The 111379-nt window shown below is 40.9% G+C and overlaps 1 protein-coding gene across 1 annotated transcript; it reads left to right on the forward strand.

Moving 5' to 3' along the window:
• Positions 1–2008: 2008 nt before the first annotated feature.
• On the forward strand, positions 2009–111087 carry szt2 (SZT2 subunit of KICSTOR complex). Its single transcript, XM_078285561.1, has 74 exons — positions 2009–2049; positions 3359–3484; positions 4714–4887; positions 5411–5581; positions 5737–5880; positions 6244–6406; positions 8188–8294; positions 8558–8768; positions 10575–10745; positions 12374–12605; positions 13421–13550; positions 14221–14366; positions 14530–14682; positions 14844–14958; positions 15171–15376; positions 16182–16418; positions 17115–17193; positions 17327–17415; positions 18603–18771; positions 20559–20676; positions 21152–21271; positions 21913–22113; positions 24220–24317; positions 24792–24930; positions 26305–26628; positions 27491–27698; positions 29111–29158; positions 31304–31434; positions 31976–32243; positions 32485–32656; positions 32934–33026; positions 33567–33642; positions 34639–34929; positions 35685–35820; positions 37643–37759; positions 37891–37960; positions 38574–38759; positions 39762–40028; positions 40161–40434; positions 41919–41993; positions 43035–43173; positions 43757–43892; positions 44287–44407; positions 45831–45983; positions 46335–46437; positions 47123–47237; positions 49102–49189; positions 53818–53936; positions 55132–55296; positions 57258–57342; positions 67321–67494; positions 69148–69339; positions 69985–70184; positions 71160–71326; positions 72039–72136; positions 72283–72415; positions 73489–73619; positions 74678–74725; positions 75802–75923; positions 76544–76729; positions 83319–83586; positions 86489–86568; positions 89283–89408; positions 89995–90197; positions 90896–90992; positions 91730–91810; positions 92331–92405; positions 99476–99689; positions 101216–101399; positions 101513–101635; positions 101921–102446; positions 107937–108047; positions 108844–108912; positions 109734–111087. The coding sequence occupies exons 1-74, from the start codon at positions 2026–2028 to the stop codon at positions 109875–109877; spliced, it is 11235 nt and encodes a 3744-aa protein (XP_078141687.1). The 5' UTR covers positions 2009–2025; the 3' UTR covers positions 109878–111087.
• The last annotated feature ends 292 nt before the right edge of the window (positions 111088–111379 follow it).

Below are 111379 nucleotides of genomic sequence, written 5' to 3' on the forward strand. Positions count from 1 at the left end.
TTGTCACTTTATGAAAAAATAAATAAATTAGTAAGTACTGCTGTATAAATTACATTTTGGAAAAAAATGATTTCCTTTCTTCATTTTCTACATTTAGACTATTACTCACAGATTCTTTATTTTCACTTTGGTAGTTTGTATTACCCAAAAACATGGCAACATATTATAATAACGGCTTTATTTTGAAGGTTACAGTGTGTTTTTATTCTAACTAATATGACACTGAAATATTTTAATTTTGTCTGCTTTCAAAAATGAGAGACAATCATGACAAAATGAGATGACAATCTTTAAGAAAGTTAAAGGTGTCTTTAAATTGTGTGACATGATGACTGTATATAAAGAAATGTGGGCATGAGTGTGTTTGAGGAAGTATGGTACATGATGTAGTTAGGTAGTTGAGGTATAGTATATTTGAAACCCTTTGAGACATGCTTGTGATATATAAATAAACTTCACTTGACTTGTATTTACCCTACGTGTATTGCCTGTTTGTTGTAATGTTATTCATTGTAGTTCCAAAAAATACATATTTGAGAAATTATAAAGCCGTACCAGAGTATTTTATTCTGGCCTACTATAAAACCTCCTCGACGGGAAGTCAGGCTGGAAGTAAACAACAAGTGCAACATTCAATTTGTCCGTGCGGCAATTTGATCATTTTTCTTTTTCCCGACGCGTTGGTTCCCGCCACATTTTAATAGTTTCACACACTTCACTCGTGTCGGCTAGCAATGGATTACTGCTTACACGGCTGACTGTCAGATTTGCGTAATTCAATTGTTCGTTCAAATTAGTTTAATTTACTAGTAATTGTTAGTTAGTAAGCTGTTTAGGTAGCATCCCTGCTGTTTTCTCCCGGCGTAAAAAGAGAAGCGGCGACACTTCCGGATCACATGCAGTTTAACCAAATAAACAAGAGCTAAATCAAGTTACAAAGATTGATCTAGAGTAGCACAGGAAGTTAGGCGTTTTGCCTTCAAAATAAAAGCATACAACTGATCTCCATTTCAATAGAAACTAAAAACATAATATCAAACTTTCATAATTCGTAATGGGATACATCAAAGAAAACATATTAAGTGGAAATGCATGAATGAAAGGAAAAACATAAAAACTCTGTCTGTGTTATGGTGGGGGTGTGCAAAATGAGAGCAGTATAACAGACAAAGAAAAATTGATTGTAATGAAATTGATGTAAATCTATGTATGTGTAAGGCAGTTGCCTAAACTGAACCGCTAGGTGGTGCTCTTGTCTTGTGTTTTTCTTTTGTACTGTGCAGTACGCAGTGATTCTCAATTAGGTTCCTTGCAGGACACCGTAGTTCTCCCGTTTTTTACTATCCTGCAAGGTTGCCGTACCTGATGATGACTGAAGTCTCACCGCAATTATAGAACCACGACTCTGTTTCTCTCCTGCAAGACACAACGCAGAAACTAACTCCAACCGGGTGTGCGGGGGAGGTGCCTGCCGACTAGGGGGCACAGAGCTAGACTTTAGGTTACATATGTATGAAGCCTAATGTATGTATGTAGAATGAAAGAGGTGACAAAAATATTGATATATTTACAATATATAAAACGTAAAGATAATATGGGATATGAAGAAACATTGAATTTACAGCATACATGCATGATGTGCACAATGTGCATCATATTCACATTAGAAGATGTATAGAAGGCCATACACGTGTACAGAAAATGTCTAGAAAACAAGTTCTATTTTAATTTACAACGAATTCTTCCTTAAATATAATTATTTACTTTCACTTTGATATTTTGCATTACTTCAAAACGATGCAACACGTGTTCGACAATAAGCGTTTTATTTTGAAAGTGGTGACCGGAAAACCTATGTGATTTCATCATGTGTAACTTGACATTGGTCTGCAAACACTGGGTCGATAGACAGATAAGACAGGGTATAAACAAGTATTAAGGCAGATTTTTTTTACACAGAACTAAAGTAAATATCCGTCAACTCAGGCTTGCGGACATCCCTGCAGTCCCCATGCTATACAAGGCATGGCAGAGAGACAGGATAATGAGGTAACATTAGCTTTAACCTGTAATAAACATATTAGCATTGAGTTGGGAACATAGTGCAGATTTTCCATTTGGATATATTTGTCCTGTATAAACTCTGAACAATGTCGACAACATTCTGTTAAAACCGAACCATAAATAAAGAGAAACATCGGAAAAGAGAACTGTGTTGGCAGCTGTGGATGAATATGATTTAGCTAACGTTAACTATGTGTCACCACTAAGTTTTCTAAGGTCAGCTAATATTGTTAGGGTTAGGGCTCTGGCTTGTCAGGAGAATAACTTAGAGGAATGTAGATGACGGAGGTAGTCAAGTGGCTAATGTAGACTCGGCAGTGGCAAGTCAAATCTAGTTCCCTTTTGTATGGAGAGAGCGTCACGCCAAACGTAATGAAAAAATCTGCCAGTTTAATGGTGCCTTGTTTATCGGCACACATGCGTATTAGTTGGAACATGACTTATTATCTTTTACAAATCGTTAGGTTCTTCTGGTAAATTCGGCATACAAGTGGCCCATCAAGCAGCACATTATTTAAATAAAATCTCAACTTTTAGAAATGGTTCACACTACTCGCTAGCGCCGTCCACGTTGTATTTTGCTAGAAGAAGATCGTGGGAATAACAGGCGAACCATTTTTAAAAGTTGGAATTGTATTGAAGCAAGTGCTACTTGATGGATTGGATGGGTGCCGATTTGAAGAGCGGATCCTAAACAGCCTTTAAAGGTTTTCATTCTTATTCTACCAGCTATATACCTTTGCCGAGAAGCAAGGTAACTTTAAAACTGCCAGATTTCTGAAGAGTTCAGCGTAACGAGAGAGAACGTGACGTATCAAATCCAGCTTTTGTGAAAAGCCGTGTTAACTGGTCAGCTAACCATATACTATGTGTTACAGTATTACAGTAAATACATTACATACGTAACGTGGTCATTATCAACAAACTAGCTAGAGATCCAGGATATTACACATCAGTAAACCAAAAACATTGCTTTGCTCAAATTGGTTGACCACTGAACAAAATGTTATTATAATATTTTTTTAATAACAATAATTTAGAATTATTTATTCTTCATAACTTTCATATTATTTTTGCTGTTATTATTTACATTTTATTTGATTATAATGTGTTTATGTGAAAATATGTTTTGTACTTCTATGCACCTCTGGTAAGGTTCACTGGTAAATGCTAAAGACTGTATTGGGGGAATACTTTATTGATGGTGTTGTTATTTATTAATGTCTTTTTTTAGGCTTGTTACAGCAATGCTCTGAACACACATCTCAGTTTCCTGTATCTTTCTCATTCTAAGGTGGAGGAGGCAGACCAAATCTACCTGCTGATGAAGGAGGAGTACCGGATTTCCAGGAATGTGCGTCTAGCATGGTTCCTTGGTAAACTGAACCAAGTCATCTGGCCAGCCTCGAAGCCTGAACTGGTGGGTTAACCTCACTCTTGCTTCCTTTATTTGTGGGTTTGTTAACCTCACTCTTGCTTCCTTTATTTGTCCTTTATTTGTCCATGCTACATGATATGTGGGACATGACGTTGCCATGGTGGAGTCTAGACACATACTTGTGAACACAATAACTCAAGAACAATACATGACAGAAAGAGTATATGATCTGATTATATTTCGGAGCACCTTGCTGCTTACATCTGCATATTAATGAGGAAAAACAGATTTTCTTGAAACTAATATAACTCCTTAATGCTTTAGGATGAGGAGTTCACATTACTACCACCCATGTGTTATGTGCAGAGGTGTGACCAAGTCACCTTTGCTCGAGTCCCAAGTCAGTCTCAAGTCTTGAGGCTCAAGTCCCAAGTCAAGTCCCAAGTCTAAATGTAGATTACCAAGTCAAATCCATGACATTAATGTCAAGTCTCAAGTCTAAATGTAGAACATAGAGTCCAGTATCAATTTAATATCTTAAAGAAAAGTAAATATCTAGGACGTTTCAGTGCAATATGGTTTTAACAGGATAAAAACTTGGTAAGAGCGTCATGAGTTTGATTTCTAGAATCAGTTTCACCTTCAATAAATTCAATCGTTCCATACAAATTCAGAAAACAGAAATTAAATTCAGTCATCTAGTGGAACAAATCTCATCACTTTCAATCCAAGTCATTTACACAAACACAAGATCTTTTGTCAAGATGCGAAGGTTATCTGGTTATGTGAAGTATTAATGTGAACTCCTTAATGCTTTAGGATACAGAGTTCACATTAATACAACTCATCTGTTATGTGAAGACAAGTAGGTTGACATAGAAATATTTGCTAAATAATGCATGAATTATCTTAATTAATGACCTAATTAACATAACTGGTTATGTTTAACATATCATTAGGCAGCTCAAGTGCCTCTTATGTAGGACATGTTGTCATGGTTTTGCCTTGTTCATAGAGAGATGTCACCATTGCCGTTGGTTTTGCCCTCAGGAGCAAATGTAGGGTTAATTGAATTCCCATTTCAACTCCCAGGAAAAGGAAAGAAGGAAGGAAAAATGCATTTAAATGAATAATATAAGAAAAATGAGTAGTACATTTCACATTTTCCTTTAGATGGTTGGCAAAACACTTAGGTGCTGCCTAAAAGTTTACCCTAAATGTTGTGAATTGTTATTCGCTGATGTCATGTTGGATACTCTCTCCATTTGCAGCTGAACTCAGAGAATGAATTAGACTTGCTAAGCATCCTACCTAAGGGATGGCAGCCGGATTTCTCCCCCTCCACATACCCCTACATGCTGATGCCGTCTACCCGAGCCACCTTCCTGGCCCGGAGGTACCGCTTCATCATCGAGCTGGACCTCAGCCCCTCAACTGGGATTGTGGTAAGGCTGCGTTCTGACCTCCGCTCATCTTTTAATTCAGCATGGAGGGACACACACTGTGAGAAATGCATCAGCTAGAACAAAGCAAAACTCAGGAGCTCCCACTGGTCATAGAATTTCTGGAATATCATGGAATATTGAGAGGGGCATTCCAGACAAGGAAAGTCAGGAAATGTGATCAATTCTGCAGGGAATATCCAGGACTTTTACAAATGGGTCACTTTACAGGACTACAGCAGAATGTATCTTCCAACTTGTTTCGCACATTCATTGCATCAGATGGAGTGGAAAGAGTGGAAACCAGACTGAAAAACAACACTAAAATAATTACAGATGCAGTGTATCGCTGTCTATAATATTAGCTGCATTTTTCAACCATTTATGGATAATTTACATGGGATGTCTACAAATTTAAGACTGTGGTGTTACAGCTATTTTGGTTGTATGTCAAGAAGTAATCCTGCTAATTCTGCTTGTAAATTTGCCTCTGTTTTTGAAGTCCGGTATGTTTTCTGTTTTGCAGGATGACAGCACAGGGGAGATGATCTTTGATGAGGTTTTTCACGCCTTGTCGAGATGCCTAGCCGGTCTGGCTCGACCGTTCAAAGTTCCCGGCACCGATCAAGTTTTCCAGCCGAAGATCTTCATCACCATCCTGGCCTATTCCTCAATCATTGGACTCAGTTCCCACCAGGTGATTGGCCTGTCGTCCTGTTTGTGTTTACGTTTGTTTTTTTTTACAGGGTATTCGCGTGTCCTTAAAAAGTCTGCAGTGTTGGTTTCCGTGTGAAGCATGAAGCAGGTGTGGCGTTGCTGCCGTCCTCTGACAGCCTTGTGTCCCCCCTGCAGGTGCTGGTGCAGGGCTGTCAGCTGGATCGAACCGACCTCGATCAGTTCCTGCATCACATCTATCAGCAGCTCAGAGCAGTGGAGAACAACATCGCAGAAGTCCTGCAGCAGCAACACGAGCAGGCAAGTGCACATGACTCTTTTGTGAGGATGTAAACACAACCCTGTTTACACTGTTACGTAGTAGGCTTGGGCCGATATTCGATAATATCATATCGAGTAGCGCGATATTTCATGAATGGTTTAGACATTTTGGATATCCCTGTAGCATTTAGATTAGGTGGCTAGTAAATAACGATGCCTGTCTGATGGTCCTGTAGATTTATAACAGCCTCTATAGTCACCATTAGTGGGTTAGTGCATCACTCTTTCGACATCTGAATTAGACTTCTGTATGAATGCTCACTTTGGGTTATGGCACAATGGATTGCAGCATCAAATCCTGTGTATTGGGAAATGTCAATGACGATATACATAAATTTATTTTATTTTCTCCTCCACCCCTAGTGTGAGGAGCCTGTCCTAAGCTCAGGGCCTCATGGTGGCAACATGGACGAGCAGCCCCAGAGGAAGCAGGGTGTCACCATGGTGTCGGCTGACATGGGACTGGTCAGCATGGTGCGCCAGGGCATCTTGGCCTTACAGTTGCTGCCCCCAAACTCCAGTGCAGGTAGGCTTGTAATGCAGCAATACTTCCTCCAGAGTTTTTGGTACCGGCAGATGACAAGGTTGTAATTTTGGTGCTAGATCCAGGGTTTGCTTCCAGATCCACTTCCATTTGAGATCGAACCTTAAGTTGCTTTGCTTTGATTTCTGACTTATTGTGCATGAATGTCGGTATACACCTAGGGGCGGGCAATATGACGATCTTAGTAAGTAAATCAGTGAAGTTTATTTATATAGCACCTTTCACAGAGCAAAGTCACAAAGTGCTTCACAAGAGTAAAATAGTTAAAATAAGACCAACAGTAAAAAACAATTAAACATACGAACAAAAGACATAAAAACAGACTTTAGCTTCTTTTTGAAAGTGTCAACAGAGTCTGCAGATTTTCAGTCCAATGAAAGAGCCTTCCACAGTTTAGGAGCCACAATTTCAAAGGCTCGATCACCTTTAGTTTTGAGTCTAGAGTGTAGGGATGGAGCAGGTCGCAGGTGTACACAGCTGCCTGACCATGCAGGGCTCTATATGTAATTATAAGAACTTTAAATTGAATCCTAAACGTGATGGGAAACCATGTAAAGAAGCTAAAATGGGTGTGATGTGAGATGTCCTGCTGGACCTGGTCAACAGCCTTAGATCTTAACCGGTGGAAATTTCTCCACAATCTGCTATTACAGAGAGATTGTAAGTATCATGCTACAATCTATCGCAATCCAAGAATATTTCGCAAGGCATTCATTCATCATAGCTTTGCTCACACACACTGACTGCTTTCAAACTGTTGGTTTCACAACCTGTCTCACGTTGCCCAGGCCAACGTAGCCCCAAAGGGACGCTAGGTGGCATTAAGACAAGCCGTTACTAACGTTCCAAAGACTTCTATATAAAACGACTTACCAAGCCCTTCATTTTGTTTTGTAGACTACAAAATAGCACTCAAGTATTGTCAAGCTTTTGAAGCTGGGGTGGGATTCATTAAAATGTGTGAGAAAAAGTACTTTGGCTGGTCCTAATGGTCTTATTCTTCTGTACTTGTGTTTTAAATGCTTGAATGTTCTAAGGAGTGGTTGTCTTCATGTTGCTTTAAAGGGAAATGGAGTATGGTTACCAGTTGACCTGTTCAGTAACTAGCAAAATAGTCTTAGAAAAGCAACATGAAAGAAATCGGGATTCATATCATGGATCTTGATACTCCTGAAAAGATCATGCTGTGACATTTTGGCCATATCGCCCACACATCGTCTTTTTTTTATTCCTCTGAATTTGCTCTTGGTCTAGTTTGTGCAGTCGATGGCATTGATGATATTTTGAAAGCAACATGATGGTATCTGTGCTTGATTGTGCGTCTTTGCGCACTAGCATCTGGCCAATACATCCATATTCTTTGGCACATCTGCTCATTGCCATTAAGATCTGCGCCAGGCATCTGGAGAAAATAATTTCTTGTAAAAATAAACTATACAAACACTGCCCGTCAAAAGTTTGGGGACACCTGATTGGATGTACTGTGTTTTTCATTATCTTAAAGCCATTTTGATCTAAAGGCTTATGCTTAAATGCTTGGAATTTGTTTCTTAGACAAATATAAATAGTGAAGTTGATGCCTATGTATGAATTTCTTTCCAAAGCCTTTCCATCATTTCAGAGTTTTGATGTCTTTACTATTGTTCTAAAATGTGGAAAATAGTAAAATAAAGAAAAATGTGACAGGCAGTGTATATTCCAAGAGTTTATAGCACTTTATGATCAGAAGATAGGATTAGTAATTTTACTTTTCTCTGTTCCAGGTATCATCATAATCACCGATGGAGTGACCAGTGTTCCTGACGTAGCGGTGTGTGAAACCCTGCTTAACCAGCTGAGGAGTGGAACCATCGCCTGCTCCTTTGTGCAGGTAAAGAACATACCAGCTTCATGTTTGTTGTCAGTAGTTTCTTTTTGAGTAACATCCTTTATAAGTGGAGATGTACTGTATTTGCATTTGTGTTTGTCTTTCTTCTGTGTATTCGTACACTTGGATATCTTTGGAGTTGTTCAAGATGGCTCCATGTAACAAAAACCCAGAATGTTAGAGGGGCTCTGGGACAAAAATGAATCCATAATCCATAATTCAGTCCTCTGCCATCCTCACCTGTCATTGTGTTTGTCCCCATCCAGGTGGGTGGTGCATACTCCTATGACTGCAGCTTTGGGTACATCCCCAATGTAGAGCTGATGAAGTTCATCTCTCTGGCCACCTTCGGCTCATACCTGCCCAGCTGTCCTGAACCAGACCTCGACAGCCAGGAGATGAACGCCTACCACAAGGCCTTCCTCACCTACTCTTTCCTCAAGACCCCCGAGTCCATGAACTCAGAGTACTTCTGTGGTAAGACAGCAATGGCATGCATTAAGTCTTGAATTTGAGCGTATCAATAGATTATTCTGACGCTGACATCTGGATTTTTTGTTTACTTGTGGATATAATGCCCCCCAGAATTATTGGCACCCTTGAAAATGAGCCAAAAAGGCTGTAGAAAATATAAGGTATGAGATGACAAATGTATGACAAAATGACAAAATGTATAAAGTTATAAATTTGTAAAATTACTTTTTTGTTGTTAATAGGCGGTTGTTCAATGAATCTTGATTCCAAAAAAGGCAGTGATCACAGTGATTGTCACCTTTTCATTGCAAAGCTAATTTAAGACTTTCATAATTTTTATTTTGGAGTAAATTTCACTTGCATTGTATGTAACTCCTTCAAATTTGATTACCGTAAATAGATCACTTGACACTTGACTGAAAAAAAAGGCATTCTCTGGAATGCTTTTTAAAGCATGGACTGCTGTGCTTTAGCTATTTTTCCTCTGGCATATTGTGGGTAATATGAAAAATGTATGAAATATGAGTACTGAGAGCATGAAACCATAACTTAACTGCACCTTACATCAAGGTAAATGTTAGACATTTTAAGGTAAGATTTCATCTGATTTTTGATTTTTCCGTTGACTCCAAGGGGGATAATTGGAAGTAAGAACGTTACATTTACAGTCCATTTTACACTTTAGTTGTTCAGCTGAGACTCTTATCCACAGCAACTCATAATAATATGCTTCAATTCAGCACTAAAAGCAATCAAACACAAGCATAGCAAGTGTCAGTTATTACTGTCCCTACAATGGCCATGTGTTACAGAGAAGTATGAGTTACAGAAGTAAGACCCAGGGAAAAAGGAAGAGTAGTGTTCTTTTTAAACAAGATAGCATGATCAGATGAAAGTAGAGGAGTAAGATGAGGGAGAGGTCATGAAGTGTTTTTTGCAGAAGTGAAATCACTCAGTGTAGTCTGTGGTTGGAACAGAAACCTGCATGCTCTCTGCCCTCCATTGCACATGGTTTGCCACCTGTATCCTAAAAACCAGTTGAGATCCATTAAACATGAAGAGGCGGCAGTAAAGGCCTGTGAGAGCATCAAAGGAATATACGAAGAATCGTGTGATCTGTATGGGTCATATTTAATGTAGACATACCAAATTTCAAAGATCTTTGATTCATGTTTAAACTTTGAGTAACCTATCAAAAAAACAGAAGCCATGTCAAGTGGATTTAAGATTTTACTGATTACTTTCAAGGTTCAGCAAAGTCTACATCCTAGCTACATTTCAGGTCTTTTAACCCCTGAAGTCAGCACAGCTTTATGGGCCCCTAGGTTTTGGAATGTCCTACCTGGGGAGCTTAGGCTGGTATATTTATATATATTCCATATTTTAAATAATTTCATAAAGCATAATTTTATTGACAGGCTTTTGTGGATTTGGCTTTTACCTGTTTTATTCTTGTTTTTTCCTGTTATATTCTTTTATGCTGTTTTTAATTCATTTCTGGCATTTTTACCGTACATATTATTTTTTAGAAAGATGATGATGATTATTAGCATGATTATTAGCTACTATCTGGTTAAATAAAGAAAATTAATAGGCCCATATACAAAACCGTCAAAAGTTTGGGGACACCACATTTTAAACAAATCAAAACTTTCTTACATTTTTTTAACTTCACTAGTTTTATTTGTCTAAGAAACCCATTTCAAGCATTTAAGCATAAGCCTTTAGATCAAAATGGCTTTAAGAGAATGAAAAACATAGTTCATTCATTTTGACTGGTAGTGTACATACTACTTAACTGCTTCTCAGTTTCCCAGCACAGGCTGTTCAACGAGCACCTGGTCTCAGCGAGTGGGAACCCGGCCTTGGTAATGCGAAGGAAGAAGCACACAGAGAAGGAAGTCCACGCCCACTTGATTAGTGTGGTCTCTGTGCGCCTGAGAGAGGGCTACACCATCAGAGAGATCAGCCTCACCAAAGGTAAACACACACATTTGCAAAAATCTCTGAAACCTGGAACAAATAGCTCGTTTCCTCTTGGACTTTGTCATTTGCTTGGAGAGATTGCACTATTTATGTCAGACAAATACATGGCTCACTGTGGGAATGCCAACAGTATGGAAATGGCTATTTGTCTACTCCTTTGTGTAATTTACAAATGTCACATTTCTATCAAATTACCTTTTTGAAGTTCGGAAAAAATCTATAAAGGTCTATAACAATGCCTTGTTTATGTTATAAGGAATAGTTCACCCCAAAATGAAAGTGTAGTCATTATTTACTCATCCCCATGTCAGTCAAAACTCCACTGAAGTTTGTTGGACCACCAAACACACAGCAAGTTCCATCTCAGCCTTCTTAAAAAACACTTTTGAAGTTAACAGGGCCATCTTTTTACAGCTATGAACTATGCCTATAGCACTGTCAGACATAACAAAAAACAAAACATCTGCTCCAAACAGGTTAAAGATCTTCCATACTGCTCCTAAATTACATATATATGTTTGTACTGAAATATTGACTTTTGCTCAGTCATTGCTTGAATAACCCCCTTTTCAGATGCCCAGACTAATTTTGTGTTTTAAATCAAAGACATATAATATTCAAAGCTTTTAATAGATCAGCACTATTGACCATATCCATATGTCTTGAACAAAATCTGATTCAGTTCTGTTTTTTGCCGGACACTTGGGGACCATGTAGCACTGCTGCAACGCTTGTGTTTCTCTTTATGAAAGTGGTGCAGATCAATCAGGAACAGCCTTTGCTGACAAAACATGAGTTGCCTACCTGAGTGCTGTTTGCGTTTTTTTACTATAGTAATGCAACAAAACAAATAACTCCATTGAGGACCTTGTGGACACAGGTTTGCTTCTCGAACCATTAGCTGCAGGTCGAGATTTCAGTGAGATAGTCAAAATCCCATTCATGAAAGGATTGCAGTCTGGGAGAAGAAAGTTTTAATGGAAAATTTGGGACACACAGTCAAAAGGTAATACTCCCACATTGACAAAGGAAGTAGATAGGTTGGTAGGCAAAACACGTAACACATGACTGCACAAAATAATGGTGTAAGTTTCCACTCCAGAGTGATTGATATATTGTACACATGACCAGTAGATGGCACTAAAGACTTTCACAATGCCCAGGTGCAAACAGCATCTTGACTATCTTCAGAACAAGTAAATGTACATAATATGTTTGCTACATTTCACAGTTCCACAGTGTAACTGGGTCATGTTGAGAGAATGCATGTAGCTAAATCTGCAATACCAAAAAATACATTTTCCCTGTCCTTCTTATCATTTTGAGGAAAGCTATGAAGAGTGTAGTCCTGATGCAAAGATTTTCCATAATTTTTGACAGATGAAAGGAAATAGAGATTAGAATAGAATAGAATTAAAACCCTAAAGCATTAAAGCTGTTAGAATGCTTATTTTCTGTAATGATAGATGTCATTCAAAAAACTACACAGTCAACACCACCACACTTTCTGCCAACACTGTCAGACAAAAAGCTGTTGTGTTAGTGTTGCCACATAAGTACATGTCAGACATGCGTTGCTCCACCAGCTTTTGACTTCCCGTTTCCTATTTTTCCATCTCCAGGTGGGACTCAGCTGGAGGTGAAGCTGGTGCTGCTATGGAAACACAACATGCATATCGAGTACCTGGCGGCCGCCTCCTGGCCTCTGGACCCTGCCAAGCGCACCACCAGGGTGGAGGTGACGATGGAGGGCAGCTACGACATCCTGCACGACATCAGCTGCACCCAGAGGAAACCCATCACCAGCCCGTACCGCACCTCCGTCATCCGCCGCTTCTGGAACACCCTGCAGAGGTAAAACCGCCTGGCTGGGAAAGAGAGTTTGCTGCAGTCGAATCAAAGTCAGTTTGTCAGGAAATAAGGAAACAGATTCTGTACAGTCCCACCATGACATACAGAACTAATTACTGATCAGTTTATTTAAATGTAATCCCAGCTGTCTGTCTCAGCTGCCTTAACCTCTTCAATGGAGACTACAGTAATGTTAGAATACATATCTTTTAAGATATTGCATATACATGTAGAACCACTGCTTATATAGCAATGTGCAGAAAAGTAATCTAATGACAGAAATGTAATCTAAATGTAATCATTGATGCATTTCATTGACTTCCAAATTATGTGTAACTAAAACCATTGCTTTCTCAGCAAATACATGTAATCTAATATGTAATCTAGTTTATTATAAAATGCCAGAGTATGTGTTGTCTTACTATCAAGATGTGCAATATTGCTTTTAGCAGGAATAAGGGTTGGCAGTGGACAAAAATGAGTGTGGATAAATGACTGTAAGGAACAAAAGTATCATAAAAAAGATTGTTCGTCATATGCACCAAGCTGCTTAGTCCCTGCTTACCCAGCAAGCATGCTGAAGGTACAGCAGGGACGCAATGCAAATCCCCCCATGGGTTGTGAAGCAAGAATCAGTGCAGGAGGAGGAGGTCGTTTAAATAGACCGCCTTGTTATGAGACTGGATTGAGGTTTGTGTCCATAGTGATCAGCTGATAGATGATGTCCTGCCGGAACTAACCCGATGCTCTATTTGTTGCTGCTCTTTTTATACTGGATGCAGTGTTACCTAAACACACTCTGCTCTCTGTCTTTCCAGTATAAACCAGACAGATCAGATGTTGGTGCACCTCCAGTCATTCAACTCAATTCCTGAGAACTACACGATTCCTGAGAGCACCAAAAACGGGGTTCCTCTCTTCTACATCCCTCCTGGCTCCACTACTCCGGTACTGTATAGATCTTTGATGTATGTGATGTTATGTATGTAAAACCATTTGAGCATTACTTCTATAGAACACACTCAAACCCATCAGTCAGTTTTAGCTTTGTCAAATTTCATGCTAGTAAATTTGTTCCAATTTCATACTAGAACTGGACTTTTACTTATTGGTTTATAGAGCAATGATGAGCAAGCATGTAATTAAGTAAGTAAGCAAACAAGCAAACCAACATGTAATATTTTTTTTTCTACCAATCTTTTTTGCAACTTATTCTCAACCGTTTGGAGGCTTAAAAATCCAGTCTTCTACCCTTTATCTTCATCTCTTCAGGATCTTAATAAACAACAAGTGTTGCTTAGCAGAAAAGCAGGATTTTCAGTTATGTTGTCATTTGTTTGGTACTGGGGAAGCTATGTGCCAAATAAATAAATTGAAACCTAACTGAAGTGAATTCAATAGGTGAAATCAATAAGCTTTCATCTGCATTCACTCGGTCAGGCTTTTTCATGAAAAGAGCTGGTGTTCTGAGTATTTTGTACACTTAGTGTGTATTGTACATTGCTGCATTTTCTTCCACCGTTAATGCTATTTGGCAGTCAGACCCCAAAACCTTGTGTCTTCTGGTTCCTTCTTCTATTTGATGTCTTCCTCAGTTTGATTACCTCCGGTTTTCCAGGTTCTGTCTTTGCAGCACAGTGGATCCAAAGACTCATCTCAGTCCCAGTTTGCTTCCTACTGGAAGCCCATCCTGTCCATGGACGCCAACTTCTGGCAGAGATGGCTGCACATGCATCGCATCGCTATCATCCTAGAGCATGACATGTGAGAGACTTACAGTAGCACAGCACTTTCAATAGGGGCTAAAATGTTAAAATGTTATGTGCTACTTTACTCCATTTCAGCTCAGATTAGGGCTGTTTGGCTATTTCATATACACTGGTCTCTGTTCCTGTCATTACATTCATAGTGTTTGTTGTCTCTGCAGGCCTGTACCCAAACACATACACACTGCTGGAAACAACGGACGCTTCAGCACCATCCAGTGTCGTATCTCCCACTCCGCCCTCACATCACTACTGAGGGACTGGAGCAGCTTTGTATTGGTGGAGGGCTACTCATATGTGAAGCTCATATACAGGTGAGACAGCAGCTGCGGCAGACGTAGCAGTAGTAGTTGTTATTTACTGATCCCACAGTGGGATCAATAAATAACAACTACTGCAATATATCGTCCCATCTCTAATGATGACATGATTAACAATATTTGTGCCGAGATTTAAATGAGTGCTGTCTCCCCAGTTCATCTGACCAGCCGCCCACCTCCTTCTACTTGGTCCGTCTCATCTCCAAGGCCCCCTGCATGGTTCTGCGTCTGGGCTTCCCTATTGGCACACTAGCCCACATCAGGAACAAGGTACCCAGAGTCAATCTTTAACATGTAAATTATATGTAGAAGTAAATGCATGGTGTTTAGAATCAGTATCATCTTTTAAATCACTTCAGTGTCATCCTTGAAATCACATCTTTATAGACTTGCCTTTACATGATGTATTTTATCCTATTATTTTTACTATTATGTTGTTTTTACCCTCTAACTAAACAGCATGTGTTTCTGTTGTGCAACAGATTGTGGATGAGCTACGAGAGCAGATCCTCAAACTTCGTTTCCCGCATCGTGTTCAAAACAAAGAGGCCACCCCCAAGACCAAGAGGAAGATTGTTGGCCATCCATCACCATCCAAATCGCCCTCGCTCCCTGCGCCCAAGCCTGCCTTGTCAGACAGACCCTGTGTGGTGGTGCTCAACAAACCTCTGGAGAAGCTCCTCATAAGGTCAGTGCATATGATAGCAGCATTAGCATTAGCATTAAAACCGCACTGGAAGCTAACCACATCAAGACCCAGTCAGTGTCACAAAACATAATAGCCTTAATAATAGCCACACTTAATAGCCACACTTGCCAAAAAACTTCCCAAACCAGTTGGTGCAACTAGCCGCACACTAACAGGCTCAGCGCTTTGGTTTCAATGAGAAATGCTCGCTGGTAAGATAAAATGTTTTTAGCATACAGTGTGGATTATCAATGTATCCCTTTAAAACTGCAAGTTTTAACAAGTCATTTTGTTTATTATTGAGTCCTAAAATCCTTATTTTCTTCAAACAAGTGAAAAATTCTGCCAATGGGGTGAGATAATTTCACTTGCTTCCAATTCCGTTTCACTTATTTCAGGAATTTTCTAGAAATGATCATCAGAATAAGGCAGATCTCTGCACTACTTTCAAGAAAATGACACTTGATTCTACAAAATTCTTGAAACAAGTTGATTTGCATTGGAAACATGAAATTATCTCACCCTATTGGCAGACTTTTTCACTTTCTAGAGGAAAATTTGTATTTTAGGACTCAATAATAGATGAAATGACTTGTTAAAATGGAGATTTTTTGCAGTGTTTGCACGTTGGCCGTCCCAAATGGTAGCTATAGGTAACTGTTTGAGAAATTTGAACTTCAATACACAGAAGTAAGCGCAAGTAACAGAGAGAGCAAGAGGTCAAAGGGTGCAAGGAAGGAATATCTACATGTGGAGCTTTCCAACTGAACTACTTTTTATTAAATGAACCTTGAATGCTCCACAGGTACGAGAAGCTGCCGCTGGACTTCAGGACTCCCTTCATCCTCAACATGGAGAACTTTCCCCAGCCGCCGAACATGGCCGCCCCCCTGAGCGTGGCGGCCAACCGGACGGCCTCCTCCACCCTGGCCTCCCTGTCCCGGTACTTCTTGCACCAGCGCTGGGTGTGGGCGGTGCAGAGCAGCCAGGGTCCGGCTGTCCCCATGCAAGCTGTTGCTCACATCCTCTCCATGCTCTCTGAGTGAGTTCATACAATAGACACATCTAGAGTGATCAGTTCCTTAAGGTGAGGTACCACAGGTGAATAGAAAAAAAAATCAAATCTGAGTCTTTATTGACGCAGCCGATATAAAAATTTATAAATTAGTATACTAGTAAACTATTTATAATTGTTCTTTGATGATTGTCCTGCATATTTTATTAAACTACAGTAGTCACAGAAGCAAAATCGTCTTATTAATCTCAGTCTAACATGAGTAACTAATTGACTGAGTGAATCCTCCCCTTTATAGCCCAATGTTTCGTAAGCTATGGATGGAGAACCAAAATGGGACTTGAGTCTGTGTCTGTTGGATTAGTTAGTTTTAATGAGCCATAGTCCCAAGGCAAACTGTTAAATTAATCATTACAAACACATGCAGTAAGTGCGTTCCAACAGGCTTGACTTCCTGTAGCTTAAATGTCAGTTTGACAGAAAATATTATGAGTAATTAGTTGCTTTGAAAACTCCCACAGAGATGATTTGTATCACACTTTGTTGTTTGCAAATTTGACCCAGCGTCTCTTATTTCATTAGTGCAGAATAATGGCTATTCCAACACTATGCGACAAAGCTCATGAATAGTTAATGACAGCAACTGGTTCGGTTTATGGTTAGATAAGCAGCTTTATGGAATGTTAAATTGTTGCCTGAAAGTGTCTTTTAATGTTTGCTTAGGATCCGTCTGTCAGAAGGGTTTCATTTTGCTGCCAGTGGAGAGGGCATCGTAAACATGGTGATAGAGCTGCCAATGAAGGTAAAAATAAAAAAACAATATGCTGGGCCTCTGGGAACAGCAAATATTTACCCACAGTATTAACTGTTTGTATTGAAAGTGAGTTGTTTCAAAGTTTTTTCCATATGCAAGTTATCTGATTTCCTATCCTTAGGGCATGTCAGCAGACATGGACAGAGAGAGTCACTCATGTATTGTTCAGTACATCCTATTCCCACCTCACTCTACCTCCACTAAGGACAGGTAAGCCAGGCAATAACTCCTTATTTCAAAGGGGTAACTTGACATCTTGAATTTTAGTCTGTTCTTATTCTTCACCAGTGACTTGTCACACGGCAGAGAAAAGTGAGCAAAGTGAGCTGTACGAAGTAAAAAGACCACTGAGTGTTGGACTACACTAGTCCAGGTCTTAGGCTTGCTCGTGCGTTCTGTGTGGCTGGCCGTGCATGAGCTCCATATGAATGCAGATGTGCCTTCCACATACCTTGGAATTCACATACCATGATTCCTGTACCTTAGTGGCACTGTAGGAAAATTCAGCTCTCCACATGCCCCAGCAAGAAAAAAACACGGCACTGGAAGTGACCTTTCATTTTTGCCGCAATAGCATCATTGTGGTCGTACACACTCTGTTGCGTCCGTTTCTGTGTGAAGCATGAATGAGCCATTAGGCGGGTGTTGAATATCTCTGACAGGACTGTAAGTTGCTGGTCAATGCCTGTAGTTATGGCTACTCTTAATATATTTTCTTTCTGACTTGTTCACCTTCACGTACAAAGCCAATTAGATGCACATGTTTTTTATTCCCCAACAGGATCATTCATCATCATAACATGCTTGTGATAAATAAACTAGACTAGACCAAATTCAGTGTGAGAAATGTGCAAATGTGGAGTGTCTACAGTTAATGCATCACTATTGGACATGGTCTTGTTTGGGACTTCTCATTAAATAATTGTTTAAATCCTTCCAATCAACCTGGTTTGCCGCATTCAATTTGACCAATCAGGCACCAGTATTGCGACTTTGTGAGAATTTATTCATTAAGAAATCCCCTACTTTTGTTTGACTACTGACTACTTGTTGTTTGCTTCCAAAGACACAGAAGATAGCCTCTCTGTGAATGAGCAGTGCTAACAGTGTTTTTCAGCTCACTGAAGTTCAAGTATTGAAGCTTTTCCTGACATGCTCACTGAACAGAAATAACAGACTAACATTCAAAATGTCAAGGTGTCTTGTTAAGTTATTCTTTTCTTTCCTTCTCAGTTCTCATTAAGATTCACTGTGGTGTCTTCTGGCTTTTTCATGAAAAGCACTACTGTTTGAGTGGATTCATATGGAGATGGGTATTTCATGCCTCTCAGTTTATAGGAAAACCCTGCATTCGGCAATAATAGCACATTTGTTTTTTGTCTTTCATTGTTCTCCAGTTTCTCCACTGATGATGACAATGACACTGAGGTGGAGGCTATCGATATGGACACAGAGATGAACCTGGTGACGGAGTGCTGGGTAGAACCGCAGAGTGGCACGGTGATGAACTGCATGGACCAGCATCGCCACTTCCAGGGCCTCAAGTACCAGGAGATCCCTCAAGCAGTGAGTATAACCAGTTTATACAGCAGGCCTTCCACACCCATAATTCATTATGAGGCTGTTAAATACACCAAGATTAATGGTGGAATTGGTTACTGATACACTGATGACAACTTTTCAGACAGTACACTTAGTGAATGTTGGTAATGGTTGTGTGAAAGCTAAGGATTTTCTTTTCTGTGTTTATGGGTCTTTCAATGTTGCAGATTAAAATCAGACTTGGAATCAGAATCACATTTTTGCCAAGTACAGTACAGGAATTTATCTTGGCATTGGTGCAGAGATATTTGAACAACTTAAAGGATAAGTTAGTCGATTTTGGACCTATATATAATTTGGGCCCACAGAGAATATTGATCCAGAGTCAGCTGTCGGTTGAAACAGTGAGCTCCCGTTGCCTCTTGCTGCTAACAAGCAGTCCAAACAGGGTTTGTCAAAATAACTAATAACCGATGCTGTCACCACCATTCTTTACGCTAGGGATGCCTTTGGATGGGTGATGAGCTGTGCCTGGTTTCTGCCAGATATAGAGCATTTGTAACTTTGCATTATTAGACTTTTTACAAACTCCAGGCGTGCTGTCATGTCCTTGTTTTCATGAGTGGCGTTCTTCTGGCCACTCTGCCATACAGCTCAGATTTGTGAAGTGCTGCACTGATTGTTGTCCTTTTGAGAAGATGCTTCCAGTGTAACCAAGGAGCTCTGTATTTCTGCCAGAGTGGTCCTTGCCTTCTTGGTGTCCTCTCTGACCAAGGTCCTTCTTGCCCAGTTTATCTAGGAAGAGTCTGTGTAGGTCCATATTTTCTCAATTTCCACATGATGGAGCCTACTTTTTTGTGAAATCTCTATAAAACACTTAGAAAACACTTTAGAAATTGTTTTATACCCTTGACCAGGTCTATGCCTTCTCACAATACTGTCCCTGAATTCTGTGGACAGTTCCTTGGGTTTCTGCGCTTAGATGCACTGTCATCTGTTGAACCATTTATAGACATAAGTTTTGTTCTGAATCACGTCCAATCAATTGACTTTCCCACAGGTGGACTCAAACCACATTTCGGAGACATTCAGAAGAACTTGGATGCACCTTAACTCAATGAACAGTATCACAGCAAAGGGGTTGAACACTTATTGACTTGCAGGAAATAAATTATGTGCAGTATGAAGCATGTACATGTTTGCTGAGGCTAAAGAGTGTTCAAAGGCTTGTGGGTAGTGCAAGATTATGCAAACGAGGCTTGGGTAATGATAAACAGAATGGTACTAAATAGACTGAGGAAAACCAGATTGTAATGGAGAATGTTAGTATGCTTTTAATTTATCATCAGTAAAATTGGACCAGGGAGGCTTTTGAGAGTGAGACGTCGAGCTTCTTGAGTTGCTGCTTGAAGATCATATTCTGTTGGGCTTTCTCAATTAGCAGACAGATTTTGATACACACTTCATGTAGAGGGGAAGGGATTAGCTGCAAAGACAACACACTGGCTTAAAGCAATATTCCACTTAGTTTTAACATGGGGGTTATTCAACCACCATGAAAACCAGAATATAAACTAATCACCAAGATCAGATGCAGCTGGACGAGTTTGTAGCGTTTGATTTTTACTTCCCATTCATTTGAATGAGGCCACGAAAATAGCCTGAAAACTGACATTTAACACATAAAAATTCATCACAGAAAAAAACACTCTATAATAGATACTGCTAACCTGCACCATGTATGAATTTCAAGTTTATTTGTATTTAATAAGCATTTGATTATGTTTAATAGTGACCCACTGTGTTCTTAGATCTTCCCAAGGGATTTGACCTGTATGTCCACCATGATGACATTTGAGTACTTGAGCCAACTGTGTCAGAATAAGGATCAGGTCTACTCACCGCCAACTGGATTCAAGGATATGGGAGGTAAAACAACACTCTGCTGTTTATCAAAGTGACAATTTAACTCACTTTTTTTTTTAAACTAATTTTAAATGATCTAACCAGGTCAGGTGACATAGAGATGAAATTTTGGAAATTTTGGGTACCTCGTCCACCAGGGACTATGGCCAAAATTACCCCGGTAACATACAAAACAGATTCAGATTTCATACATTGCTGCCTTGATTGGTCATTTCATTTTCTGTCGATTTACATATTTCCCATGATGTACTGTATATGTGTATTTTTGTCTCTATATATTTGAATATACTGAACTATTGTTGTTGTACTACTACCTGTCCACTACTGCCACTGTCAAGTTTTGCATATTGTATAACGTGAAGTCTGTGTAATGCGCCTTGTGAAATGCATCTATACACCAAAGCAAGTTATTTGTACAGGTAATGTGCTTGACAGAAATTGGGTGCTCTTTTTTTTATATTTTTCATATTTTTTGTAGATGCAGGAGAAGCCCTGGCCTCTGAGGACAATATTCACATGGTTCCTTTCCAGTTCGACCTCATCCAGCTGCTCCCAAAGTGCCAGCAGATTGAACTCTTCTTCCTCACGCTCAGTAGAGGTACTTTAGCAGTCAAAACCATCTGCAGATTTTAAGGGACACTCCTCCATATTTCATCATCATCTTTGATTTTGACCTAAGGATTAGGCCTGGGCCGATATTCAGTATTATCGAATATCGCAATATTTTGTGTATGTCGCGATTTCCAGCGATATCGACTCAAACATCCAAGCATACGAGCCAGAGTACACTGCAGAAGAAATGCGGCAATGAACTGCACCTTTGACGATCCCTTAAAAACAAATTTGCCATTAGGCGTCTCATCCAGCTTTACTTTATCCATGAAGTTGTGACCAAATGTATAAGATAACACATTATTCTTTTATTTACGTTGTTCTCCGCGTTTGACACTAGCATTCTGTGATACGGCTCACTTTTTGGTCACATCGCCAAACTCTGTTTACCTGTCTCTTGGTATGGGGAACAAAACTTACCCACCATTTTAAGATGCTATGAATCTTTCTGATCGTAATTCAGTGTAAAGATTATAGTATGCTGTAGCCGAGTGGTGCAAGTTACATGGGGTCTTTTCAAGAAAATAAAACAAATGAGATCTCTTTTCACAAGATTAACATTTTCATTCAAGTCAAAAGATGACCGATTGAGAAATTGATTAGGCTTCACACTTTTGTCCGTTGCAGTGGAGAATGAGGAGCAGATCCAAGGCTCCCCCTGTCTGCCCAACGAACTCCTGCTCAGCCTCTTCCACAGCAGCCTGGAGCAGGAACTCAGCGACAGAGAGATCCCATTGGCGGACAGTGACCATGTGACCTTTATGCATCATATCTTAGAGCGGGAGCGGGACGGCCACGTGGCACCTTTCTCCTTACCTGTTATTAAAGGTAAGTACATGTCTCTTTGCAACGCATCTTTTGACTTGGGGTATCAGACAATGGGTGCGACCAGTGGTGAAGAGGTGGCTGAAGAGGATGGCTTTATAACCTTTAACACAACAATATACTCAAGTTTCAGGCCATGGATAATCAGATGTAGGCATGTCCCATTGCAGTGTGAGTGTTATTGTGTTGAAAGGGCATGTTTTAATTGCTTTGAGGTTCGACTGTTGGAGTTTGGCCCTGTGGGTGTGTATTGGTGAGCAGTGCTCCCAGTGAACTGGAGGTACATAAAGCTCTACAGTGAAGTGACTAAATTTTGAACACAATTAATTGTCATGATGGCAAAAACTAGTAAAACAAGGAATTATCCTTTCAGTCAATGTAGAAGTGAGCCCTCACCTGTCTCAGTTGAATTAATGCTAACATTTGTTTTGAAATGATTGGGCTTTAAAGTTGCATTAGGGAAGATTTTTTTGTAAAGATACACCCATCTTATCTTATCTAAATCCCAAAGTGGGGCTGCAACAGAGAAGAGTGTCCCATGTCCAGAGTGTAGATTTGCTCTATTTGCCCAAATTAAATTCTGGTGTCAAGAATGGACACTGGCAAGGAAGTCGTTTCCACACATAGGAAGTGATGAATCGAAACTTCTGAGCGAAATCTAAAAGTGTTCTCTTAACAGAAGCAAAGCACCGCTCTGTCTAGGGAAAGCTCGACTCGCCAACCAACGCTGAACCTCTTCTCCACCTCCACCCCCACTAGGTCCAAGGAGTGCATAGTTTACTGACACCACCTTATGTCAGTGGTTCTCAAATCGTGGTCCTTGGGATCCAGAGTCCTGCTGGTTTTCTATCCTACCAGGTAGTTTATTGCATTCACTTGGTGTCCCAGTTCTAAAACAGTCCCTGATTAGATGGCTAGAATGAAAACAAGCAGCCCTCTGGGCCCCAAGTACCACGAATGACCACTGCCTTACATGATTTCTGGGTAAGGAAGTCTTTCAGACTTAGTTATCTTCCACTGCCACTTGAGGCTGCCAAAGTACAAAGTTGCTCAGTGCAGCTTCAACTTGAGGTGGTGATCACATCGGAGGCCTTGAGATATATATTAATAAATAAATAAATAGCACTTTGCATGGTGTTGAAATTTTTGAGGCAGTTAGGAGCTGCCACTCTGTAGTCTGCCTTCAGCAAATAGTGGAGCTTGAATTATTCTGAGATCTGCTCACAGATTGATGGTGTTGCTCTCTTAATGCTAATTTTCTCCCCATAAATGCAGTATACTGCTTCATCTAAATTGGCTACTTCTCCATCCTGGTTTGACTCCAAGCCAAAATATGCCCAAAACAAGAGAAGTAACTCACTCCATGGCCATTGTTTACTCATACACCTTGATAATGATACGGCCAAAGGCTAGAACTAGGCTTGAACCAAACTAAAGCTATTGCTATTACGTGACCACAATCAGCTCTTAAAAATAAAACAGTTGAAAGCAAAACTGTTTTATAGGCGGCTGTTAGCCATCGGTCTGCCTGGTCTAGTCTATAATTTATTAATTAACTATACAAATATAAATTGTTATTAAAAATATTCAAACCAAAAGGACAGACAATCTAACAGACCATACAATTAGGTGTTGAAAAAACACTTTACTGGCCCATACATTTGCACTGATTGTATTGATCATGTAGGACCGAAAGCTTGACAATTTAATTAAATACTTTTTTTTTTTGCTACGATAAAGTGTGTGGAACCTGTTTTCCTAGTTTCCTTTCCTAGTACTGCCTTTCTTCCAGCACCTTATATGAGTCTTTCTGTATGGGCAGTGGTTTTCTTATAGTAGCCTTGAAAAACGTTAAAATACTCAGTTCTGGAGACATTTGAGAGAAGGATTCAGTCAAACCTCAAGTTTATTCCAAATGATTTCCTGCACAGTCTTTGCGGTTTAGGGCCTCCATGTTCTGCTGCTGAACATAGGCTACTATGGGGGGGTGAAATCAAATTTAATGGGCATTTTAGTAATAAAAAGTGGTCAGTAGTTTTTATTATTTACAGACAGGGACTTCCTGATGAATGCACATATCTCTATTGCTGTCTCTTGTGGTATTTCCAGAGGAGTGTTTGAAGCCTCCAGATAGGCAGGACACCATGATGTCATTCCACACCATTGGCAGCAGTAAGGAGGTGACAGGTTCCACCAGCACCTTACAGGTAACCCCATCCACAGCAAAAGGCATTTAAGAACAAACAACAAGTCAGTGCTACATGTTTTACAGAATTTTCAAGACAGATGTATGATAGTTTGCTTTTATTTAATAAAATGTTGTCTTTTTTTTAACACCACATATGTTTGCGTGTGTATGTTTGTATCTGTGCATATGTGTGTGTGTTCTTGTATTTCTGTTCTTACGAGGACCAAATGTCCTCACAAGCATAGAAAGTGAGGATGTTTTGGCAGTCACTTATTTAAGAGGCAACTTTAGTGTTAAAATGTAGGTTTAGGGTTAAGATTAGAACTAAGATTAGGTTTAAATTAGGGTAAGGGTTAAGGTTAGACCTGTAGCAGTAAAGGTTAAGGTTAGAGTTAGGGGTTAGGGAATAAATGTAGTTGATGAGGGTCCTCACAAGTACTGTAATACAAACGTGTGTGTGTGTATGTGCATATGTGTCTTCTCTCTGTGGCAGAGTTTCAGTAATGCAGACCTTGTCGATGAAGAGCCGTTGCCGGGCGAGAGGAGTTGTTCCACGCCACAGTGGAGGTGTTACGCCAAGTACATCAACTCCCAGCAGATCCTACTCACCTTCCTCCCTGCTACCTTCACAGGTACACTGCAATGGCCATTGTCTTTCAGCTTCCTGGAAAACGTCATGTTAGCATCGTTAGCATTCCCTCTTGCAAGCCATTCTGTGGATTTCCATGTTTGAATCATACAAATATAATAAGTAACAGAGCTGTTTGAAAGGACTATAGTGTCATTTTTCATTTTCCACTTCAATTCATTCCATACCTATTCAGGGTCACAAGGCTTATCCCTGCATGCATTGGGCAGGAAACACCCACACAAGACAAACAATTTAGAGTCTCCAATTCTTGCATGTCTTTGGACTGTGCCGAGATTCGTACCTGCGACCTTCTTGTTGCTTGCATCAAATTTAAGACACTGCACCTAATAAATACATTAACCAGAGTTAAGCGAGTTAATGGCACAGGAAATAAAAGAGTTAGACTTGCCCTTCGGCAGTCTGAACTGTGCCGGAGGGAAGACACTCAAACAGTCATTGCTGACTTTTCTTGCATATTGCAGTGATGTTCTGCTCAAATATCAGCTTTTTATCAATTATTGTGCCTCAATACTTAATAGCATTCCACCTGCTTGATGTCCTGACTTTTGATGAGTCTGAGTGGGGATGTTTGGTGCCTCCTGAAGTCCACACGTCTTTCTCAGAAATTAATCATGCCGTTATTTATTTATTTTTTTATGATCAACACTTGATTTGGTTTTTAAACAGACATAACAACCTTAAACAATGGGCAATTGTAGAAACAGAGAAAAGAACTTAAATCGTACATTTAAAATATATATATATATACTGTATATACAAAAAAAATACATCAAAATAATAGAGTACAAAATAAATAATTACGCTTATGAAAAAAAAAAAAAAAAAAGAGGGGGAATTATAATGGCAGCATAGGGGTTCAGGGAATCATGCCGTTATTTTTAATGTTTTAGAAATGTTACGACCTTAACCTTAACTTAAGTCTTTCACCCCAGTATCCACAAGTGGATAATAGCACACATATTTTTCCGATGCGACAGGTTTGGCCAAATCTGGACATTCAGTTATTGTCAGCTTTGATTCTATTCCTTCCTGTGCCTTCTTAATGTGACAAACAGCTGTCACCACGACTTCATTTAATACCCATCGTTGACCAAAATGCAGTCTAAAGGTTTGCGTATCTTGTTCATTTGTAAGTTCATAACTGTCTTTAGATTTTGTTTGATTTCACATACACACATACAGTTTAGAGAGTAAGATTTCATAGTACACTAGCATTGCTAAGAAATGCTAACAGGAGGTTGGTGTCAGTTTCTTAGAAATTAAAACTCAGAACAGAGTGCATCAGAAAGTGCTTGTCTTAGGCTTTCATCAATGCCTTAATTAATGGTAAGCATAATGTTTGTGTCTTTTGCAGATGTTCTGATGTTGATGGCTTCAGGGCTGGAGACGGAGCCTCAGAGCAATGTCAGCATGCAGGAGGACGACACTCTCACTCCCAGCAATAAATCACAGGCCGACTCTCTGTCCGGCTCCACTAGCGGGCTGGAGAGGTCCGAGTCCGGCCTGAGTCTGGCTAGCAGGCTGCGGAGGAGCTCGGGCAGCGGGCCCCTTACTGTCCGTTCGCCTGTGCTCTCCCCGCGGTCAGAGGGCCAGCCTGGGCCTGCTGACTGCCTGTCCATGGACCAGGACAGCTGGGACAGCAGGGTGTCCGAGACAGACATCGTGACCCCAGGTTCAGGTAAATCGAGTCCTGTTGGTGTACTTTGTGGTTTAAATTCACCTCAGTTACTATGCAACCAGTACAACAGATTATACAGTTATTCCGTGTGCAGAGAACTCACAGTCACAGTTTTTACATCCAAAGATTGGCTCTTCTGATCAAGAGACCAGTAATCTAATAATGTAGAAAGAAAATTGACTTGGATTATCTCAACTTTATTCATTCTCTCTTTTCCACTTACATCATTTTCTTCAGCAGAATTTAAATTGTCACATACCTGTTTCACGGGGTTAGTTATTTTTCTAACTTCCCACCATCACCCTGCTTATCTCTGTAGTTTGGTGATTTATTAGTCAATTCAATAACCGATGTCAAGCCCAGCCTTGGTCTCAATGATCTTGAGCTGAATACATAATGCAAAAATACATGATGTCAACTTTTCGATCACTAATTAATTATGATATCTTGCTATAACTACTGTAAACAAATGAGACTATGGTCGAGATGATTGGTAGCTTCTATTTCACGCTAGTGGTTTTTGTTAATGCACATTTCCCATAAACCCTGTTGCTTCCTGATGCTTCCCAATTGCGATATACGATATTATCGCAGGGGGGCAGCGATAACAGCGATATTTGATATTGCGGGAAATATCGCGATATTTGCGTGAATAATAATATTGAATATCGGCCCAAGCCTAATTGATGTTAAAATGCGTGTAGGACCCTTGAGGAATTACTGAACGGATTATAGTACAAATGAGTTGAATCAACCACAGAAGCATGTAGGCACTCCAACATCCACCTGAGGCTACTTCTTCACTAACCTTCTCTCCTGTCGCTGCTCCTGCTGAATGCCTGTCACTTTTTTTCCCTACTAGAGCTGGGGGAAAAGGAGGGAGTGCAGTTCTCTGAGCCACAGAGGAGGGATTTCCACATCACCTTCAGCAGGCAGGTCTCCCAGCAGAGCGCCAGCGACGGCAGCCAGTTAAGGTGTCCCGTCTATGTCTACAACTGCTCCCTGGACCAGCTGAAGGAGCAACTCGTCCACCCCAACTCCAGCCGCCAGCCTAGGGACATCTTCTTCAGGTACTGGCTTTGGCTTAGCGGAAGAAGCAGTGTCCTTAAAATGTCTGAAAAAGTCTTAATGATCAAAATTTAAGGTCTTAGAGTGGTAATCCACAAGATCCATGTTTTTTTTTTTATTTTGGTGACATCGTTACTGTGTTGTTTTTTCACTGAACTTACAAGAGATCACTTGTCAATCAAACCGTGTGGCCATTACTGTGACGTCATTTTCCTTGGATTTTCTGTCAATGAAGTTTGAGTTTCTGTAGGTACGTGAAACTCATCACTTCCTGGTCACCAGAGATTTTCCCTGGCAAAGACCTACCAGACACCGGGTGTTTAGAACAGCAAATGTAAAAGCTTTCATGAACTGGGTAGTCATATGAAATATAGGGTAGTGGGGTTTGGAGAAATTCCTTAACACTACAAATCTCATACCAAAAGCCACGTGTAACATTTTCTCTGTTACTAAACCTTAACCAGGCAGGCTGACCAAAACATTTTTTTTATTTACAGCAGTGGCCTGGAGGAGCAGTTGCATTGCGCAGGGGGGGGGGGGGTTGTTCACACACACACACTAACAACAGTTAGGGGTTCAGTGCCTTGCTCAAGGGTACATTGACAGCTCTTGTTTAGGGAGGGGAGAATGTGTATTATTCAACTAAACCTGTCAACATTTCTCAAACTTTTGATTACAAGCTCACTTTTCAAACCAGAGACCAGCACAAAGAAAGTGTGGTAAGGTACATATTGGTGAAAAATGGATATATTAATTGTTTTTGTCCTGTGACTCCAAACAAATTCTAAGTGTGTATTGTTAAGTAAAAGTATCAGCGAATACTCGCTTTGCAACATTAAATATTAGGCTTGGGCCGATATTTGATATTATAGGCATTATTGCTTAGATCATAATTGTACAAGCTTTTAAACGTATATATCTACTAGTGGTAGGATAATAAAAAAAAAAAAAAAAAATCATTCTTGAAGTGAAAAATTCAAGTGGGTTCCCTTTTCCACAATCAGCCCGTTTTTCTGGAAAAAAGCAAATTACACCTAATGGCCATTGTTTCCTCCAATGCTTGAATAGTAAGATCAAATTTCTAGGCTGTTAATAATAATAATAATTATTATTATAGCCTAGAAATGTGAAGTAATTTGAAAGAAATAAAATGAAATACCTCCCCCTAAAAAAAAAAAAACAGGGAAAAAAAACCCCCAAAAATAAAATTATAATATTGTATATCGCGATATTTTGGCGGGACAGTATCATGATATAAAATTTTTGGATATCGCCCAAGCCTATTAAATACCAATTTAATCACTTCACCACCAGTGTCATATAACCAACTCAATCAGTCCTCTCATGATTGCCGCAAGGTTTATTGGTCTGTGTTAACATGTCCGTCTCTGGTTGTCTCCATGGGTGAGAATAGACCTCAAGATGCTGAATCCTGGGAGATGTATCAGCAGATGAAGTTCAGGTAGCAACGCTTGGTTCCGTCTCTCCTCTCCTTCCCTTTCTGGTGAAGCGCTGCTGAGCTTTCATTGGAGGGCTTTTTAGGCCTTAGGACATGCTTGTCTGATGCAGAATGGGAAGGTGTTGCTTTTTTCATCTCTAGCAGGCTTGAAGAACCATCTTCCCTTCCCAGGCCTCTTTCTCATTCCTCCCCAGGCTTGCTACATACGGGAGGGAGGTACACAAGAATGTGCCGAAACACATTGAACACAACAAACAGTGAAGACGTGTTCCTCTTCACACATTGGGTCATTTTTGAACACATGCAGGCCCAAATTCACTAAAGATTTGCACAGGGAAGAGCACACACTATATCACCAAAATGACCAAATCAGAATGCCATGCTATTCACTTACCATGTGCAATGAGTGGAAAGCTGCCTAATAATAGTGCTGATCAAAAAATAAAGCCTCTTTGCGCCTGCCATTGTCATTGCTCTGTAAATTGTATGTAAATCTCATTATTTTGCCCACATAATATTTGTGTATAGGCAAGGCCATGCAAATCAAGAATGCGGCCAATTCACTAACACTTGGCAACATTAACTCCCCCAAATGATATGAGATCCTTTGAAAAGTGGTGTAAAGACTTTGTGGAGAGTTTAGCCATTCAGAATGGCTGCTATCATTGCTGCAAGATTCGGTCATTGTTGCCAGCAAATTAGGAAAGCAAGGGAGTGGGTTTTCCATCCTAGAATCTCAGATCAGATCAGGGAACGCCCCGATTGTAAAGGCTGCTTTGTGGCTCAATGGTGCCTGTCCTGGTGGATTAAAACTGAAACATGCAATTTGCACTGGCAGTTGGTAATGAAGGGGGCTTATTGCTTGTGCGGTGCTCTTTTCAAGGGCTTGTTTGTGCCACAACTTGATTTGCATAAATTTCTTAGTGAATAAGATGAATACAAAAAAATGTGCAATTTGCCCTCACAACGCAATGTTAGTGACTCTGCACCTCAGTGTGCTTTTAGTCTTTGATTGTATTCCATATTTTTTGACACATCTTTTTTTTAGAGTATACTCTGCCCGCAGAAAGGAGAGCTGCCTCCAAGCCCTTTTACAGTGAAATGGAGCGATTTAAACTCATGACCACATGCCTTGAGACTAAATAAGGAATTTTAGCGCCGCTTCATTAATGGCAGGTAATGCTAGGAATAGGAATATTTTTCAGGAGTGCCTCAAACCATATATATATATTTTTTTAAAGATTTATTTTGGGCATTTTATGCTTTATTGACAGAGATAGTGTGAGAGAGAGACAGGAAGGTATGGGAGAGAGAGAGGGGAGGACATGCAGCAAATGACCGCGGGCTGGATTCGAACCCGGGTCGCTGCGGGAAGGACTGAGCCATATATGGTACACGCTCTACTCGGTGAGCGCCCGAAAAACCATATTTTCACCCCCATCCCTCTGCCTTGTGGAGCGTGCATAGTTATGTGTCTGTTGTCAGATACTGGTGCGTGTAAAAATATCCATCTATATGGTGCTCTCTTCAACTTAAAGCTGAAATGGATTGCTATAGTTCTGTTATTTCTGCTACAGTTGGTATAACTGGTGCTCTTACTGCAGCTCTGCAGTTGATTGCCCGTATTGCAGCGTCTTTGGGTTCTCTTGGGTGACCTTTTGGCCCTACATTGTAACATGGACAAAAATGCGTCGTTGCAAAAGCACACCCCTTGGTGAACAAGGTCTTTTTTCACCTCTTTCATCCCTCCTCCGCTGCTTTTGTCCTGGATAAGTTCATTTTCTGAATTGCAAACTTTACACTTCAAAATGCATGCTGTGGAGCTTAAACTGTCCCTCACAGGCTTGTTGTCTACTGTGACTTGCATTCTGTAGTTTAAATGTGGGCTAGTGCCATCTAACTGCTTATGCAGCATTACTTGGAATGGAACTGTATGTATGTTTAATTGGCACTGTGCACTTTACACATACCGGAGATAAGAGGGTGTGTCTATGAATATAAATCAGTGGGAAAGGAGATTGTGTTTGTTATTGAAAATTATAAAATCTTCTTATGGCATAATGTGGCTCCTACAGATCCTAAATCAGGCTTGCCAACTGAGCATCTTTTCTCCTGTCTCGGTGTGTTTGCTGTGTTTTTATCCCCCAGCAGGTCGCTGTCTCAGGACCGCAGCAGTCCTGCCTCCTGGACTGACCTCCTGGCTCAGCCTCACAAACACAAGGAGCTTGCCAACTACTGCAGCCTGCTGCAGGAACATTACCACCAGAGCTACGTCAAAGGTTCTTCTTCTTCTTCTTCTTCTTCTTCGCAACAAATCCTTCTAGCGATGGCATTGGTGGCTAGAATGTAAACAACAATTTAAAAATGTCATTACAAAGTGTAAATAATATAATTTTGATGTAGAGCTTATGAAATTGTGATGGTCAAGCCGTCTTATTTGTGATTAGTACAGCAGAATAAAATGGCGCTAATATGATTCATTTTTCTGCCCCACGATACATATTGTCATTTTTTTGTATTGCATTATATTGAATTTCTATATATCGTCCCATTCCTATTGTGCCTTTTAGTCGTGCTCCCTGACCCTGATTATGAACATGTTAAAAGTAATGCTGTGTAGCATTTACAGTGTATGCTGCTTTGTTGACGTGACGTCAGATAACTGCATCTGGGAAAACTTTGGGTTGAGAAATCTTGAGTTTCCTAGTTGGAATTCCGACTTTTAAGGGCTGTTTTTCCAAATAGGAAGTGGGAATTTCCGACTTTCCGATATCTCCGGAACATAGCTTTAGTAGCTGATTTGCTCGCTGTGGCCCTCAGGTGTGTACCGGAGCCTGCAGCAGTCCTACAGCATCAGCTCCCAGGATGTCCTGATGGCGATGGACTACTGTGAAGAATCCCTGCAGGAGATCGACATCACCTCCTTCCTGCAGACCCTCTGTGGCCACATCAGGGTGTTCAGGGAGCGCAACGAGGCTTCGGGACGGGGAGGGAATCCGAGGCCTCCCAGGACCCCCGCTACCTTCATCATCGGAGAGGTTGAAGAGGAGCGACTGGCTGACAGGGCTGCTGTGGCCTCCTCATCCAGGTAGGGCCGAGGATTCATTATAAAACAAGATGAAACTTAATACAACATAATACAATACAACATAACCAACAATTACAACACTAGAGTGTATTACGTAGAACTAAGAGAAGGTTATTCAATAATTCGGGAAATATCGCGATATTCACGAGATATCGCGATATTCACGAGATATCGCGATATTTGATGATATTGAATATCGGCCCAAGCCTAATTATGTATGTGCTGATATGTCTGGCACTAGTATTGAAATGGAGGACACCAGTGAAGCTGAATCCAGGGGAAAGTCCTCTGCCCCTGCATCCCCGCTGATCCTGGATGAGCCCAAGATGGCCAAGATCCTCGAGTTTCCTCTGTCACTGCTTCAGTCACAGCAGAAGTGCGAAGTGTATCCAGATCTACACAAGATAATACAGGTATTGTCCTGAAGTACAGTAGTTGTCTTAATTCAAATTCTATATGCATTACAATGTTTGGGCTCCAAAAAATCTGTGGGCAAATGAGAGGTGTTTGGTCCTGTATTAGCTGAGAGGAGCCAAACTCTGCTATTTTTCCCATATTTTTAGATAAAGCTTGTTATTCTTTTTCATCATGCTCTCTTCTCTGAGCTATCAGATAAACAAACCCAACATCTACAATGTGAAATTGGTGTTAAAATATGTTTAAAATATGAAAACAATGTCCATTCAACAGGATAAATTCATGGATATCGGATCTCAGTATTTCAAAACTGTGCCCTCCAATCCACATTACTTCTTCTACTGCCCACCATCATGCAAGAAAGAGGTGAGTTGACGAGGTTGTGTTTTGTGTTGCCCACCATTTTGACTACTGGTCAGTTCGACTTTAATTCCCAGAAATCTCTCTACATTTTGTGATCCCTCATGATGAAATTGAGGATCAGGGGAACTGTGGATTGGTCTTCTTCTGTTGATTCATCTGTCCGTTTTTCATGTGCAGTACCTGACCGCTAATCAGATTTTGACTAAACATGAGGGAATGATGCATGTCACCACTTTGTTGTGGCATTTTCAAAATGACACTGACATTCTTCATACTTCTTCATACAAAATAAAGATGATGCATCTCACTGCTGCACTGATACATCTCACTATGGCAAAAAACAATGTGGCATTCACACCTAAAAAGATAAATGGGTGTTGTGTGTAAGTTCAGACACAGAGGACTCAGGGTGGGTTTGGATGATGAAAGGATGGTGGAAACCAATTGGTCTGTAAGCTCCAGCATGAAAACAGAAACCACATGCCTACCTGAATGTTGTTGGTTAGACTGGATGAGCCTATGCAGTGTGGTCTGTCTCCTCAGGAGGACTCTGATGCTGAGGAGGAGAGGAGACACAGTGAAGAGCTGGTGTCCGAGGCTGAGCCAGCTACTGAGGATGGTGAGGCTGTCGCTGAAAGGATACCTTCAACATGATTTTGTTATTTTTCTTAGCCAGCCACTGTCTTTGTCACATCATGCAAGTATTTTCACTTGCTGTTAGCGACACCCATCAGTTTCAATGTTTAATGCTAACGTGACATTTTTCAGTCAGTTGGAATGCAGATGCAAAAGTTGCCTGGCAAAGCACTTTGTACAGAAAAATAGCAAACCCTAAAATTAAGTCAAGTCAAATTTATTGGGAATTTACAAGCAGTTTTGCCACAAAGTGCTTCAGCAGCAACAACAGACCTAAATACAGTAAAGATCAGTCACCTGGCATACCAAATGTGTAAATGTAATCTCTCACTCTGGGACCCAGTGTCATTAAAACATATGAGTTCTTGTGGCATGTGGAGGACCCACCAGACGCAGACCTATACTAGGGTATCCACAGGCCCTTGCAAAGTCTTAAATTCTAAAGATAAATAAATAAAATAAAATGTACCACCTTAAACAATTTTGAAAACTGTCACAGTTATTAGAGATCTTATTTTTTTCCACCATACAATGACAATGTAATTTCTTTGCATGGCATGTCCACTCAGATTAATACAGAAAACGGTTAGTAATACAATATGCATATTCCATCATGTGTACGTCACTAAACATAATTGGACTTCATATTCCTTAACAATTAATTTCTTATTGTTGTTTTTCTTAAACTACCCATTTATGGTTTCAGAACTTTCATTAGCTATATTCAACCAGAAATAGGCTGGTTTTGCCAACTTTATTTCTTTTGGTTTTTAAATTGGGTCTTAAATTCAAATCCAGGTAGCATAAAAAAAAAAAGACTTAAAAAGACTAAAATTTGTCTTCCTGAAATACAAAGATACCCTGCATACCAGTTAATGTTGTGACCCGTATTTGAGAAACACTATTACTATAAGCATTATACTACTCATCTAGTGACATGGAAGTGACCGGTTTGACGGTTTGTTCCTCCTGTGTGTAGAAAACATGTCGGGCTGCTGCATCGTGACGGAGAGCGACACCGATTTGGAAGTGGAGTACGAGGAGTGTCCCGGCGCCAAGTCCCAGGGAGACGGCGAAGAACAATCCCTCTCAGACTCCAACACTGTCAACCAGGACCAAGACTCCTTCAGCATCCTGGAGGGAGACTCCTTGCTGGAGCCGGAGGGGCCGCTGCTAGAGATGCCGCCGCTGTTTGTCCATCTCACTTGTTCTGTGAATATGAAGAGCTGCCACGGATCCATGCCCATACAAACACTGCCCACTTGCCTCGGTGAGTGCAGCCTTGACACATGGCAGCGAGTCACACCTGACATCTCAATGGGACGTTTACATGCGCAAAAAAGTCCATTCTGTGTGGCATTTTTAAACATCAATTTATCATATAATTGTGTCCAATTAATAGCGATATCTTGGCAGTGTCTGAAATTACCACCTGTGAAGCACCGAATGCCAGTAAAATTTGTCTTAGATAAATCATTACGGGTCACCTGCCACACTGGTTGGTAACTTTAAAGACGATAACATTTGAATGCCTTGGTTATATACAGTTTTTTCCAGTAAAATCAAAGCAAAACACTGGCTCTTTATCAAACAGCCTCTTGCTTGGCTGCCTGCTATGCTGGCTTAACACAAAATGGTAGCGTTCCAAACTTCTGCAAACTGTGAAATATTCCTAAGAAAAATGACACATATGTATATATAGCATATAGTTTACCAGCCCTTAGCAGGTGAGTCAATAAATTCATTGTTGACACTACCTTGGTATAATTACTATAATTACTGTCGACAAATGAGACCATGGTTGAAACGATTGGCAGCCTCTATTTCACACCAGTGGTATTGTTGGTGCTAGTGTTTCTCCAAATGAAGACCACATTTTCCATAAACCCTGTTCCCCCTCCCCCTCCCTGGTGTTTTTGGCTTTACTGAAGAGGATGAACTTGTTGGAAATGATTTTTCCATCAGCATTTCACTCTTTGACACCACTGACACCATCAGTTTATAGTGCTGATTTCTGTTTTGCAGGTGAGATTATTTCCTGCCTCGAGAATGCGGAGGCCTTGCAGTCGGTGGATTTGAACGAGCTCTCGGTCACATTAGACATTTTTGTCCTGACGCTACCACTGGAGATTGAAGTCATGGCCGATTTCCATCACAACAGGTGAGTGAAAGTGTTAGCACAAAGCTATGGCTCTGCAGCTTTTCTAGACAAATAGATTTTTCAGGGTTTTTTGGGCACAACTCCTGTATTCCGATGTTTTATTTCTGAATTCGGTTTTGATATACGGCCGAATACTGGGTTACACCGCTATTACTTTGACCACCTGGTGGCAGACGCAAGCTGCTCCTGAGCAACAGCTGTTTGTTTTAAATGAATAGAAGAAGAACTCAGTAGTGATTATAGCCCTCATATATCCATGGTTAGGCAGGGGGAATGGTGTTCCGGCGGTCGGTCAGTCTTCTCCGTCTGGGTTTTAGAAGAAGAGACATGGGGCTTGCTCAGAACTGGGCTGCGGGCCGGCTCCTTTTATCCAGCCACTAACGAGCCCTGATGCACAGCAGGTGTGTCTCATTGATCCCCCCCCTGCCTGCTCCTGTGGCCCTCTGCTGTGGGGCACTGGCTGTGGTGCTAATTCTGCCTCTGGCGAGGAGCTGACTCAGACGAGGCTCGTCTGTACGATCTCACACAACTTCTTGTCCAGTTTGCACTTGCCAGACAGAACTGTTGTTCATGAAATGAAGTCACATTGGTAGGTAAACAAACAAGTGCGGAAATCTCATTGGCTATTGACGGCTGATGACCGCGAAAAATGCAGCTGTGGCCAACTTTTCTCGGCCAACAAGCTTGTTGACCGTCCACACATAGAGACAGTGCATAAACTAGGCCACGCCTATCATGGGGGAAATCACTGCACCGCTCTCCATTCACTTTGTGTGACTTAATGCACATCATTGTCATTATTGCCCAAATTAAACATGCCTAAAAGCTGTTGTGTGGTGGGATTCACAGCCAACAAACTTAAAAACCACGAATTACAGTTTTTTGTGCTCCCGAGCAAAACAAGGCAAGCCGTTGAAAGAAGAAAAATGTGGATCCAGGCTGTAAGGAGAGAGGCGCTGACAGTGGCTCATGGTAGAAGAGGGGGAAACTTTGGGACCCCGAGAATAAATACACTTATAATGTGGCCAGTATTTTGTCACTGGTAAGTAAGTTACCAGTAATTATCTAGTTATATTCTTGTAAGATAACCTGTATGTTAAAATGTGTTTAAAAGCTACCATGCTGTCCTAACATTAGGTTGCTACTAAGCTAACATTACTGAGCCAGTTCCTCTCTATACAACAGATGAGTTGTGTTCATGTGTGGGTCTCAGGATAGTTTGCTCTGTATTGACTGTCAGTCCAGGGTGCAAAAGTAATGAGAAATCTCACTGACTTGTTAGCTAACGTAAGATAGTTAACTTAGCAACAATCCACTTTAACAACCAATGTCACGTCAGCGTCGCTCAAACTTATAGTCTGAAAAGCATAGCTGTATTTCAGATTTTTAAATATTAAGTGAAATTATTCAAGGTCAATTTATTATCTTACCTGGTGATTAAATTAAGTAGTGGTAAATCTCAAAGTATTTCACTTCAGGCCCTGTGTGGGATCATTTATCCAGCTTTATTGGTGTAATGAAAAAGGACATTGATGGAGGCCAATTAAGTTCATTTTTTCAATGTACATTTCCCTCTCTTTTGGAGACAGTGTGCCGAAATAATTCTTTGACATACTTGTCTACTCGAAAACAGGAAAAACCTTGTCAGGCTGTCCATATCTGAAAAGATTTCCTCCCGACCGCCGCTTTTGCCGGTTTGTTAGCGATATTGTTTTCCCCCACGGTGGGCGTGGCTTATATGTGCTTCAGTACTTTAAAGTTTAAAGTAACTAGGGTACATCCCTAGTATCAGGGTCACATTAAATGACACCTTTCTCCGCAGGTACACCTCAGAGAGCAGTGTGTCGCTGAACCGTTCCCCAGGACAACCCTCCTCCTACCGGTCCGATGAGGAGCTGATGGCCGTGCTGGACAGCCTGAGGGGAGTCGGTGTCGATGGGTGAGTTTATCCAGCAGACAGGTTTGTGTTAGAGGATAATACTGAGCTGGCCTTTAGCAGCTGATTCTGATACTGATATGTCAGCCAACAGAGATGTCTGCTCAAGTCTTGACTGCTTTGTCTTCTAACAGGGTCTCTGGAGATCCTCTGTCCAAACTCCCAGTACCTCACAAATTAGCCATTCTGGCAACGATGGATGAGGTGGGTCTTACTCCTCTTAATGTGAGCTACCAAATACCAAAGCAGCAATACTGCTATCAACAACATCAACAACACTAATAATAATAATAACAATAATAACAACAACAGCACTAATAATAATGCGTTAAATGTCAGTTTTCAGTCTATTTTCTGGCCTCATTCAAATGAAAAGGAAGTAAAAATCTGAACGCTACAAACTCGTCCAGCTGCATCCGATCTTGGTGATTAGTTTATATTCTGGTTTTCATGGCGGTCAAGAGCCAAATAACCCCCATGTTAAAACTAAGTGGAATATTGCTTTAAGTGGTCGTGAAGGATGTTACAACAAAAGCCACACTAAGATCAGGATAAAATGTGGTTTCTTCATTTGCTATAATAGAAGGGACTTGATTTACCTGTGACATTAATGAAGCGGTGAAACATTTGTTGAGGAACGTTGCACTAAAATTATGTTCAGTGTCATATGACTGCAGATCGTATTTACCCTCCACTGAAAACTGTGGCTTCCAAACTTTTCCCGCTCAATCGGTCGCTCTGCCAGCAATTTCTTTACATGTTCAGTGAAACAATAGTGATAAGCACTTTTTGGGCTTGTTCTCCCTCTTTGTTTTAGATCCGCTGGGTGCTGGAGGATGAGATTGTTTCCGCCTTGCGCCATTCTCGGGTCGTCAACTCAGCCACGCTGCAGAAGGTAGCCAACCATCTTCTGCGCTCCGGCGGGCGACCACGCTGCCACTGCGAGGACGTCCCGCTGCAGTTTGTCTTTGGTCCTGAGCAGTCTCTGGAAAAGTTCAAAGAGGTATGGATACCCAAGGACTGTAGTAACAGTAAAATGGTAGATTAATCAATTGTTTTAGTTTTTCTAGTCATTCTGAGCTTCCATTGAATATGTTTCATTGCAAATAGTTACTCAGACTACAAAATTTTTAGTATCAGCCTATACCCGTACTGATGCAGTCCACTATTTCTACTGAACAGTATAGACTTTAACTATTATTTTTTGGGGTCACTGGGCAAAAAATATTTTGATATAATCCATTTTTATTGGAGAGATCAAACATTTTTCTATGTGTGAAAGGGCAGAAAATCAATTTATTTTGCATTGCTTTTTGACATGTCAATTTGAGGCTTTTGATCTTAGTATTGGGGAAAGTCCTAGATACTGAGACCCAATTTTAGCTTGGTGTGGAGCAGTATCCAGATTGTCCAGTTGAACAGCTTACCTGCTAAGTGATAAGAACACTTTAGCATATGCTGTGTTGAGAGAAAGTAGGAGAGTCGCATCATCCTACGTAAGAAGACTGACCTTTTCGTCATAAAAAGTTGTTGGTGTTTTTTTATGATATGGCCTGTAGATTTATACATTTTAAAAAATTGATATTATTAATTCAATATAGCTGTAGCCAGATTTATTTTTGGAACTGTTTCAGGTGAGCAACTATGTATTCATCCACAGCCTAGTGATTTTTACCTGTACACAGTCACATTCACTTCCTCTGGAAACAGGGAAAGTAGTCCCTGCCAGTTCAAAAGTTATTTTTCATATTTCTTCATATTTTGCATTCATTTTCTGAGTAAGCTGCATATAATTTGAAATTGCTCACCATTTAGCTTTAGAGCTGCTACAAGTTCTCATTTTTCACTTTTGAGATAATGCAAGTCGCCTGTGATCACTCGAGCAACAGAGCTAACATTGATTTTTGCGTCTATGCTCTCATCACTTAATGGATAAATTGACCAACGATTCCATCCTGAGACTAAGTGTGATTGCGCTGTATAACCGCCTACCTGCTCTCCACAGGAGTTCCGGAGAATGTCTTTCTCCGGCTACGTGTTGAACGGGGAACAAGACAACTTCTACTACATGTCCCTGAGTCGACTGCACCCCCAGAGGATCCAGGCTACCAAGAGACTGTCTGAGAGCACAGCCAACCCCTCGCAGCAAACGCATCCCTGTGCTGTCGGGGGACAGGTGGAAGACATAACAAGGGCTTTGTCTAACCAAGCCATCCCGGGGAAAATGTTGGAGAGTGAAGTGGAGGCACAGCTGACAGAGGCAGACAGTGAGGTTGGTCACCATCTCTTAACTTTTGCATTTCTATTCCCTTTATGCTGACCATACACTAGACAACATCTAGAAGTGGACATTTATTTATATGAAAATGTCTCACATTATTACTTTAACTCCATCCAAATGCAGGGTGAAGAGAAAAAGTCCATTAATGTTGCTGTTGATGCTGGCAATGAGCCAACTCCAGAACCAAGTGAGCCAGTCAAAGCCATCAAGCCTGAGGCGGAAGACACTGGGTCCCAGAGCTCAGTCAGCACGGTGGGGGACAGAGGCCAGCCCAGTACCCCCCACCTCCAGCCCGGCACCAGCAGCGGCAGCACTGACCACTGCACGGAGCCCACCTCGCCCCCCAAGAACCCCTCTGCTGTCAGTCTGGCCGAGTCCGTGCAGTCGGCTACCCACAGTGAGTGTGCACAGACAACTATCAGGACCTAGATCTGCCTGTTGGTCACGTAACACAGCCAGAGTAGAGTATGTTACCTCAAGAGTACTTAGAATAAAGCTAAAGCTGTCTGAAATTTTTGACTTTTTGGCTCACCTGCCAAGGGCTGGTAAAGAAAATGGAAATTAAGAATACTTTTTGTTAAAGTTTTGCCAAAATGATAAATCATAGAAATTAAATTCATTTCAAATCATTTTGACCCTCCCACCTACCCTCCAAACCCCTGTTTCAAAGAACATCTACAGCTGCTACAGTAATGCACTGGGATTCCATTAAGTCCCAAACTAATTATGAATGAGACCAGAATCCTACTCCAAGCAAAAAAAGATAGAAGTAATACATTAAAGAGCAACTAAACACCAGATCCAAATCCAAAAAATGCAGTAATGTTTGATATTGAAACAAGTTTTTAGAATAAGATTTAGCCTGGTCATCGCATGTGTGTCTATTCTACAGCTAAAGTGATTATTAAACATTATGTGGTGCAGTTTGTTAAAGGCATACTGAGCAGGATTTTCCCCCTTGAAATAGCATGAACTCATCCAAAAGTGATCCTACTCGGTCATTACTTATGGCCCATTGGTAGTGTGTGACAGTGTGTGTGTGTGTCTCTGCAGAGAGCCTGCTGCCTTCTGCCTGGATTTTCTTATTTCTGAATGTTCGGGACATCAGTGGGTGTGTCCTGCAACCAAAACCACTGCTGAATCCTTTTATATCTAAAAGCCTTGCTGGCTACAGTAGCGGTCCTGAACTGTAATACAGAGTAACTGGAGTTCTGGTCAGAGCTTGTGTGCTGGCAGCTAGCTACAGTTAGCGTAGCTTCTCTGTAGTAGAAAAGCTGATAGCTAAGCTAACCGGCAGCTACCTGTCCAACAGAAAACAGGCTGACACCGCATCACTCTTCATTCCCATCCTCTCCTTCAATACTCACCAACGGGTGAAAGCCGACCAGATTCACTCCTTGTCTGCTTGGCATTTCGCCTCGCTCTACCTTTTTTACCTTTTTTGAGGTTTTTTACCGTTCTGGCAACCGCAGGGAGGAGGGTCAACGTTGAAAGTTGTGTTTACAAGCCACAACCAGCAAAATCCTCCTCAGTATGCCTTTAAGCAATGAGTATTCATGGCAAATGATGGCAGATGCTGACACATCAACAAAGAGTCCCAGGCCTGGCTGAGCTTGCAGGTTTACCACGTCTTCCTCTACGCTGTTTCCCCTCCTGCCCAAAGCATTGATAGAATAATACATGAGATTATCACCTCCTGCTCTCTCCGGGGCCCTTGTTTCAACACTGATGTGTAGTTGTCTCAGGACTCTCCTCTGGCAGGAAAAAGGCCTCGAGCTTCTCTGATCCAGGGGATCTAGATTCTGTTCAGGCTTTGATTTGTGACAGCGATTCTGGCCAGACTGAATCTTATGATGAAAATATAAAATTTTCTTTCCTCAGGCAGTGGCAAACTCAGGCCAAGTCGAGTCCAGAGTGTAGTGTCCAGCCAAGGCAGCCTGGACTCAGATATGCTGGGTAAGTGCTGGGTTACATGATAATGATCCATCACCATGATCACTGCTGATAAGGTTTGATGATTGTGGAGTTCATGATGATTGGCAGATTGTTGTGGTCATTTATTATCAGTTTATTTGTTTATTAAGAATCCCTATTAGCTGACACACAGGCGATAGGCTATTCTGTGTGGGGTCTACATAAAACATAAAAACATAACTTACAAAACTACACAAATAGCTAAAACATGGGTGTACTGGACTCAGTAGTAGGCTTGGGCCGATATTCAATATTATCGAATATCGCGTTATTCCGTGAATATCGCAATATTTCCCGCGATACCAAAGATTCCCTCTCTACTCTCTCTTATTGCTCTCCTAAAAATATAAAGAAATACATCCCTTTTATCTCCCTCCTCTTAGCTCTTATTCTCTGTCTTTTCCTCGCACATCACTCTTACATGATCATTGCAGTCAGGAGAGTGTTGAATCCTCTAACAGACCTTTGCACTCTTGACGTTTAGTTGCCTGTAATGAGCGGGATCTACAAATTGAAGCTTATTCTACTGTTGCACTCATTGTAAGTCACTCTGGATAAGAGCATCAGCTAAATGCCTAAAATGTAAACTGTAATTATAATGATGGTGTTGACCATAATAATCATGATTATGGCTACGATGATGCTTGATGATAATGACAGAGTAGGAAATTTGAGTTTGTCTAGCGTTTGCTTTTTGGGTCCACAAGAACTGGTTTCCATGTTTTTTTTAGCCTATATAATTCAATCAAACCCTTTATTTACAAGGACAAACTCACATAAATGGGAGAATTATGATACTCAATCAATTTCATCGATTTTTCATTTTCTATGCCTTTGGCTATGAACATTTGTTTCTGTAGTTCCAATTTGAGGGGCATTTTATGAAGTTTCAGGAGCATTATTGCCCCTATCCCCTGATTATTCCCTAAACTGAATGACTATCACCATGGTCTTGATGATGATGGTAATGATAATGATGATTGAATTGCATTGCTTTGTTGTTGTTGTCCTGTGTGTTTGAAGGTTATGATGGCGGCAGCAGTGACTCTGAGTGTGAGAGCCCCACCTTGGACGAGCAGGAGTGCCAGTCGCCGCTGATGCCGGACTTCTGGTTAATTGTTAAGATCCACCAGGACAGAGTGGAGGTCTACTCCCATTCTAGGTCAGACAAGCCTTACAAGATGCTTAAAGACAAGATGAAATGAAAAATGCCTTTTTAACCCTTTTAGATCACATCCCCGGTCATACTGTGCACCTATTTAACAATATATGCCAAAAAAAATACCAAAAATCAATTTCATTGTATTCTTATATCAAAATTCAATCATGTTTTCTTCCTGTAAAACAAAATATGCCGTGTGCTTACGTAAGCATGCCCGTAACTAATTTCAACCAATAATATCATGACATCCACCCATCAATCAATCTTCAACTTTTAGCGCACAGAGCTAAGAGGCTAAGATTCATTAGTTAGCTAGCTAGCAACAGCATGGTACTTCGGTGTGTCTTCGGGTGTTATGACACGCCCACTTTTCAACGTTCAAATCAAATTCCTCCCAACGTTATGTCCCGCCTGTCTTTCCTGTTTCACTTGGAAATACGTCACGATACGGAAGTTAGATACTCTCGAAATGCCGTTTCATCTTGACTTTAAAGGATACGTTTGGCGATTTTGGACCTATATATAATTTGTCTCTTACATACCTGTAGTAGTTGGACCCACAGAGAATGTCACATTTTTGCAGGAGCTTCACTGAAGGAAAAGATTGTAGTGTGGAGGAGATGGAGACAAAGGAGGAAAAGGAGGAGCTGCCTGAATATCTACAGCTCCATCAGATGGTGGTGAGGAAAATCGGGGAGATCTGCCGAATCGTCAATCAGGTAGCTAACACTCAACAAACGATATCACTCTAATTCACCAGATATGACATATGTACAGGAGGTTGTCTTCAAGGAGGTTGGCACCAATTTACACCAACACAGATGGCAACTGAACAGAATGTTGCATAAGAGACACAGTTTGAGATATTTAATTAGACTGAAGAGGGTGCGACCAGTTATTTTGATGCCACCTGATTTCAGATGGAATTGTTCTCACCGACCCAAATGAACTGAACTACAGGAGTAAATGCTCCAGAGTTAAAATACTCCACTCCAAACATGCTTGGTGTGAACATGTCCATACTGTCCCTAAACACATACATCAACACAATCCTATGTGTAGCTCCAGATAAATTGCTTCCCGTGCTTGTCTATGTTTCTTTGTACTTTCCAGCGTATGCTGCTGCAGGACCTGCATGACAGCCATGTATGTAACTCTCTGCTGGTGGCTGAGAGTGAGGAAGACATCTGGAAGAACGAGTCTCTCTACAGGCAGAGGCTAAACAACTCTGATGGTCAGTCAGCCTGCGCTCAAACAAAAACCCTTGGTGAACACAGAGGCCCCCTGGAAAAAATAGTAGAAAAAAATCAAACAATGCAGTTATTTGTTTTTGGCCCGCAATTATTACTACACTACTACTACTACTTCTACTACTTCTACTACTGCTACTACTAATACTACTAGAAGTATGATTTCTATCTTCCTCCTGTCTTGAAAAATGGAGCCAGTAGTGGAATCTATAGAGGAAGGTTTTGAACACATTTTCAGCACAAACTTCAGGTTTTGCTTTTCCAAATCAGAAATTGACAAATTGTAAAATCTTGACCTCATGCAATTGTATTTGGGGCACTGGTGATTTTAGTGAATTTCATTATCCCGTGTGAATACATTCCACAAGACACAGAGGTTGGGAGGTAGTTGATTAATTACACGAGGTCCCCAACATAATAATAATAATAATACATTTTATTTGTAAGCGCTTTACATAGTACTCAAAGACACTTTACAACAACTAGGGGAAAATAAAATAAATATAAAAATACATAAAAACATTGATACAAAGTGATGATGATAAATGAAGAAACATAATCCCAGTCAAATAATTAGTACTCCAGCACACACCAGAATTACTCCTTAGTAAAACCAAGGATCCAATGTGTTTCACATGCCGTTGCTTCGTCAGGATCGCTCTCACATGGCCTACAGTTATTATGTAGTCGATCAATACAAGTGCTAATATGAGTAAATCTGGTGTGCGCTGGAGTACTAATTATTTGACTGAGATTCCTCCTGCACCCAGGAGAACAGCACTCATGTGCACAGCGAAACTTCTACATTTATAACACTAATCCCGTATGAATAGGGCTAAACATGATAGCTCGTGTCATATCATGTGGAGTTCATACATTTGAAGCCAAGAGTTTCTCCTAGACATCTTCTCAATTCTCACAAACTTTAATGAGTTATATGCACACCCTTAATGTGCCACAGTGTGCCATTTTATACAAGTCACATATGACACATTTTTGTCAGTTCTCTGCTGTCAACATGTTAATGTAGGACAAACACTATAGGAACTTGGGGAAAGATGCAGAGAAAATGTATGCAAGGCTGCTGGGAATAGTAGCTACTGTATATCTTACAGGGAAGTGATGTAAATGGACTCTCATTAGAGTCACTTTCTTCTTAATGGCAACCATTAAGCCAGAATTTCCAGTGTAATCTAGCAATATTGCGCATATTGCAGCTCCAGTGTTTATAGATGTTCAGGGGAAAGAAATCACAGGCTTGTTTCAATAATGTTTCTGTGGAAGAGAAGAGGCTCCTGGAGCAGTTGTATGTCTTTCTTGATGTCACACTGAAATGCCTGTGCTTACAATTGTGGCTGTAAATAGTCACCTCCCCTCGCCCCTTCATTTTTGGTCTCATCCTCACAGATTACAACACAGAGGACAGCTACCAGCCCAGAGACTACTTGGCAGCCACCATGCAGTTCATCCCAGGGCACTTTGCTTGTGACGTGGTATGGAGCACAATCATTCACATTCACCCACGCCTCAAGATGGGGCCCAACATGGGGGTGTCCAGGGGTGAGTGGCAAATCTGGTGATAAATGATTTAAAACATAGGCTAAACCTGGCTTTTAGGTATGGGTTCGCTCCCAAAATGGGTCACCGGCTGTTTCAATGAACTTGGTATCCAGGCAGAGTCACTAAATTTACTTGTTTTTGTTCCCAGACTAGAACATTTTAACAACCTAGGAAACTATAGTACACCTGATAATCAGTAATTAATCACTTCTCAAGTGTTACTGTTCCTGTAAAAATGGAAGTCTGCCTATTCCCCTCTACAATAATGTTGATCCTGTTAGTGAAATCACTGGGTTTAGTCAGCAAATACGCTAAATCTGTCAACATGTTTTGGTTCTCTCCCTGTGGCAGCTATCCAGGCCCTGCGCTCTGTGCTGAATTCCTTCTGTGTGGTCAACAGGAAGAACATGTTCGTCTACCAGGAGCGTACAACCAAATCAGTCTTCTACCTCAGGTTAGCCTCTCTCATCAATGATCGGCTTCTGATGGTTCACCGGATTTCAAACTCGGGGCTCGCAGATTATTTTTGTGTGACCCAGTCTTATTTGGTGTATGGCACTCAACTGAACTGAACAGAACAGTGTTTTCTCAGTTTTCTCAATTTTTAAATTTATGAATCTACGGGCCACATAATAACAAAGACAAATAAAAAGCAACTTTTTATTACTAAAAGGTCAGTCGTCTTGCTTTAGATAATGCTAGCGGCCTGCTGTTCAACGTAGTGTATGCTAAAGTGTTAGCATGGAGCACCGGGGCCGACGATCTACCAGGGACACATGGGTGATTTTGGTGTCGATCCTCTCATCACTTAACGGCTCTGTCTTCTAATAACCTTCAGCAGTCGGATCAAGCAATGTCTTCAGAATCATATGTATCCATTTTAAATTCAAAACACCAACATTGAGTCCTGACCCAGACTTTGAAAATTACGTTCATCCCTGTTCAATGTTTTTGTGTTTTAAGTTTTTTGTAATTCTTAAGAGATTTCTGCTTTGCTTGGTAGAATACAGTGGGTTGGATTTATTCCCACGATGTTGGATTTATTCCCACAATGTCACAAGTACATGACATGCACCTTAGCCCGCTGATTCGCAAGGACACCCCATGCCACTCCCTGTTGCTCCCATTCCTCTTCCCAGGCTTTGTGAAACGTCTCAAACGGGGAAGAGCTCCGACACGGACGGCAGCCTCCACATGCCTCGCTCTGTTGGGCTCGCCAGAAGTCAAGAGCCCATATTCTCTGAGGACCTTGCGGTAAGATGACTAAATGTGATATAGATCCTTTTTTGAGAAAAAAAAAAAAAAAGTACAACTATTTCAAATGTAAAACTCATTATGGCATCTTAAATGTTACTATTTTTTGAGCCAAGGTTTAAAATAATTCATAACTTCAACCTATTAATTGACTGATTTAAAGGCTCAATCATCTTGATGTTGTATCTTTATAGGGATGGGCCAGAATAGTTGACTAGTTGATCAACAATTGACTATTCGACTAGCCTTTTTTATTTATTTATTTATTTATTTTTTTAATTCTTGACATGGAGCTATGGTAAACTATATTTTACACTGTGTTACTGGTGTTTTCATGTCTACTAATTTGATATAAGCCAATAACGCCTAGATCTATATGCCTAGATCTATATTTTTAACCGGCAGCATGCAGCACTCCATGCTATGGCTTATTCATTTTCTCGTTTTTTTGTGGCGATGCCAGCCAACTAGCCCAATTTTCTGAAGGTTGTGGAAAGCTGTCTTAAGTATACCCAATTCAAGTTTCATCATTCTTTCATCTAAAATGTCATCACACAAAAATTGTAAACTAGACCAAGGCTGCAGGTCCATGTTCAACAGGAGCACAAAGGAAGAAGTAGGTGAGAACCATCTTTTAGAATTCTTTGCCCTTTTTCTTTATTTAAGAAAAAATCGACAAGCATTCAACCTCAAAAAATGGACACCTCATGCTTTTTCATTATTAAGATAGCCAAGAAAATTTGCTTCTCTTTGTTTGACCCATGTTCAGTATAGAGGAGGCATCAGTGACATTTCCTGCAACATTTAAAGGGAAGGTTGTTACCATATATGGTTAATTAGGGATGTATCTTTATGTTAATGAGTGACTGTGCATGAGCATGATGGTGGTTTAGAATATGTGCCATTTATCAAGGCAGAGTACTTATAGGTGTGCGTACGCACATTTGATAAAAAACTATTTTCTTGTATGGATGAGCATACAAGAAGAGAATTTTGAACCTTTTCTATGTAATGTTGATAAATGAGAGGAACCATCTCCAGCTCCTCACCCTGGATGGCGAGTTGGAAATCCACTACCAGCTCCTTTGTCTTACTGACATTGAGCTGCAGATGGTTCTCCTTGCACCACCCAATGAGGCTCTCCACCCTCAGTGACTGAAGGTACAGTCCCATGGGGCTAATACCAATCCATGTGCTACTCTGCAGCCTGTCCGACGCACTGATCTGGACATTAACAAACTGTGGCCTGCCAGTTAGATAGTCTATAATCTAGGTAACCATGGCGTTGTCCATCTGCATCACTCTGAAGTTCATCTCAGTGGTATTGAAAGCACTGGTGAAACCAAAGAACATGATTCTCACCATATTTCCAGGCCTCTACAGCAGGGAATAAGCCCTGTGGAGCAGGTATATGATGGCATTGTCCACTCCTACACCGGCCTTGTATGCATATTTGAGAGGGGAAGGGAGTCCATCACCATTGTAGGACCAGCCTCTCAAAGGTCTTTATTATAGGAGTTGTCATTAACACCTGTTTATAGTTATTGAGGACACTAGTAGGCGTTCCTTCTTGGGCACTGGGACAATGCAGGAGGTTTTCCATAGTGGAGGTCTCCTGGTCAGACTCCAGGATGTATAGTCACATCAGTGGGTCATGTGAGGATGGCCTGCCAAGCTTCAGGATGGGGGTAGCTGGAAGACAGGCTTTCCACAAATATTGAACACACACAGGTGACACAGCTACCAGTCTTAAAGAGTAAATTGATCAATGAGTGTGTGTCAAAGGTCAGTGTACTCCTTTAAGCATTGTGAGTGTTGGTGTATTCCTGCTTTGTTGACATCTTTGGTGTTTCTCTCCCCTCAGAGCTCCAGGTCTTCTCTGGAGGGCTCTCGGCCAGTCGGACAGGTGGACAAACACATCCTGCTGCTGGTGCATGGAGTAGGAAATGCTGGTAAGTGATGAGGAAATATGAAGGGCTGGGAGAAGTGATGACTGATATGTTTTTGATTGACTATATGTCAGATGTGGCAAGGGTATTTTTCTCAAGTAGTTGTGCTGTTACTCCAGTTTAGTTCAGCTGGAGTAAGAGTGCTTGTCTATAAAATTGAAAATTGAAAGTGCATGTAAAAGTGTAGCTCACTTAAAAGTACTGAAGTACTTGGTTTTTACATTTTTCAAAATTTTTAAAATGTATTCTTGCTACTCTTATGTTGAAAATGAAAACGTACTCAAGTAAAAGCTGGAGTAAATTCTGAAAACATCACTCAAGTAAAAGTGAAAATACAGACTATCGTCCAAAGATGATTTCCCACTTTTTACCGTGTGGCATGTAATGCCCAAGCTCTTATCGGCACTGATCCTGGCTGGATGACATGTAGGGGGGATGGATCACTATTTTGCTACACTGGCTCTATGGCCACCGTCACAGATCACAATCATGATTCGCTATCTTGCTACACTGGCTCTGTGGCTACTGTTATGTATGCTATGCTGCAACAGCATCGATTATGCATCAAAGCTGTGCACTACTGTGCAGATTTGCCCCGCCACCATGGAACACGGTATGTTGACATAGAAATAGTTGCTAATCAGTTCATTAATTATCTTAATTAATGATATCATTAGCATAACTGGTTATGTTTAATATGCCATTATATCATTAAGTATAATAATTTTAGAGTTCAAAAAAGCAAAGTTGGATTCTATGTATTATTTTATCTCTTGAGCATTTTTAAATGTTGTTCAGAGTGCAGTGTTTATTGATGGTTTTAATGGGCAGGTCATGGCACCAACACAGGGGTATAGGGGTTCCATTGCTTGTATAGCTCAGTGGGCAGAGCAAGGCACTAACACTGCCAGGGTCAAGTAGTTAGGCAGGTGCAGAAGAAATGGGTGCATGCAAGGTGATGAATAGTTTGGAGTGGGCCTCTAATTTGAATTTTAAAATTGTATTATAAATATGTGTTTAGCTTACCTATAGTTTTATGTTTGAACATTAACCAGCAGAAGACAATGGTATCTGGGATCACAGGACTCATTTGGGCCAGCACAGCATCACTTACATCCATTAACAACAAACTGCGAACATCTCTCTTAAAAGAAATGTACAGCAAGCCCAGATGGATCCCATTATATGAAGCAGATAGGTCCCTGACTTCGCCATATGATGTGTTACAATGTAGTCAAAAAGATAAAGTATTGCGCCTGGTTTGGCTACTCACCAACCTGAAGTCTCTTGCAGCCCACTGTTGTGCTTAATTAATCACCGGGGGGAAATTGAGCTGTCGTCAGCAGCATAATATAATACAGCATTGTGAAGATGAAAACCGTATTTACTCTAACTCTGGAAATGATTAATTCACAAATTGACATTTCACAGTGGTATTTACAGAAACGCACATTATCTGTGGATAATTTGTGGACAAACATTGCTCAGCCCCTCCTCACCGGCTAAGGCTGTCGAGGGGGGAGGAAGGAGATAGGCTAGAGAGAGCGAGATTATCCATAGATGACAAAGCAGTTCTCAACAACCTCCCAACTGCCCAAGGCTAATCCTGTTGCTTATGCTGTTGCGGGATGAGGCATCGGCGAGCTGGACGGCAGTCAACACAAATGAACGCCTGAAGCGCTGCTCGGCACTCCGCGGAACGAGCCAGTGACTGATGCCGCTGCGACAGCATTGACAGCGTGTCGTCGTGAGGGCGAGAGACATCCATAACAGCAGACAGCTCTGCTAACATCCTTTTCTCCACCGCTGCTGCTGCGAGTTGAGGTGCAGCCCAATAATAGGTGGCATTTCTCACCAACTTGTTCAGTCTGTGCGCGTCCCATGAGACGACGCCACGTCCACATGCATACCCGCTCCCTGGATGATGACTGGAGTTAGGGATCCAATCCAAGCGCGGCAAGTCGATGCTTGCGTCCTTGTGATCAACGATCTTCCCAAGAACATGAGAACGGAGAATGTTACTACAGTTTGAGATGAGCTGTGTGCTTGAGGTCACACGATCAATTAAGACGCACAGCTATTTTGTTCGGTGCTTCCCATTCATTGTCGTTGGCCCAGTCATAGGGATGGGACGATATATCGAAATTCAATATATCGCGATACAAAAATGTGACAATATGTATCGTGGGGTAGAAAAATTTATCGCGAAATTAGATTCATTTTATTCTGCTGTAGTAATCACAAATGAGATGGCTTGTCCATCAAGCTCTCCATCCAAATTATCTTATTTGGACTTTGTAATGACATTTTTAAATTGTTGTTGATTTGTGGCTCAGAAATAAACATAATTCTGCACAGTCAGACTTTGTTGCCATTGGTTGTATAGAATCGTGAACCTCATATCACGTATTGAATTGTATCATGAGATAAGCATATCGTCCCGTCCCTACCAAGTCACCGCCCGCTGCGTCCTCAGTTGGCGCTGTGTAGGACACAAGAACACGTATTTAGAAAGACCCTTGTCTTGTTGGGAGTCCACCAGCTCCTTCCTCTTATTGACATGAGCTGCAAGTGGCTCTCAACTGAGACAAAGGATTTTTTTTTCTCAACATGCATTCTTGTGTGTTCTTGTGTCCTCCATGATGCGTTTGACATGATATCTAATGGTCCAAGTATGATTCCAAAACAAAGATTGCTGAGGACAGGATGGATTGTATACAAGTCTCGTATGTAAGCATAATGTATTTAATTAATTTACCATTGCTTGGGATCAAGCCTCCTCCCGCCGCTTAAAGTGCGTGTATGAGTAACAAAATGGATAGTATGCATTTGATCATATGAAGTTATTTCAGAGTTATGTAATGGAGAGAGGACTTTTGCTCTGTGCCTCTGCTTAATATACAGTATATTATGAACTGTATTTATGTAGACTATTAGCTTTGTGGTGCCTCGATGACTGGAAGCTGAAACAGTTGAAGCAGATGAGGTTCTCAGACAGAAAGGCATGAGTGTTTGATGCAGCCGGCTGCAGTACCCACTATAGGCGTCTTGATGGCACTGTGGCACTGGGAGCCTTCCTCGAGCTCGGTCAGGTTCCGATTACATCAGCCCTTCTCAGCCTGAATAAGAGTGACTCATTAAAATTATTCCTGTGCTTTTTTCCCCTCACTGCACATTGAACCCATCTCTCATTTTGGAACTTTGTATAGCTTGATTTGAAATCTTCTTGAAGTGTCTGTGTGTATGTGTGTGTGTGTGTGTGTATTATGCATTGATGTCAGAGAGGCATCGCCAAGGTATCGTGTCAACAGACGGAAATGTGGAAGTTAGATTGTCACATTGGTCAAGTTACCATTAAAGTCACAATGACACCGCATTTTGAGAGCATCTTGCTTCCCTAATGTGATGTATTTCATGTTGAAACAGGATGTTGGGGTGGGACATAACACAGTGAGAGATCATTCAAAAGTGAAAACCAATGGAATATCAGTTAGGGAGAGAAAGGCAGTTTTATAGTTTTATCGTTTTATAGATAGGAGGGGTAGAACGGCGAGATTGTTCAAAAATCTGTGATGGTTTTATGGTTGGAATTTTTTATGTACGCCTGCTGATACACAATGAAGTCACCACTAAAGATTTTCTGTTTTCCAGGAAGTAAAAGTAATGAGATTTTGATATAAAAATACAAGAAATTATGTTTTGATCATTTTTTGGCAGAAATTGTCAAATGAGAACTTGTAGTAGCTCTAAAGCTAAATGGTAAGTAATCTTAAATGATATGCGGCTAAGTCTGACAGTTTTGTGGGGACTGGTAAAATATACACAAATATGATACAAAAATAACAGTGTTTTGAACTACCAAGGCTACTTTTCCTGTGGAAAGGTCTGTTCCCATGAGACTTGTAGCATGACTTGTTTTGTTTCCATAGGAGGTGAAAGTGGTGGGAGATGAGGGACTGTGTATAGCTTATTATTTTGTATAAATATTTTTTTAGTATAGACATCACTGAAAATATCTGAGTGTTGCTTGCTTTATGTTTTTGTGGTTACACTCTGTTTACCTGTGCAGGGACTACAGGTGAAAATTAGCATTTTTGCTAACTCTGGAGGAGTTGATGTGATTGCCCCTTGTCCCTGTTAGGTAAACTATTGAACTGAACTAAAAATCACTGCACAGCCCATGAATACATGGTTGCTAACCTGAAATAGTTCCAAAGATGAACCGCGGCTACATCAGCTATATTGAGGTAATGCTATTTGGGTTTTAAAACTTCTGAATCTACAGAGTTTATAATAAAAAAACAATAATAACTTGCTATTACTAAAAGGTCAGTCTTCTTACTTTGGATAATGCTATTGCCTTACTATCACTCAACATAGTGTGCACTAAAGCCTTAGCACGGAGTACCGGAGCCAATGATGTACTAGGGGACACGCATATGATTATGTGTATGTCTATGTATCACTTAACAGCTAAATTGACCAATGGGTCAGTCTACCAAAACCTGGTGTATTCCTGCTGGGTTTTGGGGAGCCGCCCTGACCCACTCTCCCTAGGTTTCTCTAAGCAACTCCCTTAAGCCCATTCTGTATGTCTCTAAGCCTCTCTAAGCTACTCAATCTTTGTCCAGGTCCAGAGATCACAGACGAGCTGGTCAAGGTGCTGCGCAAGCGCCTGGACGAGACCACCCTGGACATCATCACTGTCATGCTGGTCAGGAACTGCAAGCTGACACCAGCTGATGTGGAGGTGAATTTCTCTCTGTTGTCTCTGCCCCCCCCAACAGCTCAAATGCATATCACAGCCTTTTCCAGGGTAAAGAATTTGTGTGAATAATTTGTGTCTGAGACTCCTCTTTTTTTGGCTTTTTTTCATCCAAATTTCACGCTTTTGCTTGATGACAATGATTTGATGTGATTTTGGATTCATTTTTGCTTTTGGTTGCCAATCATTATTTGGATGCCAATCATTTATTGTCAAAAAGCCAAAATGCACACTTTTGCTATCTATTGGTTGAACTCCAGCACTGAAGCTCTTACAAAGATGATTTCCTAGTTTTTATTTCATCTCATTGTCCTTTAAGCAATATTCCACTTAGTTTTAACATGGGGGTTATTTGGCACTTGACCACCATGAAAACCAGAATATAAACTACTCACCAAGATCAGATACAGCTGGACGAGTTTGTAGCATTTGGATTTTTACTTCCCATTCATTTGAATGAGGCCAGAAAATAGACTGAACAGTTTCAATAACAGATCCTGCTGCTGTGATTTTCAGTTGACTTTTGGTCCAACGTTTTAGAACATAATTTCGACAAATAGCATGTTATTGATAGAAGAGAACATAGCAGGGGAAATACCATTTAGATAGAGATAGTTCCTGTTTGGGAGACCGGATCTACTTTTATTTTTAAATACTAATTTTACTGTAAACCAATGCTATAGCCAAAGGCTATTTTCGTGGCCTCATTCAAATGAATGGGAAGTAAAAATCTAAATGCTACAAACTCGTCCAGCTGCATCTGATCTTGGTGAGTAGTTTATGTTCTGGTCTACATGGTGGTCAAGTGCCAAATAACCCCCATGTTAAAACTAAGTGGAATATTGCTTTAAACCCTGCCTTAAAGCCCCTAAACCATTATGTCTAATGTAAGAATACAAAAAAAGAGTATAGTTGGATTCCTCCCTTACTGAGTATCAAGGGGGGAAAATAGCTTTTTAAAAATGTTCAGATTGCAATGTTTGTTTTTGTGTGGTTCTGTGTAGCTGGTCTGTAGTTGTGCGTAGGTGGTCCTGTGTAGCTCAGTGGGTAGAGTACGGCACTAACACTGCCAGGGTTATGGGTTCCATTCCCACTGGGGCCACCCATGCTACACATGTGTGCACTCATCCTCCTGTAAATTGCTTTGGATGAAAGCCTTCACCAAATGTTCTGTGGTCAGTTCATCCAGCCGTCGGGCTCTCCAGCCACTGAGGTGATGGAGTTCAGCCTTCCCCGGTACTGCCTTCCCTGGCTGCCTGCCGTGGCTCACTACCTCAGGCAGAACCTGCTCATCTTCCTGCATCTACCCAAGTACACCGACAGCAACACAGCGCACCACTTTAAGGTACAATCCGGCCCCGCTGCTACTGGAGCTACCTCAGCATTTTGACTTCAATGGATATGTTGGCATTTTTACATTTTCATCAGGGCACTTGACACAATGTGGGAAAAGTTGATTTTGAATTAGCACTTTGCTTAAGTGGCTTGTTAGCATTGTTAGCATTCCTCATAAAAGCCTGATAAAGGAAAGTACTAAAAATGAAATATTGAACTTTTCTTTGAGGAAACAACTAAGGCCACTGCTTTGGTCGACCTGAATTGCTTTGCTTGAGCAAGTGCAGTTTCTCTCTCTCTCCACCATAAAACTAAATTCCCACCAGGCATGCTTGTCTTAGCAGACAAATCCATCATCACAACAAAAATGTTCACATCTGTCTCAGATAAAAAAAACTGACAGGAATACCTTGTGTGTCACTAATTGTCTTTTCCCATTGTTTTGAAAGTCAGTGAAGTCTGGGAACTGTAAGTTTTTACACAATCTTTGGGTGGGCACAGATTGTCATACTGTACTCAGGTCACCCATTAGATGTTATCTGCATAATGCTCTCACTATCGCTGAGTGTCTGAATCAAAAAATGTGGAGGACATCATGAAGGACATGCAGCTATAAAAATGTGTAATTTGTGCAAAATGTCAGGTACAAGATGCTATAACACTCTAACATATTGAGACAGCAGAATAAGCAGGACAGCGCTGCGTTGTGACATTTATATAGATAAATTGGCTCTGGTTTTTACATGGAAGTATCAACATGAAACCTCTGATTTGTCGATCGGGCAAAAAACATATTTGTCGCGTAATTCTTTGTGAACAGCTCTAGGACATCATCTGGCTATTGACCTTATTCACACGGTGGCCATTTTGAATACCAAGATGCATACATCATCCATCATACAAGCATTTATCATTTCATAGATTCTTCACTGAAAAACATATTTGAAATGAAACGGAACCTCAAGAATGCCTAGCCTAGGTAGCTACTAGCTAGCTAGTAGCTTACTAACTAGTAAGCTAACTAACTTCCCTGCTAAATTCAAAAAGTCGTTGGTTGGTTGTTGCTCTCAAGTTTGCTAGCTAGTTTGGTAACTGTTAGGTTTATCTGAATTTTGTCTTCACTTTTGTGTTGAAGTAATGTGCCAGTCTTCCGAGTTTCCCACCCCAAGTGGTCAAAATGGCTACCATGTGGATAAGGTCAATGGAGACAGAACTGAACAAAATATTAAGCATTTTCCACACAAGAAGCACCATCCGTTGATAGATGACAGCTTGAATCTTGCAGTCTTGCATTGTTTTTTTTATTTTATTTTTTATGTTTGTCCCTCACAGCAGTATACAGTGCCTCCCTTAAGAGATATTACTGGGTGGGCAATCTGGGCTTTGTGATCTTTGTGATCTACCAATTGATCGCTGCCTGTCTTCCAGTCAATTGCAGAGCACTTTGTAAAGGAAAAGAAAGAATAACCGGGGAAGTATATAGCTTATTTGTCAGGTTCAACAGTCATCCAATTGCACGTCCTTGCATGGTTACAAGCTTACCCGCATATACTCTTAAAAAAAATGTTGCTGCTTGCACAACTCAGAACTTAATAGCTATGGGGAAAAAGTCTTGGTAACTGAAAACCACAGTAAACAATCACTCACTCTTTCCCAAGTCCTCCAACTACTTTGAATGATTTGTTGACTTGTAAAAATCAGTCAATGTGCAGGGCGCTACTTGCCACACAAAAAGGCAACACACATTGATGGATGACAGTTTGAGTTATGCAAGCGCACTACATACAGCTCTATTTAAAGCGATCTGGATAAAAAATGAATGAATCCGAGATATGGGATACCCTCGGCTCCGCACAAGTGTGGCAGAGACTAAACTCACTTTGACAAGTCTCATTGTGATGTATGAAATAAATGCTGACTTGTATGGTTTTAGTTTCCCGGGGCTGATTTGTTCTCCCTTTCTCTCTGCAGCACTACTTCCATTTGAGCAGCGAGTTGCCTGACGGTGATATCTACCTCTACAATAAACCTGGGGGCCAGGGGACGGGAGGAAAAGGTAATCACATTCCCCCGGCTCAGCATCCCTTTGATGCCACCAAGCCTTATTCTTCCTCTGTGTGTGTGTGTGTGTATGTATATAATGGATATATGGTTTATTTACAAAGACAGATACAACTGCTCGTTACATTGTGTCATTGTATTTTCAGCTATATTAGGTCATTTTCAATACCAGTTCTTGAAGCAGGTTGGTAGTCAAAAGCAGCACAGAAATGAACCATGTCTATTCAATTATGTGGAGACGGATGAGTTGTACATGCAGAAACGCATCTCAGCTAGTGTTATCCAACAGCTAAGGACCTCCAATATGGCTGCCATGGGTGTGTTACATCATTTAAAGCCCTGTATTTGAGGTATAATTTAAAAGCTCTTCAAACAGTCTCAAATCTGGCTTTCTTACCCTGTATGTTCTTACTCTTCTTCAGTCTTTCTCTCCATCATTACACCTCTTCTAGGCCCAAACACCTACATGGCATTCCTCTCCCTCTCTCTCTTCTCTGTTCTTTATTTCTCCCTGTTATTGATTTATTTGTATCCCATCAGAACATTCCGAGTGTGTTCCTCTATAATTAGATAGCTGTTCCCTGTTTACCATGTGCAAGTAATTTCTTGGGAGCTTTGAGCTTTTTTTTTTTTTTCACTCAGGTTTTAGCTCAGCGGTAGGTTTTTTTTTTTTGTTTTTTTTTTTTTCCTTCAGCTCTTCCTTCTGTTATTGTTAAGCTGCTGACTTGGTGGGAGTGATATCATGGGATATGCTGACAGGCCCTTTTCCTATTTATAACTCCCACATTAAATGCAGAACAAATTATCCACTGCCTGCCTGGCATAACTAAAAAATACTACGCTGATTTCCCTTGTTCTGTAGTGACACAGTGCTAATTTCTTTGATAAGCACCAGCACAATTCTTTTCCTGAGGTGGCTTTCTTCTTCTTTCACACTCTCCTATGCACGTGTAACTTTTCTCACCAAACCGTGTGCACGTGTATAGGCTAATAACCAGTTATGCATTTCTCTATTGGATAATTTATGGGTCTCTTCCCTCCACTCACAACACTCATGTAATTTTCAGGCGTGTTTTTGCATTTAGTCTGCCATCCTGATTTGCCCTCCCGTCAGAGATGATTAGCTTGTTGTGGGAAAGCATTACAGCTATCTTGTTCATTATATGTGGTTTGCTGACAGCTGCAGAAGTGCCATTTGACTTTGTAGAAAGATTCCTTATTTGAAGTATATGCATTAGGGCCCTGGATGCTGGACTTGTGGATTTGATACCAGGATTGGATTTGATAAGTTTGAATAGAATAATTTACAAACTTCTCTTTTCATAAAAGACTGCTTTAGCAAAGTTTATGACATTAAGATGAAACACGAAATGGTAGTGGTGCGGGAGAAATCGATACCATGTGATATTGCAATATTTTCCCCATTTATCAATATGCTAACATCAAGTATTGATATTTTCTTTGCCGTCTGAAGACTGTTAAGGGGTATGGTAGTAGCCCAAAGGTTAGAGAATCAGGTTTGTGACTGAAAGGTACCTGGTTCAAATCTCTGGATGGATCCCTCACCAGCTACCATACCAAAGAGCACCCAGTTGCTCCAGGGACGCTGCTCATTAGCCAGTGTAGGACTGTGGTTGTACTGGGCAGAGTCCCAAATGTGGATGGAACTGTATGAATGTGAAGTGTGTTGCTGAAAAAGAGCATGTGGACCCAGTCAACCTTCCCTGGATGAATAAAGGTTAACAAAATGAACGACAGACCACATAACAATGTTCTATCAAATGATGTTCTTGAAAATGGGAAAATAAAGTCATCCTTGAATTTCCAATGAATGCTCGAATGTAAGGCTTTGAGTGTTTTCAGCCATCATTTTAATTGATTTTGAAATTTTATTGCCTTAAGGAATATTATTTCTTTTTTTTATTGCAGTCAAATGGAAGAAAGATGTAATAAGTTGAAATATACTGCTGTATCCAATTGCAATACATAGTGCTTTGAAAATTGTGGTATTATTGTATCGCTATTATTTTATGGTGCAATTGTGGAAATAAGATCATCGTATCGGGAGCTCTCTGGGGATTCCCGCCTCTAGTCTCACTTTAAAATGACCTATTTGTGCTTGTCAAATTGTAAACACCACCGCTCGCATGGAGAACTTTGTTCCCCTGCTCTTGTATTCGTTTGACTTCCACTCTTAACTACTTTTTAATTGCCATGAGGGGAAGCTCTGACTCCATCTCATTAATTTTGGGAGCTGCACAACAAGGTGCTTAAGTTATTTGATATTACTTGATCCCTGCCCGGCGTGTGAGATAATTATGTCAGCGGCAGACAGTTGAAGCAGTGTTTTGGCAAACCAGAAAGAGCCTAGTCTTGCACTGTTGTATCCCGCCAGCCAATTAATGAAATGTTTTCTAATGATTCCTAGCTGCAGTATGAAACATGTCTGTTGAATCCCAAGAGACCCGCCTCAGTGGATGGTTGTAGACTGATGAGCATGTTTTCCTCTTTCTTTAAAAGACCATTGTAAGTGCAGACTTGTTAACACGTGATTATGTGTAACAACGTGGGGTTTTCATATCTCTTACTTAGGACATTTCACTAGAAATCCTGTTGGTAGCACAAGCTGGCATGGATGAAAGGCTAGAATGAATGAGATGAGGAATGACTCCCTCCTTTGAGAGGCAGACCACGGTCGTAGCTTACAGTCTAGTGGTTGCACTGTTACTACATGGGACCTGTGGTTTCACAGTTGTTGCAGCATATGGCTGGTAAAGTAAGCAGAAGGTAGAGTGTTCAGACCACAAGATGTCACCATTCTGTTAGCTGGAGGTACAACATGCATGTGGTGCCCCATCCACCTCATGTTCTATTGACCTACACACTGATGCTGACATTGGTATGGGATTTTGGGATGATACCATGCTGAAATAGTATAGTAAATAATATAAATAGCATTGTCATCAAAGAATTCTTAAATATGACACCAAGAGACATGTGTAGCATGTCTGAAAGCAAGAAAGCACGATGATCTGTTTTTCAGTAGGATGCTCTGTAGTGGAGAATAATAGATCCCATCTCAAGAGCTATGCTATTGGTGATATTAAATATTACCAGTTGTCTTTAACCCTGTACTGTTACAGAAATGGTAGGCTAATAGGATACGCAAAGACAAATTATTCATATCCCACCTGTCATGAGTATTTGCCTGCGCTGTTACCTGCATGCATGATAGCATGTCACAGGGTTGAAGACAACTGGTAATCAGCAAAAATACCAGCAGTGTGCATATAGATTAAAGAAAATGGACTAGCCTACATTGCATTTTTGTTTCCCTCAGTAATGAAGTGAAAATGTTGTGCCTTTTTGTCCATGAGAAGGCAGTTTCATAAGAAAGTGAGAGAATGCAAGAATGAAAGAAAGAGATAAAGAACACATCCAAAAATAATCGGCAGCCAGGCCTATATGCAGCCTAAATATGGTACAACATTATGGAAAGGACCCTACAGAGAAATGAAATGTTTTTCTTTACCTTTCGCTTGATCCGGTCTGTGTGTAACCAAGTCTCGCTCAAGTCTCGTGAGAGCTGAGTTGTTGCAGGAAGTTACACACAGACCGGATCAAGCGAAAGGTAAAGAAAAACGTTTAATTTCTCTGTAGGGTCCTTTCCATAATGTTGTCAGACACTTATAATAACAATCTGAGCCTGTCAGTGGCAAAAACAAGCACTTTTAGTGGACGTACATTGGCGGTGTGATTTGCCCTGTCGGATTACATTGCAGCCCATTTCGCAGCTGCCGGCTGAAGCGATCTCGCTCAATACTGGACCAATTTCAAAAATTGTTGTCCGCTTTAGTCACTTAGACAAAAAGATGGGAAAATAGGGTCCAGGTTGAAAAATACCGAAGTTACCCTTTAACACAATGGGTGTGCTGGTCAGGCTCAAGGAGCACATGTGGAGGACAGAACAGGGTGTTTGGTTCTTGATATTACTTGACTAGTTTTCTATAACTAAAAAAGGAAACAAAAACAGAAATAGAAAATATTATTTGTACTAGTAATCATCACAATAGAAAGCTTATTTACACAATAAACTCAATATGAAAATTCCAACATTCATACTAAATCAATATATTTACAAAAATTAGAGGATAACTGAATTCTATTAGAACTAGATTACATAATAAAGGATAACAAAGCGCTAAATTAAGCAAAATTAAAAGAAAATTCTACACATGGGAAATCAAGCATTGACTTTTACCAAATAAGCATTGGGAAAAAGAACAATAAACTTGCATTAGTTATGCAATCAATTCAACCTTGACCAAACAAAGAGGAGCCCCGGTGTACTGCTGCCAAAACAGGCGAGGCCAGCAGCTTCCATTGATTTAAAGGCTGCCCATCAGTCAGAAGCTCAGTGAAAATTAATCCTTTGCTGGGTAGGATTTTCAACAGTCATAATAGCTGTGTTAAAACATAATCATATCATATCAGCGAAAAGGGGCAGGAGCTCAAGCACCTGCAGTGCTCCCCTCTGCTCGTCTATGCATCTTAATGTATTTTTTGCTGAATGACTACTAACTAATGGTCTTAAGTTTTGTCCAGTAAAAGTAATGGATTGGATCGGTACTTGGTTCAGGATGATACTTGAAGTTTTAATGCTGTAAAATTGGACTGGAAGTGAAAAATTAGTATGGGTGCATCCCTAATTCTGTCTTATGGGTGTCTCTGATGTTGGCCCAGGTACCATGTCGGAGCTGGTTCAGCAACTCTTACCACCTTCCCAGTTCAAAGGTATCACCATCCGTATCATGTCCCTCTTCCAACCCTGCACAACCATCTTGTTGACTGAAGCCCATGCTGCTGGCCCTGTGCGTTCTGCTCTTTGTCTTTTTTTTTTTACATGGCATTTCTTTGCAGTGCTGTATTTTCCTCAGTTCAGGCTTTCTTCAGCATTATGTGTTTGATTAAAAAGTGGATTTTATCTCTGAGTTGCCCTTAGCTCCAGCATGGATTTCTAAGGTGCATGAAGTGTGGTGTTACTGTTCTTTGAGCCACTGTATCTCTGCTGTTGAGCTTAGATGTGTGTGTCCTGAACTGCCTTTTGTTTCACTGACTATAAGTTCAGAGAACATGTGCCATGATACATAGTTTAATTCAAATGAAAATAAATTAAAACAGTTGTCTAGCCTAAGTAATTCTGTGGCGTGTCATTACTTTTCCACTAGGTGGGTCTGCAGAGCCAATTATTGTTTTAAACCTTTATAAGTAGATATAAATTAATGGTCTACTCTCTTCTGTAGGTCTACTGTAATCGATTTCAGATATAAATAACATATTACAATTACAAATACACATTTTCATTATCACATAGGCTAGATTATGTTTTCATTACCATATCAGCTATATTGCATGCAATGAGCATTTGGATTATTAAAAACAAGGCAAATTTCATGTTTCTTTCCATAACTACAAGCAAACTAGCCTAATTCAGTTAATCCAATACAATCCCTATGCCACAAAATACGTGACAGATTAATGTTTGGCTACAAGCTCAGGTTTACTGAGAAACAACATACTAAGTAGGCCTATACTAAACAGTATACCAAGAAACAATTCACTCTCTCTCTAAACTCTATAAACCTATTTGGTTTAGATTGTCATTCAGTGAAGTGCTTAAAAGTGTGCATACTTCCAAAAATCTATTGGCTTATTCACATTTAATTCTCCCTTGATTAAGTGCAAAAGAGACGATAAAGTACAAGCTATTTGGAAAAAGGTCAAGTTTATCATTCTTCCCTGTTAGGAACAGATTGCACTTGTTCTTCTGCAGTAGCCATGGCTTGATCACGCATGTAGCTATTTCCTGCTTCACTGCTTCTTCAATGGAGCTTTGCCTACGGGCCTAGCGTAGGGCAATATTGATTAGTGCCCCCGGATGACTGTGGTGGAGAAGAAAAATTACACTAGGGTGGATTGCTTTCCACCCCCAGCTGTCTTTACCAGCCTGCAGCCACGACAACACAAACAGTGTCCTCTCCAGAATTTCCCCAGATTTCTATTGTTATTTGTCATTTCAGATAAGTGTATAACTGAAATTCATACATTTCATTTAGGGGCGCTAGACGACACGCCTCTGATTATATGGCATCTTATAAGGCAGCAATATTTACAGATGATTCTATTTGTCTCATTGGACAATAAGGCTAGCTAAATACAAGCCCACTATAATTCAAAAAGCCTAATGCATAGATTAATGTAGTGTAATGGCCTCAAATATGTCTTACACACTCTGGAATAGAGAGAAATTATTGCCATCCCATATAAAAATAAATGTTTTTTAGTTTGTTTTTACGGGGCTGCAGAATGTAATTTCATAAGTCCTTTTTTTTTTTTTTTTTTTTTCTTTGCTGCAAAGTCTTTTTTGATTTACCAGGATAGTATGAAATGTCAGCCTGTGTGTATCTATGAAATAGGATGGGGTCTGAGTAACCTCAGAGTGATTGACTAACTCTAGCCTTGAGTCGCAGATTGTGTTCCATCACTTACAAATCCCTCTGTTTTTTTGCACTCTAGCCATTAAGGCTGTGTTGTGGCAACCATCAGCCTCATTGCTTCAGTTGACATGGTCAGACAACATGAGCAACCAGTTACTAAGGCAGCATGGGATGGAGGAGCTTGCTCAACTGTACTGACACAGACTAAGCAAAAATCTGTTGTGAAAAGCTAGAGTTACCAGAAGGAAACGGTGTCCTTGTAGGTACAAAGCCTATTCTGAGGTTTGGCTGATTGAGCTAAGAGTACAGTGTTTTTGTCTGGCTAATAGCCTCCTTCGTCACCAATTACAGGCACAAATTGCTTGCTTCCACTGTAAGACTACTCCAACACTGGCACCCTTGCGCCCATTTGTAATTGGAACTTTTTCTGATCTGATTTGAGATGCTAGGATGGAAAATTCTCTCCCTTGCTTCCTGACTTGCTGGCGACGATACCTGTATCTTACAGCAATGGTAGCAGTCGTTCTGAATGACCAAACTCTTTACACCACCTTTGAAAGGATCTTAAATGCACTGCAATAATTTGGGGGTTAGGGTTAGTTGACTTGGTGTTGTAAAGTGTTAGTGAATTGGGTGCAATCTCGATTTGCCTGGCCTCGGCTACAAATCAATGTTATATTCAAAATATAATAATAATATTTACATTTAATTTACATATACATGACCATGACAGGGGCAAAGAAGCTTTATGTTTTGACCAGTGCTATAGCGCTGCTTTCCATTCATTGCGCATGGTTAGTGAATAGCATGGCATTCTGATTTTGTCATTCTGGTGTTATAGCGCACACTCCTTGTGCAAACCTTTAGTGAATCAGGGCCTTTAGTTATGGGCAGAGATTAGAGCCAGCAATTTTTGATGCTTGAATTGAATCATTGTATGCAAAAATTGAAACCGAGTTGCAGAATTTGAATTTTTGATGCTTGAATTGAATCATTGTATGCAAAAATTTAAACTGAATTGCAGAATTCAAATTTGTTTTGTCCAATTTGAAACTGAGTGTAATGGTTTGAATTTGAAATTGCTCATTGTTGCTTTCAACTTTCAACTTTAATTTCAAACTAGTACAATCCTTGATACGCTTTCAAATTCAGTTCTTACAATTCAAATTCAAGTCTGGAGTCATTTAGACGCGTGTGGCTAGCTTGAGGTGTTTACTGGTACTGTTCTCTACTCTCTACTCTATGCCCTCGATCATCCACTGCGATACCACAGTCTGTTCCTGTACGTCTTGGAATGTAGCATCTGCCTCCACGTGTCGTTCAGCAGTCATGTAGGGCTCCCAAACCCCAGTGAACAATGTCCATTCAAAATATCGTCCTCTCGACTGACCCAGAGCTGCAGTGCAGTTAATCCAAGCTTGCTCGCCTCCTTTACTTGGTCCTCCATAAGCTCTACGAGGGGAGAAACTATCAGAACAATTACTGAAACCCGTTGGCAAGACACCAAATGCGTCTTGTCCCGGAACAAATGCTTTTAAAGGGTTTTAGTGCAGGTAGCTTATAGCTGTATTCAGTTTCTTGATAACTGCTTCAATCGCAAGATAAATGTTTACACGTTTACACATTTTACACTTTCATCAAGGAGATTTTATATCATCGAGGATGAAAGGAACAATGGCTGCCCATTAATTTGAATGAAAGTGTCATAAAAATATCAGCCTTTTATATGGCTCTGAGTGATTTATTTATTTATTTATTTATTTATTTTTAATGGCCTTCATGATTCTAAAATATATAATCAAAATAGTTTTTTGGACTTGCGGTGTTGAAGGTTATCTTCTTGACAGTTTTAGAGGACTGCCTTTTATAATGGCCGTCTATGGGGAAAATGCTTTCTGGGCAAGCAAGTTTTAGGCTGCAGTACCAACATTGGCCACCATGCCAAATTGGCAGCAAGGCTTAGACCTGACCAATGGGGGCTGATTTTCATCCACCATTGCTTCCTCTGCTTCCTGACTGATTACACAATCACCCAAGACGCTGCGCACAAACTGAATAATCCAGTCAAAAGGCCAGAATTTCCCAGTGCTCGGATCATGGCTAGAAGGTAGCTGCCTGACGTTGATGATCCCACTTATATTTTTCTATTGAATCTGCGACGGCACATACATGATAACTATTACAGTAGTAGCTGAAATGTTGAAGTTCTAATAGCAGCCTATTTATTTAGCTAGTTATTGACACTAGCCACTGTAGTATTACTGCACAGACTCAGCAGAGGCTGTATTTGGCAAAAAATTATTTAGCTATTAGCAGAGCAGAAAGATAATAAACTTGCCCTGAATCACATCTCCAGCAGCCTACAGTACCATTCCAGCAATGTTTCTCCAATCCAACACAATGCTAGCTGCGAGTAAACATTTTTACTGTTGCACTGCAGCACAGTACACCGAAGCAGAGAACAGTACCAGTAAAACAAACACACCTCAAGCTAGCCATGCCCACCTAAATCCCCGGAGTGTGTCTCAGGGACTTGAAATTGAATTGTAAGAACTGAATTTGAAAGTGCATTGTGGGTTGAATTTTTACCTCAAACTAGTTGAAAAGTTGAAAGCAACAATGACCATTACATTCAACTTCAAATTTGACAATAGAAAGTCAAATTCGGCAATTCAGTTTAAATGTTTTGCATACAGTGATTCAGTTCAAGCATCAAAAATTCAAATGAATACAATTCAAATTCAGTTTCTGCTGCCACTAATCTCTGCCCATACTGAGTGTTGAGCTATCAACATGCGCAAGCACATAGTAACCCACATTTGGGAGAAGAATTCATGATAATGAGTAAGTGAGTATGAAAGTCTGAGAATGATATGGCGGCTTTGTGGAGCTGCGTGACTGCAGCAGGCTGGATCTGTTTGCTATGGCAAGACTGATTTATACCTGGGACTTTCTATAATGCATGTGCGTCTCCTGCCTACCCTGCCAGGTAGAGCCAGCCGTCAATCCTGCTCCATGCATGCTGCTGCTTACTAATGATGTGCAATAATAGCCAGCGCCATGTCAAACCAAATAGAGTGCCAGGGTGGAGCTCCAGCAATACTGTTTTACACAGGCATCACATCTGGTGAAGAATGCCTATGTGTACAGCTTTTATGAGATGAAGAACTGAAACATCAAAGATGGAAACTAAGACTCACTCATCAACTGTCACTGTCAGATTATGCTTTGTTAATTTTGATTCATGCTGCTATCTCAGAAAAACAGGCAAAAGGTGACAGAGGCTGTGGCAAATATCAAACATTTTCATGTTTTTCAGCTAAATAATGGATATTTGCCCAATAACCCAAAGGCTATATGAAAAGTTGGCCTTATTTGTGCACTGCCAATGATCTTTGTGTAGCTGCAAAGGAAGGCGCATTTCTCTGTAGACATTTGTTTGTCATTTTAACAGATTTCCCCACTGTGTTGTTCAGGTATTGCTTGCATCGCCCTGTCATTTGTGGATGCCCAAGGCTGCCCCCTTCAGGTCCCTGCCCAGGACTGCACCACACTACAGAGGCCGGAGAGCTGCACCATCCCCCTTCAGCCAGACCATTTTGATGAGCTTACGACCGTGGTTAAGGTGGACTCCGCCAACCTCAGCTCAGGTACACCATTCACCACAACACAGAGCAGTCGCAACCAGAGAGAGAGTTTGGCCAGCTTGTACTGTGGCTGCTGCTGGTCCTTTCTGGGTATTGAATTCTCTCAGAGAATCAGAGCATGTATTCTCTTTTTTTATTTTTAAATCAAGTCCCGGGAGTCATTTTATTGTAGCAACTGCACCAATTTAAAAATGGATTCATTATAATCATCACACAAAGTAATGGGTAACAGTCGAGCTAATAAATGTTACATCTAAATAAAAAATGTCCCTTAAAAGGAACTAGTAAATCTGTCTGGCTAATGAAGACTACTCTATAATGTTAAGGTTTTCATTCCTTTTGTAAATATAGGGGCTGCATTTGTTGATTTGATGCTGCATCACAGTGCCATGAATCAGAATTAAGTTAGTTTTGGGGGCTCATTAATATAATAGTGTGTTTATAAAGTTTTCTTCATGCTCTCTTCTTTCTGTTGCAACACTTTAAATTGGCAAATATATTTAGCCTCCAGTTGTTTGGGAAAAGTGAATTGATTCTGGGCCTTAAAATAGAGCCATCCTCAAGTGGTGCTCTATCCTAGCATGTAGTTAAGTGTAGGTTTAATTGGAGCCTTACCTGCCTTACATACTTGAAAGATAGAGTTCAATGATAATCATATCTCTGGTATTGTTTAATAAAGGGCATGTTAATGTACAGTAACCCCAAACTGTCAATGTGGAATTTAACTTAATACTCTTCCCTCTTGTTGCCAGGTTTAGAAATCCGATCTACTTCCTGGTGTAAATGACATCACGTACATCCAGATTTGAATGAATGCTCTGATTGGGCGACAGCACGTGTAGTTAATGAGGTAGCCGGGGACAGAAGGCAAGATAGGAGAAATGCAGAGAGTTTGCCTTGGTGCCTGACCAGAGCTGATGGAAAATTACAATAACTCTGGTATTTCTAGTTTCTCTCTTCTCTCCTTATGATGAACATGCACATCATTTTTCATCAGACTACTAAAGTTAAGTGGAGGAGGGAGCTGGTCTGTGCAGGTGAGCGAGAAAGGCAGAGCGAAAAGAGAAAGAGAGGGAAAGAGAGACCCCCCCCCTTTGTACAGAATTTGTACTTTTTTGTCATCATCTGGTTTAAAACCAAAGTATCTCCATTCATTCTTATTCATGACTGAGGGTAAAAAGGATTGTGAGATTGACCGCCAATTAGGTGCATCGGTGAAGAGAGAGCTGAGCCCCAAAGCTCAATTTACCAGTCAATCTTTGTTCCGACTCTCACCTATGGTCACAATCTTTGGGTAGTGACCGAAAGAATTGGATTGTGGAGACAAGCGGCCAAGATAAGGTGCAGGGTGGCTGGCCTCACTCTGCATGGTAGGGTGAGGAGTTCAGGAGCTGCTCCTCCACATCCTCCACACATCGTTTGGGCTCCTGATAAGGATGCCTCCGGATGTGCCTCCCTTTGGAGATGTTCTGGGCATGACCGACTTGGCAGAGACCTGAGGGTAGACCCAGGACACGCTTGGAGCGCTTGGAGATCCCCCAGGAGAAGCTGGAGGAAGTTGCTGGGGAAAAGGATCTGGGCTGCTGGGCTGGATGGATGGAGAGTTGTTAGCTAGACTGTGGTATTTAATCAGGTCTGCTGGTCTTCTCCTAACAGAGCCACAGCTTCGGGTCCGGTTTGATATCTGGGAACAAGGCAACGTCAGCCCATTGCAGCTCAGTGATAAGCTGCAGGGGGCGCTGCGCCACGCACTCTGTGATGTGGTTATGGAGCTGAGAGTCCTGCCCAATCCCCTTTGTCTGGGGGTGCTCTGCTCAGCGTCGAAAGCTCAGAAAGAGGAGGCTAAAGGTGAGGCCATTGCTAATTTCTCATTTGCTCATTTCTTTATTTCTACTATGGAACTGTTGCCACAGCACTGTGGTCTTCAAGAGGTAAATTCAGGTCAGTCAGTCAGGGTGAGACACTTCACTCCTCTATACCTGTATGCTATCAAAGTACATCACTCCGCTAAACATGTACATAATGAAACTATGTCACTGTGTGGTAAAGATTATTTTCTAGAAATCATCTCATCTATTAGTTTAGATGGACTGCTGCCATACAGTGATGTACGGTGGTATGTCTAGCTCTATTGATGATTGCAAGACAACACATACACTGCCATTTTATAATAAATCACATTGTTTTATCAGCAGTTCTTTTATGTAGGTATGTAAAATGTTATCAGCTACAGTATGTTCGCTGACATTACTGTATTCTGCATAGAAGAGATGAAGCCAGCTGATCAACTAAGGAGCCAGAGCTGAGATTACAGTCAAATAAACGTATCATTAATTATGTCTGTACATTTTTGCCAGAAATACGACATGGGATTGGTCGCCATCTGTACTTGTTGTTTAGGCTAATTGGCCTGTTGAGACTGTCACTTTCACATGTGGATTTTACTCATTCAGCTGTTGTCTGTGCTCATTTCTCTCTACAACACGTCTTCAGGACTGTTAATTCCTTTGCCTGAGGTGAAGGACGTGAAGGATAGCCCCAGGCAGCGCAGTGGCTCCCGGGTCTTTAAAAGCAGCCCCTCCCCCATCACCTTAATCCAAGCTCCAGGGAGCACCCCCACGACAGGGACCAGCACACCAGAGTCTACCACACCTACCGGCAAGAGCACCCGCCGGAGCTTCTGGGAGATTCTGGTCAGTTCCCCCAGAGGCTGAAGGCATTCATGAGGGAACTCTGTGTGTCTGTGCGCTACATTGCCTAATCAATGGCTGCGTTTACATTCATTAAAGTACTATAAGTAACCTGGTGTACTCTGATTATGAGAAGCCTGGTTAAGATGTCTGGCTTACTCCCATATTAAATGGGTTACTGTTAAATGGGTTACTGGCATGGAAACATCTTGCTCCTTACAAAAAAGTCACATGTGAAAACCCACATGTGAATTCAAAGCACATGTGCTTTTTGGGGACACATGTTGATTTTCATATGTGAATATGTTTTTTTTCCACGTATTCCTCACATCACATATTACAGTTTTTACTTCAGATGTTAAAATTTCAATTCATAGTCGGATGAATTTAATGTATTTTTTCCACATGTGAACATTTTATTTCACATTGTCACCTGTCATTACATATGACAATATTTGTTTCACATGTGAAAACTTATTTTCACATGCAAAGAGACCATTCACAGGAAAATGTCACTTTCACATAGGAAAAGGGAATTTCACATACTAGTGCAGTGCCCGTTCAAAACATGCCTGTTCGGAACGGGCCGATTGCTTGGCCTCCGGTATTGCTGCTGCTATGCGAAGGACACACATACAGAGATTCCTTGCTTTATAGTATGATGATACGAAAAACAACATATGTCCAAAAAGCACATGTGCTTTGAATTCACATGTGGGTTTTCACATGTGACTTTTTTGTAAGGGACTGTAGACCTTTCATGAACTAGGTATAGGTTGAATTACTATTGTGTTATATCAGCGGCAGAGAGTAGTAATCAGCAATAGAGAGCAGCAAAAACGGATATTCATTTATATGAAAATGTCGCACATTATTACTTTAAATCCCAAAACATTAAAAGATGGTATACTGCTTTTAGATAGAGCCCACGGTGGTTATTTGTCAGAGAGGTGTAAATGTTCTGTTGTTTCCTCGCAGAGTAAGCCTGATTCGTCAGAACTGGGGAGCCCAAAGACAACTGATGACATAGTGCAGGAAAAAGGGGAGGAGGGTCGAGTGGCGCGACGGAGACACAAGACGGAGAATGTGAAGCAGCAGTGGAGCCAGGAGAAAGCTATGGCTGTGGAACTAGAGCAGGCCCAGAGGTGTGGTATACATGCTGAATATCTTCGAAAATGTATCACTCACAATACTGCGTTGAATTCTTAAAACTCAATACTTGTTTTAAAAAGGTTTTTCAATATGTTTTTGTTAAACGAGAGCACATTTCATTATGCAATAGAGTCATTTATTTTCATGCAGCACATGGAATAAGACTGTATAATTTTGTACAAAAAAAAAAACAATTAGTAGAAAACCCAAGAGGTACTCCATTATAAGAATTCATCAATGTGAAGCATTTGAATACTTCTGAATTTCTTTTGATGTCTTAAAATCAACACAGTACCAAAATTAGACACATTACAGATTAATTCATATGACAGATTTTTATCAAGCCCTTATACAAATTGGGTCTCCCATCCTATTAAATTCTTTGGCAGCCCAAGTGTTTGATCACCCAAATGAAAATTTTGATTATCCACACCCCACAACATGTCTTGCAGACTTGGCATTTGTCTTACCTCGTTCCTTCTGTTAGCAGCGTTGCGAAATTCCAATGGGTGGTGAGTTTTTGTTCCAATACAGAGAATGGGCAGGGAAGTTTAAAAGCCTGAAATCTCAGCACCTGGCCGAGTAATTGGTATTGACTCGTTGGTATTGATCAACAACCCTATCAACCCCCACAGATATGTTATGGTCTTAGTTATTGCCCCTTTAATGCTTAGTGGGTGTTTTGCTGTATTTGCGGCTGTCTAGGAGGCAGGTGTCCCAGTTGGAGGAGGGAGATATGGGCACTCTGCACCCCGTCTACCAGGTCACCTGTCAGCCTTGGATCACATTCATGGCTAAACTTGGTGAGTTTTTCCTCTGCATTCTCCTCATCTGTGCCAGAGTGGGAAAAAATCTAATAAAAATGATTGCATCTTCTCCTGGTGAGCTGAAGTACCTCTCCTTATCTGTATCTCTGCCTTTTCCTCATGACCGGGGTGCTGGTGAACAGGGTGCCCGTCCATTCAGCAGTGCACAGCCGAAATTGCGTCACAGTTCCTGCTACCTTCCATCTTGACGGAGATTGTCAATTTGGTCAATTCTCTGGCTAGTGACACAACAGTGAAGGTGTTCGAAAAGACAAGGTGAGTCGTTTCTGCTAGGCGTGAAATTACCACTTTGATCACTTTTCGGAAACTGTATATTTTTTATTGTCATTTTTATTTTTATTTTTACATCATGCCCAGGGACCACAGTCGAAAACTAGCCAGCTGACTAACAGAGGCTTTACAGTTGCACCACAAATCTAGCAAATATGTCTGCCGCCATCATGGAGGTCCATTTCAGAATTGGCTGTGTGCAAATAAAGACTAAATAAATAATATTAGGGCAAGAAAAAGAGAGATGCTTGAAAATTGAGGGATTGTTGTGGTATGGGTGTATGTAAGTGAATAGTCTGATCTGATAAGGTGGATTTGTTTCCAAATGTAAATTACTGTGACACAACTACCTTGCCTTTAGCCCTGGTCTCTACTCCAAAAGACTTGTTGTAGCAAGTTGTACGAGTTGTAGCTTGAGAAGAGTCAGTTCAGTTAACCTGAACAAACTGTTGGTGTTTGTCTTTGTTAACTGGGCAACAGGCTAACTTTCTTGTTTTTTAGTTAAAACAGTTGTAGTAGCAACATAAACCTAAGCTTAACATAAACACTTATGTTGTGCCAACTGGCTAACTTAGAAAAGCAACTGGTGTTAATACCAACGCTAACATTTGCTTCCACTAGCTATGTTAGGTCATGTGCAAATCAGATATGATAACAAGACAGTGATAGTTAGCTGACCAGATACTATGGTTAGCTAGCTAACAAGCTGACATTATCCAAACACAAAATCAATCGAAAAGAGCACTGAAATTCACCATGTCTATTGAATTCTGTTGAGCTGGCCAAGTTTTACTGTTAGAAATGCAGCCAGCTGTTCACAACCACTGTTGGCCAAGTGCGGAGGACATCCAGCATGGCTGCCAGAGGGTGCATTTCATCACCGCTATTCTTGCACATTTACAGATTATTGTGTACTGTCTCATTAAAAATAAACTCAAAGTAATGTCAGTTTCAGCCTCAACCTCAAATTTGTGCCCTTATTAGGCCAGAACAATATTTTTCATGTCATACAACACTACCACAATAATGGTTGTCTTGTTTTTTTTAAATCTTCCTAGTTGTCCCCAAACCGGAAACATCTTTGTACCATTGCCTGTTGTCCAGCACCTCAGCCAACCTCCGGCCACCGCAAGGAGCTTCATTCTCATTGGACGAAACTTCCACCAATGGCACTGTAGCACAGAGCAAGGTACCTGTTAAAAGCCATTTGTCTCCAAGCCACCACTGAAGATGTCTGAACGCTCATCCTCTATGCTGCCACTAAACAGAGTGTGGTAGAAATACACAAAAATTCACAACACATGATTCTCAATCCATAATGCAACATGGACATCTGTAGTCAAGTATGGTTCATTGTTTTCTGGCACCTTCATCGCCACAAAATGCTTAACTGGTATAGTGTATATACCTGCTAAATAGCAAGTGGCATGAGCTTTCAGACACACTACTATTGGCCATCTCTTTCTTTGCTTTGCCCATGATCCCATCTGCTTCTTCAGATTTAAAACCCTATTTGCTCAGGCTAGTCTCCTCCAGATAGGATGTCAGATCATTTGTAAGGTTCAAGTTCATAATAAGGTTATTTGTTTACCACTTGAAAATCTGCCTTTAGGATTTTGCAACTTTTTTTATTAAATAGCTGAATTCTGCGGTCAGTCAGGCTGTGCCAGTAGCTACTTGAATGCAACATGAGAATCACAGATTGCTCTTTTAAACTAGCTTCAAGGGGTTAAGAAATCAATTCAACTAAAATCTAAATTTAAGTGATGGGAATGATTTGTCTTAAGGTGTAACAGCAAGTTGGAGACTTATTCAGCATTGGTGGAGGTTTGCACTCAGAGTGCCTTCTAGTTGATATTCAAGTGGAAGTGTAAAGAAAAAAGAAAGTGGTGGTGACTACAGGTCCCCAGAGGGGCCGATATTGGTCACTGACTGTCGAAAAACTACAGCAGCATATGACATGACTTGAAGAATGTCCCTCTATCCGCAGCATGTTGCTAATAGCTGTCACTACTGTCACTCCCATCATCTGCAGTGTAGAGGGAGAGGTCCAAGCATGACTGTTCTGTGTCAACATGCTCTCTTTGCTACTGCGCTTTGATCCTTTCTTTCTCTGTCCATGCTACCAACTGTCTAACATACTTATGTTCTTTTGCAAGCGTCTGGCTTCGCTCAGTTTGTGTAGAGCTGTGTGTTTCACTGTCAGTGCCTGCCTTGCTGTTTGTACCCATCTCTGTTTGCCCACAGAAGACAGTTCAGATGAGGAAAACACCCCTGTGCTAAATAGGTTCACACGTAAGTTTGCCTTCCAGCCTAACACATTGATGCTGGTGGAGGGATGTTCTCTTTTGCTTAATTTGTAGAACCCCGGTGAGTTTTTTTGTTGATTATTTTTCTATTTTCATTTGATTCCCCTTCTCCTCATCAGTAATAATAGTAATAATAATAGCACTTACATAAAAGCAGAGTTGAGAACGTGCTTTAAAAGGGCGTAAAAACAAGGAGTAATAAAATATATAGATCCATTCAACAGAAAGGTAACAGAGAAAGAAAAGTAAGTAAATTAACATAAGAAACAACACAAGCTTAAAAGTGGACAAGATCAAAAACATGACATAAAAGGAAGTCCATAAAAGTGTGTTTGAAGAAGTGAATTAAAAGATAATGAATTTGATAGCCCAAGAGGTGGGACATTCACCAGTCTAAATATCAACTATAGTTAATATAATGATGGAAAACATTGCCAGATCATATATGGATATGTAATGACCAACACCTCACCATTCCCTAACCATTTCCTTACTGTAGCTGCAGCGGTTCTGCATCACAGCATCACGTTCATGCTAGGCATTAGCTAGACTCTGTCTCTGATCTACCACACTAAAATGGCTAAAGTCTGTTACACAGAGCTTTGAAAACAGTCTCAGATTGATTATGGAAATTGATATTTTTCAGCTTTTGTGCTGCTTTTGTTTCTCCTCTTTCACTGGTCATGTATGTCACATTTTTGTTCCTATCAATGGATGAAATTTCTCTTTCCAGCTCAGCCATGCCATTTCTTCTGCCTAGCCTTGCAAACAATCCTGAGCAACTCTATGTATTTGGCCTCTAGGCTTAAAAAGCCCCACTGAGCAATTCCCCATTCTATGTATATAAGGAAAGACATTTTATCATTTTATCTTAATAATGTCATCCTCAAAATCACCATAGGCTGCTGTCCATTTAATCATACTTTATGGTAAAGAGCAGATGAAAGGATGTTGTGACAGTCACTAAGGTCCCTGTGTTAACGGGATCGCAGTGGCAAGCTGCCTTGCTTTGGCTCAGGTTTTCCCCTGCCGTCTCACTGAGTTTCCCCCTCTTCTGTCCAGCTCATAAGGGCTTCCAGCGCTTCGAGGCCCTGGAGCAGAGTGATTGGTTCAGTCCCGGACAGACCGGGGCAGGACTGGCTCCACGCCAGAGGTTCCTCCTCATCAACATCGTAGACAAAAAGGTGAGTTGGGATATAGAAGTCCCAGACTGGAGAGAATGTTTCTCAGGCCATGATAAAGCAAGTTTAGGCCTCCATTTGTCCTCTTCTCCATTAAAGCCCTGTGCAGCAGTCTAGGAGGGAAGGTTTGGACATGAGAGGCCATTATGTAGCTATGTATGTACTATATGTCTTATTTGCCTGTGTTAAACCCATGCATGATTGGAAATGTGGAATTTGGATATATTTATTATGTGTTATTTAATTCATAATGTCAGTGACACTCTCTATGACAACCATATTTATAGTGCATTATAACGGCGCTCATAAGGAATTATGGTGCACTCATGAGTCATGATGCCATATGACTATGCTCCTAACAACCTATAATGCTGACTTATGCATTATTTCAGCACTCTATATTTTGGATATAACTTAAAAGGTAACGAGTAACTTAATGTGTTAGTTTTTCGATTTATGTCATCAGTTATTATTTCTCTCCCTCTTACCTGTAATACACGACTCTTTCAATCTTAAAAGAAAGTAATCTGTTTTTGCCATTAGAAATGAAAAACTACAAATTGCACTTGTTCTCACAGTGTAGAGAATGGTACCAATATCAGTCTGCCTTCTCTATATGCTAGGTGACTCTATACAGCTATAACTGGTCTGTGGACCTCGGGGCATCTTTGAATCGTGAACTGGTCCAGCTGGTTAAGTGGCAGAACGCAAGGGCTCATGTTGTCTACTGTCTGCTGAACCAGAAGATGGGTCTCTTTCATCACTACTGCTTCTCCGACGCACCCATCCACGAAATCGACTCGAAACAGGTAAAAACACTTACAACGAATGAATGAAGCCGTCCGTACTGACAGTGAACGCAGCAAGCCAAGTCGTTCTGGCCTCAAAAATTGGTCATTTCGTCATGTGTCATGTCTATTTCAGGCGACATTTCGCAGGTGAACCCCGCCTCCAAACTATGGCTATTGGTGGAAAACCACTGTTTGGTCCAATGGTTAGTAGGATGACTTGCAGGTAGACCTATGCCACCAAATAATTTCTGCTGTATCAAAAGTTTTTTCTAGTTCTGGTTCTTTTTCCAGAAAAAAGACAAGAAAAGAGCATATAATGCCCACACTGACAGCTGATTGGTTCCCGTTTTGTACCTCAGCAGCACTGTTGGAATCACATGAATACTTTATCCAAAGCGATGTCATGGGGCATTTGCTCCCTCAGTTTGTTAGGAACCGCTGTTACACACACCTTACCATTGCCGCTGAAAGTAAGTCTTAATGCCTTATGCTTCAAATTGTTAATCACAGCCTTCATATGGTGGGAATTTGGGACGGTTGAGGAGAATGTCCTGCTAGTTCAGGTGGAATCAGCCTGTCAGGGTAGCATCTGGCTTTACAGTATTGCAGGAGCAGGCAAGTCCTGGGGCAGCTCTGATGCAGCTGTCATATCCTGGGGAGGAATTAGGGTGACTTCCACATAAGCAGGTTCAGTACCTGTTCCACTGCTAGCCTGTTTGGCACTTGCTTAGAGCACACTTTTCATTCCTATCTCAGACTCTCTGACCTCGTTTTCAGCTGCTATTAAAATGGCATCTGTATCTGGATATGCCAACTGGATAATGAACAATGCGATCATGCCCTTACACAAGGTATTTATGTGTTGTTGTTGCCTGCATTTTGCATTCTGCATCCTGCATTCCTTCGAGTTGCGGCGTGTCTGTGCCGACACAAACTAAACGGTGAGACAGTTTAAAACATAGCCTCAGTGGAAGTACAATGGTCAGCTAATGTTGCATTGCCATTAGCTCATGCTAGATTGAGAGACTTTAGTTCCTGAAAAAGTATGAGTTACTGGACTCGCTGAATGCAACTAGTCGTCTATAACCGCCAAAGTAAACTTACAACCTTTGGGGAAACACTGCACAGTACAGATTCCATTTCCATCCGGCTGACTCTGGCAGATCCCATCACATTCCCATTGCAGTGCGTGCTCTGTACATTTACACCTTGCATTAACATGTGTTTTTCCATATCCAGATAAGATATCCAGATACAGATCGGATTTTAGTAGCAGGTGTAAATGGTGTCTGCCAAATGATGCTCTGTGTAAATGCTGGGAGGCAGAGGTTGTCACTAAATCCCCTCCTACATTACTGCTCCAGTTATAATGCATCTGTTATCTACAGCTCCATCAGTGCTTTTTTCTGCTTGATGCACGGTTGTTTTCTGTTTTAAGTGTCTCAGCGAAACTGCAGAACCTGCCGTATTAAATCTGGAGCCGCAGATCAATATGAGAGCGATGGTCTTGCTGCCGCAAACAAAAATGAGATTTCTCAATTTCTTTCAGGTTTCAGATTTTCTAGAAACACAACGGCCATTTGTTTCTACTGAGCATTTTGTTTTTCCTGCCCGTTACCCTACTATTTCCTGCTTTATGTTGCCCTGATCACATCCTGGAAATACAACCCAGTCTGAGATCAATGGCCTTGTTTTATAAAATGAAGCACTGATCTAGCTGAATCCATTTACCTCTTGCCAGTTTCCATTTATCCTCCTGTTTTATTTATGATGAGGTATGGAATTGGGAAGTTTGGACAGGGAGGTTTTCATATTATTTAGTTATCCGAGTGTGCTGCTGTTGCACTCATGAATCACAGCGCTGGACTCGGACTGACTGATTTTATGAAATGGTGTTTATTCTGCTGTTTATTCTGCTGGTAACTGTGAACTGATTAATTGGTAATATACAAAATGTGATTTGCAAAAATAATCAAAATATCAACATCCATACAAAATTACAATTAGATTAGATTCATAGAACAGTTCTGAATTACACTAACCTATTCTTTCCATGCATAAAATATTCCAAAATCAAGATCATTTTGTAATATGATAATCCTTCTATAAATAATTAACAATGTAACACTGCAGTTACACACACTGATTCATTCATTTTTTACAACCAACGTCACTTGTGCACCGTTTCTATGGCAACAGTCTAAACATTACTATCACAGCTGATGTGATGCTGATGTAGCCAAAAAGAACTTAGACTTTGGCTCCTCTTTAAGTTAAAATACACCACAGAATATATATCTTTAAACAAACAATAGATGGTTGGGAGTCAATCCAGCTCCATATTTGACTTAAATAATACAGCACCATTGCATGAATACACTTTGAATGCATCACACTGCCAGGTAGAAAACTGTTTTCTATGCATATTTTATCCTCCTCTATCCTCAACTCTTCCTCCCCTGCTCCCTCACATCTTCAGTCAGCTGCCATGTCAAGCTCACCGGTTCCCACTGGTGGGTAAGAGGACAGTGGTGCGGAGAGACTCAGCTTCCCCAACTTCAAGCCCAGTGATTTTCATTTCCATAGCTGCAGGTCAGCTGAAGCGCCTGTCATGGTGTAAAAGAGCGGGCCTGAACATGGGAGAACCTGCAAGTATTTTAGGATTTTGCAAAAAAGAGCAGTTTCTCTCGCGATCTCTTTGACAATTTTCTTTTCAGTGTTGCATTTGGTGCGCCATTAGCCTAGAGGTTAGAGAATCGGGCTTGTGACTGAAAGATTGACGATTCAAATCCTAACAACAGTAGAAGACTGTGGTTGTACTGTGGTCTCCTATTGTAAATGTGTGGAGCTATGAATATAGGTGAAGCTGGCAGTTGGCAGTTGTGAAGCTGGCAGTTGGCTTTCTGTGGATAAATAAAGGTTAAAATAAAAACTAAAAATAAATTGGACTGGTAGTGTTCTTATATCGTTATTTATAACAGGCTAATGTAGTGATTTATTAGAGAAGCATTTTACTTTTCAGCAGCAAAGAAAAATGTCAAGTGCCCTTTTAGCCTTTCCCTTACAGCCAATTACAAAACAAGCTGAAAGAAAAAGAAACGAGCAAACTTTTGCTTTCCCTCCGATGGCCCCACTCTTAATCACTCCAGCACTAATGAATGCAGACAGAAGGCAGAGTCAGAGCAGCAGAAAATTTGCCCGAACAGAGCATCATCTGTCATGGTCCTGATGAGGAGCAGAGCGAGCACCAGTGCACAGTTTGACCCTCCAGCCTGTGGGCACGAAGCAGCCAGCTCTGCCACACTGGGGCATCTGGGCCATAAGCTGCTCTGCGGAACAAACTTACCCAAAAGTTACCATCAACAGCGACGAGGGCAGATGAACGCAGCTCTGGGCATTTATTACAATGCTCCACCGCAAAATCTCCATCAACGCTTTCTTTTTATCTTTGGATATTTATATACACTGCCCACCAATAGTTTGGGGACACCACATTTTCCTTTATTTTTACTATTTTCCACATTTTAGAATAATAGTAAAGGCATCAAAACTATGAAATAACACAAATGGAATTATGCAGTGATCAAAAAAGTGTTAAACAAATCAAAACTATCTTATATTTTAGATTCTTTAAAGTAGCCGCCCTTTGCCTTGATGGAAAGGCAAAGGCTTTGGAAAGAAATTCATACAAAGGCATTGACTTCAGTATTTATATTTGTCTAAGAAACACATTCCAAGCATTTAAGCATCAGCCTTTAGATCAAAATGGCTTTAAGATAATGAAAAACGTAGTGCATTCAATCAGGTCTCCCCAAAATTTGACGGGCAGTGTATATAAGTTTAGACTTAAATAACTTTTAATGGCTGGATGCCCTTTAATTGATGCCAAACGTCAGTCGGCTACCTGTAATTATTGTTTTTTGGTACCCAACCTAATCTTCGAATAGTCCAAGTTTTGGATATAGTAACATACCAGTCCATAACTTAATCTCTATACTGCAACCACATATTATAAAAAATGAAATATATAAAGTACAAAACATTTAACTTTTATTATCCCTCTAATATTCATTTGGTTTCACATGGATAACTTTGTTCACAGGTCAGGGTGCACATCTCATACTCATGTTTAACTATCAACATTATCAACTACTTTACTGCAGTGTGAGAACTACCACCAAAGGGTTTTTTTTTTTTTTTAACAAATATTCTATGGAGAAATGGGAATTAATACTGTATGTCTCATGAAATTCATATTTAAAATAAACCATCCTGTAGCTTTGACTGGTTTGAAGCCTATTAATGAAATTGTTCCTGACATTTTCCTACTTGGCAGCCTTGGATATTCCTTCAGTGACCTGATTACATCCTCAGAGCTTTCTTGCTTTAATCTCTTATCTGTCTGCCTTTCACTTGATTTAGTTTAGTTTCATTTAGTTGAGTTTTGCACTTAAACAAATATGCGCTGGAAGAGACTGATGGGACTTGAAATGGCATCCCTTTTTTTCTGTCTCTGTCTCTCCATCAGTCAGAATCAGAGTCTTTACCAGCGTGACAAGTATACCTGTGTTGCCAAAGCATTCATGAATATTCTAATTCATATAAAAAGTTTAGTAAAAGCAAGTTTATACATGCTAACAATATTTACAGATGTACTTGAAAGGAAAAAAGCAAAATGAGTAAAAAAAGACAATCACATACAGGAACAGTTAAACAAAACCTTGCAGGGATTCCAGGATGATTTTCCAGCTTTGTTCTGTTTGACGGGTCAAAAATCATCTTGTTCCTCTTAGTCTAGGAATTGCAACATAAACATACAAACAGCTTGGAAGCCTTTGATTCTTGCACAAAACTTTGGGAAATCCACATGTGTAATAGGGAAATAGCATCTCACCCTCAGTCTCATTTTGTTTGCAGTGTGAACAGAGAATTCTCTTGTTCGTTGGAATTTGTTTTACTACCTTTTTCTGAAGTAGTGGTCTTTGATTAAGTATTTTTTATGTCTTTTACTGAGACAAGCTATTGTCTGGATTATAATTTCTTTCCAAAGATGTTGCAGTTGAGTTTTTATTTATTTGGATTTCTTCAAGCTTGCGTTACTTTTCATATTCATAAGACAAGAGTGAGAAAAGGGACACATTGTTTAGAGAGTGGCATTATTTTGTTGCGGTACTTTATTAGTTTCTGTGACACACACTCTCTCTCTCTCTCTCTCTCTCTCTCTCTCTCTCTCTCTCTCTCTCTCTCTCTCTCCATTAAATTCTTCCCTCTATATGTATATTGGGGGGGGGGGTCACATATATATGCATGATGTAAATGTAAATATGCATTTACATTTCTACTGTATCAGGTGACATTTAGTGATAAACATTGCTGCTTCATTTACAGTATTCCAGTATTCCCCCAGGAGTAGCTGGAGGTATTGTTTTCATCCTTTCATCCCTTCCTCTCTCTCTCTCTCTCTCTCTCTCTCCTCCCTCCCTCTCTCTCTTTTTCTGTCTTTCCGTATCTCTCAATTCAATTCAGATTGCTTTATTAGCATGAATGTCATCATCAGTACCTGGGAGTGTACATTGACAATAAACTGAACTGGGCTAAGAACACTGAAGCCCTCTACAAGAAGGGCCAGAGCCGTCTCTACTTTCTGAGGAGGCTGAGGTCCTTCAACATCTGCCGGACAATGCTGAGGATGTTTTATGAGTCTGTGGTGGCCGGTGCTCTCCTGTTTGCTGTTGTGTGCCGGGGCAGCAGGTTGAGGGTAGCGGACGCCAACAGACTCAACAAACTGATCCGCAAGGCCAGTGATGTTGTGGGGGTGGAGCTGGACTCTCTGGCGGCAGTGTCAGAGAGGAGGATGCTGTCCAAGTTACGTGTCATCTTGGACAATGTCTCCCACCCACTCCATGACGTGCTGGTCAAGCACAGGAGTACATTCAGTGCAAGACTCATTCCACCAAGATGCACCACAGAGCGCCACAGGAAGTCATTCCTGCCTGTGGTCATCAAACTTTTCACTCCTCCCTCAGAGTGTCAGACACTCTGAGTCAATAGACTGGCTCTTGGACTTATTTCACCCCTGCCAGCAGCTTTATAACCCCATCATTTATAATGTATATTTTAAACTGTGCAATACTGATTCTGGTAATAATTTTTGTGCAATAATTCAACTGTGCAATAATTATTTAATTATTTGTACTGTTGTATATATTGTAGTATGAGGCACATATTTGTACATATTTCTTATTTCTCTTATTTCTATATTATTATTGTTATATATTGTAGTATAATGCACATATTTTACATATTTATTATTTCTCTATGCTTATATATATTTCTCTTCTAGAATGTGAGCAACTGCAACGTAACCCAATTTCCCCTCGGGGATCAATAAAGTATTTCTGATTTCTGATTTAAATACAATTTAATAAAATAATACAAATGACTAACCAAGTACAAAACAATAAACATCTAACATTCAAAAATGAATCCAGGGAAACAAAGCTAAATGCTGAATGCAGGCTGGATTTAGAAAGCACAAACCAGTATAACACTTGGATATAATCTCTCTCTCTCTCTCCCCCCGTCTGTTCCTATGTCTCTCTCTCAGGACCCCAACCCCTTCCTCGGCCCCTCCATGGAGCCGGACGCGTTGCTGCGGAGCTCGGTCCCTCCGTTGCCCAGCAAAGAGCAGGGGCGGCTGGGCGGCTCGGGCCGGAGCCTGGCTCCTCTCCACTTCCCCTCCGAGCTGCTGCCCTTCGACGAGGCGCTGCGGGACGTCGGCGCCCTCCGAGCCCTGGCCGGGGCCTCCGACGGAGGGGACGTGGTGGCGCGGCACGGGGCCCAGCTCCTGGAGGTCAAAGCTGCCGAGCGGAGAGGTCTGAGGATGAGAATAATAATAATAATAATAATGATGATAGTAATAAGAATAATGAGGTAACACTTGACTAGAAGTGCATTTTGATGCATTGCAAGCAGATTATAAGACTCATAGACACATAGATAAACTTTTCATCACCAGATATTGTATTCAATTTAATATCATGTCATTCCCTATACAGTTGCCCCGTAAAGTATTCAACCCTCCTAAATTCTTTGCACATTCTGTTTATTATATCATGCCCTGATTAGAATAGTTCTCATACACTCACAATGCACATATACTGCATGTATATACTATATGTGCATCTACGAACCAGTAATCCCTTAAAATAACCTTACATTTGCATTAATTTACATTAATTCACCCCTTAATTCATGCAAAATCCCCTTAAAATTAATTACGGGAGTTGAGGAGATCCCATCGAAAACCTCCTTAAACACTCCCTTAATCTTGACTCCTTACTTTTTAATTTAATGAAAAATTCAGAGAGACTTTTCCATTAATTTCCTTAATTTAATTTTCTTAATAGCCCTGTAAACCTGCACAAAAGACATGAAAAATCACTTAATTACTAGTGTATCTGTGATAAATAATAATAATAATAAATAAATAATAAATTCCTTATAAACCCATGATACTAACCTTACTTTTTTAAAGCTATGTTATTTTTAATGGATAATTCATGTTTATGTAATGGAGAAATTAAGGACATTTCAGGGATAAAATGAAGGGGTTTGGTTTCGTAGTAATGCCTTATGAGCACCCCTATTAATAACAATAATAATAATATATTGATGATACATAATATATTGGTAATAAATAAATACATTCATGAATATTTCTATAGAACTTTTCAAAACCCAGTTACAATGTGCTTAACATAAAGCAAACAAAACGGACAGTAAAAGGAGTGAAAGGAAGGTAAGAAATATAAAAGCAAGGCAAAAAACATAAAAGTAAACCATAAAAGGGAGGTCAAGACAATGAAAGATTGTTATTTAAAAGCATAAAAGTTGAACTGAACTGCAACATTTGTGTATCGTTGTTTTTGTAAATTCTTTTCAGGTCTTTGTTCTCATTGAGGAGTCATGCCAAAAGTATTTTATGTCCCAGGCAATTAGATAGATAACAAAGAGAAAAAAAATATGTATCATATTGACCTAATAATAATATCTTGTCAGTCTCTATAATAATAATAATTTATCACATTGACTAAATAATGTCTTGTCAGTCATCACTCCACTTGTTCTTGGCAATTTAGTGAATATCAGACAAATTATAATAGTTGCAAGGACTTCGCCATATCTTAGGGTTTGGCGAATCACCACCATCACATCCCTGAATTCAAAATTAATCATTTTATGAATAACCTTAAATAAGCATCTTTTCCAAACAATTTTGCATTATGTGCCACTACCTCTTAAATACAGACTTCTGTTCTCTGTTGTTCTTCCAGATCTACCATTTGGTCAATTCATCTTAAACCGTGACGCATGTTGGTGACTTTAAATTCAGTTTGTGCTGTTGGTAAATCACCTTAAAAGTGCAATAAATTCACAAAAAACATCTTTGCCTTCATTTTCACAAAACAATACCGGTTTAAAGCACCCACATGTTCACTACATCTAGCGCCTGCCTTGATAACTGTGTGTGCATGCTCACAACAGAGCTTTGATTGACAAGCTCATGGCCAATTACACACTGGAAGGGACCACGCATGTAAATTGTTAACAGAGCTGAACCTGTTGGACAGTCAGACGCTAGCATATGAAATAAAAAATGAATAAACTAAATAATAAATATATGAATAAAAAGTGGTGGCTTCATTCAGATAGTTGTTTATTTGAGTTGCTTGGCTCCACAGAGTGTTGAGTCAAATTCAGAATGCAGTCCACTGAATCTAAACAGCCATCCAATACTTGCCAATCAAATAGCCAAGCTCACCTCTTAGGTTTTGTACAGGTTGACACCCTGCTATTATACAACAACTATCTGCCATGTTTGATTTTGGCAGCACACAAAATAATTAGTTTCTCAAAAGTATCTATCTAGTTTGAAGTCACAACAGACGGTTACACTCCACAGTGAGAAGGACGGTGGTGAATTTGCTGGAATTAGGAAAGGTGGGACAAAAAATGCAACCAATGATATTTACCATAATCCTTGACGTAAAATATGTCAAGAATTCTAAGCCGATTTTGATACCACGAGAAGAAAATCCTGTTTTTGGTCAAACAATGTTTATTTAAAATGTCACAAACCCTGATTTTCAATATTTATTCACACCAGTTTACAGCCCAAATGCCTCATAGCCATGCAGAAAGCTGTAAAATTGTGTTCTGCAATGGACCGTCAAATATGTAAAGCTTAATTAACATGTTGATTTTCATTGGCTGTCGAATAAGTTCAATCACCGAGCTGCGGAGCACCGCAGTGTTTTATGAATAAGGGCCTTAGACATCAATCTTTTTCTTATCACACCACTTCTCCTTCGTAAACCCTGTCGGCAGTTTAAGATGCATTTAGCCTCTCACAGCAAATGGTTCTCCCTGTTTCAATGCTATTTATACTAGGCTCGGCATGGTTTACAATTCTGGTGGTTTGTAGCGATGCACTGATACCACCACTGATGTGAAATAGCGGGCCAGTGCCAGGTTAAAATGGGTTACTGGTACCTGAGAATTTCTCCAGTACTGAAATCTGATACCAAGAGTCACTTGTAACAAGCCAGAAGTCAGGGCAAAGTAACTTGATCTACTACTTTCTTTGCATAGAAGGCTGCTAGCTCTCTCTAATGGAGAAAAGTGGATTATATATTAATCATTTTTGTCCAATGACCCCCCCCCCCCCCAACCCCCACCCCCCACACCCCGTTCGACACCCCTCCTTGCTGACAGAAATGGAGAAGCAGATGAAGATTGAGAACCTGTTTGTGACTTGGCAGCAGAGGTCAGCGCAGTCCAACATGCCCATCTCAGTAAGTACCCGTCATTAGCCCTTAAACCAACACACACACACACACACACACACACACACACACTGTCACGGCATGTGCAATCTCAACCAATGACATCTCCTCATGTCAAGCACATTTGCCCATTTAGAGGAGTTCGGGGGGGGGGGGGGGGGGGGGGGGGTTGGGATTGAAGTGCCACTGCCAGTAAGGTAATATTTAAAAAAAATCACCACCACTAATTGATGGTTTCAATGGTCTCCTCCATTTTGTTCATTTGTCCCTCAGTCTGTCTGCGATATCTCAGGCACTGCTGGTCAGATTTTGAGGAAACATGATGCATCTCAGCACTGCGTTCCGGCTTCATTACTTGTTTGTTTACTTGTTTGTCCATGTGTCACACACAAGACTGCAGACATAGCTGACTGGATTTTGACAAAACTTAGGGGAATGATGCATCTCATTACTTTGTTTCGGTATTTTCAAAATTGCACTGATTGGCTTACAGTTCATTCCTGGGGGATGACATGTTTGCTGCTACTTTGTTTCAAAGTAGGGAATATCCAGGCTAATTAACAAAGGTTGCTGTCTGCCACAGTGACATTTCAAGACGTGTTAAGTGGTGCCATTAACTTCATGGAGCTGATATTCTGCCAGGCACTCAGACAGTATCCACTGCAGATCCCACATGTCTGTTGTGGTGCTGCACATCAGATTTGGATGGATGTTAACAGATACACATAAAGAGATATGTTTAAATTTAGATTTTTAGATGTTTTTTCTTGACCAGACAAATAGGGTTTATTGAGGTTTATTGAATCTGCTTATCGAAACTGAATCCCTTACCAAACCTTTTTACATAATTTGTGGGTGGGAAAAAGGACAGAGAAAATTTCACAAACACAGCACTCATTAACTTTTATCACTGATAAGTGCTTATTCATCACACTTGTGCATCCACTTAGTCGACAGGACCGTGCCACAAATATAGCATTTCGCCGTATTAACATTTAATTTTGAGAAGTGCGCCCACGTTTTTGAACACTTGTGTCAATCCGACATGTGTATGACATCATCAGGGCAGATGGGGGATTCAATAAGAGGATTTGTTCGACTTGGGGATTAATGAATCTGGGTATTTTGCTAACTTGGAACCGGTTCCAAGAAGTAACCGTGTAACGCAACCCAACCATACAGGCAAATGTCTTATTAACATTCTTTATGGGGCATTATAAGGTACAACTGATAACTTGTGGCTAGCCATGCTCCTGAATGCTAGTGCTAACAAGCCATTTTAGGGAAGATGAAGGAGAAATCTAAAAACTGTTTTCCCCAAGTGTCTAGTGAAGAAATTAAATGACCATCTAGCATGCAAAATGTCAAATAATCCCTTTAAAACTTTTCAAAGCAATCTGAGTGCCATACTCCGTGCTCGTTTTCCTTGCCAGCGATCTCTTTGGGTGTTTAGTGCATTTCATGCCAACCCACATTGACGTTTAGCACATGATGACAGAGAAAAAGAAGAACAACTGCCACCAGCCCTATTGCACATCAACTTGACTCAAATCATGGCATTCATGTGGTAGAAAAGAATTAGGCCTTGTATCACAACACTGCTCTGGCCTCTCCCACTCCAGTCCCACTCTCTAAGCCTAATGAGCTGTTGGCTGGAAGGGTAACACTTAAGTTGAAGTACATTGTGATACATTACAAGCCCATTAGAAGCAGAGATAAACTATTTTTACAATATAATCTTCAGACAGACATCAGAAAATTGCATTCAATTTAATATCATGTTATTAACTATAGTTGTTCCATAACGTATTCAACCCCCTACATTTTTCACACTGTTTAATATATCATTCGCTGATTACAATAATTATCATGCACTCACAGTGAGCTTATAATGCGCTTATGAGCACCACTTCAACTAATGTATTGTTGGATGTGTCACTGAAAGTGGTGAAACGCACATCTCATACCGTGGTTAAGGGATGAGCTGTTTATCTTAATATGTATATGTACACACGCCTCAGTGTCCCAGATAATAGTTGGGTTAAGAGCTTATTCAGGTTATTGTGGACAGTGTATAATGCACACTTCAACATTCTTCAGTATCCAAAGAATAATGGGATATTGTATTCAAGCACACTCAATAAGCGTAATTAGTCAAGGCCAACCTTGCAGATTTGAACTCCATCATGTCAAATATTCTGTACTTTAGTTTTTTCCATGTGACTTGTGAATGCATTCTAGCAGTGTCTTCTCCATGTTTGAGGCTTGAGAATGGAGCCCAGTAGTTGTTGTTAGTCTTGAACATCACCATCAGATATTCTTATCTCACGATATGATTCAATACAACCATGATACGATGTAATAAATAAAAGCTCAGTGACAACAAAGTCTGACTATGCAGAATTATGTTAATGTTAATGTTTAATTATTTCTGAGGCACAAATCTTTCCTGCAATGGCATTGTCTTGCTAGAATGTAAACAATAATTTAAAAATGTCATTAAAAGGTGCAAATAATATAATTTGGATGGAGAGCTTGTGAAATTGTGATGGGCAACCATCTAATTTGTGATTACTACAGCAGAATAAAATGTATCACAATTATTTTTTTTCCCACGATACGTATTGTTAGATTTTTGTATTGCGATATATTGAATTTCAATATATCGTCCCATCCCTAGATGATAATAGTAATAATCACGGATGTTGTTGATGCCTCCACAGGTGGCAGACTTGGACACCCTGAAGCAGTCGTCCAGGCTGGTCCACTACTGCGCCACCCCGCTTCTCTTTGACCCCATTTTCCGCAAGCAGATCCAGGAGGAACAGATCATCCAGCCTCCGGTGAAGGTAAGCTTGCTCTCTGACCCAAAGGCAGAGTGCAGGAAGATTCAAATGTTCTTGAAAAACTGAAAAACCATCAAGATTTAAAATTCCATTCTTTATTACCTTGTCGGCAGAGTTGATTGAAATTTGCTACAGTGCAGTACCATACATGACCTCTAGTCACATATTGTACATTCATATTCAAAATAGAAACTAGATATTAGATTTTAATGTATCCCTCCCCAGTCTAAGCTACCACATATTGCACTATCCCAATAAGAAAGTGCTAGTGCATTCTGTGATAAAGTAAAATAAGTGTTGAAGTCTTGAAACTAGGCAATTTTGGACTCTCTTCTCCGTTGCAACTCCACCTCAACAAGTGTTTTTTTTTTACCTAAAAATCTTGCCTAGTGCAGCTTTAACAATGCAACTCATTCCAATGTAGTATAGATTCAATATAATACTATAGGCTGGTAGGTATTAAGTCATAAGTCGAGGCATATTTTGTAAGATTAATCCACACAATGCTCATACAAGAAAAGTCTTACTTTTGTGTGTGTGAGCATACAGTATGTATACATGTATAGCTGGTGATATGTGCGTGTGCTAGAGACGGCATCGCTCCAGCGACTCCACGGCGTCAGGCCGGGACCGGAGCTACAGCGTGGACTCGGCCGACATGCTGCCCAGCCGTCTGAAGGAAGAGGCTTGGCTGCTAGAGATCTCCACCACCTTCCTCCAGCAGTACGTCCAGTACCTGCAGAGCATGGGCTTCATCCTGGTCCAGGTCCGGCCTCAGTCCCCGGCTCGCAGGTCAGTCTGCCCCACGATACGTATTGTCACATTTTTGTATTGCGATACATCGATTTCCGATATATCGTCCCATCCCTATGCTTAGCAAGGCTACAACATACTAATGACTGTCCATCTATATGATGACTCATACATACACACAGCTAGGTTGCTGGAATTCCTTTCATGACATGCTACAAAACACTGCAGAGCAAGGCGATGTCATCTCAAAGACACTGTCATTCATTTCTATTGAAAATATTATGCTATTATACAGCCCCACTACTGGTTTGCTGATTGAAATATATTAGCCACCTGGCCAGTCCAGTAGTAACTGGTCTGGTGATGATCTGTTAGGCAGAATCACAAATAATGTGTTTTGTGCGAACCTGCCCGTTCTTTGTATGAAACGTCCACCTGTATCACTCCATCTCTGTCTTTTCCGCCTCTCTGACATACCATCAGGACTTTAGTCCGTCTCGTCTCTCCCTACGTTGCGAGCAGCATTCATCCATTAGTCATCAAATGTGTTGCGATCCCCTCATGACCTCTGACCTGCGAGCGTTGCTGCCCTGTGGCTGATGTAACCACAGCAGATGTAGGGCAGATGCCTGTCCGGCCCGCCTGTCGCTCTCTGGCCGGGGAAATGCGTGATTCACTCTGCGTTCTGGTTCGTCCAGACCCTGACTGACCCCCGACCCTTGTCCTCCACCCCACAGCATCGCTCGGGCTCGCGCCGCCATGCTGAGCTCCATGTCATCGGAAGGGAGGATGTCCTTTTCTTACGTCAAGCAGAAGAGCGAGGACAGCCCTAAGGTCAGTGCTCACCTCGGAAATGGGGAGATCTTCCTCTCCAAAAGCCAGGGACACTCACACACACACACACACACACTTGAGTTGCTTAGCAGGGTTAGACCGATATATCCGGCCTATAATTATCTTCATTAAAAATCAAATAGCGGCTAGTCATAGTATGTTGTCTGCCTAAGATATAATGGATATGATGCAGTTTCATTGATTATTTATTGTAGAATTGTCAATACTACACAATATGAGACAACATGGCAGTTTTATTGGATTCCACACATGTATGCATTTTATTATTTTTATTATCATTATTATTATTATTAGTATTATTATCCTGGGTTTCAGTGGAGAGTTTTAGTGTCCCACGATGGTTTCAGAGCCATTTTCATTCTAACAAGAATACAATTCTGAATACTGAATGCTTGGAATTTTTACCAGTTATGACTGAAAATGCTGTCCAGTCTTCAGAAATCACAAGTAAATCACATGTACTATCATATGCAGACAGTTCTAGCCTTATTACTCTGTGTTCTAGCCTACACAACTACTGTTGTGTCAGAGGCTTGACTGAATGCTGGTAATGTTTTGGAATCATTTTGCACGGAAATGGTCAAATTGAAAGATACTGAATAATGGCACAAAATATCTGATATCGGCAGCTACAATCCAAAAATAGCAGTATCGGCCTTCAGACACCCATATCAGTCAAACCCTGTTTGTAAGGTTGATTTGTAACCTCTTGGCAGACTACAGCAGCCGGCACCACAGCGTACCACCTTCAGAGGGCGCTGCCAGGGGGAATCGTGTTGATGGAACTGGCTTTTCAGGTGAGACAGGGATCATGAGCTACACTCACAGCATCACCAAGCTACACTCAGCTACGATACCAGTTTGATGTCATTACAAACAAATCTTAAATTATCTACATTTAAGGCCTTAAAAAGTATTAAAATGTCTTAAATACAATTTTAGGGAGTCCCTAAACTCCCTAAAAATTAATTTCCAGGTGTCCTTTTTCATACCCTGCTCATTTGTAGATTCATTAGCTATTTTCAATCGGAAATCATTTTATGTTTTGACAGAATTGTTTCTTTATTTCGGGGGTTAAATTAGTCTTAAATTCAATTCCAGTTAGCAGTGAAAAAGTCTTTCAAAGTCTTCAATTTGGCTTTCTGAAACCTGAAGATACCCTATTAAAGATTCAAACTAAACCTACTCTGCTAGCGGGATCTAACCCACCCTCCTCCCTCCTGATGACTTTATTAATTGTTCAGCCACACAGTAATTGTGATGTGTTTATTAAATGCAGTAGAAAGCAGGTGTCTGACTGCCGTCTCCCTCTCTCAGGGGTGCTACTTCTGTGTGAAGCAGTATGCGCTGGAGTGTTCCCGCATCCCCATGGGCCAGACGGTCAATTCCCAGGTAAATTCTTGTCATATTATCTGCACATCTGGATACAGAATCAGAGACAGTAAACCTGGCTCTGTCTTCTGCTGTGTGGAAGGTTTTTGTCGTGAATGACAAATCAAAAAAGAGAGGGCAAATAAAGGAGCAAGAGTATGAGAGTGAGAGAGAAAATGAGAGAGAGCTAGTATTGTGCTTTCCTTGTATACCAGTGGTTTATCAAAGTGGGGTTCAGGGACTTCCACGAGTTTGAGGAGGTTCCCTGAGGGTGTGTGTGTGTGGTGGTGTGTGTGTGTGTGTGTGTGTGTGTGTGTGTGTGTGTCACATCATACATCGTATGATGTGATATGTTGTGAAAATGTTTGCGAAGCACTGCTGTATGCCATGGTAAATAAAACATTAGTGGCTCTGATGCTACCACCATTTTTTTTTATTTTTTTTTTGTGATTCGCAACTTTTTCAGATGACAACACAGTGCATCACAGCAAAAAAAGCAAACTTGTGTGGGAGAGACAGAAGGTGGTGGTCAATATAGCGTTATAGAGTGTGAAAAAGTACAGATCAGAAATTTAAATAGTCATTTTCTAACAAAATGTGTTTTTGCGAAACCCACAGTGAAATAATTTAAAATCTGCAAGACTCTTGTGTTGCCCAGTGCTCATTGCTGTGGTGTTTTTGCACTGCACTTCCCACAGATCACTTGTCAATCAAACAGTGTGGGCGGAACTTTTATTTCTTTAAGTACGTCTTTTTCCTTGGATTTTCTCTTTGTCTGTTCAGCCATGGTGGCTGTCGCTGCTCATGCTCACTACTCACTACTCAGTTCTTCTATTTATTCCAAACAAACTGGAAATATAAAACGCATCACTTCCTTGGCAGCAGAGGATTTTTCCCAGGAAAGAGCTACCAGACAGCGAAATGGAAAAGCTTTCATGAACTGAGCACATTTATTTACTGTATATGTGAAAATCACAGATTATTTCAGCTCAGTTCATTTTGATCATTATGGTGATTATACTCTGGCGGTGATAATCATACCATGAAGGTGTGATGGCAGCCCATTCCACACATATTCCCCATAGCTTGTCTCATGCTTCCCCGAGGTTCAGCTGATGGAGCTGTCTCCCTCATCCTCCTTATCTGTCTCTCTTTCTCTCCCTCTCTCCTGTCCAGGTTGAGTCCAGGTTGGCTGAGTAAATGAAGTGTAAATGAAGTGCAAATATTTGTAAATGACTGCTTTGTGTGTCTCCAAAGTGTCCAGATGTTTCTCACTGTGAGCATTTTTTCTTGTTTTCCTCCTGCAGTTTAAAATTTCCATCAGGCGTTTCTCACTAGCAACTGCTGATAGTAGACTGCCAAGTCACTTAAAGGTGCTACGTGTTGCATTGTAACATTGACAAATCATTATCACAGTAATTTATGGATTTTAGTATAATTACTGTAAATAAACCAGAGCATTGCCAAGAAGACTGGCAGCCTCTACCAGCCTCTATGATGCATTTTACATTGTGAGCCACTGGGTCAGATATGATGGGAAATCTGCTGGGTTGCTTTATGGCACAAAGTTCACAAACAGTTCACAAAATCACACCCACCTGAGACATTCTGTGCCATAACTCTATTTTTTTTTTTTTACTTTGAATGATGGATTGATAGAGACACCCTTGAAGATCAGATATTGTGTAGATAAATAATATCTGTTTAGCCTTTCAAGAGCCTTAGGTTTTGGCAAATTATTCCACATTAGTGAGAAAATGTTTTCAGACAGTTATAGTCACTGTGGACCCTCATTTTTAAAAGTCATATGACTTTTACAAATGAGGGTCTGCAGATTATTTAGAAGCTGGTTTGGTGTCATTTTGATTTACAGTGTAAAAGTAACTATATAATAACTATATAATATAAGAAACTATATAAATCCAGGTCCAAGCACTGTGAGTTAAATATAAAATGCCTTCATTTTGAGAGCAAAGACATATAAAAAACACAATTTTAATAGATTTTAATATCTTTTAATATCCCTTTGATCTCTAAAAGCATTTTATATTTAACTGATATTGATAGTAGATTTCTATACTTTCTTGACAGTAGAGGTATATTTTTTCCATTGTTTTGTTTTCTGTTCAGTTCCTTCCAACCCATGACCACCTGTGAAGTTGGTTTGAAATCCTGAAACAGGTTCAGTCTGTTCTTCTTTACGGTCAGACTCTGGAAGTATCTTCTATCCAGAGTGTTAGTAACACTAGTAACACTTCTGTGGAAAGTAAAAAAAGAAGCATTGTACTACACTGACAAACATGCTGGAGAAAACAAACATGTGAGGCTGCCCAGTTTCTAAGATGGTGAAGTGGACGGTCTCTGTCTTTCTGTCTTTCTTTACTTGCAAAGTTTAATGTTTCCTGACAGGAATCAATAGATAGATCAGAGACGTGATTTTTCAGCCTCTTTTTAAGGATTTAAGGGTTTTTAGACACAACTCTCATTTCATCTGCCAAAGTGTAAAAGGGTTTAAGTGGTGAGAAAGGATGCATTCATAAATTGTAGTTTCTGTGTGTGTTCTGTGTATCCTTAAATAGTCTGAAAAAAGAACTGGCTAAATTTAAGGCCTTAAAAAGTACTAAAATGTCTTGAATCAATTTTTTTCTTTGCGCTGCATGTCCACTCTTGGATTAATACAGAACAGGGTTAGTAGTACTGTATGCATCATATCTACTTTATTTAACACATTTGGATTTCATGTCCCTTAATGATTAATTTCCTTGTGTCCTTTTTCTTATACTGCCCATTTATAGTTTCACAGCGTTCATTAGCTACAGTATGTTCAATCACAAATCGGCTCGTTTTGCCAGCTTTGTTTCTTTGTTTTTAAAGTCAATTCCATGTAGCGATAAAAATCTAAAATGGCTTAAATTTGGCTTTCTGAAACCCCGGTGTTCGTGTGTGTGTGTGGGAGAGGGAGGATTTGTAATTGCAGTTTTGACCCGCTGTCCATGTGTGCGAGTGTATGCGCATGTGAAGGAGGGTTTTATAATTGGATGCTGAACTCAGTCATCGTCAGTTACCGTAATACTGACATGGTTGCTTTGCCTTATATGGTGCACAGTTCATGCTCACGCCTCACTCACTCTAATTTGTCTGCCAGGCTTCCCACATATTACTCTGAAGCCATTCATCTGAGCGTGTCAATGCTTCAGTCGATTTGTCTCCCTTGCATGTGCGTAGTAGATTACAGTACTGTGACTACATCTGCCTTGTCGGATCTGTTGCCCTGTGAGCGCTCCACTCGTAGCGTGTTTCATTATTGTTTTGTCCCATCATCTTTGTGTCCCCAGCCTGCACTGTGTCTTCCTGTGTGAGTCTGTGTTGGAGAGAATGCATACGTTTCTGTCTCTGTCTGTCTATCTGACTCCTTGTCTATCTGCCTGCAGTCCAGGCTGCCAGGCTTTGGAACAGGCAAAATCAGTGTCGTCTTTTAATATAGATCACTTCACAACACATTTTTACAGACGGACTTTCATATATTTTGTTTTCACCCCTGTCAGAGGTTCTCAAATGGGGTCTGGGGACCTCCAGGGGTCTTGAGGAGGTTCCAGGCAGTCCCCAGTAAAATAAGGAATAGTTTAATTTTGCTGTAATTTAAAGGAATGCACAAAGTTTTTGGGAGATCGCACTGGTGGTTATCTTACCCGTTAAGTGATGAGAACATAGACACCAAAATCATCTATGTGTCCCCGGTTGATAGTTGGCTCCAGTGCTCCATGCTAACACTTTAGCATACGCTATGGTGAGTGATAGTAGGATCCATGCTAACACTTTAGCATACGCTATGGTGAGTGATAGTAGGATCCATGCTAACACTTTAGCATACGCTATGGTGAGTGATAGTAGGATCCATGCTAACACTTTAGCATACGCTATGGTGAGTGATAGTAGGATCCATGCTAACACTTTAGCATACACTATGTTGAGTGATAGTATGCCACTAATATTGTATCAAAAGTGAAAAAAATGAGAACTTTTAACTGCTCTAACACTAAATGGTAAGTAATTTTAAATGCTAATGCGGCCAAGTCTGGCAGTTTTGCGGAGGAGATGAGTAACATTTTCACAAAATATGATGCCACAAAAATTACGTATTGTCTGAACTAGCTGTTTCTGTTATTAGTGAAGGTGGTGGGCGACGGGAGGCAGCTAAAAGTGTGTACAGCTAAAAATCACTGTGCAGTGGTTAGTACTGAGTACGTGGTTGCTCAGATGAAATAGTTCCAAAAATCAACCTGGCTACATCAGCTACATTAAGAGTCAGGCTCTGTGTGTTTGTTGGTTGGTTGGTTCATTCATGCATGATTTTTTGTCTATATTCTCATTGCTTAAAGGATAAGCTGACCAGCAGCACAATCTCCCCAAAACTTGGTGTATTCCTTTAATTCATTGGAAATCATCACAGTTGGATAATGTATAAGAACAACTATTCTAATCATGGGTTTTACTCTCACCACTGTTCTCTCTCTACATACAGCGTAAACAGTTCTACAAATCCTTAATGTGTGTCTATTTGGGTTTCCGTAGCAGGGAAACGTTTGAGAACCCCTGATCTATTTTTATTCTCGTAGTATTCTCTCTGTCTTCCCTTTCCATCTGTCCATCTGTCTGTCTGTCTGTCTGTCTGCCTAGTCCCACCTCATGTTGTCTCTCCATCAGGGCAGCCTCCTCACCAAACCTCGTTGCAAGCCGTTTCCAGATGCCGCCCCAGTATCTGACTCTGCGGTATGTCCCAGCCATTCTCAAGGGAGGGGTGTCTCGCTACAATCAGGCTTCACCCCTCCCCGTCACTCTGCTTGCTACCATCAGTCCTGGCCTCTTCCGTTCTAACTCTCCGTATCTTTCTCTTTGTCTCTTTGGGAATGGGATGGCTTCCTCTGTCTAATGAAGTCCTCAGTCCAGTCTGTGGGAGCTGTGGCCCCCATGCAGCTTGACTCTATGGGCTCAGCTTGGGCTTCTTGAGTTTCTCACATAATTCCTTAGATTTGGGTCAGGTTCAAAAAGTATTTGAAAATTACAGTTATTAGCAATTACAGGCTTTAGGTGGGTTTAGACTCACAAACCCAGTTCAGGTATGAAAATAACTTTTTTTTTTTGAGGTTCAGGTCTGAATCAAGCTCTGGCATAAAAAAAACAACAACACGCTATTATTCTGGGATTTCCTTTTCCTCCTTGATTTTTCAACAGGCTGTCTGTCTCCATGCTTGCTGCCGGGGTGTCGGGTTTGTCCCAGCTTGTGATTGGCTATGTGTGGGCCGCCACTGTGTTCTTCAATGCCCTTTCTGTGACTCTCTTGCAGTATTTCCTCTCGCATTTTTGGTAGCAGGGGGAGTGAGGGTTTGCTGGAACCGGGATTTGCCGCCAGACCCGTTTCCAGTGTCAGTTCCAGTATTGCTTGGAGTTTAAATATGTCTCTTGTTTGGATACTTACAGTATATCCTGATATATGGGGGAAAAAATCAAGCTGGAGAACTCCACTAGCAGCAAATTAAAGCTTTACCTGGGCACATAACAATTTTTCTGAAGCTGCTTGGTAAACACAAGGGAATTCCCCACCTTCTTAGCTGTCATATACCTGTTCTCAGGATTTACCATTGAAGGGCAGTTGGGGTAACACACAGGGCTTTACTTTTCTTTTATTTCCAGCCAAATCCCATTCATTTCTCCTGGAGATTTGGTTGTCCTGGTGGCATCCTCTGAAAACAGGATGCTGCTTGAAATGGTGTAGTTCTATATCACATTAATCCAGCTCTTCACTCTTCATTAAACCCATGTACCTCCGAGACACAGACAGAAAATGTGATCTCGCTACTTTTTTGGGCTTTCTTATCATGGCTGATCTTGTCCTTTTTTTTCCCAATCAACTCGCTTTGTGTATTCTTTGCTTCTTGGATGACCCCCAATGATTACAACTTCTGTCAATTTTTATTCTCTGTTCATTTTCATTTTCATGGCTGTCTGTGAACAAGGCTGACAGGAGATTAGCCCTAGCCGCGTGACCTGACAATTTCCTCTTGTCAAAGCTATGTTGGGCACTTGCGTAGCTAGAACATGGAATGATACTAAAGGTTTATTAGGGATTACAGGTTAGGAAATAACAAATGTTCGCTCAGTGGTCAAGAGGACGCAGAAAAGGAATGTTCTGTTTCTTTGTAGTCCTAATAGCTTTCTGGTTCCATAGATGGCAGGGTCAAAGGTCACACTTAATTGGTCTGCAAGACTGGAATACTACCAGGGCAGACAAAGAGAAAACCAGAGTGTTCATCTTTTCTTAACTCTGTACCACCAGAGAAATACTCTTACTCCGTCTTATCTGTGTGGTCTGGATGGTAATGAAAGCCCCCTGCCCTGTTGCTAGTGTTAAGGCAGGAGGCTGTGAAAAGGTTCCTAACACTGACATGGAGATGAAAGTTTTCTCTGGGTAAAAAGCCTCTGAGAGAACAATACCTTTTTTCTTGACTCCTTGATTTACTAATGGCTATTTGCATTTGTTCCAGGCAAATGGTCAAGATAAAAGTAACTGCAGTAATAGCATTTTGCCCCCCCCAAAAAACTCCCTGTATTGTGCTGTAATTACTGCGTGCTGTAGCCTCTCAGTGCAGTCATTTGCATTTGCCATTAATGCTTTTGTAAGTCCCCCTTTGATGTTGGATTTAATTAAATAAGATACTATTATGAATTTGATTGATAATCACAGTTGCTTACAAAAGGCTCTCACAAAGGAGCAATGGGAGTAACGGAGCAGTAGGCACTTAAGGTGCACAGCACAGATTGTTGGATACAAAGCAGACAAAGCTGGGAAACAGAAGGGTATCTCCCCTTCAGATGCAAAGCAGGTTTACCGGTGGGTTATTAGACAGATAACCGTTGAGAGAAAGTGTTGTGCTAAATATTACTTTGCTGGATAGGTTATATTAATTTTCCAGATGGATGTAGTGAACATTTCTAGACTTGTGTGCAGGGTTCTCTTCCTGTGGAGAGGTACTGTGGTTGTCAGGTAGTCAGTCTGTGCAGGTCATGACTATGTATCTGCCCCTCTATTCTAGCTCTCCATGCTCTTCACTGAGGAATGTGATAAGGTGCGGGACCTGATGCACGTACACTCGTTCAGCTATGACTTCCACCTGCGAGTGGTTCACCAGTACCTGGTGGGCTGCCACATGACGCTCCGCCAGGGCTACCAGCTCACCGGCTTCCTGGACGACTTCATCTCACATCACCCAGATATCCCCAAGTTTGGCCGCAACCACGTCTTCCAAGGTGACTCGGTTGTAACGTGATATTTGATGTCGATACATTTTCACTTTTTGGGCACACACACATCCAGAGAGGCTCTAGAGGAGTCACCCTCCAACCTTAGCTGCCCTGGGCATCTTGGCCCAGATTCATGAAAGGTTTGGGCAGGGAAGAGTGTGCACTTTATCACCAAAATGACCAAATCAGAATGCCATGCTCTTCATTAACCATGCACAATGAGCGGAAAGCTGCCTAATTGTGCTGCAAAAAAATAAAGCCTCTTTGCGCCTGTCATTGTCATTCATATGTAAATTATATGTGTATCTGTAAAGGCCCAAAACGTAATAATTGACCATAATGTAATAGCTGCCCGTAATGAACGGTGGTATGGTGGAATGGTAATGAAAGGTGGAATAAAACCTTTGCGCAAAGAGTTTGTCCATTCAGAATGGAATCTGCTGCAGCATTGTCACCAGCAAGTCAGGCAGCAAGGCAGAGGGTTTCCCATCCTAGAATCTCAAATCAGATCAGAGCATGCTTGAATTAGAAAGGGGCTTTAGGGTGCAGGGGTGCCAACCTTGGTGGATTATTCTTAGCTAATCCACCAGCTACAGCTATTTGCCCTTGCAGTGGGTTATGAAGAAGCTATTTGCCTGTGCAGTGCTCTTTTCAAGGGCTTGTTTTGCGCACTTGAACACTTGATTTTCATAAATTTCATAGCGAATAAGACAAAAACTCTGTGCTCTTGGCTCAAGCAACTGAGGTGCAAAAAATTGCACAAACTGCCCTCGCAATGCAGGCTAAGTGAATCTGGACCTCAGGCTTTTAACCCAGCTCTCAATATTGACACTTGAAAAGAGGAAAAATTACTTGGACACTGGACCGACTGAAATAATATTACACTACCTGTGTCTATTTTGATGTGTTAACGCTTTAGAAATATGATTTTTAAACTAGTTTCTTCAAACAGAAGTGAGTGGTGGTGACTACTAATCCCCAGAGAGGCCAGTATTGGTACTTAACCATTCAAGAACCCACATGGCAATGACAACTGGAATTACATCAAAGTGAAACACTATTACTTTAAATAGCCTGGCCATTTGGGTGGCTCAGTAGGCTATCATGCATACCTTGTATTTGCAACATTGTGAGTTTGAGTATGGCTCTCACCTCACTCTGTCCAGCTTGTCCGCCTCTCTCTACAGCTCACTGTTCACTAAAAGAGAAATCCCATAAAAATAAGCTTCAAAAAGCTTTTAAATTGTCTCATTGCTGCAGAAAAGAGGTGAGTCAAATCCAAAGTGCTTTCATTCTCTTCCCTTTCTACTTTTAGTGGTTATATATCAAGGCTGTTTCAGCCTTTCCAGCCTTTCTGAGTCATTATAGAGATAAAAGATTGTCATTTGCATAGCTTGCCTTCCACATTCCACTTTCATATTTTTTCAAACACTGGGTTTGAAAGCTCTGTGGGTGAGCAGGAAGACCTGCGAACGACTGTGATAACTTTTATGATTGTGTTTCTGAGTTTCTCTGATCCTTGTTTACATAAGGGAGCTTCTCCATTTCCACGGGGATGATAACCGCTCACCAGCTGTACAACTACATCACTGACCATGCCAGCACCTACGGCATGAAGCCCCTCCGCATGTCCAAGGCCGCGGTCACCGCCGACAACAAGAAAGGCACACCGAGCGCTGACCTCCACGAATATGCGCTCGTGGCTCTATGGAACAGGTAGAAATGATGCTGCCCACCGACATAAATCAAGCACCTCCGTATCACAGATGAAATATACATGAGCTGTTTCATTTTCTTCTCCTCCTCTCTCCTTTTCTTTCTTCCTTTAGCTCCGGCTCTTACAAGGATCTGGAAGGCCTGCATCACCATGACGACTTTGATGTGTCCCTGTTGGTGAGCCATAATGCCGCTCCGTTTGAGGAGCAGTCGGAGGGGGAGAGGCATCTGCTGAGGTAAGGAGATATGAAAGAATAGATTATAGGAGACATAATGGGTAAAAGAATTATACACCCAAGGGTTAGACCAGGGCACTGCACTTTTGTGAAGACATGACACTCACCCCATGCCTTGGGGAATCTGGGAAAGCGATTATTTTGCATAGTACAATTGTGTTTTGATCGTAATTCATCACACTTTGAATCAGAGGAGGCAGGACTTTGTTGTCTGCACTGTATTTGCATGCAGTACAGACAGTTCTGTGTACTGACTGCACTGTATTCATATCCTTATGTGTTTAGGCTGCGGTACTATGTGATTATGACCAGTCAGAGAGAGCTGTTTCCTCGGCTGACGGCGGACATGCGGCGCTTCAAGAAGCTTCCCCAGATCCACCGCGATCCCGGCGAGTCGGGCGGCCGGCTTCCCCCGGACCGGGCGGAGGCGGGCGGGTCGCGGGCCGCCGAGCACGACCTGTGGGAGGAGACGTCGCCCGAAGCTACGGCGGCTTCGGCCCCCAGCGACGGCAACGAGTTCTACCCTCTGGTGGGGTCGACGGGGAGCGGGACGGAGGCTCAAGGGCTGCTGTACCCGTCCCCGCTGTTCCCCCTGCTCAACAACGAGGTGGCGGCGGCCCGGAGGCAGATCCAGTCCAGCGTGGAGCAGGCCATGGGCCACTGTCGCAGGGACAACCTGTGGAGGAGGCTGTTCCACGGAGAGCACCTGGCACTGGACAAGCTGAAGCTGAGCAAGCTGTCGTTCAGCGAGCTGGAGGAGCTGCTGGACGCCGTGCAGAGCCGCTCAGTAGGGGAGATCGACCCCCAACTGGTAAACATCATTTTTTTGGGCATTTTCACCTTTTTTAGACAAAGTAGAAAGAGACAGGAAAGATTGGGAGAGAGAGAGAGAGAGAGAGGGAGATGACATGCGATAAAGGTCCTGGGCTGATACTGTGTTACATTAACACTTGCTTACTCCCTTATACAACAGATCGAGTTTCTAATTCAGCATGAAAGACAAGAGATTTAAAATTACAAGAGAGCATTTCCACGCATAACCTCCCACCCAAATATATCCCCACTCTTAACCGTATATTTACCATTTACATTCAGACCTTCCTCCCTCGCTTTGCAGCTGTGACTGTTGGATCAGAATACACAACCAAATTTCATCATCTGCATATTTCTGAATATGTTTTGGCATTAGGCATCACTGGAGGCAGGCGTAGCATTCTGTTAAGTGCTATGCTAAATCTCATTTGTTTCTGAAAGCCAGAGGAAACAGAGAAAATAGGTTGTGTTTCTGAGTGCAACCGAGGGCTCACACTTCAGATAGAAGTTTGAGCATGTCTTCATGAACTGATTTCTTTACTTTTGTTATCAATGTGTTATACTAGCAATTGTTGCCATTATCAGTGATCCGTTACTCACGGAATAATATCAATGATGTGTAGTGACGGATGGATTATCGCTGGGTTGACAGCAGGCACTGGAGACTTAATATGGAAGCATTTCAAACATCAACACTATTGTACAAATGAAGAAGCTGAGAACAAAACAAAAATGTGCCACTCCTTGCCAAAATGGAGGGAAGTGGCTATTAAAATGTTGATAAGCCCCGGTGCTCGGTCACCACACTGGTTTATATGCAAACCAACTTTTTTCCATCTGATAGAGATACTTTATGCTTTCTGTTGAGATTGGCTGAATAAGATAATGCGTTGACAGTAGACACTGTAGTATGACTCCTTAATGGAGAAGCATTTGAAAACCCTGTGGTACAAATACAGCAAAAAATGACTAGATGTCATGTCCGGGCCGTGCTTAGTCTGTAACATCCCAAATAGCTTAATTTGTCAGCTTTGTAAAACAGAGATCACTTTGGATTCTCTGTGGCATGCAATCACTGCAATTATACTTCTTACACTCACTTTCAATGACACAGCTTCCATTACAAGTTTGAGGCTGTGTGTGTGTGTGTGTGTGTGTGATTTTCCCTTGGCTGGTGGGTTCAAGTGGAATTGGTATGCAAGGTTAACACCCTCTCAGTGTTGAAGCATTGGTGTCGCTTTAAGGAGCCATCCATTCCATAATTACCCAGCCTCCTCTGAGAGCTGGAGAGAAACACGCCATCTATGTTCATGTGTCACAAATAATGATGACCCCCTTAAGAGTTATTCCACTAAGTTTCAGAAAATCAATTATACTAATCCTGTGGTCTTGGACTGCTCAGTCGGTTGAAACTCCACTCTCGCACTCTTACATCGTTACATATCATCAGTCTATGATGTTCATTGCCTTCCAGGAGTTATTTTGTGATGAGGTGTTGTCATTTTTTTTTTTTTTTGGTTTCGCTTTCCCTTTACCTGCGTTGTCTACTTCTACTTCAGTTAGTGATTTCCTACATTTCCCAGAATGCAGCCCCAAGCGAAGGGGTGTGAACTTTCAGTGAAAGGTGGACATATGAGTATAAAATTGTCGAGTTAGCCAGTCTACTTAGTGACCATTGGGGCGTGTCTATGATCGCAGCCGCACCCCTTACTCAAAACACATCATGTCTTGTGGCTGCATTGCATTCTGGTCTATTGAGACTGCTGTCAGTGGAGAAATTGGTCTCTCTGCCTCTTCTACGATGGATTTCTCCCTGCATGACTGTTGAACATTGGTGCAAAATGGTGAGTCTAGAAAGAAGCCCTCGCTGTTTGATTCTGAGGGACTTTAAACAGTGTTAAAGTGTTTTGAGGTGGCTTTTTTCTTTGTCATTATCTACTCACCCTCATGTCAGTTGAAACACTGGTGAAGTTTGTATGTCAGTATAACACACAGCCAGGCATGTTGGTCATTTTTGCCCGTTTTTAAACTCTAAAGAAGCTGTCACCATTCACTCCAGGAGAATGAGTAGATAATGAAAAAAACTACTCCATGAAGTTTGATAGAAATAGAAGAAAGAAGAGGGCTTTGGCCTTGGATTCATGCACAATGGGAAGAACATGTCACTATACAAAAGTGTGTTGTGTTGTCGTCAAGTGTTTTGAATAAAGTATACAGCCAGCCAAGCTCCATTCACAAAGGACTTGAGGGTCAGAATGTAGCCTTGAAACTCCAAATATTTAATACCAACTAAAAGTGTGTGAGGTTTTTAAAACCGTGAGAGTGGCTATGCTTACTATAGTGAAACACAATGATGGCAGCAGGTAAGAAGAGTCTGATCTCCTTTAGTATAACTTACTTGCCCAAAATGTCATAGAACTAAACAGGAAGGTAGCAGAAGGGTATTAAAATGACATAGTGCATAAGAATTGCCTGGAGGGCAGGATAGTGAAGTGCGGTCTGAAAATGGTCTGCACTGCAAAAAATTTCCATCCTAACAATTTATTCACTCATTTAGTCTCATATTCTGCCTTCAAATCTTATTTTTCTTAAACCGAGAGAGAAATTCTGCCAGTGAGGTGAGATAACTCCACTTGTTTCCAATGCAGCTTCACTTGTTTCAGGAATTTTCTAGAAATGAGTGTCAGTATGTTGAAATAAGTCAGAATAAGGCAGATCACTGCACTACTATCAAGAAAATAACACTTGATTCTACAAAATTCTTGAAACTAGTTGATTTGCATTGGAAACAAGTGAAATGATCTCATCCCATTGGCTTTTTTCACTTATTTTAAGAAAATTACAGTTTCAGGGCTCAATAATAGACTGAAATGACTTGTTAAGATGGAGATTTTTTGCAGTGTGTTTCTTTGTCAGCTCTTCCTGCAGCCAGCAGGACTTTTTAGTCACTTGCTTCCCAGCTGTTTCCTCCACCAATTTCCAGCCCGAAAGTTTCAATGCTTAGGCCTTCATAAGTGAAGTCTTTTATCATAGTGCGAGTTGGTTATATAGCCACAGGGCATATCATAAGTCTTCATGCTCACACTGGATTGACAGAGAAGCTCTCTTAGAAGTCTTCTGCCTACATTTGAAATCAAGAAAATCTCTTCAAATCCTACACTAAACCAAGCTGAACTGCTGCATGCTTGCAATATGCAGTGTGGCTCGTATTATGCTTTTCCTGTCCTGTCAAATGCTACTTGAGGATTTGAGTACAGGTAACCCTTTTCTAAGTGAGATGTGAGCCCTTTGAAATCCGTTTCAATTTCTCACAAATTCCTTTTATTTTTTTTCCCCGTTTTTAGATTGTACAGTTTTATTTTTCAATGGAGCGAGAGAAACGCACTCACAGAACACGGAGAGAAAAGTTCTGCTCAGCCACACAGTGCATCAGACGTGCAAACAATCGGTCATTAGATCATCATCTTTGTCTTCACTGAAGACTGAAGCCAGTGAAGACGATCTAATGATCAAAACGTTGCACTGATGCACTTTGTGGCTGAGCATAACTTTGGCAAATACATGCCATGAAAGAAAGTTTGCCTTTACTTTTTTTATTTTTTTTTGTGTTGAGTGGGTTTCTCTTGCCCTGTTGAATAGTTCCTCATTATTGTACTGTTGAGTCTAGGTGTAACAATCTTTTGGGTTATTTTTTCCGTTTTATTTTTACCAGATTCTGGGTTTTGCACATTTTTCAGTGTATTTACTGTCAATATGGCCTGTAATCACAATTTTGTTTACATAGGGCCTGATTCAGACCTTGACTGTAGCACTGTACACTGTTGCTTAAATCAGTTTTCACACTCTGCCCCACAGTTCCAGTACCAACCTTGGAGTTACTGTGGGTATAAGTGGCCTCCTGCAAGATGCTACCTTTCATCTGACTGATTCTGACTCCCCAAACCCTGCAATTTGTCTAGCACTCCAATCAGTTTCATGATGTAAATTAAGGAATTTGCATACTAATGAGCGCCAAAGACATCAAATAGGATATAACTTGTTGTGCCACAAAAACGTGAAGGAAATGAAGTAGATGTGCAACACTGAATAGTATTTAAAGCAATGTGACAACTCTCCGTTTATGTGCTCCAGTTTTTAAGGGACCTCCATCATTGAGTTGGAGATAGTGTGGGAAAATCTCAGCTGTCTCCTGGCCCAGTTGTTAATGGCAATGAGCAGATGCACTAAAGAATATATACAGTATGTTAGCCAGACGCTGATGTGCAAAGATGCATGGTCAAGGACAGATGTCATTTAAAGCAAAGACATGAAAAGGAGAAAAGTCCATGGCCCAGTGAAAAGGATAGAGAAGCCGAGGTTTTCAGTGAACTCGCGTCTAAAACCCTCAGCACTTTAAATACTCATCACATAGTTCAAGTCTGAATGGGAACAGCTGAAATCTTGAAATCATATGGATCGCAATCTGAGTAAGACCCTCGTAAGTTCATGTAGTCTGAATGGGGCTCTTGTCAGTACAGCTACACTTAAGAGTAGGCATACAACACATGCAATCTTAATCAAGGACTTATCTTTAACAAGTCTCTTAAATCATTTGGAGCACTTATATAAAGTGGCTGGTATTGCTTTAAGTTATTACAAGAGAATGTAGTAGGCCATTCTAATTTTTTCATTCTCTTAAAGCCATTTTGATCTAAAGGCTTATGCTTAACTGCTTGAAATGTGTTTCTTAGACAAATATAAATAGTGAAGTTGGTGCCTATGTATGAATTTCTTTCCAAAGCATTTGCCTTTCCATCAAGGCAAAGGGCGGCAACTTTAAAGAATCTAAAATATAAGATAGTTTTGATTTGTTTAACACTTTTTTGGTCACTGCATAATTCCATTTGCGTTATTTCATAGTTTTGATGTCTTTCACTATTATTCTAAAATGTGGAAAATAAAGAAAAATGTGGTGTCCCCAAACTTTCGACGGGCAGTGTACCATCCATCATAAAGAGTAGAAGCAGCATTAGTCTTTATCTAAAAGGAGACTGTTAGATGAAGCATCCAACACACAGCCTTACTCGGAGCTGGTCAGTTCAGTTGGAAAGTGACTGCACTTTCAAGTACTTTGCCTTCCCTGTCTGTTCATTTCAAGTGGAATCACCTTGATCACTTCATCTCAGATAATTGCCTGTCTCTTACTGCAGCCTGGAAGATCTTCAAGTTTTATCCAAGATCTCCAGTAAACAACTGGTTAGAAAAGTTGAGGCGTGGAGGCGTGCATCACTGTCAGGATATTGCCACAGGCTTTATTCATTAAACAGGAAGCTGTTCTCAGACATAACAATTCAACCATGAAAAAATGTCAGTTTATATATTATTCAGCTGTGACATCTCAGTTTCACTGTATATGCAGGTACAGTAGAATATAAAGTCTATCTTCAGGTTTGGCCTCTCTTTAATAGAAGGCAGGTTGTTGTAATGCCAGTCTTGTGTGTTGCTGTAGGACTGTTTCTTGACGATGGGTCCGAGCTGGTACCAGAGTCTGATCAAAGTCCTGCTGACCCGCTTCCCTCAGAGCTGCCGGCACTTCGACGACAACGGCATTCAGTACCTGGTGAGGCTGCTTTTAATTTATTTCACAATACAAGTCTTGATGGAACAAATCTGGTTTGAAGCCAGGGCAGAAACACAATTGACTTTTTTTGGGGAACCACAACATGTCGCACCTTAAAGTAATGTCTTATAAGTTTTCTCTGCTTTCGGAGGGTTTTTTTTTTTCATTGGAAGTTTGCAGACGAAGCCACAATCCGTGGCTGCCCCAAGTCACCTTGAATTTCCTTAAATTAGGCGCTGCACTTCACTGGCCTCTAAGTTATGTAAAAAAGGGGGAGGAAAAAAAACATTCTATTGAAAGAATATAGTCTATTCAAAAGTGCCAGACCTCTGTGGTTTGAAGTGGGGTTTTGGTGGGGTTAAAATGTAAAAAGGGACTCTATAGGGGGATTATTTGTGTCTTCAGGGGAATAATTGCGGGTTCCTTCAGAGTTTCATGAGATTAGTCCCTCTTCAATTTGTAATTGAGAGGCTTGAGATCAAAAGAAGTTCCCTTATTTCTGGAGATTGCCAAACCGATGACTGCAGCCTGACCTCTCCCTTCTATCCTCTCCCTCTCAGTCATACATTTTCTAAGGGTGCAGTAATTCTTTGTAGACAGTCAAAATCAGAATTACTTTCATTAATCAAGTAAAATGAACAGAGGAATTTTTCTCAGGGTAATATGGTGCAGAGGCACATCAACAATTTACTTAAACTTAGTATTTACTGATGCAACAGTAGTCACTAAACTGCTGAATCCCTGAAGTAGACATTATAACTGCACATTAACAGTCATCAATATCATTTTGTTTCAGGCGGTTCTGAACCAGAAATTCACTGACTGCTTTGTCCTGGTCTTTCTGGACACCCCAGCTGGAAAAACAGTGAGTTATTATGCGCAGGTCTTGAATGTACAGAATGATTTTAGATTGATCTGTAGTGTAACCGCAGTCTTTTGATGACGCGCTTTGCTTGAACACTGAAGTACACACTTTGCAGCAACTTCTCAAGCTGATGCTGAGCTTTAGATAATGGACAAAGTTGTTTCTTTTGTTCATACTCATATAAAACATAGGTGTTATGTGTCTTTACGGAAACAGAGGCAGCTGTGTCATTTTGCAACAGTATGTCACCGTCTCCTTGTACTGTGACAAAGGGAATGATAAAGTTTTGCAAGATTTATTTAAAGGATAATTTCTGTGATTTTGGACCTACAGTATATATAATTGGTCTCTTACATACCTGTAGTATTTGGACCCACAGAGAATATTGAATCCAGAGTCAGCTGTTGGTTGAAACAGCGAGCTTACTGCTAACAATAAGTCCAAATGGGGTTTGTCAAAATATCTTCATAAAAGCTGTTTGTGGCTCCCCAGGAGAGTTGAGAGTAAACATGACACAGTTCCTCCATTACGCACACTTTCACTAATCAGGAAATCATGGAACTATGTTTCTCTGCTGCAGCACAGACTGCTGTGGGGTGAAAGTGTGTTACTGGCGGAGTGATCTAGTTTTGGACGATCAGCTCAGTGTAAACAGTAGAGTTTGGGAGAAGTCACTTTTTTGGGAGGCAATATTCTACTATTCTATTCTAGTACAATTATGACAGAGACAAATTATATATAGGTCCAAAATCTCCAAACTTAACCTTTAAATTAGAATATCTCAGGACAACAATCCCTTTACGTTTTCTTCCTTCCCCCAGAGCCTAAAAGTTGTATTTCGGGAGCCGTTGCCATCACAACCACAGGCTAGCAACAGCCCTCCGCCTCAGCTGGTGTCCATGTACCATCACCTGGAGTCTGTAATCAACACAGCCTGCTATAACCTTTGGACAGGACTGTTGTAGAGCCGAGCACCAGGATCAGTGCTGGACTTAACCTCTAACTTGCGCACTGAGGACAGATGGGACGTGACCAGGACAACACACGAAAGCAGGAATTAATGGCGAGGGAAGAAAAATCCTGAAAAAACGACATCTCTGAAACACTGATGAAGCACAGCGGGTTTTCTCCCCGCTGACTGAAAATATCATTACTTGAACGATTCCTTCAACACTGAATTAAAGAACTGAACTCCCGTTTGTCGGTTTAGCCTCACTGCAGCTACACGACAGACTCTGGGGCTCAGCTCAGTTCTACCTTGCCATGACAGAGTTGGACTTTAACAACAGCATTGTACTGGACAGTGATGTTATTTATGCAATCTTCTCCCCTGTGATTCCCAACGCACAGAGCCTTTGACTGACGAACTTTGAGTGAGTCGCAGCGAGAATGTAGAACGAACGACAGAAGCGGGGGCTACTCTGGGCAAGCTTTCCGAAGCCTTAGCATTACACAAGTGCTTCCCAACGGATGGGTCGGGACCGGCAAGCAGGTCCCGAAATGTTAGAGGAATACTGTGTTATCTAATACATTTGCTCAAGACCTCATGGACAAGGAAACTTTTAGGTTCTGATGCGAAAGCCAGTTGAGAAGCCACTGCCATGCTCATCTTTTATTTGGTGACTGAGAATTGAGTATCATCAGTCAACGTGAGAATCCTCCTTACATGTACAGTATATTAGCAGTTTTGATTTACTGGATCCAATACCCACAATACGCAGGCTATTATGTAATGTAATTGCACAAATTTCATACTCCCTAGCTTCATGAATAAGTCTAAGTTGTCTTGGATATTGTGCCTTCTGATAGCCTTTGCTAGCTAACTCATGCCACATCGTTTTTTTGGTTGTTTTTTTGCGAGAGAGAGTGCTAAGATGTCTGCAGTGTTGGATGACTTTTATGTTGGATTTTCATAAGTGTCAAACCTGCTCCCCACTTTAACCCCACTGCCATATCTGGAGCCCTGAAGTGCCTTTCTCGGTTTGTTTTTGCCCTTTGTGTGAAGACTGCGTTATTCCATCAGCTTTGCGAAGAAGATCTCCGGAAACGCAGACTCGTGACGTTACGCAACGAGAAGTGCCTGAGTCGGTTTGGGAAATGCGAACAAAAAATTGGAGACACGTGGAGTCACTCGATGTTGCATTAGCGGTTATAACCATCACTTGTTTTTTTTTTTGCAGTCTAAAATGAACACAAGGTAAATCATGTTTTCCATTACCTCTGCCTTTCACAAACAAGTAAATGGGGCATATTAACTTTGATGATTTGCATACTGATGCCACATGTCATCAGTGAAGACTAGTGTTTCCAAAGTGTGTTTAGGAATATGTAGTGATGTATTTGACTTTTTGTTGCATATTCTGAAATAGTGTGGCTGGTAACCAGGCCTCAGTTTACAAGGAGCTAGTTTAAAGATAGGCATGGAAGCCGACTATAACATCACCATTGTAACAAACATTAAGTATGA

The sequence above is a fragment of the Centroberyx gerrardi genome, chromosome 9, assembly GCF_048128805.1.
Source record: "Centroberyx gerrardi isolate f3 chromosome 9, fCenGer3.hap1.cur.20231027, whole genome shotgun sequence".
NCBI classification, from domain to species: Eukaryota; Metazoa; Chordata; class Actinopteri; order Beryciformes; family Berycidae; genus Centroberyx; species Centroberyx gerrardi.

Bases quoted from the DNA above. Each gene is read 5' to 3' on its own strand.
- szt2 (XM_078285561.1), top strand. From the start codon at position 2,026: ATGGCAGAGAGACAGGATAATGAG. The intron at 2,050-3,358 runs GTAACATTAGCT...TCTCATTCTAAG, and splicing joins CAGAGAGACAGGATAATGAG to GTGGAGGAGGCAGACCAAAT. The intron at 49,190-53,817 runs GTAAGTGATGAG...ATCTTTGTCCAG, and splicing joins GCATGGAGTAGGAAATGCTG to GTCCAGAGATCACAGACGAG.